Source organism: Oncorhynchus nerka, linkage group LG13 (genome assembly GCF_034236695.1).
Source record: "Oncorhynchus nerka isolate Pitt River linkage group LG13, Oner_Uvic_2.0, whole genome shotgun sequence".
Lineage (NCBI taxonomy): Eukaryota > Metazoa > Chordata > Actinopteri > Salmoniformes > Salmonidae > Oncorhynchus > Oncorhynchus nerka.
In genome coordinates this window covers 92791847-92922031 of record NC_088408.1, presented here as the reverse complement: position 1 = coordinate 92922031, position 130185 = coordinate 92791847, and the positions used below count along the sequence as shown (strand labels likewise).

Sequence of the window (130185 nt, the reverse complement as noted above, 5' to 3'; positions counted from 1 at the left end):
CCGATCACTGCACCTGTACACAGCCCATCTGTAAATAGCCCACCCAACTACCTCATCCCCATATTGTTATTTTCTTTTGCTCTTTTGCACCCCAGTATCTCTACTTGCACATCATCATCTGCACATCTCTCACTCCAGTGTTAATGCTAAATTGTAATTACTTTGCCACTATGGCCTATTTATTGCCCTTCTACATTTGCACACACTGTATAGAGATATTTCTATTGTGTTATTGACTGTACGTTTGTTTATGTGTAATTCTGTATTGTTTTTCTCACACTGCTTTGTTTTATCTTGACCAGGTCGCAGTTGTAAATGAGAACTTGTTCTCAACTGGCCTACCTGATTAAATAAAGGTAAAATAAAATGTAAAAAATAATTATAATTCTGTAAGTCTTCGGCTGACACTCTAGGATTCTTCTTAACCTCATTGAGCATTCTGTGCTGTGCTCTTGCAGTCATCTTTGCACTATTATGGAGAGTAGCAACAGTGCTGAACTTTCTCCATTTACAGACAATTTTTCTTACTGTGGACTGATGAACATCAAGGCTTTTAGAGCTACTTTTGTACCTCTTTCCAGCTTAATGCAAGTCAACAATTCTTAACCTTCGGTTTTCTGAGATCTCTTTTGTTCGAGGCATGGTTCACATCAGGCGATGCTTGATCTGAATAGCAAACTCAAATTTTGTGAGTGTTTTTTTATAGGGCAAGGCAGCTCTAACCAACATCTCCAATCTCGTCTCATTGAGTTGACTCCTGACTTCAATTAGCTTTTGGAGAAGTCATTAGCCTAGGGGGTTCACATACTTTTTCCAACCTACACTGTGAATGTTTAAATGATGTATTCAATATAGACAAGAAAAATACAATAATTTGTGTGTTATTAGTTTAAAGCAAACTATGTTTGTTTATTGTGGATGAAGATCAGATCAAATATTATGACCAATTTATGCAGAAATCCATGTCATTCCAAAGGGTTCACACACTTTTCCTTTTCATTGCCACTGTACGTAATTATCCCTTACAATGCAAAGATTGAATATTGGTTGAAACAGGAGTGGCCTAATATTTACAAGTAAGACCACAAGATGCTTGAGCAAATGTTTGATCACAGGAAGTGGAAACATGGAATTTAGCCAAAAGATATGTGAGACTAGCTAGGGTCATATAATCTCAAAAGAACATAAGGAAATTCTACACATAACCACAGTGGCATATCAAGACATACTTCATCCTTTACAAGACATACTTCATCCTTTACAAGACATACTTCATCCTTTACAAGACATACTTCCTCCTTCACAACACAGACTATTGTCTATCGGTAAGATATCCTGATATTTACAGAGTATTACTTCATTGAGCAAATGTTTGGTCACAGAGAGTGAAAACGCACACAAGGCATTGGTCAAATTTCCACCCCAACCTTGGTGGAGACGACACAGAGAGACGACACAGAGAAGATGGTCATTATTCACATCCAGCTCTCCTGTAACAACTTTACATTTTCACTCTGTCTGTGTTTTTTCACTTGGTAAATGTGTGAGTACCCGAAAGAGTCTGAACTAGTCCATTCAGGATTTAGTCCATTCAGGATTTAGTCCATTCACACTCCTATGGAGAAATTCCATTCATATTGAAGTACAGGAATTGACCCCAACTCTGGCTGACAGACCTGTGGTTTGAAAACAAGAGGGTGTGCTAGCACTGAAACATGAGCCACATCAGCCCACATGGTTTAAATAGGGGAGTTGGGAAATGATCAAATTCAGAACTCAATTAAAACTCAATTCATTATTTATATTTCACTCCACTTATTTTCATCTCACACCACACTATTATGAGACCCACAGGACCAGGACAATGATCTCTTATGAGACCCACAGGACCAGGATCTATTATGAGACCCGCAGGACCAGGACCAGGATCTATTATGAGACCCGCAGGACCAGGATCTATTATGAGACACACAGGACCAGGATATATTATGAGACCCACAGGACCAGGATCTATTATGAGACCCACAGGACCAGGATCTATTATGAGACCCACAGGACCAGGACCAGGATCTATTATGAGACCCACAGGACCAGGATTTATTATGAGACCCACAGGACCAGGATCTATTATGAGACCCACGGGACCAGGATCTATTATGAGACCCAAAGGACCAGGATCTATTATGAGACCTGCAGGACCAAGATCAGGATCTATTATGAGACCCGCAGGCCCAGAACCAGGATCTATTATGAGACCCGCAGGACCAAGATCAGGATCTATTATGAGACCCGCAGGACCAGGACCAGGATCTATTATGAGACCCGCAGGACCAGGACCACGATCTATTATGAGACCCACAGGACCAGGATCTATTATGAGACCCGCAGGACCAGGATCAGGGTCTATTATGAGACCCGCAGGACCAGGATCTATTATGAGAACCACAGGACCAGGATCTATTATGAGACCCACAGGACCGGGATATATTATGAGACCCACAGGACTAGGATCTATTATGAGACCCGCAGGACCAAGAATCAGGATCTATTATGAGACCCGCAGGACCAGGATCTATTATGAGAACCACAGGACCAGGATCTATTATGAGACCCACAGGACCAGGATATATTATGAGACCCACAGGACTAGGATCTATTATGAGACCCACAGGACCAGGATCTATTATGAGACCCACAGGACCAGAATCTATTATGAGACCCACGGGACCAGGATCTATTATGAGACCCGCAGGACCAGGACCAGGATCTATTATGAGATCCACAGGACCAGGACCAGGATCAATTATGAGACCCGCAGGACCAGGATCTATTATGAGACCCACAGGACCAGGATCTATTATGAGACCCACAGGACCAGGATCTATTATGAGACCCAAAGGACCAGGATCTATTATGAGACCTGCAGGACCAAGATCAGGATCTATTATGAGACCCGCAGGACCAGAACCAGGATCTATTATGAGACCCGCAGGACCAAGATCAGGATCTATTATGAGACCCGCAGGACCAGGACCAGGATCTATTATGAGACCCGCAGGACCAGGACCACGATCTATTATGAGACCCACAGGACCAGGATCTATTATGAGACCCGCAGGACCAGGATCAGGGTCTATTATGAGACCCGCAGGACCAGGATCTATTATGAGACCCACAGGACCAGGATCTATTATGAGACCCGCAGGACCAAGATCAGGATCTATTATGAGACCCGCAGGACCAGGACCAGGATCTATTATGAGACCCGCAGGACCAGGACCAGGATCTATTATGAGACCCGCAGGACCAGGACCAGGATCTATTAAGAGACCCACAGGATCAGGACGAGGATCTATTATGAGACCCACAGGATCAGGACGAGGATCTATTATGAGACCCACAGGACCAGGATCTATTATGAGACCCGCAGGACCAGGATCTATTATGAGACCCACAGGACCAGGACCAGGATCTATTATGAGACCCACAGGACCAGGATCTATTATGAGACCCGCAGGACCAGAATCATGATCTATTATGAGACCCGCAGGACCAGGATCTATTATGAGAACCACAGGACCAGGATCTATTATGAGACCCACAGGACCGGGATATATTATGAGACCCACAGGACTAGGATCTATTATGAGACCCGCAGGACCAGGATCTATTATGAGAACCGCAGGACCAGAATCATGATCTATTATGAGACCCGCAGGACCAGGATCTATTATGAGACCCACAGGACCAGGATCTATTATGAGACCCGCAGGACCAGGATCTATTATGAGACCCGCAGGACCAGAATCATGATCTATTATGAGACCCGCAGGACAAGGATCTATTATGAGAACCACAGGACCAGGATCTATTATGAGACCCACAGGACCGGGATATATTATGAGACCCACAGGACTAGGATCTATTATGAGACCCGCAGGACCAAGAATCAGGATCTATTATGAGACCCGCAGGACCAGGATCTATTATGAGAACCACAGGACCAGGATCTATTATGAGACCCACAGGACCAGGATATATTATGAGACCCACAGGACTAGGATCTATTATGAGACCCGCAGGACCAGGATCTATTATGAGACTCACAGGATCAGGACGAGGATCTATTATGAGACCCACAGGACCAGGATCTATTATGAGACCCGCAGGACCAGGACCAGGATCTATTATGAGATCCACAGGACCAGGACCAGGATCAATTATGAGACCCGCAGGACCAGGATCTATTATGAGACCCACAGGACCAGGATCTATTATGAGACCCACAGGACCAGGATCTATTATGAGACCCAAAGGACCAGGATCTATTATGAGACCTGCAGGACCAAGATCAGGATCTATTATGAGACCCGCAGGACCAGAACCAGGATCTATTATGAGACCCGCAGGACCAAGATCAGGATCTATTATGAGACCCGCAGGACCAGGACCAGGATCTATTATGAGACCCGCAGGACCAGGACCACGATCTATTATGAGACCCACAGGACCAGGATCTATTATGAGACCCGCAGGACAAGGATCAGGGTCTATTATGAGACCCGAAGGACCAGGATCTATTATGAGACCCACAGGACCAGGATCTATTATGAGACCCACAGGACCAGGATCTATTATGAGACCCAAAGGACCAGGATCTATTATGAGACCTGCAGGACCAAGATCAGGATCTATTATGAGACCCGCAGGACCAGAACCAGGATCTATTATGAGACCCGCAGGACCAAGATCAGGATCTATTATGAGACCCGCAGGACCAGGACCAGGATCTATTATGAGACCCGCAGGACCAGGACCACGATCTATTATGAGACCCACAGGACCAGGATCTATTATGAGACCCGCAGGACAAGGATCAGGGTCTATTATGAGACCCGAAGGACCAGGATCTATTATGAGACCCACAGGACCAGGATCTATTATGAGACCCGCAGGACCAAGATCAGGATCTATTATGAGACCCGCAGGACCAGGACCAGGATCTATTATGAGACCCGCAGGACCAGGACCAGGATCTATTATGAGACCCGCAGGACCAGGACCAGGATCTATTAAGAGACCCACAGGATCAGGACGAGGATCTATTATGAGACCCACAGGATCAGGACGAGGATCTATTATGAGACCCACAGGACCAGGATCTATTATGAGACCCGCAGGACCAGGATCTATTATGAGACCCACAGGACCAGGACCAGGATCTATTATGAGACCCACAGGACCAGGATCTATTATGAGACCCGCAGGACCAGAATCAGGATCTATTATGAGACCCGCAGGACCAGGATCTATTATGAGAACCACAGGACCAGGATCTATTATGAGACCCACAGGACCAGGATATATTATGAGACCCACAGGACTAGGATCTATTATGAGACCCGCAGGACCAAGAATCAGGATCTATTATGAGATCCGCAGGACCAGGATCTATTACGAGAACCACAGGACCAGGATCTATTATGAGACCCACAGGACCAGGATATATTATGAGACCCACAGGACTAGGATCTATTATGAGACCCGCAGGACCAGGATCTATTATGAGACTCACAGGATCAGGACGAGGATCTATTATGAGACCCACAGGACCAGGATCTATTATGAGACCCGCAGGACCAGGACCACGATCTATTATGAGACCCACAGGACCAGGATCTATTATGAGACCCGCAGGACCAGGATCAGGGTCTATTATGAGACCCGCAGGACCAGGATCTATTATGAGACCCACAGGACCAGGATCTATTATGAGACCCGCAGGACCAAGATCAGGATCTATTATGAGACCCGCAGGACCAGGATCTATGATGAGACCCACAGGACCAGGATCTATTATGAGACCTGCAGGACCAGGATCTATTATGAGACCCACAGGACTAGGATCTATTATGAGACCCACAGGACCAGGATCAGGATATATTATGAGACCCACAGGACCAGGATCTATTATGAGACCCACAGGACGGATCTATTATGAGACCCACAGGACCAGGAGCTATTATGAGACCCGCAGAACCAGGATCAGGATCTATTATGAGACCCACGGGACCAGGACCAGGATCTATTATGAGACCCACAGGACCAGTATCTATTTTGAGACCCGCAGAACCAGGATCAGGATCTATTATGAGACCCACAGGACCAGGATCTTTTATGAGACCCACAGGATCAGGACCAGGATCTATTATGAGACCCATAGGACCAGGATCAGGATCTATTATGAGACCCGCAGGACCAGGACCAGGATCTATTATGATACCCGCAGGACCAGGATCTATTATGAGACCCACAGGACCAGGATCTATTATGAGACCCGCAGGACCAGGATCTATTATGAGACCTGCAGGACCAGGATCTATTATGAGACCCGCAGGACCAGGATATATTATGAGACCCGCAGGACCAGGATCTATTATGAGACCCGCAGGACCAGGATCTATTATGAGACCCGCAGGACCAGGATCTATGATGAGACCCACAGGACCAGGATCTATTATGAGACCTGCAGGACCAGGATCTATTATGAGACCTGCAGGACCAGGATCTATTATGAGACCCACAGGACCAGGATCTATTATGAGACCTGCAGGACCAGGATCTATTATGAGACCCGCAGGACCAGGATATATTATGAGATCCGCAGGACCAGGATCTATTATGAGACCTGCAGGACCAGGATTTATTATGAGACCCACAGGACCAGGATCGGGATCTATTATAAGACCCACAGGACCAGGATCAGGATCTATTATGAGACCCACAGGACCAGGATCTATTATGAGACCCACAGGACCAGGATCTATTATGAGACCCACAGGACCAGGACCAGGATCTATTATGAGACCCACAGGACCAGAATCAGGATCTATTATGAGACCCGCAGGACCAGGATCTATTATGAGAACCACAGGACCAGGATCTATTATGAGACCCACAGGACCAGGATATATTATGAGACCCACAGGACTAGGATCTATTATGAGACCCACAGGACCAGGATCAGGATATATTATGAGACCCACAGGACCAGGATCTATTATGAGACCCACAGGACGGATCTATTATGAGACCCACAGGACCAGGAGCTATTATGAGACCCGCAGAACATGGATCAGGATCTATTATGAGACCCACGGGACCAGGACCAGGATCTATTATGAGACCCACAGGACCAGTATCTATTTTGAGACCCGCAGAACCAGGATCAGGATCTATTATGAGACCCACAGGACCAGGATCTTTTATGAGACCCACAGGATCAGGACCAGGATCTATTATGAGACCCATAGGACCAGGATCAGGATCTATTATGAGACCCGCAGGACCAGGACCAGGATCTATTATGATACCCGCAGGACCAGGATCTATTATGAGACCCACAGGACCAGGATCTATTATGAGACCCGCAGGACCAGGATCTATTATGAGACCTGCAGGACCAGGATCTATTATGAGACCCGCAGGACCAGGATATATTATGAGACCCGCAGGACCAGGATCTATTATGAGACCCGCAGGACCAGGATCTATTATGAGACCCACAGGACCAGGATCTATTATGAGACCTGCAGGACCAGGATCTATTATGAGACCTGCAGGACCAGGATCTATTATGAGACCCACAGGACCAGGATCTATTATGAGACCTGCAGTACCAGGATCTATTATGAGACCAGCAGGACCAGGATATATTATGAGATCCGCAGGACCAGGATCTATTATGAGACCCACAGGACCAGGATCGGGATCTATTATAAGACCCACAGGACCAGGATCAGGATCTATTATGAGACCCACAGGACCAGGATCTATTATGAGACCCACAGGACCAGGATCTATTATGAGACCCACAGGACCAGGACCAGGATCTATTATGAGACCCACAGGACCAGAATCAGGATCTATTATGAGACCCGCAGGACCAGGATCTATTATGAGAACCACAGGACCAGGATCTATTATGAGACCCACAGGACCAGGATATATTATGAGACCCACAGGACTAGGATCTATTATGAGACCCACAGGACCAGGATCAGGATATATTATGAGACCCACAGGACCAGGATCTATTATGAGACCCACAGGACGGATCTATTATGAGACCCACAGGACCAGGAGCTATTATGAGACCCGCAGAACCAGGATCAGGATCTATTATGAGACCCACGGGACCAGGACCAGGATCTATTATGAGACCCACAGGACCAGTATCTATTTTGAGACCCGCAGAACCAGGATCAGGATCTATTATGAGACCCACAGGACCAGGATCTTTTATGAGACCCACAGGATCAGGACCAGGATCTATTATGAGACCCATAGGACCAGGATCAGGATCTATTATGAGACCCGCAGGACCAGGACCAGGATCTATTATGATACCCGCAGGACCAGGATCTATTATGAGACCCACAGGACCAGGATCTATTATGAGACCCGCAGGACCAGGATCTATTATGAGACCTGCAGGACCAGGATCTATTATGAGACCCGCAGGACCAGGATATATTATGAGACCTGCAGGACCAGGATCTATTATGAGACCCGCAGGACCAGGACCAGGATCTATTATGAGATCCCCAGGACCAGGACCAGGATCAATTATGAGACCCGCAGGACCTGGATCTATTATGAGACCCACAGGACCAGGATATATTATGAGACCCACAGGACCAGGATCTATTATGAGACCCACAGGACCAGGATCTATTTTGAGACGCGCAGGACCAGGACCAGGATCTATTATGAGACCCACAGGACCAGGATCAGGATCTATTATGAGACCCGCAGGACCAGGATCTATTATGAGACCCGCAGGACCAGGATCTATTATGAGACCTGCAGGACCAGGATCTATTATGAGACCTGCAGGACTAGGATCTATTATGAGACCCACAGGACCAGGATCTATTATGAGACCCGCAGGACCAGGATCTATTATGAGACCCACAGGACCAGGATCTATTATGAGACCTGCAGGACCAGGATCTATTATGAGACCTGCAGGACCAGGATCTATTATGAGACCCACAGGACCAGGATCAGGATATATTATGAGACCCACAGGACCAGGATCTATTATGAGACCCACAGGACGGATCTATTATGAGACCCACAGGACCAGGATCTATTATGAGACCCGCAGAACCAGGATCAGGATCTATTATGAGACCCACAGGACCAGGACCAGGATCTTTTATGAGACCCACAGGACCAGTATCTATTTTGAGACCCGCAGAACCAGGATCAGGATCTATTATGAGACCCACAGGACCAGGATCTTTTATGAGACCCATAGGACCAGGACCAGGATCTATTATGAGACCCGCAGGACCAGGATCAGGATTTATTATGAGACCCACAGGACCAGGATCTATTATGAGACCCGCAGGACCAGGATCTATTATGAGACCTGCAGGACCAGGATCTATTATGAGACCCGCAGGACCAGTATATATTATGAGACCCGCAGGACCAGGATCTATTATGAGACCCGCAGGACCAGGATCTATGATGAGACCCACAGGACCAGGATCTATTATGAGACCTGCAGGACCAGGATCTATTATGAGACCTGCAGGACCAGGATCTATTATGAGACCCACAGGACCAGGATCTATTATGAGACCCGCAGGACCAGGATCTATTATGAGACCCACAGGACCAGGATCTATTATGAGACCTGCAGGACCAGGATCTATTATGAGACCCGCAGGACCAGGATATATTATGAGACCCGCAGGACCAGGATATATTATGAGATCCGCAGGACCAGGATCTATTATGAGACCTGCAGGACCAGGATCTATTATGAGACCCACAGGACCAGGATCGGGATCTATTATAAGACCCACAGGACCAGGATCAGGATCTATTATGAGACCCACAGGACCAGGATCTATTTTGAGACCCGCAGGACCAGGACCAGGATCTATTATGAGACCCACAGGACCAGGATCTATTATGAGACCCACAGGACCAGGACCAGGATCTATTATGAGACCCACAGGACCAGGATCAGGATCTATTATGAGACCCACAGGACCAGGATCAGGATCTATTATGAGACCCACAGGACCAGGATCTATTATGAGACCCACAGGACCAGTATCTATTATGAGACCCGCAGGACCAGGACCAGGATCTATTATGAGACCCACAGGACCAGGACCAGGATCTATTATGAGACCCAGGATCATGAGACCCACAGGACCAGGATCTATTATGAGACCCACAGGACCAGGATCTATTATGAGACCCACAGGACCAGGATCTATTATGAGACCCGCAGGACCAGGACCAGGATCTATTATGAGACCCACAGGACCAGACCAGGATCTATTATGAGACCCACAGGACCAGGATCTATTATGAGACCCACAGGACCAGGATCTATTATGAGACCCGCAGGACCAGGATCTATTATGAGACCAGGATCTATTATGAGACCAGGACCAGGATCTATTATGAGACCCACAGGACCAGGATCTATTATGAGACCCCAGGACCAGGACCAGGATCTATTATGAGACCCACAGGACCAGGATCTATTATGAGACCCACAGGACCAGGATCTATTATGAGACCCACAGGACCCTATTAGAGACAGGACCAGGATCAGAGACCCGCAGGACCAGGATCTATTATGAGACCCAGGACCAGGACCAGGATCTATTATGAGACCCACAGGACCAGGATCTATTATGAGACCCACAGGACCAGGATCTATTATGAGACCCGCAGGACCAGGATCTCATGAGACCCACAGGACCAGGATCTATTATGAGACCCCAGGACCAGGATCTATTATGAGACCCAGGATCTATTATGAGACAGGACCAGGACCAGGATCTATTATGAGACCCACAGGACCAGGATCTATTATGAGACCCAGGATCAGACCCCAGGACCAGGATCTATTATGAGACCCACAGGACCAGGATCTATTATGAGACCCCAGGACCAGGATCAGGATCTATTATGAGACCCCAGGACCAGGACCAGGATCTATTATGAGACCCACAGGACCAGGATCTATTATGAGACCCACAGGACCAGGATCTATTATGAGACCCACAGGACCAGGATCTATTATGAGACCCACAGGACCAGGGACCAGGATCCAGGACCAGGATCTATTATGAGACCCACAGGACCAGGATCTATTATGAGACCCCAGGACCAGGATCTATTATGAGACCCACAGGACCCTATTATGAGGATCTATTATGAGACCCACAGGACCAGGATCTATTATGAGACCCAGGACTATTATGAGACCAGGATCTATTATGAGACCCACAGGACCAGGATCTATTATGAGACCCGCAGGACCAGGACCAGGATCTATTATGAGACCCACAGGACCAGGATCTATTATGAGACCCACAGGACCAGGATCTATTATGAGACCCGCAGGACCAGGATCAGGATCTATTATGAGACCCACCAGGACCAGGATCTATTATGAGACCCCAGGACCAGGACCAGGATCTATTATGAGACCCACAGGACCAGGATCTATTATGAGACCCGCAGGACCAGGATCTATTATGAGACCCACAGGACCAGGATCGCAGGACCAGGATCTATTATGAGACCCACAGGACCCAGGATCTATTATGAGACCCACAGGACCAGGATCTATTATGAGACCACAGGACCAGGATCTATTATGAGATCAGGACCAGGATCTATTATGAGACCCACAGGACCAGGATGAGACCCCAGGATCTATTATGAGACCCACAGGACCAGGATCTATTATGAGACCCGCAGGATCTACCAGGACCAGGATCTATTATGAGACCCACAGGACCAGGATCTATTATGAGACCCGCAGGACCAGGATCTATTATGAGACCACAGGACCAGGATCTATTATGAGACCCGCAGGACCAGGATCAGGATCTATTATGAGACCCAGGACAGGACCAGGACCAGGATCTATTATGAGACCCCAGGATCTATTATGAGACCCACAGGACCAGGATCTATTATGAGACCCGCAGGACCAGGATCTATTATGAGACCCACAGGACCAGGACCAGGATCTATTATGAGACCCAGAACCAGGACCAGGATCTATTATGAGACCCACAGGACCAGGATCTATTATGAGACCCACAGGACCAGGATCTATTATGAGACCCGCAGGACCAGGATGAGACCACAGGACCAGGACCAGGATCTATTATGAGACCCACAGGACCAGGATCTATTATGAGACCCGCAGGACCAGGATCTATTATGAGATTATGAGACCCAGGACCAGGATCTATTATGAGACCCACAGGACCAGGATCTATTATGAGACCCGCAGGACCAGGATCTATTATGAGACCCGCAGGACCAGGATCTATTATGAGACCCACAGGACCAGGATCTATTATCATGAGATCTATTATGAGACCACAGGACCAGGACCAGGATCTATTATGAGACCCAGGACAGGATCAGGACCAGGATCTATTATGAGACCCAGAGACAGGACCAGGATCTATTATGAGACCCAGGACCAGGATCCAGGACCAGGATCTATTATGAGACCCACAGGACCAGAGACCAGGATCTATTATGAGACCCCAGGACCAGGACCAGGATCTATTATGAGACCACAGGACCCAGGACCAGGATCTATTATGAGACCAGGACCAGGATCTATTAGATGAGACCCACAGGACCAGGATCTATTATGAGACCCACAGGACCAGGGAGACCCCAGGACCAGGATCTATTATGAGACCCAGGACCAGGACCAGGATCAGGATCTATTATGAGACCCACAGGACCAGGATCTATTATGAGACCCACAGGACCAGGATCTATTATGAGACCCACAGGACCAGGATCTATTATGAGACCCACAGGACCAGGATCAGGATTATTATGAGACCCACAGGACCAGGATCTATTATGAGACCCCAGAACCAGGACCAGGATCTATTATGAGACCCACAGGACCAGGACCAGGATCTATTATGAGACCCACAGGACCAGTATCTATTTTGAGGCAGAACCCAGGATCTATTATGAGACCCACAGGACCAGGATCTTTTATGAGACCCACAGGATCAGGACCAGGATCTATTATGAGACCCAGGACCAGGATCAGGATCTATTATGAGACCCGCAGGACCAGGACCAGGATCTATTATGAGACCCACAGGACCAGGATCTATTATGAGACCCAGGACCACAGGACCAGGATCTATTATGAGACCCGCAGGACCAGGATCTATTTGAGATGCAGACCAGGATCTATTATGAGACCCGCAGGACCAGGATCTATTATGAGACCCGCAGGACCAGGATCTATTATGAGACCCGCAGGACCAGGACCAGGATCTATTATGAGACCCACAGGACCAGGACCAGGATCTATTATGAGACCCACACCAGGACCATGAGACCTGCAGGACCAGGATCTATTATGAGACCCACAGGACCAGGATCTATTATGAGACCCACAGGACCAGGATCTATTATGAGACCCACAGGACCAGGATCAGGATCTATTATGAGACCCACAGGACCCAGGATCTATTATGAGACCCCGACCAGGATCCAGAGACCCCAGGACCATCTATTATGAGACCCACAGGACCAGGATCTATTATGAGACCCAGAGACCCAGGACCAGGATCTATTATGAGACCCCAGGACCAGGATCTATTATGAGACAGGACCAGGATCTATTATGAGACCCCAGGACCAGGATCTATTATCAGGATCTATTATGAGACCCACAGGACCAGGATCTATTATGAGACCCTATTATGAGACCCACAGGACCAGGACCAGGACCAGGATCTATTATGAGACCCAGGATCAGGACCAGGACCAGGATCTATTATGAGACCCACAGGACCAGGACCAGGATCTATTATGAGACCCTGCAGGACCCAGGATCTATTATGAGACCCACAGGACCAGGATCTATTTATGAGACCCACAGGACCAGGATCTATTATGAGACCCACAGGACCAGGATCTATTATGAGACCCCAGAGACCAGGACCAGGATCTATTATGAGACCCAGGACAGGACCAGGACCAGGATCTATTATGAGACCCACAGGACCAGGATCTATTATGAGACCGCACCAGGATCAGGACACAGGACCAGGATCTATTATGAGACCCTATTATGAGACCCAGGCAGGAACCAGGACCAGGATCTATTATGAGACCCACAGGACCAGGATCTATTATGAGACCCACAGGACCAGGATCTATTATGAGACCCGCAGGACCAGGATCTATTATGAGACCCAGGACCAGGATCTATTATGAGACCCCAGGACCAGGATCTATTATGAGACCCACAGGACCAGGATCTATTATGAGACCCGCAGGACCAGGACCAGGATCTATGAGACCCACAGGACCATGAGACCCGCAGGACCAGGACCAGGATCTATTATGAGAGACCCTATTATGAGACCCAGGACCAGGATCTATTATGAGACCCGCAGGACCCAGGATCTATTATGAGACCCACAGGACCAGGATCTATTATGAGACCCGCAGGACCAGGATCTATTATGAGACCCACAGGACCAGGACCAGGATCTATTATGAGACCCACAGGACCAGGATCTATTATGAGACCCGCAGGACCAGAATCAGGATCTATTATGAGACCCACAGGACCAGGATCTATTATGAGACCCACAGGACCAGGATCTATTATGAGACCCACAGGACCATATTATGAGACCCACAGGACTAGGATCTATTATGAGACCCACAGGACCAGGATCAGGATCTATTATGAGACCCACAGGACCAGGATCTATTATGAGACCCACAGGACCAGGATCTATTATGAGACCCACAGGACCAGGATCTATTATGAGACCCCAGAACCAGGACCAGGATCTATTATGAGACCCACAGGACCAGGACCAGGATCTATTATGAGACCCACAGACCAGTATCTATTTTGAGAGGACCAGGATCAGGATCTATTATGAGACCCACAGGACCAGGATCTTTTATGAGACCCACAGGATCAGGACCAGGATCTATTATGAGACCCACCAGGACCAGGATCAGGATCAGGATCATTATGATTATGAGACCCGCAGGACCAGGACCAGGATCTATTATGAGATCAGGACCAGGATCAGGATCTATTATGAGACCCACAGGACCAGGATCTATTATGAGACCCGCAGGACCAGGATCTATTATGAGACCTGCAGGACCAGGATCTATTATGAGACCCGCAGGACCAGGATCTATTATGAGACCCGCAGGACCAGGATCTATTATGAGACCCGCAGGACCAGGATCTATTATGAGACCTGCGGGACCAGGATCTATTATGAGACCTGCAGGACCAGGATCTATTATGAGACCCACAGGACCAGGATCTATTATGAGACCTCCAGGACCAGGATCTATTATGAGACCCACAGGACCAGGATCTATTATGAGACCTGCAGGACCAGGATCTATTATGAGACCCGCAGGACCAGGATCAGGATCTATTATGAGACCCACAGGACCAGGACCAGGATCTATTATGAGACCCACAGGACCAGTATCTATTTTGAGACCCGCAGAACCAGGATCAGGATCTATTATGAGACCCACAGGACCAGGATCTTTTATGAGACCCACAGGATCAGGACCAGGATCTATTATGAGACCCACAGGACCAGGACCAGGATCTATTATGAGACCCACAGGACCAGGATCTATTATGAGACCCGCAGGACCAGGATCTATTATGAGACAGGACCAGGATCTATTATGAGACCCCAGGACCAGGATCTATTATGAGACCCACAGGACCAGGATCTATTATGAGACCCACAGGACCAGGATTATGAGACCCACAGGACCAGGATCTATTATGAGACCCAGGCAGGACCAGGATCTATTATGAGACCCACAGGACCAGGATCTATTATGAGACCCAGGACCAGGATCTATTATGAGACCAGGACCAGGATCTATTATGAGACCCACAGGACCAGGACCAGGATCTATTATGAGACCCACCAGGACCAGGATCTATTATGAGACCCGCAGGACCGATCAGGATCTATTATGAGACCCACAGGACCAGGATGAGACCCACAGGACCAGGATCTATTATGAGACCCCAGGACCAGGACCAGGATCTATTATGAGACCCACAGGACCAGGATCTATTATGAGACCCACAGGACCAGGATCTATTATGAGACCCACAGGACCAGGATCAGGATCTATTATGAGACCCACAGGACCAGGACCAGGATCTATTATGAGACCCCAGGACCAGGACCAGGATCTATTATGAGACCCAGGACCAGGACCAGGATCTATTATGAGACCCACAGGACCAGGACCAGGATCTATTATGAGACCCACAGGACCAGGATCTATTATGAGACCCGCAGGACCCAGGATCTATTATGAGACCCGCAGGACCAGGATCTATTATGAGACCCACAGGACCAGGATCTATTATGAGACCCCACAGGACCAGGATATATTATGAGACCCACAGGACCAGGATCCCAGGACCAGGATCTATTATGAGACCCACAGGACCAGGATCTATTAGACTGAGACAGGACTAGGATCTATTATGAGACCCACAGGACCAGGACCAGGATCTATTATGAGACCCACAGGACCAGGATCCAGGATCTATTATGAGACCCACAGGACCAGGATCTATTATGAGACCCGCAGAACCAGGATCAGGATCTATTATGAGACCCCAGGACCAGGACCAGGATCTTTTATGAGACCAGGACAGGACCAGTATCTATTTGAGACCACAGGACCAGGATCAGGATCTATTATGAGACCCACCAGGACCAGGATCTATTATGAGACCCACCAGGACCAGGACCAGGATCTATTATGAGACCCACAGGACCAGGACCAGGATCTATTATGAGACCCACCAGGACCAGGATCTATTATGAGACCCCAGGACCAGGATCTATTATGAGACCCGCAGGACCAGGATCTATTATGAGACCCGCAGGACCAGGTATATATTATGAGACCCGCAGGACCAGGATCTATTATGAGACCCGCAGGACCAGGATCTATTATGAGACCCACAGGACCAGGATCTATTATTGCAGGACCAGGATCTATTATGAGACCTGCAGGACCAGGATCTATTATGAGACCCAGGACCAGGACCAGGATCTATTATGAGACCCTGCAGGACCAGGATCTATTATGAGACAGGACCAGGATATATTATGAGATCCGCAGGACCAGGATCTATTATGAGACCTGCAGGACCAGGATCTATTATGAGACCCACAGGACCAGGACCAGGATCTATTATGAGACCCACAGGACCCAGGATCTATTATGAGACCCACAGGACCAGGATCTATTATGAGACCCACAGGACCAGGATCTATTATGAGACCCACAGGACCCCAGGATCAGGACCCCAGGACCAGGATCTATTATGAGACCCGCAGGACCAGGATCTATTATGAGACCCACAGGACCAGGATCTATTATGAGACCCACAGGACCAGGATCTATTACACAGGACCAGGAGACCCCAGGACCAGGACCAGGATCTATTATGAGACCCACAGGACCAGGATCTATTATGAGACCCACAGGACCAGGATCTATTATGAGACCCACAGGATCTATTATGAGACCCACAGGACCAGGATCTATTATGAGACCCCAGGACCAGGATCAGGATCTATTATGAGACCCACAGGACCAGGACCAGGATCTATTATGAGACCCACAGGACCAGGATCTATTTTGAGACCCGCAGAACCCAGGACCAGGATCTTTTATGAGACCCACAGGATCAGGACCAGGATCTATTATGAGACCCATAGGACCAGGATGAGGATATATTATGAGACCCGCAGGACCAGGACCAGGATCTATTATGATACCCGCAGGACCAGGATCAGGATCTATTATAAGACCCACAGGACCAGGATCAGGATCTATTATGAGACCCACAGGACCAGGATCTATTATGAGACCCACAGGACCAGGATCTATTAAGAGACCCACAGGACCAGGACCAGGATCTATTATGAGACCCACAGGACCAGGATCTATTCTGAGACCCGCAGGACCAGGATCTATTATGAGACCCACAGACCCCCAGGATCTATTATGAGACCCGCAGGACCAGGATCTATTATGAGACCCACAGGACCAGGATCTATTATGAGACCCACAGGACCAGGATCTATTATGAGACCCACAGGACCAGGATCTATTATGAGACCCGCAGGACCAGGATCTATTATGAGACCCACAGGACCAGGATCAGGATATATTATGAGACCACAGGACCAGGATCTATTATGAGACCAGGACAGGACCAGGATCTATTATGAGACCCACAGGACCAGGATCTATTATGAGACCCGCAGAACCAGGATCAGGATCTATTATGAGACCCACAGGACCAGGACCAGGATCTATTATGAGACCCACAGGACCAGTATCTATTTTGACCCCCAGGATCAGAACCAGGATCAGGATCTATTATGAGACCCACAGGACCAGGATCTTTATGAGACCCACAGGACCAGGACCAGGATCTATTATGAGACCCCAGGACCAGGATCAGGATCTATTATGAGACCCAGGACCAGGACCAGGATCTATTATGAGACCTATTATGCAGGACCAGGATCTATTATGAGACCCCAGGACCAGGATCTATTATGAGACCCGCAGGACCAGGATCTATTATGAGACCCGCAGGACCAGGATCTATTATGAGACCCACAGGACCAGGATCTATTATGAGACAGGACCAGGATCTATTATGAGACCTGCAGGACCAGGATCTATTATGAGACCCAGGACCAGGATCTATTATGAGACCCACAGGACCAGGATCTATTATGAGACCCCAGGACCAGGACCAGGATCTATTATGAGACCCGCAGGACCAGGATCTATTATGAGACCCGCAGGACCAGGATCTATTATGAGACCTGCAGGACCAGGATCTATTATGAGACCCACAGGACCAGGATCAGGATCTATTATGAGACCCACAGGACCAGGATCAGGATCTATTATGAGACCCACCAGGACCAGGATATATTATGAGACCCACAGGACCCTATTATGAGACCCACAGGACCAGGATCAGGATCTATTATGAGACCCACAGGACCAGGATCTATTATGAGACCCCACGGATCTATTATGAGACCCACAGGACCAGGCTATTATGAGACCCGCAGAACCAGGATCAGGATCTATTATGAGACCCACAGGACCAGGACCAGGATCTATTATGAGACCCACAGGACCAGGATCTATTTTGCAGACCCAGGATCTATTATGAGACCCCAGGACCAGGATCTTTATGAGACCCCAGGATCAGGACCAGGATCTATTATGAGACCCATAGGACCAGGATCAGGATCTATTATGAGACCCCAGGACCAGGACCAGGATCTATTATGAGACCCGCAGGACCAGGATCTATTATGAGACCCACAGGACCAGGATCTATTATGAGACCCGCAGGACCAGGATCTATTATGAGACCTGCAGGACCAGGATCTATTATGAGACCCCAGGACCAGGATCTATTATGAGACCCGCAGGACCAGGATCTATTATGAGACCCGCAGGACCAGGATCTATTATGAGACCAGGACCAGGATCTATTATGAGACCCACAGGACCAGGATCTATTATGAGGACCAGGATCTATTATGAGACCCGCAGGACCAGGATCTATTATGAGACCCAGGGACCAGGACCAGGATCTATTATGAGACCCACCAGGACCAGGATCTATTATGAGACCCATCTATTTTGAGAGCAGGACCAGGACCCAGGACCAGGATCTATTATGAGACCCAGGACCAGGACCAGGATCTATTATGAGACCCACAGGACCCCACAGGACCAGGATCTATTATGAGACCCAGGACCAGGATCAGGACCAGGATATTATGAGACCCGCAGGACCAGGATCTATTATGAGACCCACAGGACCAGGATCTATTATGAGACCAGGACCAGGATCAGGACCAGGACCAGGATCTATTATGAGACCCACAGGACCAGGACCAGGATCTATTATGAGACCCACAGGACCAGGATCTATTATGAGACCCACCAGGACCAGGATCTATTATGAGACCCACAGGACCAGGATCTATTATGAGACCCACAGGACCAGGATCTATTATGAGACAGGACCAGGATCAGAGACCCAGGACCAGGATCTATTATGAGACCCACAGGACCAGGATCTATTATGAGACCCACAGGACCAGGATCTATTATGAGACCCAGGACCAGGATCAGGATCTATTATGAGACCCACAGGACCAGGATCTATTATGAGACCCCAGAACCAGGACCAGGATCTATTATGAGACCCACAGGACCAGGACCAGGATCTATTATGAGACCCACAGGACCAGTATCTATTTTGAGACCCGCAGAACCAGGATCAGGATCTATTATGAGACCCACAGGACCAGGATCTTTATGAGACCCACAGGATCAGGACCAGGATCTATTATGAGACCCGCAGGACCAGGACCAGGATCTATTATGAGACCCACAGGACCAGGACCAGGATCTATTATGAGACCCCAGGACCAGGATCTATTATGAGACCCACAGGACCAGGATCAGGATTATGAGACCCGCAGGACCAGGATCCCGCAGGACCAGGATCTATTATGAGACCCACAGGACCAGGATCTATTATGAGACCCGCAGGACCAGGACCAGGATCTATTATGAGAGGACCACAGGACCAGGACTATTATGAGACCCGCAGGAGGATCTATTATGAGACCCACAGGACCAGGATCTATTATGAGACAGGACCAGGATCTATTATGAGACCCCAGGACCAGGATCTATTATGAGACCCAGGACCAGGACCAGGATCTATTATGAGACCCACAGGACCAGGATCAGGATCTATTATGAGACCCACAGGACCAGGATCTATTATGAGACCCACAGGACCAGGATCTATTATGAGACCCACAGGACCAGGATCTATTATGAGACCCGACCAGGAGGACCAGGATCTATTATGAGACCCACAGGACCACAGGACCAGGATCTATTATGAGACCCGCAGGACCAGGATCATCTATTATGAGACCCCAGGACCAGGATCTATTATGAGACCCCACAGGACCAGGATCTATTATGAGACCCCAGGACCAAGATCAGGATATATTATGAGACCCGCAGGACCAGGACCAGGATCTATTATGAGACCCCAGGATCAGGATCTATTATGAGACCCCAGGACCAGGACCAGGATCTATTATGAGACCCACAGGATCAGGACGAGGATCTATTATGAGACCCACAGGACCAGGATCTATTATGAGACCCGCAGGACCAGGATCTATTATGAGACCCACAGGACCAGGACCAGGATCTATTATGAGACCCACAGGACCAGGATCTATTATGAGACCCGCAGGACCAGAATCAGGATCTATTATGAGACCCGCAGGACCAGGATCTATTATGAGAACCACAGGACCAGGATCTATTATGAGACCCACAGGACGGATCTATTATGAGACCCACAGGACCAGGATCTATTATGAGACCCACAGGACCAGGACCAGGATCTATTATGAGACCCACAGGACCAGTATCTATTTTGAGACCCGCAGGACCAGGATCTATTATGAGACCCACAGGACGGATCTATTATGAGACCCACAGGACCAGGATCTATTATGAGACCCACAGGACCAGGACCAGGATCTATTATGAGACCCACAGGACCAGTATCTATTTTGAGACCCGCAGAACCAGGATCAGGATCTATTATGAGACCCACAGGACCAGGATATTTTATGAGACCCACAGGATCAGGACCAGGATCTATTATGAGACCCATAGGACCAGGACCAGGATCTATTATGAGACCCGCAGGACCAGGACCAGGATCTATTATGAGACCCGCAGGACCAGGATCAGGATCTATTATGAGACCCACAGGACCAGGATCTATTATGAGACCTGCAGGACCAGGATCTATTATGAGACCCGCAGGACCAGGATATATTATGAGACCCGCAGGACCAGGATCTATTATGAGACCCTATTATGAGACCCGCAGGACCAGGATCTATTATGAGACCCTGCAGGACCAGGATCTATTATGAGACCCGCAGGACCAGGATCTATTATGAGACAGGACCAGGATCTATTATGAGACCTGCAGGACCAGGATCTATTATGAGACCCACAGGACCAGGATCAGGATCTATTATGAGACCCACAGGACCAGGATCTATTATGAGACCCAGGATATATTATGAGACCCCAGGACCAGGATCTATTATGAGACCCAGGATCTATTATGAGACAGGACCAGGACCAGGATCTATTATGAGACCCACAGGACCAGGATCTATTTTGAGACCCACAGAACCAGGATCAGGATCTATTATGAGACCCACAGACCAGGATCTTTTATGAGACCCACAGGACCAGGATCTATTATGAGACCCCCAGGGACCAGGACCAGGATCTATTATGAGACCCTATTAGGACCAGGACCAGGATCTATTATGAGACCCCAGGACCAGGACCAGGATCTATTATGAGACCCACAGGACCAGGATCTATTATGAGACCCACAGGACCAGGATCTATTATGAGACCCGCAGGACCAGGATCTATTATGAGACCCACAGGACCAGGATCTATTATGAGACCCGCAGGACCAGGATCTATTATGAGACCCCAGGACCAGGATCTATTATGAGACCCAGGACCAGGACCAGGATCTATTATGAGACCCGCAGGACCAGGATCTATTATGAGACCCCCACAGGACCAGGATCTATTATGAGACCCAGGACCAGGACCAGGATCTATTATGAGACCCACAGGACCCAGGATCTATTATGAGACCCACAGGACCAGGACCAGGATCTATTATGAGACCCACAGGACCAGGATCTATTTTGAGACCCGCAGACCGAGGATCTATTAGGCCCCAGGATCAGGATCTATTATGAGACCCACAGGATGAGACAGGACCAGGATCTATTATGAGACAGGACCAGGACCAGGATCTATTATGAGACCCGCAGGACCAGGATCCCACAGGACCAGGATCTATTGCAGGACCAGGATCTATTATGAGACCCGCAGGACCAGGATATATTATGAGACCCGCAGGACCAGGATCTATTATGAGACCCACAGGACCAGGATCAGGATCTATTATAAGACCCACAGGACCAGGATCAGGATCTATTATGAGACCCACAGGACCAGGATCAGGATCTATTATGAGACCCACAGGACCAGGATCTATTATGAGACCCACAGGACCAGTATCTATTTTGAGACCCGCAGAACCAGGATCAGGATCTATTATGAGACCCACAGGACCAGGATCTTTTATGAGATCAGGACCAGGATATATTATGAGACCCACAGGACCAGGATCTATTATGAGAACCACAGGACCAGGATCTATTATGAGACCCACAGGACCAGGATATATTATGAGACCCACAGGACTAGGATCTATTATGAGACCCACAGGACCAGGATCAGGATATATTATGAGACCCACAGGACCAGGATCTATTATGAGACCCACAGGACGGATCTATTATGAGACCCACAGGACCAGGATCTATTATGAGACCCGCAGAACCAGGATCAGGATCTATTATGAGACCCACAGGACCAGGACCAGGATCTATTATGAGACCCACAGGACCAGTATCTATTTTGAGACCCGCAGAACCAGGATCAGGATCTATTATGAGACCCACAGGACCAGGATCTTTTATGAGACCCACAGGATCAGGACCAGGATCTATTATGAGACCCATAGGACCAGGATCAGGATCTATTATGAGACCCGCAGGACCAGGACCAGGATCTATTATGAGACCCGCAGGACCAGGATCAGGATCTATTATGAGACCCACAGGACCAGGATCTATTATGAGACCCGCAGGACCAGGATCTATTATGAGACCTATTATGAGACCTGCAGGATTAGGACCAGGATCTATTATGAGACCCGCAGGACCAGGATCTATTATGAGACCCGCAGGACCAGGATCTATTATGAGACCCGCAGGACCAGGATCTATTATGAGACCTGCGGGACCAGGATCTATTATGAGACCTGCAGGACCAGGATCTATTATGAGACCCGCAGGACCAGGATCTATTATGAGACCTGCAGGACCAGGATCTATTATGAGACCCGCAGGACCAGGATCAGGATATATTATGAGACCCACAGGACCAGGATCTATTATGAGACCCGCAGAACCAGGACCAGGATCTATTATGAGACCCACAGGACCAGGACCAGGATCTATTATGAGACAGGACCAGGATCTATTTTGAGACCCACAGGACCAGGATCAGGATCTATTATGAGACCCACAGGACCAGGATCTTTATGAGACCCACCAGGATCAGGACCAGGATCTATTATGAGACCCCAGGACCAGGATCAGGATCTATTATGAGACCCCAGGACCAGGACCAGGATCTATTATGAGACCCAGGACCAGGACCAGGATCTATTATGAGACCCACAGGACCAGGATCTATTATGAGACCCGACCAGGACCAGGATCTATTATGAGACCCCAGGACCAGGACCAGGATCTATTATGAGACCCACAGGACCAGGATCTATTATGAGACCCGCAGGACCAGGATCAGGATCTATTATGAGACCCACAGGACCAGGATCTATTATGAGACCAGGATCTATTATGAGACCCCAGGACCAGGATCTAGGATTATTATGAGAACCCCACCAGGACCAGGATCTATTATGACCCACAGGACCCTATTATGAGACCCCAGGACCAGGATCTATTATGAGACCCACAGGACCAGGACCAGGATCTATTATGAGACCCACAGGACCAGGATCAGGATCTATTATGAGACCCGCAGGACCAGGATCTATTATGAGAACCACAGGACCAGGATCTATTATGAGACCCACAGGACCAGGATATATTATGAGACCCACAGGACTAGGATCTATTATGAGACCCACAGGACCAGGATCAGGATCTATTATGAGACCCACAGGACCAGGATCTATTATGAGACCCACAGGACCAGGATCTATTATGAGACCCACAGGACCAGGAGCTATTATGAGACCCGCAGGACCAGGATCAGGATCTATTTACAGGACCAGGACCAGGATCTTTTATGAGACCCACAGGACCAGTATCTATTTTGAGACCCGCAGAACCAGGATCAGGATCTATTATGAGACCCACAGGACCAGGATCTTTTATGAGACCCACAGGATCAGGACCAGGATCTATTATGAGACCCATAGGACCAGGATGAGGATATATTATGAGACCCGCAGGACCAGGACCAGGACCAGGATCTATTATTATGACCAGGACCCTATTATAAGACCCACAGGACCAGGATCAGGATCTATTATGAGACCCACAGGACCAGGATCTATTATGAGACCCACAGGACCAGGATCTATTAAGAGACCCACAGGACCAGGACCAGGATCTATTATGAGACCCACAGGACCAGGATCTATTCTGAGACCCGCAGGACCAGAATCAGGATCTATTATGAGACCCGCAGGACCAGGATCTATTATGAGAACCACAGGACCAGGATCTATTATGAGACCCACAGGACCAGGATATATTATGAGACCCACAGGACCAGGATCTATTATGAGACCCGCAGGACCAGGATCTATTATGAGACCCACAGGACCAGGATCTATTATGAGACCTGCAGGACTAGGATCTATTATGAGACCCACAGGACCAGGATCAGGATATATTATGAGACCAACAGGACCAGGATCTATTATGAGACCCACAGGACGGATCTATTATGAGACCCACAGGACCAGGATCTATTATGAGACCCGCAGAACCAGGATCAGGATCTATTATGAGACCCACAGGACCGGGACCAGGATCTTTTATGAGACCCACAGGACCAGTATCTATTTTGAGACCCGCAGAACCAGGATCAGGATCTATTATGAGACCCACAGGACCAGGATCTTTTATGAGACCCATAGGACCAGGACCAGGATCTATTATGAGACCCCAGGATCAGGATCAGGATCTATTATGAGACCCACAGGACCAGGATCTATTATGAGACCCGCAGGACCAGGAGAGACCAGGACCAGGATCTATTATGAGACCTGCAGGACCAGGATCTATTATGAGACCCGCAGGACCAGTATATATTATGAGACCCGCAGGACCAGGATCTATTATGAGACCCGCAGGACCAGGATCTATGATGAGACCCACAGGACCAGGATCTATTATGAGACCTGCAGGACCAGGATCTATTATGAGACCTGCAGGACCAGGATCTATTATGAGACCCACAGGACCAGGATCTATTATGAGACCTGCAGGACCAGGATCTATTATGAGACCCGCAGGACCAGGATATATTATGAGATCCGCAGGACCAGGATCTATTATGAGACCTGCAGGACCAGGATCTATTATGAGACCCACAGGACCAGGATCAGGATCTATTATAAGACCCACAGGACCAGGATCAGGATCTATTATGAGACCCACAGGACCAGGATATATTATGAGACCCACAGGACTAGGATCTATTATGAGACCCACAGGACCAGGATCAGGATCTATTATGAGACCCACAGGACCAGGATCTATTATGAGACCCACAGGACGGATCTATTATGAGACCCACAGGACCAGGAGCTATTATGAGACCCGCAGAACCAGGATCAGGATCTATTATGAGACCCACAGGACCAGGACCAGGATCTTTTATGAGACCCACAGGACCAGTATCTATTTTGAGACCCGCAGAACCAGGATCAGGATCTATTATGAGACCCAGAGGACCAGGATCTTTTATGAGACCCACAGGATCAGGACCAGGATCTATTATGAGACCCATAGGACCAGGATCAGGATATATTATGAGACCCGCAGGACCAGGACCAGGATCTATTATGAGACCCGCAGGGACCAGGATTATGAGACCCACAGGACCATTATGAGACCCACAGGACCAGGATCCATGAGACCGCAGGACCAGGATCTATTATGAGACCTGCAGGACCAGGATCTATTATGAGACCCGCAGGACCAGGATATATTATGAGATCAGGACCAGGATCTATTATGAGACCGCAGGACCAGGACCAGGATCTATTATGAGATCCCAGGACCAGGACCAGGATCTATTATGAGACCCACAGGACCAGGATCTATTATGAGACCCACAGGACCAGGATATATTATGAGACCCACAGGACCAGATCTATTATGACAGGACCAGGATCTATTATGAGACCCACAGGACCAGGACCAGGATCTATTATGAGACCCACAGGACCAGGATCTATTATGAGACCCCAGGACCAGGATCTATTATGAGACCCACAGGACCAGGATCAGGATATATTATGAGACCCACAGGACCAGGATCTATTATCAGGATCTATTATGAGACCCACAGGACCAGGATCTATTATGAGACCCGCAGAACCAGGATCAGGATCTATTATGAGACCCACAGGACCAGGACCAGGATCTTTTATGAGACCCACAGGACCAGTATCTATTTTGAGACCCCAGACCAGGATCAGGATCTATTATGAGACCCACAGGACCAGGATCTTTTATGAGACCCACAGGATCAGGACCAGGATCTATTATGAGACCCAGGACCAGGATCAGGATATATTATGAGACCCACAGGACCAGGACCAGGATCTATTATGAGACCCACAGGACCAGGATCAGACCAGGATCTATTATGAGACCCAGGACCAGGATCTATTATGAGACCTGCAGGACCAGGATCTATTATGAGACCCCAGGACCAGGACCAGGATCTATTATGAGACCCGCAGGACCAGGATCTATTATGAGACCCGCAGGACCAGGACCAGGATCTATTATGAGACCCAGGACCAGGACCAGGATCTATTATGAGACCCAGGATCAGGACCTGGATCTATTATGAGACCCACAGGACCAGGATATATTATGAGACCCCAGGACCAGGATCTATTATGAGACCCCAGGACCAGGATCTATTATGAGACCCGCAGGACCAGGACCAGGATCTATTATGAGACCCAGGACAGGACCAGGATCAGGATATATTATGAGACCCACAGGACCAGGATCTATTAGGACAGGACAGGATCTATTATGAGACCCACAGGACCAGGATCTATTATGAGACCCGCAGAACCAGGATCAGGATCTATTATGAGACCCACAGGACCAGGATCTATTATGAGACCCACAGGACCAGTATCTATTTTGAGACCCGCAGAACCAGGATCAGGATCTATTATGAGACCCACAGGACCAGGATCTTTTATGAGACCCACAGGATCAGGACCAGGGTCTATTATGAGACCCATAGGACCAGGATCAGGATCTATTATGAGACCCGCAGGACCAGGACCAGGATCTATTATGATACCCGCAGGACCAGGATCTATTATGAGACCCACAGGACCAGGATCACCAGGACCAGGATCTATTATGAGACCCGCAGGACCAGGATCTATTATGAGACCTGCAGGACCAGGATCTATTATGAGACCCGCAGGACCAGGATATATTATGAGACCCGCAGGACCAGGACCAGGATCTATTATGAGATCCACAGGACCAGGACCAGGATCAATTATGAGACCCGCAGGACCTGGATCTATTATGAGACCCACAGGACCAGGATATATTATGAGACCCACAGGACCAGGATCTATTATGAGACCCACAGGACCAGGATCTATTTTGAGACGCGCAGGACCAGGACCAGGATCTATTATGAGACCCACAGGACCAGGATCAGGATATATTATGAGACCCACAGGACCAGGATCTATTATGAGACCCACAGGACCAGGATCTATTATGAGACCCACAGGACCAGGATCTATTTTGAGACCCGCAGGACCAGGACCAGGATCTATTATGAGACCCACAGGACCAGGATCTATTATGAGACCCGCAGGACCAGGATCAGGGTCTATTATGAGACCCGCAGGACCAGGATCTATTATGAGACCCACAGGACCAGGATCTATTATGAGACCCGCAGGACCAAGATCAGGATATATTATGAGACCCGCAGGACCAGGACCAGGATCTATTATGAGACCCGCAGGACCAAGATCAGGATCTATTATGAGACCCGCAGGACCAGGACCAGGATCTATTATGAGACCCGCAGGACCAGGACCAGGATCTATTATGAGACCCACAGGATCAGGACGAGGATCTATTATGAGACCCACAGGATCAGGATCTATTATGAGACCCGCAGGACCAGGATCTATTATGAGACCCACAGGACCAGGACCAGGATCTATTATGAGACCCACAGGACCAGGATCTATTATGCAGGACCAGAATCAGGATCTATTATGAGACCCGCAGGACCAGGATCTATTATGAGAACCACAGGACCAGGATCTATTATGAGACCCACAGGACCAGGATATATTATGAGACCCACAGGACTAGGATCTATTATGAGACCCACAGGACCAGGATCAGGATATATTATGAGACCCACAGGACCAGGATCTATTATGAGACCCACAGTACGGATCTATTATGAGACCCACAGGACCAGGATCTATTATGAGACCCGCAGAACCAGGATCAGGATCTATTATGAGACCCACAGGACCAGGACCAGGATCTATTATGAGACCCACAGGACCAGTATCTATTTTGAGACCCGCAGAACCAGGATCAGGATCTATTATGAGACCCACAGGACCAGGATCTTTATGAGACCCACAGGATCAGGACCAGGATCTATTATGAGACCCATAGGACCAGGATCAGGATCTATTATGAGACCCGCAGGACCAGGACCAGGATCTATTATGACCAGGACCCAGGATCTATTATGAGACCCACAGGACCAGGATCTATTATGAGACCCGCAGGACCAGGATCTATTATGAGACCTGCAGGACCAGGATCTATTATGAGACCCGCAGGACCAGGATCTATTATGAGACCCGCAGGACCAGGATCTATTATGAGACCCGCAGGACCAGGATCTATTATGAGACCTGCGGGACCAGGATCTATTATGAGACCTGCAGGACCAGGATCTATTATGAGACCCACAGGACCAGGATCTATTATGAGACCTGCAGGACCAGGATCTATTATGAGACCCGCAGGACCAGGATCAGGATATATTATGAGACCCACAGGACCAGGAGCTATTATGAGACCCGCAGAACCAGGAACAGGATCTATTATGAGACCCACAGGACCAGGACCAGGATCTATTATGAGACCCACAGGACCAGTATCTATTTTGAGACCCACAGAACCAGGATCAGGATCTATTATGAGACCCACAGGACCAGGATCTTTTATGAGACCCACAGGATCAGGACCAGGATCTATTATGATACCCGCAGGACCAGGATCTATTATGAGACCCGCAGGGACCAGGATCTATTATGAGACCCGCAGGACCAGGATCTATTATGAGACCCACAGGACCAGGATCTATTATGAGACCCACAGGACCAGGATCTATTATGAGACCCGCAGGACCAGGATCTATTATGAGACCCGCAGGACCAGGATCTATTATGAGACCCACAGGACCAGGATCTATTATGAGACCAGGACCAGGACCAGGATCTATTATGAGACCCCCAGGACCAGGATCTATTATGAGACCCACAGGACCAGGATCTATTATGAGACCCACAGGACCAGGATCAGGATCTATTATGAGACCCACAGGACCAGGATCTATTATGAGACCCACAGGACCAGGAACCAGGATCAGGATCTATTATGAGACCCACAGGACCAGGACCAGGATCTATTATGAGACCCACAGGACCAGTATCTATTTTGAGACCCGCAGAACCAGGATCAGGATCTATTATGAGACCCACAGGACCAGGATCTTTTATGAGACCCACAGGATCAGGACCAGGATCTATTATGATACCCGCAGGACCAGGATCTATTATGAGACCCACAGGACCAGGATCTTTTATGAGACCCGCAGGACCAGGACCAGGATCTATTATGATACCCGCAGGACCAGGATCTATTATGAGACCCACAGGACCAGGATCTATTATGAGACCCGCAGGAGCAGGACCAGGATCTATTATGAGACCCGCAGGACCAGGACCAGGATCTATTATGAGACCCCAGGACCCAGGATCTATTATGAGACAGGACCAGGATCTATTATGAGACCCGCAGGACCAGGATCTATTATGAGACCCAGGACCAGGATCTATTATGAGACCCCAGGACCAGGATCTATTATGAGACCCGCAGGACCAGGATCTATTATGAGACCCAGGACCAGGACCAGGATCTATTATGAGACCCGCAGGACCAGGATCTATTACGAGACCCGCAGGACCAGGATCTATTATGAGACCCACAGGACCAGGATCTATTATGAGACCTGCAGGACCAGGATCTATTATGAGACCCACAGGACCAGGATCAGGATCTATTATGAGACCCACAGGACCAGGAGCTATTATGAGACCCGCAGAACCAGGAACAGGATCTATTATGAGACCCACAGGACCAGGACCAGGATCTATTATGAGACCCACAGGACCAGTATCTATTTTGAGACCCACAGAACCAGGATCAGGATCTATTATGAGACCCACAGGACCAGGATCTTTTATGAGACCCACAGGATCAGGACCAGGATCTATTATGAGACCCATAGGACCAGGATCAGGATCTATTATGAGACCCGCAGGACCAGGACCAGGATCTATTATGATACCCGCAGGACCAGGATCTATTATGAGACCCACAGGACCAGGATCTATTATGAGACCCGCAGGACCAGGATCTATTATGAGACCCGCAGGACCAGGATCTATTATGAGACCCGCAGGACCAGGATCTATTATGAGACCCACAGGACCAGGATCTATTATGAGACCTGCAGGACCAGGATCTATTATGAGACCCGCAGGACCAGGATCTATTATGAGACCCACAGGACCAGGATCTATTATGAGACCCACAGGACCAGGATCAGGATCTATTATGAGACCCACAGGACCAGGATCTATTATGAGACCCACAGGACCAGGATCAGGATCTATTATGAGACCCACAGGACCAGGACCAGGATCTATTATGAGACCCACAGGACCAGGATCTATTTTGAGACCCGCAGACCAGGATCAGGATCTATTATGAGACCCACAGGACCAGGATATTTTATGAGACCCACAGGACCAGGACCAGGATCTATTATGAGACCCGCAGGACCAGGATCTATTATGAGAACCACAGGACCAGGATCTATTATGAGACCCACAGGACCAGGATATATTATGAGACCCACAGGACCAGGATCTATTATGAGACCCACAGGACCAGGATCAGGATATATTATGAGACCCACAGGACCAGGATCTATTATGAGACCCACAGGACGGATCTATTATGAGACCCACAGGACCAGGATCTATTATGAGACCCGCAGAACCAGGATCAGGATCTATTATGAGACCCACAGGACCAGGACCAGGATCTATTATGAGACCCACAGGACCAGTATCTATTTTGAGACCCGCAGAACCAGGATCAGGATCTATTATGAGACCCACAGGACCAGGATCTTTTATGAGACCCACAGGATCAGGACCAGGATCTATTATGAGACCCATAGGACCAGGATCAGGATCTATTATGAGACCCGCAGGACCAGGACCAGGATCTATTATGAGACCCGCAGGACCAGGATCAGGATCTATTATGAGACCCACAGGACCAGGATCTATTATGAGACCCGCAGGACCAGGATCTATTATGAGACCTGCAGGACCAGGATCTATTATGAGACCCGCAGGACCAGGATCTATTATGAGACCCGCAGGACCAGGATCTATTATGAGACCCGCAGGACCAGGATCTATTATGAGACCCACAGGACCAGGATCTATTATGAGACCTGCAGGACCAGGATCTATTATGAGACCCGCAGGACCAGGATCTATTATGAGACCTGCAGGACCAGGATCTATTATGAGACCCGCAGGACCAGGATCAGGATATATTATGAGACCCACAGGACCAGGAGCTATTATGAGACCCGCAGAACCAGGATCAGGATCTATTATGAGACCCACAGGACCAGGACCAGGATCTATTATGAGACCCACAGGACCAGGATCTATTTTGAGACCCACAGAACCAGGACCAGGATCTATTATGAGACCCACAGGACCAGGATCTTTTATGAGACCCACAGGACCAGGACCAGGATCTATTATGAGACCCATAGGACCAGGATCAGGATCTATTATGAGACCCGCAGGACCAGGACCAGGATCTATTATGATACCCGCAGGACCAGGATCTATTATGAGACCCACAGGACCAGGATCTATTATGAGACCCGCAGGACCAGGATCTATTATGAGACCCGCAGGACCAGGATCTATTATGAGACCCGCAGGACCAGGATCTATTATGAGACCCACAGGACCAGGATCTATTATGAGACCCGCAGGACCAGGATCTATTATGAGACCCACAGGACCAGGATCTATTATGAGACCTGCAGGACCAGGATCTATTATGAGACCCACAGGACCAGGATCAGGATCTATTATGAGACCCACAGGACCAGGAGCTATTATGAGACCCGCAGAACCAGGATCAGGATCTATTATGAGACCCACAGGACCAGGACCAGGATCTATTATGAGACCCACAGGACCAGTATCTATTTTGAGACCCGCAGAACCAGGATCAGGATCTATTATGAGACCCACAGGACCAGGATCTTTTATGAGACCCACAGGACCAGGATCTATTATGAGAACCACAGGACCAGGATCTATTATGAGACCCACAGGACCAGGATATATTATGAGACCCACAGGACTAGGATCTATTATGAGACCCACAGGACCAGGATCAGGATATATTATGAGACCCACAGGACCAGGATCTATTATGAGACCCATAGGACCAGGATCAGGATCTATTATGAGACCCGCAGGACCAGGACCAGGATCTATTATGATACCCGCAGGACCAGGATCTATTATGAGACCCACAGGACCAGGATCTATTATGAGACCCGCAGGACCAGGATCTATTATGAGACCTGCAGGACCAGGATCTATTATGAGACCCGCAGGACCAGGATCTATTATGAGACCCGCAGGACCAGGACCAGGATCTATTATGAGACCCGCAGGACCAGGATCTATTATGAGACCTGCGGGACCAGGATCTATTATGAGACCTGCAGGACCAGGATCTATTATGAGACCCACAGGACCAGGATCAGGATCTATTATGAGACCCACAGGACCAGGAGCTATTATGAGACCCGCAGAACCAGGATCAGGATCTATTATGAGACTCACAGGACCAGGACCAGGATCTATTATGAGACCCACAGGACCAGTATCTATTTTGAGACCCGCAGAACCAGGATCAGGATCTATTATGAGACCCACAGGACCAGGATCTTTTATGAGACCCACAGGATCAGGACCAGGATCTATTATGAGACCCGCAGGACCAGGATCTATTATGAGAACCACAGGACCAGGATCTATTATGAGACCCACAGGACCAGGATATATTATGAGACCCACAGGACTAGGATCTATTATGAGACCCACAGGACCAGGATCTATTATGAGACCCACAGGACCAGGATCTATTATGAGACCCACAGGACGGATCTATTATGAGACCCACAGGACCAGGATCTATTATGAGACCCGCAGAACCAGGATCAGGATCTATTATGAGACCCACAGGACCAGGACCAGGATCTATTATGAGACCCACAGGACCAGTATCTATTTTGAGACCCGCAGAACCAGGATCAGGATCTATTATGAGACCCACAGGACCAGGATCTTTATGAGACCCAGGACCAGGATCAGGATCTATTATGAGACCCCAGGACCAGGACCAGGATCTATTAGGACCAGGATCTATTATGAGACCCACAGGACCAGGATCTATTATGAGACCCCAGGACCAGGATCTATTATGAGACCTGCAGGACCAGGATCTATTATGAGACCAGGACCAGGATCTATTATGAGACCCGCAGGACCAGGATCTAGAGGATCTATTATGAGACCTGCGGGACCAGGATCTATTATGAGACCTGCAGGACCAGGATCTATTATGAGACCCACAGGACCAGGATCTATTATGAGACCTGCAGGACCAGGATCTATTATGAGACCCGCAGGACCAGGATCAGGATATATTATGAGACCCACAGGACCAGGAGCTATTATGAGACCCGCAGAACCAGGAACAGGATCTATTATGAGACCCACAGGACCAGGACCAGGATCTATTATGAGACCCACAGGACCAGTATCTATTTTGAGACCCACAGAACCAGGATCAGGATCTATTATGAGACCCACAGGACCAGGATCTTTTATGAGACCCACAGGATCAGGACCAGGATCTATTATGAGACCCATAGGACCAGGATCAGGATCTATTATGAGACCCGCAGGACCAGGACCAGGATCTATTATGATACCCGCAGGACCAGGATCTATTATGAGACCCACAGGACCAGGATCTATTATGAGACCCGCAGGACCAGGATCTATTATGAGACCCACAGGACCAGGATCTATTATGAGACCCGCAGGACCAGAGACCCGCAGGACCAGGATCTATTATGAGACCTGCAGGACCAGGATCTATTATGAGACCAGGACCAGGATCTATTATGAGACCCACAGGACCAGGATCTATTATGAGACCCACAGGACCAGGATCAGGATCTATTATGAGACCCACAGGACCAGGAGCTATTATGAGACCCGCAGAACCAGGATCAGGATCTATTATGAGACCCACAGGACCAGGACCAGGATCTATTATGAGACCCACAGGACCAGTATCTATTTTGAGACCCGCAGAACCAGGATCAGGATCTATTATGAGACCCACAGGATCAGGACCAGGATCTATTATGAGACCCGCAGGACCAGGATCTATTATGAGAACCACAGGACCAGGATCTTTTATGAGACCCACAGGACCAGGATATATTATGAGACCCACAGGACTAGGATCTATTATGAGACCCACAGGACCAGGATCAGGATATATTATGAGACCCACAGGACCAGGATCTATTATGAGACCCACAGGACGGATCTATTATGAGACCCACAGGACCAGGATCTATTATGAGACCCGCAGAACCAGGATCAGGATCTATTATGAGACCCACAGGACCAGGACCAGGATCTATTATGAGACCCACAGGACCAGTATCTATTTTGAGACCCGCAGAACCAGGATCAGGATCTATTATGAGACCCACAGGACCAGGATCTTTTATGAGACCCACAGGATCAGGACCAGGATCTATTATGAGACCCATAGGACCAGGATCAGGATCTATTATGAGACCCGCAGGACCAGGACCAGGATCTATTATGAGACCCGCAGGACCAGGATCAGGATCTATTATGAGACCCGCAGGACCAGGATCTATTATGAGACCTGCGGGACCAGGATCTATTATGAGACCTGCAGGACCAGGATCTATTTTGAGACCCGCAGGACCAGGACCAGGATCTATTATGAGACCCACAGGACCAGGATCTATTATGAGACCCGCAGGACCAGGATCAGGATCTATTATGAGACAGGACCAGGATCAGGACCAGGATCTATTATGAGACCCACAGGACCAGGATCTATTATGAGACCCGCAGGACCAAGATCAGGATATATTATATGACCCGCAGGACCAGGACCAGGATCTATTATGAGACCCGCAGGACCAAGATCAGGATCTATTATGAGACCCGCAGGACCAGGACCAGGATCTATTATGAGACCCGCAGGACCAGGACCAGGATCTATTATGAGACCACAGGATCAGGACCAGGATCTATTATGAGACCCACAGGACCAGGATCTATTATGAGACCCAGGACCAGGACCAGGATCTATTATGAGACCCCAGGACCAGGACCAGGACCAGGATCTATTATGAGACCCACAGGACCAGGATCTATTATGAGACCCGCAGAGACCAGGATCAGGATCTATTATGAGACCCGCAGGACCAGGATCTATTATGAGACCCAGGACCAGGATCTATTATGAGACCCACAGGACCAGGATCTATTATGAGACCCCAGGAGGACCAGGATCAGGATCTATTATGAGACCCACAGGACCAGGATCTATTATGAGACCCACAGGACCAGGACCAGGATCTATTATGAGACCCACAGGACCAGTATCTATTTTGAGACCCGCAGAACCAGGATCAGGATCTATTATGAGACCCACAGGACCAGGATCTTTTATGAGACCCACAGGATCAGGACCAGGATCTATTATGAGACCCACAGGATCAGGATCTATTATGAGACCCGCAGGACCAGGATCTATTATGAGACCCATAGGACCAGGACCAGGATCTATTATGAGACCCACAGGACCAGGATCTATTATGAGACCCGCAGGACCAGGATCTATTATGAGACCTGCGGGACCAGGATCTATTATGAGACCTGCAGGACCAGGATCTATTATGAGACCCGCAGGACCAGGATCTATTATGAGACCTGCAGGACCAGGATCTATTATGAGACCCGCAGGACCAGGATCAGGATATATTATGAGACCCACAGGACCAGGAGCTATTATGAGACCCGCAGAACCAGGATCAGGATCTATTATGAGACCCACAGGACCAGGACCAGGATCTATTATGAGACCCACAGGACCAGTATCTATTTTGAGACCCGCAGAACCAGGATCAGGATCTATTATGAGACCCACAGGACCAGGATCTTTTATGAGACCCACAGGATCAGGACCAGGATCTATTATGAGACCCATAGGACCAGGATCAGGATCTATTATGAGACCCGCAGGACCAGGACCAGGATCTATTATGATACCCGCAGGACCAGGATCTATTATGAGACCCACAGGACCAGGATCTATTATGAGACCCGCAGGACCAGGATCTATTATGAGACCCGCAGGACCAGGATCTATTATGAGACCCAGGACCAGGATCTATTATGAGACCCACAGGACCAGGACAGGACCAGGATCTATTATGAGACCCGCAGGACCAGGATCTATTATGAGACCCACAGGACCAGGATCTATTATGAGACCCACAGGACCAGGATCAGGATCTATTATGAGACCCACAGGACCAGGAGCTATTATGAGACCCGCAGAACCAGGATCAGGATCTATTATGAGACCCACAGGACCAGGACCAGGATCTATTATGAGACCCACAGGACCAGTATCTATTTTGAGACCCGCAGAACCAGGATCAGGATCTATTATGAGACCCACAGGACCAGGATCTTTTATGAGACCCACAGGATCAGGACCAGGATCTATTATGAGACCCGCAGGACCAGGATCTATTATGAGAACCACAGGACCAGGATCTATTATGAGACCCACAGGACCAGGATATATTATGAGACCCACAGGACTAGGATCTATTATGAGACCCACAGGACCAGGATCAGGATATATTATGAGACCCACAGGACCAGGATCTATTATGAGACCCACAGGACGGATCTATTATGAGACCCACAGGACCAGGATCTATTATGAGACCCGCAGAACCAGGATCAGGATCTATTATGAGACCCACAGGACCAGGACCAGGATCTATTATGAGACCCACAGGACCAGTATCTATTTTGAGACCCGCAGAACCAGGATCAGGATCTATTATGAGACCCACAGGACCAGGATCAGGGTCTATTATGAGACCCGCAGGACCAGGATCTATTATGAGACCCACAGGACCAGGATCTATTATGAGACCCGCAGGACCAAGATCAGGATATATTATATGACCCGCAGGACCAGGACCAGGATCTATTATGAGACCCGCAGGACCAAGATCAGGATCTATTATGAGACCCGCAGGACCAGGACCAGGATCTATTATGAGACCCGCAGGACCAGGACCAGGATCTATTATGAGACCCACAGGATCAGGACGAGGATCTATTATGAGACCCACAGGATCAGGATCTATTATGAGACCCGCAGGACCAGGATCTATTATGAGACCCACAGGACCAGGACCAGGATCTATTATGAGACCCACAGGACCAGGATCTATTATGAGACCCGCAGGACCAGAATCAGGATCTATTATGAGACCCGCAGGACCAGGATCTATTATGAGAACCACAGGACCAGGATCTATTATGAGACCCACAGGACGGATCTATTATGAGACCCACAGGACCAGGATCTATTATGAGACCCACAGGACCAGGACCAGGATCTATTATGAGACCCACAGGACCAGTATCTATTTTGAGACCCGCAGAACCAGGATCAGGATCTATTATGAGACCCACAGGACCAGGATCTTTTATGAGACCCACAGGATCAGGACCAGGATCTATTATGAGACCCACAGGACCAGGATCTATTATGAGACCCACAGGACCAGGATCTTTTATGAGACCCACAGGATCAGGACCAGGATCTATTATGAGACCCACAGGACCAGTATCTATTATGAGACCCGACCAGGACCAGGATCTATTATGAGACCCGCAGGACCAGGATCTATTATGAGACCTGCAGGACCAGGATCTATTATGAGACCTGCAGGACCAGGATCTATTATGAGACCCACAGGACCAGGATCTATTATGAGACCTGCAGGACCAGGATCTATTATGAGACCCGCAGGACCAGGATCAGGATCTATTATGAGACCCACAGGACCAGGACCAGGATCTATTATGAGACCCGCAGAACCAGGATCAGGATCTATTATGAGACCCACAGGACCAGGACCAGGATCTATTATGAGACCCACAGGACCAGTATCTATTTTGAGACCCGCAGAACCAGGATCAGGATCTATTATGAGACCCACAGGACCAGGATCTTTTATGAGACCCACAGGATCAGGACCAGGATCTATTATGAGACCCATAGGACCAGGATCAGGATCTATTATGAGACCCGCAGGACCAGGACCAGGATCTATTATGAGACCCGCAGGACCAGGATCTATTATGAGACCCACAGGACCAGGATCTATTATGAGACCCGCAGGACCAGGATCTATTATGAGACCCGCAGGACCAGGATCTATTATGAGACCCACAGGACCAGGATCTATTATGAGAGACCCACAGGACCAGGATCTATTATGAGACCTGCAGGACCAGGATCTATTATGAGACCCGCAGGACCAGGATATATTATGAGACCCACAGGACCAGGATCTATTATGAGACCCACAGGACCAGGATCAGGATCTATTATGAGACCCACAGGACCAGGAGCTATTATGAGACCCGCAGAACCAGGATCAGGATCTATTATGAGACCACAGGACCAGGACCAGGATCTATTATGAGACCCACAGGACCAGTATCTATTTTGAGACCCGCAGAACCAGGATCAGGATCTATTATGAGACCCACAGGACCAGGATCTTTTATGAGACCCACAGGATCAGGACCAGGATCTATTATGAGACCCGCAGGACCAGGATCTATTATGTGAACCACAGGACCAGGATCTATTATAGACCCACAGGACCAGGATATATTATGAGACCCACAGGACCAGGATCTATTATGAGACCCACAGGACCAGGATCAGGATATATTATGAGACCCACAGGACCAGGATCTATTATGAGACCCACAGGACCAGGATCTATTATGAGACCCACAGGACCAGGATCTATTATGAGACCCGCAGAACCAGGATCAGGATCTATTATGAGACCCACAGGACCCCAGGACCAGGATCTATTATGAGACCCACAGGACCAGTATCTATTTTGAGACCCACCAGGAACCAGGATCAGGATCTATTATGAGACCCACAGGACCAGGATCTATTATGAGACCCACAGGACCAGGATCTATTATGAGACCCACAGGACCAGGATCTATTATGAGACCCGCAGGACCAGGATCAGGATCTATTATGAGACCCCCAGGACCAGGATCTATTATGAGACCCGCAGGACCAAGATCAGGATCTATTATGAGACCCGCAGGACCAGGACCAGGATCTATTATGAGACCCGCAGGACCAGGACCAGGATCTATTATGAGACCCACAGGATCAGGACGAGGATCTATTATGAGACCCACAGGATCAGGATCTATTATGAGACCCGCAGGACCAGGATCTATTATGAGACCCACAGGACCAGGATCTATTATGAGACCCACAGGACCAGGATCTATTATGAGACCCGCAGGACCAGAATCAGGATCTATTATGAGACCCGCAGGACCAGGATCTATTATGAGAACCTCAGGACTAGGATCTATTATGAGACCCACAGGACCAGGATCTATTATGAGACCCGCAGAACCAGGATCAGGGTCTATTATGAGACCCACAGGACCAGGACCAGGATCTATTATGAGACCCACAGGACCAGTATCTATTTTGAGACCCGCAGAACCAGGATCAGGATCTATTATGAGACCCACAGGACCAGGATCTTTTATGAGACCCACAGGATCAGGACCAGGATCTATTATGAGACCCACAGGATCAGGATCTATTATGAGACCCGCAGGACCAGGATCTATTATGAGACCCATAGGACCAGGACCAGGATCTATTATGAGACCCACAGGACCAGGATCTATTATGAGACCCGCAGGACCAGGATCTATTATGAGACCTGCGGGACCAGGATCTATTATGAGACCTGCAGGACCAGGATCTATTATGAGACCCGCAGGACCAGGATCTATTATGAGACCTGCAGGACCAGGATCTATTATGAGACCCGCAGGACCAGGATCAGGATATATTATGAGACCCACAGGACCAGGAGCTATTATGAGACCCGCAGAACCAGGATCAGGATCTATTATGAGACCCACAGGACCAGGACCAGGATCTATTATGAGACCCACAGGACCAGTATCTATTTTGAGACCCGCAGAACCAGGATCAGGATCTATTATGAGACCCACAGGACCAGGATCTTTCATGAGACCCACAGGATCAGGACCAGGATCTATTATGAGACCCATAGGACCAGGATCAGGATCTATTATGAGACCCGCAGGACCAGGACCAGGATCTATTATGATACCCGCAGGACCAGGATCTATTATGAGACCCACAGGACCAGGATCTATTATGAGACCCGCAGGACCAGGATCTATTATGAGACCCGCAGGACCAGGATCTATTATGAGACCCGCAGGACCAGGATCTATTATGAGACCCACAGGACCAGGATCTATTATGAGACCTGCAGGACCAGGATCTATTATGAGACCCGCAGGACCAGGATCTATTATGAGACCCACAGGACCAGGATCTATTATGAGACCCACAGGACCAGGATCAGGATCTATTATGAGACCCACAGGACCAGGAGCTATTATGAGACCCGCAGAACCAGGATCAGGATCTATTATGAGACTCACAGGACCAGGACCAGGATCTATTATGAGACCCACAGGACCAGTATCTATTTTGAGACCCGCAGAACCAGGATCAGGATCTATTATGAGACCCACAGGACCAGGATCTTTTATGAGACCCACAGGATCAGGACCAGGATCTATTATGAGACCCGCAGGACCAGGATCTATTATGAGAACCACAGGACCAGGATCTATTATTAGACCCACAGGACCAGGATATATTATGAGACCCACAGGACTAGGATCTATTATGAGACCCACAGGACCAGGATCAGGATATATTATGAGACCCACAGGACCAGGATCTATTATGAGACCCACAGGACGGATCTATTATGAGACCCACAGGACCAGGATCTATTATGAGACCCGCAGAACCAGGATCAGGATCTATTATGAGACCCACAGGACCAGGACCAGGATCTATTATGAGACCCACAGGACCAGTATCTATTTTGAGACCCGCAGAACCAGGATCAGGATCTATTATGAGACCCACAGGACCAGGATCTTTTATGAGACCCACACGATCAGGACCAGGATCTATTATGAGACCCATAGGACCAGGATCAGGATCTATTATGAGACCCGCAGGACCAGGACCAGGATCTATTATGAGACCCGCAGGACCAGGATCAGGATCTATTATGAGACCCACAGGACCAGGATCTATTATGAGACCCGCAGGACCAGGATCTATTATGAGACCTGCAGGACCAGGATCTATTATGAGACCCGCAGGACCAGGATCTATTATGAGACCCGCAGGACCAGGATCTATTATGAGACCCACAGGACCAGGATCTATTATGAGACCCACAGGACCAGGATCTATTTTGAGACGAGCAGGACCAGGACCAGGATCTATTCTAGCATGTTTTTTCTCCTGACTCCTGTAATATGACAGCTGGCCCAAGACTCAGCTACAGTACTTTTCCAGGAAAAAGTGTGTCAGGGCAGGTCATGGGCAGGGTAACAGGGGCAATGGACATACATACCTCAGATGCCACGCGCACGACGCATACTAGTACACAGTGGCCTGCTACCAGTTACTCACATAACTGTCAAGATGGGTATTGGGTACCTGCATTGACGCTGCAGCAGACCTGGGTTCACATACTATTTAAGGTATTTCAATTGTTTTTCAATACATTTCAAAAACAAGTATTCAGATTAGCGTTGCAAAACTACCGGTAATTTATCAAAGTTACAGGAATCTTCAGTAATATTGGTAATTAACAGAAAATCTAGGGCAATCTATTGTAACTTTGGTAATTTATACTTAAATAACCCTTATATTTTTTTCCCCATATATGGTATTCATTTTTCATATCTGTCCATATTATCCACGGGTTTCTGGTAGATATGGAACAATGGAGAAAACATGTAATTACCTCTGCAACTTATCCAACTATTGACTTTTTTCACAACTGCCACCAGTTTGACGCCAAAACATTGACAACAAATACATACTGACATAGTAAAACAAATTAAAGTGTCTAACATTTTCTGAAACCTATTTCATGCTGAAACTCTAATATTAAACACCAGTTAATGGTTTATATTTAGGATATTGTTTTACAGATTTGTCATTCAACTATTTTTCTAAATCATCTAATTAGATTATTTCATATATTTGAAATGTGATAAGGCCAGAGATAATTACAGACGCCTGGACTACAGGAAAAGGAGGGCCGAACACTAACCCCATTCACATCGATGCGACTGTAGTGGAGCGTGTCGAGAGATTCAAGCTTCCTTGGTGTCCACATCACCAACAAACTATCATGGTCCAAACACACCAAGACAGTTGTGAAGAGGGCACGACAAAGCCTATTCCCCCTCAGGAGACTGAAAGGATTTGGCATGGGTCTCCAGATCCTCAAAAAGTTCTACAGCTGCACCATCGAGATCATCCTGACCAGTTGCATCCACGTCTGTTATGGCAACTGTTCGCCATCCTTAAGGCGCTACAGAGGGTAGTGCGTACAGCCCAATACAACGATGGGGCCAAGCTTCCTGCCATTCAGGACCTCTATACTAGGCGGTGTCAGAAGAAGGCCCAAGAAATGGTCAAAGATTCCAGCCACCCAAGTCATAGACTGTTCTCTCTGCTACCGCACAGCAAGCAGTACCAGAGCGCCAAGTCTAGGTCCAAAAGGCTCCTTAGCAGCCATAAGACTGCTGAACAATTCATCAAATCAAACCCCTGCAAATACCCCCTGCATATAGCCTCGTTATTCTTATTTTATTGTGTTACTTTTTTGTGAACATTCTTTAGTTTATTTAGTAAATATTTTTTTAACTGTTATTTTCTTAAAACAGCATTGTTGGTTTAAGGGCCTGTAAAAAGCATTGTATTCATTCAGTGCGTGTGTCAAATACAATTTCATTTGTGATTATCTGAAATACCCAAAATAGCCACTAGATGTCGTAAAAGATACCAAAAATTATGTTAGTTTACAAGTAAACTTTAAAAGATACCAGTAATAAACATTCCCTTTGCAACCTTAATTCAAATAGCCTTTATCTGAAAATATTCAAATACATTGACTCAATTAAACTTCCATACACTTAACCCAGGTATTTCAAATAAGTGTTTGAAAATACTTTCAAATACAATTTGCTAGTCTATTTATTATTCTTATTTTTTTTTTTAGAATAATGATTATAATACTCAAATAAAAGTACTTAACGTATTTAAATTACAAATACTAAAATACATTAATAAATAAATCAAAACGATATGTCCAAATGTTCAGCAATATCTTGCAGGTTAGTGGTAGAGCAGTAGATCATCATGTAGTCAGTTAGAAATAGCAATAAACCAGGTTCAATATCAGAATTTGGGAATCATCTCGTCACTCTACAATCAGAGTGGGACATTTATGTGATGATGATGTTTCCTAACAACAAGGTGCAGTTGACTGCAAATAGGAGCAGGTGCAACACAACTCAGACTTTAAAGGGAAATCTGCAGTTGCTACATACATTTTTGGACTTATAGTTAATTATATATACCCAATGATTCTTGAAGAATATAACTTAGAAATGACTCATGGGCTTAGTTCAACTGTCGTACCAGAACCCAAAATACAACATTGTTTAACTTCAATGTTTGTAAACAAAGTAAATGTAAACAAACACTGTATAGCCGAAAATCTATCATTTTGATACCATGGAAGATCAGTTCTTGTATGCATATAACGTTATGACTATGAATTTGAGAGTGGCTACATTTATTTCTGCGGCCCCAAACGTCAACTTTCTACCGAACCAGTGGCGGGGAAAAACGCATGGTTATTGTCTCAAATGTAGATTGCCGCTTTAAACAACAACACTGTTCCATCTCAATAACTAAAATAACATTTATACATGCCACAAACGCTATTGATACCCTTGTGTACGGACACCTTAAAAACAATACTAGCAGTCCACCTTAAGAAAACAAGAGGGGCTCGCTCAATTTTATTACGTGACGTTTCGGAATGCGGATTGGACGATCCGCAGCATTATGTTAATGACGGGCGGGCTGTGCAAAGTCCGTAGGTGACGTCATCTCCGAGTTCGCTTAGAGTGAAACAAACATGGCGACAGACTGGAGTGGTTGGCAGGGGTACACGCTAACTTTAATCATTTTACTATGGTGTACGGCGGGCACAGAAGCCGAGACGGGGATCCCTGAGACCGGTAGCCCCACCCAGGTCTTCGGCATGCGGCTGGAGAGGAGCGACAAGCCAGCTACTACCACGGACGACGGGGTGATCCAAGTAACAGAGGAGAGCAACATCTTCATGAGGTTCTACGGGCTGCAGATTCTTCCTGACACCTCGTCACAGATCAAGTTCATGGAACATGAACATGTTGATGTTACCAACAATAATGCTAATTTTAACAGGACTTGCGCCGAATATACCAAAGATATCGTTATTCGGGGTGGCATGAACGTGAGCCACCTCGGAACCTCCGGGGTGGTGAGTTTGAAAATCAAGCCGCTACGGAAGCGCGAGCTCAAGAAGGAGTATGGGCTCTGCGTCCGGGACAGTCAAGATGGCAAGTGGTACCTGTTGGGTGAGGATGACGGGAGGCTGCGAGTGGTGGAGGAAAAGAAATCTATGCTTCCTATGTGGTTCCAGTGCATCCTCATCTGCGCTCTGTTGGTACTGTCAGGTATGTTCAGCGGGCTCAACCTGGGACTCATGGCCCTAGATCCTATGGAGCTCCGGATAGTCCAGAACTGCGGTACCGAAAAGGAGAAGAGGTACGCCAGCAAGATCGAACCCATTCGGAGAAAAGGGAACTATCTTTTATGTTCCTTACTTCTTGGTAATGTGCTAGTCAACACAACTCTCACCATCCTCCTGGATGACTTGATAGGGTCAGGTCTGGGAGCAGTGGTCGCCTCCACTATAGGTATTGTCATATTCGGGGAGATCGTTCCCCAGGCGCTGTGCTCTCGCCACGGACTGGCTGTAGGAGCCAACACCATCATGGTGACCAAGTTCTTCATGTTGGTGACCTTCCCCCTGTCATGGCCCATCAGTAAACTCCTGGACTGCATCTTGGGCCAGGAGATCGGTACCGTGTACAACAGGGAGAAGCTGGTGGAGATGCTGAGAGTAACGGAACCGTACAACGACCTGGTCAAAGAGGAACTCAACATGATCCAGGGGGCGCTTGAGCTCAGGACCAAAACCGTTGAAGATGTCATGACGCCGATCAGTAATTCCTTCATGATCCACAGCGACGCTGTCTTGGACTTCAACACCATGTCAGAGATCATGGAGAGCGGTTACACGCGCATACCGGTGTTTGAGGACGAGAGGTCCAACATTGTGGATATCTTGTTTGTCAAGGACCTGGCTTTCGTTGATCCGGATGACTGTACGACGCTGAAGACCATCACCAAGTTCTACAACCACCCGGTTCACTTCGTGTTCCACGACACCAAGCTGGATTCCATGTTGGAGGAGTTCAAGAAAGGTTTGTTTTGGAGGCTGAATCCCAAATGACACCCGATTCCCTTTATAGTGCACTACTTCTGCCTGGGGCTCACGTGGAGGGAAGGTGGTTTTGTTTACATTAATTGGTTTGTTTACCTGATCAGTAAATAAGTTATTTATCTAGTTTACTACCTTTTACCTAGTTTGTTTACCTTGTCAGGGACAGCAGTGGCTGATGGGGGCTCTTCCTATGGAAGAGTGAGGTCAGGTGATTGGGCCTAATAGGATTTAACGTGTGTGTGTGTGAGAAATAGAGACTTGTCACTTTTTATCAGACACACACATCCAAATATTTGGGCCCAGAAATGCATGTTTTCTCTCCATTAGTGTCAGTGAATGTTGAGAGAGATGTTATGGATTCTTTGTGGGCTTGTTTGATGTTTTTACATGGCATCGATGAGTAGGCTGCATTCTATGAGCCGCTCGACTCCACCCTGTTCCTGGTTCACCCCTTTGGATTCCATATCTCACACACTGTAGTGTACAAACTTCTCATTCACCTAGCTTCTTTAGACACACACACACACACACACACACACACACACACACACACACACACACACACACACACACACTCTCTCTCCCAGGGATGTGTTTTAATTAATCACTCTCTCCCAGGGTTTTGTCTCAAGGTCAGACACCTAGACAGACAGACAGACTGTAGATGGCTTCTTCAGCTCTCATTCGCTGCCAGGCAGACAGACAGAAACAAACGGTCACAGTGTATGTGTTTCTCTCTATATATGAATGGAGGAGGGGCATCTCTTCCTCCTCTTCGTTATCAGTCATGTGACTGGGATGACATTGTGTGTCTCGTTCTCTGTTTTCATTGATTCAGAATTAGAACCTCAGTAGCCTTGTAATTCTCATTCAGACCTCTCACTCAACCTTGAACAATGTAGGCCCATACAGACATAAACAAGGCAGTCTGCATCCTACTACGGTCTGGTAATGTAGCCTAGCCAGCCTATCACAATAGGACTGAGTAAAGTTGTAGTTAATGTCATTATAAGTGTCAGTATGGCAGCACATAAGCTCATTCTCTGGAAGGTCTTCAGAGGTGGCTGGCAGGCAGGCACGGCTACTGGACGACGAGTGAGATCTGGCTGTGAAACATTGTTCCACCTAATCTCTAGTGTCTTACCCAGTACACCGTAGAGGGATAGTGGATATACATGACACATTGTTGACACATTTACAACATGATCCCTCCACTGTGTTGTCTGGCTCTGCATCTGTCTGTTTCGTATCCATGGTGAGTTGGCGAAACACATGACTCCCGCAACGGCATGTCAGACTTCCAGAGTTCCACTCCCTTGCCGTTTGGCATCGGTTGCCATGGCACCCAACACTGTCTGCCATTTGCTGTTGTCCTGAGTGCTCTGTCTGTACGATGCCCCACACCTTGTCTCTGGTCCAGTCTAAAGGTGAATAGGGTCTAATGTGTTGTCATGGAGAGCAGAGACCAAGCTATTCCATTGTAAGGTAATATCCTTACAACAGCCGTTCAAAAGTTTGGGGTCACTTGAGACATTTCCTTGTTTTTTTTATTTTTAAGAAAAGCACTTTTCTAAAACAGTCTGTTTTTAATCAGTCATTTGGTTCCCTGAATATACTTTTATGTAGTAATTTTTTTTTAAATGTAACTTTTTAAATGTTTCACTATTTGTAATTAAAAAAAAAAAAAAAAAAAAAAAAACATCTCATTGCAAAATAATGCTTTTTAGCCTATTCATTGAAATACTAGTGGATGTAAATATGTTTGACTGGTCAAGCTTATCAGTTTATAGGTTAATTTGCATAATTTAGTGGAATTAAATTGGCGAGTGTGTACAGTATATTCATTATGTATCTTATTTGTCACATGCATACAGACACAGAGCCTTTGAGTGGAAAATCTGTCACAGAGCTGCTGCTACTGCATCTCAAACAGCAAATGCGTAGGCAACGGGAGGCAGGCTTCCTCAGCGCGTCACACAGCATAGGCAACGGGAGGCAGGCTTCCTCAGCGCGTCACACAGCATAGGCAACGGGAGGCAGGCTTCCTCAGCGCGTCACACAGCATAGGCAACGGGAGGCAGGCTTCCTCAGCGCGTCACACAGCATAGGCAACGGGAGGCAGGCTTCCTCAGCGCGTCACACAGCATAGGCAACGGGAGGCAGGCTTCCTCAGCGTGTCACACAGCATAGGCAACGGGAGGCAGGCTTCCTCAGCGCGTCACACAGCATAGGCAACGGGAGGCAGGCTTCCTCAGCGCGTCACACAGCATAGGCAACGGAAAGCAGGCTTCCTCAGGGCGTCACACAGCATAGGCAACGGAAAGCAGGCTTCCTCAGCGCGTCACACAGCATAGGCAACGGAAAGCAGGCTTCCTCAGCGTGTCACACAGCATAGGCAACGGAAAGCAGGCTTCCTCAGCGTGTCACACAGCATAGGCAACAGAAAGCAGGCTTCCTCAGCGTGTCACACAGCATTGGCAACAGAAAGCAGGCTTCCTCAGCGTGTCACACAGCATAGGCAACGGAAAGCAGGCTTCCTCAGCGTGTCACACAGCATAGGCAACAGAAAGCAGGCTTCCTCAGCACGTCACACAGAATAGCCAACGGGAAGCAGGCTTCCTCAGCGCGTCACACAGCATAGGCAACGGGAAGCAGGCTTCCTCAGCGCGTCACACAGCATAGGCAACGGGAAGCAGGCTTCCTCAGCGCGTCACACAGCATAGGCAACGGAAGGCAGGCTTCCTCAGCGCGTCACACAGCATTGGCAACGGGAGGCAGGCTTCCTCAGCGCGTCACACAGCATAGGCAACGAGAGGCAGGCTTCCTCAGCGCGTCACACAGCATAGGCAACGGAAAGCAGGCTTCCTCAGCGCGTCACACAGCATAGGCAATGGAAAGCAGGCTTCCTCAGCGCGTCACACAGCATAGGCAACGGGAAGCAGGCTTCCTCAGCGCGTCACACAGCATAGGCAACGGAAAGCAGGCTTCCTCAGCGCGTCACACAGCATAGGCAACGGAAAGCAGGCTTCCTCAGCGCGTCACACAGCATAGGCAATGGAAAGCAGGCTTCCTCAGCGCGTCACACAGCATAGGCAACGGGAAGCAGGCTTCCTTAGCGCGTCACACAGCATAGGCAACGGAAAGCAGGCTTCCTCAGCGCGTCACACAGCATTGGCAACGGGAGGCAGGCTTCCTCAGTGCGTCACACAGCACATTGCGATGAACTGGAGGCAGTATGCATTATGAAAACATATACTTCATTGTTTCAAACCTGAATGTTTTATGACATATTATGAGGCATGTCTTAACCTTGCTTCAAAGTAGCCTAAATCAGACCATATAATTTCCTCCACAGATATCAACTTTCTGTCATTGTCCTTTAGCCAAAGGCACAATCCTAGTCATATTAGCAACCCATGCTACTTGTTGCATATTAGATCTCCTGTCTTTCTAACTGTCTCTTTCTAACCGTCTATATTTTCATTTGTCACATAAAACCGCTGGCATGTGTGGTGCGTGTTTACCCACTAATTGCATTATGGAAGGAACATTGTCGCGCAGCCTGAACTACTACTGCCTTGTGTGTGTTGCTGCGTTTATAATCTGAAGAAATAATAGTTTATCAACATTTTAAGATAAACGTTCTGATCTGTTGCGTCAGACTCATTGCTTTTTAACATAAAAAAAAAATGTAGCATAGGCCTATTGGTTGTATGAATTTGGGATCTATCACCCCACAACTGTCCCGGAGTCTGTTTGGAATAGGCTTTTTCTTTCTCGACAAACTGACCAATAGAATAGGTAACCTTTGCTACTATGTGTTATTGTAGATCGACAGGCTAGTGATGTTGCTGTTCGTGACTCGTCTTGTTGGCCGAGGAAAAGTACATGTGGACAGTTGTCCTAACATCTTCAAAGTGCCCTTCAGAATTCGTTTAGAAGGACCGCACATCTTCGCTAATGCGTTGTTAATATGAATGACCATAATGTAAATGTGTTTGGTGTCATTCTGAGCACCGTGGGTGGACGCCCTAATCAGGTGGCGCACCCATTGCATATGGGTCGTGTACATTTCTCATTTGTCCTGCGCCACGTTTTCCTAACGGAAACCCTGCTCCATTGATGTAGATGGTCTATTCTGTCTGTAGACATGAATCAATGAAAACATCTGGTCACTGTCCATAAAATTGTAGGTTGATATTACACAGAGTTGAGGTGAAACCTTGAGGTGATATTACACAGAGTTGAGGTGAAACCTTGAGGTGATATTACACAGAGTTGAGGTGAAACCTTGAGGTGATATTACACAGAGTTGAGGTGAAACCTTGAGGTGATATTACACAGAGTTGAGGTGAAACCTTGAGGTGATATTACACAGAGTTGAGGTGAAACCTTGAGGTGATATTACACAGAGTTGAGGTGAAACCTTGAGGTGATATTACACAGAGTTGAGGTGAAACCTTGAGGTGATATTACACAGAGTTGAGGTGAAACCTTGAGGTGAACATATAGGCTATGTACATTGTCTATGGCCCTTTGGCGAAAGGTAATACTGTACACGAACAGAATCAATGAAAACCTCACTGCCCAGGCTAGTGGCTAGCTTCCAGTCCTGCTTTCTTGTAATGATAAGGAAAAACAGCATTTTGCTCTTGAGCGTGTGTTGGGGTGTAGGTTTGTGTGGGTAGAGATACGTGTGTGTATAGAGTCAGTGCAAGAGAGTTTTAAAAAAAAGAAGGTAAATGCAGGTAGTCCGGGAGCCATTTGATTAACTATCTAGCAGCCTTGTTCAGCAGACTTATGGCTTGGGGATAGAAGCTGTTCAGGGTCCTGTTGGTACTGCTTGCCGTGTTGTATCAGAGAGGACAATCTATGGTGTGTGTGTGTGTGTGTGTGTGTGTGTGTGTTCCTGCTGTGAGTCACCCTGATGATCCTCCATGGCGTCTCATTGTTTCCTCATCAGAGAGAGAGAGAGATAATGCCAGCTGACCTTTTAATACCACTATGTGAAGCCCTTCTGTCATACCTTACTGAATCACTGAGAGATGGATAGAGTGAGTTATAGACAGACAGGCAGACAGACAGATTGCCTATTGTTTATGAACTCTTTAGTAAGTTGACTGATCGAGAACACATTGTCATTTACAACAATGACCTTGGAAATGACCTGAGCTCATCAAATCAAACGTTATTGGTCGCATATATATATATTTAGCAGATGTTATTGCGGGTGTAGCGAAATGCTTGTGTTCCTAGCTCCAACAGTGCATTAATATTTAACAATGCACACAAACCTAATAGAATGGAATTAAGAGATCTAAAAATATTAAGACGAGCAACATTGGTGTCCGGAGTGTAAATATATTTTTAGTGGATTCGGCTATTTCAGCCACAACCGTTGCTGACAGGTGTATCAAATCGAGCACACAGCCATGCAATCTCCATAGACAAACATTGACAGTAGAATGGCCTTACTGAAATGATTTTCAATGTGGCACCGTCATAGGATGCCACCTTTCCAACAAGTCAGTTTGTCAAGTGTCTGCCCTGCTAGAGTTGGCCTGGTCAACGGTAAATGCTGTTACTGTGAAGTGGAAATGCCTAGGAGCAACAACGGCTCAGCCGCTAAGTGGTAGGCCACACAAGCTCACAGAACTGAACTGCCGAGTGCTGAAGCGCGCAGCATGTAAAAATCATCTGTCCTCCATCTGGCAGTCCGACAGACAAATCTGGGTTTGGTGGATACCAGGAGAACACTACCTGCCCCAATGCATAGTGCCAACTGTAAAGTTTGGTGGTGGAGGAATAATGGTCCGGGACTGTTTTTCATGTGCTTTTTATTATGGTTGTCGGTTTTACAATGACGGGCTACCCCGGCCAAACCCTCCCCTAACCCGGACGACACTGGGCCAATTGTGCACCGCCCTATGGGACTCCCGATCACAGACGGTTGTGATACAGCCCGGGATCTAACCCAGGTCTGTAGTGACGCCTCTAGTGCTGCGATGCAGTGCTTTAGACCGCTGTGCCACACAGGGTGGTTGCGGCTAGGCCCCTTACTTCCAGTGAAGGGAAATCTTAATGCTACATTATAAATTACATTCTAGATGATTCTGAGCTTCCAAATTTGTGGCAAAAGTTTGGGGAAGGCCCTTTCCTGTTTCAGAATGACAATGCCCCCATGCACAAGGCAAGGTCCATACAGAAATGGTTATTTGAGATCAGTGTGGAAAAACTTGACTGGCCTGCACAGAGCCCTGACCTTAACCCCATCGAACACCCTTTGGGATGAATTGGAACGCCGACTGCGAGCCAGGCCTAATCGCCCAACATCAATGCCCGACCTCAAGAATGCTCTTGTGGCTCAATGGAAGCAAGTCCCCACAGCAATGTCCAAAACATATAGTGAAAAGCCTTCCTAGAAGAGTGGAGGCTGTTATAGCAGCAGAGGGGGGGACCACATACTTTGTGTGTGTGAGTGATAGGATTTATGGACAGTATGTGGATAGAATATGTAGTATATCTGACAAATATGTAGGATAGAATAGTGTGTGTGTGTGTGTGTATGTGTATATATATATATATTATAAAAAAATAATATTTTTTTATATATACACCAATAGTTGAATAGGATGGCATTGACTAGAATACGGTGTATACATACGAAATGGGTAGAACAGTATGTAAACATGATTAAAGTGAGCAGTGATTCTGTGTCTATTTTTTTATTTCACCTTTATTTAACCAGGTAGGCTAGTTGAGAACAAGTTCTCATTTGCAACTGCGACCTGGCAGTCTATGTACATAGGGCAGCAGCCTTTTAGGTGCAGGGATGAGTAACCAGGTGGTAGCCGGCTAGTGGCAGTGAGTAAGTTCAGGGCAGGGTACTGGGAGTGGTCTGGCTACTAATGGCCAGTGATTTGAGTCTGTATGTTGGCAGCAGCCAGTCTGTTAGTGATGGCTGTTTAACAGTCTGATGGCTTTGAGATTGAAGCTGTTTTTCAGTCTCTCGGTCCCAGCTTTGATGCATCTGTACTGACTTCGCCTTCTAGATGGTACCGGGGTGAACAGGCAGTGGCTCGGGTGGATGAGGTCCTTGAAGATATTCTTCCTGTGACACCGGGTGCTGTAGATGTCCTGGAGGGCAGGCAGTGTGCTTCATTAAACTATCTCAAATATCCCCCAAAAATAAAACCACAGAATGCATAGTTTGGAAGCCATAGAGCCTGAAGGTACTGTACAGCTACTGTAGGTGGTTGTTTGAATGTTAAAAACACGGTTTCAGATTGAATATCTCATGCCAATCCTCTCCCAATGTTCTGGTGGGTTTTTCAATTGTCAGGTGTCTATAGTTTGTCATTGTGCACATGGACCTTGTAGCCTGTATCTGTGCTGGCAGATAGGCCTGTCTCACCATGTACTGTGCTTTTGTCAGTTGTTAGGAACATCGCTGTGTGTGTGTGTGTGTGTGTGTGTGTGTGTGTGTGTGTGTGTGTGTGTGTGTGTGTGTGTGTGTGTGTGTGTGCGCGTGTGTGCTCGTGCGTGTGTGCGTCATAGACCGTTCAACGACATTCCTTCACGTTGACCCAGCCCAATATTTTTCATTGTCCATGATATTTTATGACACTAGTTATGTTCTGCCTCTGCCAGGTTAGCCTAACCCTGAGACATAGTGTCTGTTGTAAGGCTTTGCCTATAACCCTTAAGCTCATATCTAACGAAAAGCAGGTTTTTATTTTAAAAAAGTTTTTTACCCGTGTGTTCAAGCTGGAATTAGAATGCATGGTAGTGAATGAGAGAGAACACATGCAGCGAGCATCAAATCAAATCACATGTTATTTGTCACATGCTCTGAATATAAGAGTTGTAGACCTTACAGTGAAATGATGACTTAAAACCCCAACAATGCAGTCTCAAGAAAAAGTGTTAAAGTATTTACTAAAATATGTTGAAGTAAAAAAATAAAATAAAAAATAGTGGCAATAAAAAGTATTTGAACCTTTTGGAATTTCCTGGATTTCTGCATAAATTGGCTAATGTGTAAACATTCACAGTGCATGGTGGGAAAAGTGTGTGAACCCTTGGATTTAATAACTGGTTGACCCTCACTTTGGCAGCAGCAACCTCAACCAAACGTTTTCTGTAGTTTCGTATCTGACCTGCACAACAGTCAGGAGGAATTTTGGACCATTCGTCTTCACAAAATTGTTTCAGTTCAGCAATATTCTTGGGATGTCTGGTGTGAACTGCTCTCTTGAGGTCATGCCACAGCATCTCAATCGGGTTGAGGTCAGGACTCTGACTGGGCGTATTTTCTTATGTTGAAGCCATTCTGTTGTTGATTTACTTCTGTGGTTGATTTACTTCTATTTTTGGGTCGTTGTCCTGTTGCATCACCCAACCTCTATTGAACTTCAATTGGCAGACAGATAGCCTAACATTCTCCTGTAAAATGTCTTGATAACTTGGGAATTCATTTTTCCGTCGATGACAGCAAGCTGTCCAGGCCCTGAGGTGCTCCCTCCACCATACTTTACAGTTGGGATGAGGTTTTGTTGTTGGTGTGCTGTGACTTCTTTTTTTTAAATTCTCTTCATGGTGACAGGGGTCTAAGTAGGAACACAAAAGTAGAAACATACTCTAATATGCGAAGGAAGGATATTGTATTATTCTACACACTAGCTATTATTTAATGAGCTCTACCCCCCACCCCCCAAACAAGACCACATTTGGTTGGTTCGGACAAGACCAAATCTGAACCAATCATAGACGTCTGTGTTCCACAAGTTTGTACAGTAGTATATGGCTATGGGCTACAGTAGTTCATTTAGCAGACAATATTTGCTGAGAATTCCATTGCCATTATTTTATAGTGAGAAGAACACAATTGACCATTGAATATTTTTACATGATGCACGTGAGTATGATTTGAAAAAGTCACAAAAAAGATGCATCCGCCTGTTTATTCCCTTAGACTGCGCACCCTGGGCATCATTCACAAGATATATTCTCACCTATCAGACTATTCTCAATTTAATATCGTCTTTAAATACACTAAATAATATGTGAAATGAATTTTGTTTTAGAATGGTCCTTTATCATGCACCTGTCAGAACAGGGGTAGGGAGGGGGAAAGACCTGTCATCCGATTTGTATGCACTTGAAAAGCAAATGGAGGACACTTTTCCCGCAGTTCATTTTCACGCATCTCCAGGTTGAAAACAGAATCAACGTGCTTAATATTATGAAAGTTGAGAAATAAATATAATAGGCCTAGCCTATAGAAATCCTCCTCTTTTTAATAGAGGCCATCAAAACAATGTTAGCCTATGAATCACCAGCTATTTGAGGAGCAACAGAGCCCTGAGTACCAGGCCATTAGGACCTGATGGAGGGACAACAGAGCCCTGAGTACCAGGCCATTAGGACCTGATGGAGGGACAACAGAGCCCTGAGTACCAGGCCATTAGGACCTGATGAAGGGAAAACAGAGCCCTGAGTACCAGGCCATTAGGACCTGATGGAGGGACAACAGAGCCCTGAGTAGGCCAAAAGGACCTGGCAGTTGGCAAGTTTGGTACACTACTAGTGACCATCAGAGGCATCACAGCGCAGTTTTGGAGACACATTCACGTGCTAGTCTAAACTCTGAGAGAAAGAGAGAGAGAGTAACAGCCAACGCTCTTAGCTAACAGCCAACGCTCTTAGCTAACAGCCAACGCTCTTAGCTAACAGCCAACGCTCTTAGCTAACAGCCAGCGCTCTTAGCTAACAGCCAACGCAGAAAGGAGGAGTGAATTGCCCAACACTGACCTGTGACCAGTCTTATCAGTATGAGAGTTGGGCAACCTCAGACAGTTATAAAGGTGTGTGTACGTCCAAGTGTCCAACACTCAGCAGCCAGCTGGACATCACCTGTTCATCTGAAGTAGGATGGAAATGGGTCAGAACCTGATCTAAGGTCAGCTTTTTGCTTCCCACTATAAAGAACTACAGATAGGTAACTTCCTCGATCTGTGCTAAAAAGAAACTTCCAGTCTTCCAGTAGGAGTGCCTGAATCTAACCCTTGTGAGTTGAGGGGGAGGGGTTCCCTGCACATGTGGGGCGTGTTGGGGACACGGGTCAGAGGGCCATGAGTAAATATGAGACAATGGGGCAACCAATTCAATTTCCCATCAATGATAGCAAGCTGTCCAGGCCCTGAGGCAGCAAAGCAGCCCCAAACCATGATGCTTCCTCCACCATACTTTACAGTTAGGATGAGGTTTTGTTGTTGGTGTGCTTTGACTTTTTTTTTCTCCACACATAGTGTTGTGTGTTCCTTCCAAACAACTCAACTGTAGTTTCATCTGACCACAGAATATATTGTCAGTAGCGCTGTGGAACATCCAGGTGCTCTTTTGTAAACTTCAGACGTGCAGCAATATTTTTTTTGACAGCAGTGGCTTCTTCCATGGTGTCCTCCCATGAAAACCATTCTTTAAAAAAAAAAAATATATATATTTTTAAATTTGACCCCTTTTTCTCCCCAATTTCGTGGTATCCAATTGTTGTAGTAGCTACTATCTTGTCTCATCGCTACAACTCCCGTACGGGCTCGGGAGAGACGAAGGTTGAAAGTCATGCGTCCTCCGATACACAACCCAACCAAGCCGCACTGCTTCTTAACACAGTGCGCATCCAACCCGGAAGCCAGCCGCACCAATGCGCCGGAGGAAACACTGTGCACCTGGCCACCTTGGCTAGCCCGCCAACCGTCATTAGCCTAGGGGGTTCACACATTTTTTCCAACCTACACTGTGAATGTTTAAATTATGTATTCAATACAGACAAGAACAATACAATACTTTGTGTGTTATTAGTTTAAGCACACTGTTTGTTGTGACTTCGATGAACATCAGATTTGATGACCAATTTATGCAGAAATCCAGGTAATTCCAAATGGTTCACATACTTTTTCATGCCACTAAATATATATATTTACACACACACACACAATACCAGTCAAAAGTTTTAGAACAACTACTCCTTCAAGGGTTTTTCTTTATTTTTTCTATTTTCTACATTGTAGAATAATAGTGAAGACATCAAACCTATGAAATAAGACTTATGGAATCATGTAGTAACTAAAAATATGTTAAACAAATCAAAATATTTTATATTTGAGATTCTTCAAATAGCCACACTTTACCTTGATGACAGCTTTGCACACTCTTGGCATTCTATCAACCAGCTTCACCTGGAATGCTTTTCCAACAGTCTTGAAGGAGTTCCCACATATGCTGAGCACTTGTTGGCTGCTTTTCCTTCACTCTGCGGTCCAACTCATCCCAAACCATCTAAATTTGGTTGAGGTCGGGGGATATGGATGGCCAGGTCATCTGATGTAGCACTACATCATTCTCCTTCTTGTTAAAATAGCCCTTACACAGCCTGGAGGTATGTTGGGTCATTGTCCTGTTGAAAACAAATTATAGTCCCACTAAGCCCAAACCAGATGGGATGGCGTTTAGCTGCAGAATGCTGTGGTAACCATGCTGGTTAAGTGTGCCTTGAATTCTAAATCAATCACTGACAGTGTCACCAGAAAAGCACCATCACACCATAACACTCCATGCTTTATGGGGGGAAATACACATGTGGAGATCATCCGTTCACACACTGCATCTCAAAAAGACACAACTTATATTAAAAATAACTAAGAATTAAGGAGAAACAATAAAATAACAGTAGCGAGGCTAAATACAGGGGGTACCAGTATAGAGTCGATGTGCGGGGGCACCGGTTAGTCAAGGTAATTGAAGTAATATGTACATGTAGGTAGAGTTGTTAAAGTGACTATGTATAGATAATAACAGAGAGTAGCAGCAGTGTAAAAACAGGGGGAGGTCAATGTAAATATTCCGGTTAGCCATTTGTTTAGCTGTTCAGGAGTCTTATGGCTTGGGGCTAGAAGCTGTTGAGAAGCCTTTATGGACCAAGACTTGTGCCCCGGTATCGCTTGCCGTGCGGTAGCAGGGAGAACCGTCTATGACTGGGGTGGCTGTAGTATTTGGCAATTCTTTTGGGCCTTCCTCTGACACCACCTGGTTTGGAGGTCCTGGATGGCAGGAAGCTACTACCCTCGGAAGTGCCTTGCGGTCGGAGGCCGAGGAATTGCCATACCAGGCAGTGATGCAACTGATCAGGATGCTCTCTGTTGCCAAATCTTTTCAGTCTATTCAGGGGGAATTGGCGTTGTCGTGCCCTCTTCACGACTGTCTTGGTGTATTTGGACCATGTTAGTTTGTTGGGGATGTGGACGCCAAGGAACTTGAAGCTCTCAACCTGCTTCACTTCAGCCCTGTTGATGAGAATGGGGGTGTGCTCGATCCTCCTTTGTCTGTAGTCCACAATCATTTCCTTTGTAACAATTCACGTTGAGGGAGAGGTTGTTATCCTGGCACCACACTGCCAGTTCTCTGACCTCCCTATAGGCCGTCTCATCGTTGTCGGTGATCACTGTTGTGTCATGATGGTGTTGGAGTCGTGCTTGGCCACGCAGTCATGGGTGAACAGGGAGTACAGGAGGGGACTGAGCTAGAGGTCGACCGATTAATCGGAATGGCCGATTTAATTAGGGCCAATTTCAAGTTTTCATAACAATCGGAAATCTGTATTTTTGGGCGCCGATTTTGCCGATTTAAAATAAATATATATATTTGTATACCTTTTATTTAACTAGGGAAGTCAGTTAAGAACACATTATTATTTTCAATGACTGCCTAGTGGGTTAACTGCCTTGTTCAGGGGCAGAATGACAGATTTTCACATTGTCAGCTCGGGGGGATCCAGTCTTGCAGCCTTACAGATAACTAGTCCAACGCTATAACCACCTGCCTCTCGTTGCACTCCACGAGGCGACTGCCTGGTACGCGAATGCAGTAGAAGTCAATGTACATATGGTTGCTAGCTAGCATTAAACTTATCTTTATAAAAAACAATCAATCAATCATAATCACTAGTTATAACTACACATGGTTGATGATATTACTAGTTTATCTAGCGTGTCCTGTGTTGCATATAATCACTAGTTATAACTACACATGGTTGATGATATTACTAGTTTATCTAGCGTGTCCTGTGTTGCATATAATCACTAGTTATAACTACACATGGTTGATGATATTACTAGTTTATCTAGCGTGTCCTGTGTTGCATATAATCACTAGTTATAACTACACATGGTTGATGATATTACTAGTTTATCTAGCGTGTCCTGTGTTGCATATAATCGCTGCAACGCTGGGGGATGATTTAACAAAAGCGCATTTGCGAAAAAAGCACAATCGTTGCTCCAACGTGTACCTAACCCTAAACACCAATGCCTTTCTTTAAATCAATACACAGAAGTATATATTTTTAAACCTGCATATTTCGCTAAAAGAAGTCCAGGTTAGCAGTTACCAGGTGAAATTGTGTCACTTCTCTTGTGTTCATTGCACGCAGAGTCAGGGTATATGCAACAGTTTGGGCAGCCTGGCTCATTGCAAACTAATTTGCCAGAATTTTACATAATTATGACATAACATTGAAGGTTGTGCAATGTAACAGGAATATTTAGACTGATGAATGCCACCAGTTAGATAAAATACGGAACGGTTCCGTATTTCACTGAAATAATAAACGTTTTGTTTTCGAAATGATAGTTTCCGGATTCGACCATATTAATGACCAAAGGCTCGTATTCCTGTGTGTTATTATGTTATAATTAAGTCTATGATTTGATAGAGCATTCTGACTGAGTGGTGGTAGGCAGCAGCATTCATTCAAACAGCACTTTCGTGTGTTTTGCCAGCAGCTCTTCGCAAGCACAGTGCTGTTTATGACTTCAAGCCTATCAGCCTAATGGCTGGTGTAACCAATGTGAAATGGCTAGCTAGTTAGCGGGGTGCGCGCTAATCGCGTTTCAAATGTCACTTGCTCTGAGATTTGGAGTAGTTATTCCCCTTGCTCTGCAAGGGCCGCGGCTTTTGTGGAGCGATGGGTAACGCTGCTTCGAGGGTGGCTGTTGTCGATGTGTTCCTGGTTCGAGCCCAGGTAGGGGCGAGGAGAGGGACGGAAGCTGTACTGTTGGCACTGGCAATACTATAGTGCCTAAAAGAACATCCAATAGTCAAAGGTATATGAAATACAAATGGTATAGAGATAAATAGTCCTATAAATACTATATTAACTACAACCTAAAACATCTTACCTTAGAATATTGAAGTCTCATGTTAAAAGGAACCACCAGCTTTCATATGTTCTCATGTTCTGAGCAAGGAACTCAAACGTTAGCTTTCTTACATGGCACATATTGCACTTTTACTTCTCCAACACTTTGTTTTTGCATTATTTAAACCAAATTGAACATGTTTCATTATTTATTTGAGGCTAAATTGATTTTTATTGACGTATTATATTAAGTTAAAATAAGTGTTCATTCAGTATTGTTGTAATTGTCATTATTACAAATAAATAAATTGGCCGATTTAATCGGCATCGGCTTTTTTTTGGTCCTCCAATAATCCGTATCGGCGTTGAAAAATCATAATCGGTCGACCTCTAGACTGAGCACGCCCCCTTGTCCATGTTGAGGATCAGTGTGGCAGACGTGTTGTTACCTACCCTTACCACCTGGGGTCGGCCCGTCAGGAAGTCCAGGATCCAATTACAGAGGGAGGTGTTTAGTCCCAGGGTCATTAGCTTAGTGATGAGCTTTGAGGGCACTATGGTGTTGAACACTGAGCTTTAGTTAATGAATAGCATTCTCACGTAGGTTTTCCTTTTGTCCAGGTGGGAAAGGGTAGTGTTTAAAGGGTAGTGTTGAGTTGAGATCCACAGGTTGCGTCATCTGTGGATCTATTGGGGCGGTATGCAAGTTGGAGTGGGTCTAGGGTTTCTGGGATAATGGTGTTGATGTGAGCCATGACCAGCCTTTCAAAGCACTTCATGGCTACAGACGTGAGGGTTACAGGTTGGTAGTCATGTAGGCAGGTTACCTTGATGTTCTTGGGCACACGTGAACATCGTCAACGGCGTCATGCGCTTCAGATTAGAAAGCAAGTTTATTTTTTTTGCGTCTATGCGAAGCAATGCTGGTAAAGTGAAGATAAATTCACAGAAAATAGACTGTTGTGCGTTGTGTCTGGAATTGTGACGTGTAGTTAAAGTGTCTATTTCGTGTTTATTTTAGCTTCCGGTGCGAATGATACATATTTCAAAACAATAACTTAATGCCTACCCTTTTTTGATTTTGAGTACAGGGATAAAGCCGAGGCAGGCAACAGTTGGGAAACTCTGTCAAATGAACACCTGCAGGTAGATTTTGGTAGTTCAGATGTCTATTTCACCAGCCACGTTGGTGGGTGGTCAGGGCTTCGCAGTGTGAGCATTTCACTAGCATTTGTGATTAAAAAATAGTGAAGTATGATCACATTTATAGTAAAATAAATGCTGCAGTAGGTGATCTGAGTGAATTGTACTTTTTTAGAAGCGCTGCTTACAGGCATAAAAGTTGGTCTAATTTACTTGAAACGAAAGTCTACTGAAGTGAGACTTTGTCCTTGTGTTTCTTGGCTATTAACCTTGTTTTGTTCACAAGCTATGTTGTTTTTCACTGTTTTGAGTTTCAACTGCTAGGGAAGAGAAGGCTGCTACTGGTCAGACTGAATCTCACAGGCACAAACATGACTAGTCACATTACCACAGGAATCTTCTGCCCTTAAAGGGGCAGGTAAACATTTTTGTGCCAGTGATAATTTGTGTAAAAGACTCGTATTACAAAAATGAAATTAAACAATACACATTACTTACCGGTAATACATTTATTATTAAAGAAACATTACAAAGCATGCTTATCCATTTTTTTGGGTATTTTGTTGGTGTAAATCCTCACTGTCTGCCCCTCTCCTCTCCTCTCCTTTCCTCAGTCTGCCCTCTCCTTCACTCAGTCCGCCCCTCTCCCTCTCCTTTCCTCAGTCTGCCCTCTCCTTCACTCAGTCTGCCCCTCTCCCTCACTCAGTCTGCCCCTCTCCCTCTCCTTTCCTCAGTCTGCCCCTCTCCCTCTCCTCTCCTTTCCTCAGTCTGCCCTCTCCTTCACTCAGTCCGCCCCTCTCCCTCTCCTTTCCTCAGTCTGCCCTCTCCTTCACTCAGTCTGCCCCTCTCCCTCACTCAGTCTGCCCCTCTCCCTCTCCTTTCCTCAGTCTGCCCCTCTCCCTCTCCTTTCCTCAGTCTGATCTCTCCTTCACTCAGTCCGCCCCTCTCCCTCTCCTCTCCTTTCCTCAGTCTGCCCTCTCCTTCACTCAGTCCGCCCCTCTCCCTCTCCTCTCCTTTCCTCAGTCTGCCCTCTCCTTCACTCAGTCCGCCCCTCTCCCTCTCCTCTCCTTTCCTCAGTCTGCCCTCTCCTTCACTCAGTCCGCCCCCACTTCCCCTTCCCTCTCCTTCACTGTCTGCCCCTTCCCTCTCCTTCACTGTCTGCCCCTTCCTTCACTGTCTGCCCCTTCCTTCACTGTCTGCCCCTTCCTTCACTGTCTGCCCCTTCCTTCACTGTCTGCCCCTTCCCCTCTTTCACTGTCTGCCCCTTCCCTCTCTTTCACTGTCTGCCCCTTCCCTCTCTTTCACTGTCTGCCCCTTCCCTCTCTTTCACTGTCTGCCCCTTCCCTCTCCTTCACTGTCTGCCCCTTCCCTCTCCTTCACTGTCTGCCCCTTCCCTCTCCTTCACTGTCTGCCCCTTCCCTCTCTTTCACTGTCTGCCCCTTCCCTCTTTTTCACTGTCTGCCCCTCCCCCTTCCCTCTCCTTCACTGTCTGCCCCTCCCCCTTCCCTCTCCTTCACTGTCTGCCCTCCACCCCTTCTTTCTCTCTCAATTCAATTCAAGGGGCTTTATTGGCATGGGAAACAAGTGAAATAGATAATCAAAAGTTATCCCCCTCTTCTCTTATCTTAAATGGTTGCCCCATTGTCTCATATTTACTCATGGCACTCTGACCCTTGTCCCCAACACGCCCCACCTGTGCAGGGAACCCCTCCCCCTCAACTCACAAGGGTTAGATTCAGGCACTCCTACTGGCTGACACTAGTGGAAGACTGGAAGTTGCTTTTTAGCACAGATCGAGGAAGTTACCTATCTGTAGTTCTTTATATTGGGAAGCAAAAAGCTGACCTTAGATCAGGTTCTGAGCCATTTCCATCCTACTTCAGATGAACAGGTGATGTCCAGCTGGCTGCTGAGTGTTGGACACTTGGACGTACACACACCTTTATAACTGTCTGAGGTTGCCCAACTCTCATACTGAGTTGCGTTGGCTGTTGGCTAAGAGCGTTGGCTGTTGGCTAAGAGCGTTGGCTGTTAGCTAAGAGCGCTGGCTGTTAGCTAAGAGCGCTGGCTGTTAGCTAAGAGCGCTGGCTGTTTGCTAAGAGCGCTGGCTGTTTGCTAAGAGCGCTGGCTGTTTGCTAAGAGCGCTGGCTGTTTCTCTCTCGCTCTCTCTTTCTTTCTTTCTCTCTCTCTTTCTCTCTCTCTTTCTCTCTTTCTTTCTCTCTTTCTTTCTCTCTCTTTCTCTCTCTCTCTTTCTCTCTCTCTTTCTCTCTTTCTTCTCTCTTTCTCTCTTTCTTTCTCTCTTTCTCTCTTTCTTTCTCTCTTTCTCTCTTTCTCTCTCTCTTTCTCTCTGAGTTTCGACTAGCATGTGAACGCGTCTCCAAAACTGTGCTGTGATGCCTCTGATGGTCACTAGTAGTGTACCAAACTTGCCAACTGCCCGGTCATTTTGGCCTGGTACTCAGGGCTCTGTTGTCCCTCCATCAGGTCCTAATGGCCTGGTACTCAGGGCTCTGTTGCTCCTCATAGCTGGTTGATTCATAGGCTAACATTGTTTTGATGGCCTCTATTAAAAAGAGGAGGATTTCTGTAGGCTAGGCCTATTATATTTATTTCTCAACTTTCATAATATTAAGCACGTTGATTCTGTTTTCAACCGGAGATGCATGAAAATGAACCGCGGGAAAAGCGTCCTCCATTTGCATACAAATCGGATGACCGGTCTTTCCCCCTCCCTACCCCTGTTCTGACGGGTGCATGAGAAAGGACCATTCTAAATCCAAACTCATTTCACATATTATTTAGTGTATTTAAAGACTAGATTAAATTGAGAATAGTCTGATGGGTGAGAATATATCTTGTGAATGATGCCCAGCGTGCGCAGTCTAAGGGAATAAACAGGCGAATGCATATTTTTTGTGACTTTTTCAAAGCATACTCCCGTGCATCATGTAAAAATATTCAATGGTCAATTGTGTTCTTCTCACTATAAAATAATGGCAATGGAATTCTCAGCAAATATTGTCTGCTAAATGAACTACTGTAGCCCACAGCCATATACTACTGTACTGTAATGTCCAAACTTGTGGAACACAGACGTCTATGATTGGTTCAGATTTGGTCTTGTCCAGACCAACCAAATGTGGTCTTGTTTGGGGGGGGGGGTAGAGCTCATTAAATAATAGCTAGTGTGTAGAATAATAATCTAATATGCGAAGGAAGGATATTGTATGTTTCTACTTTTGTGTTCCTACTTAGACCCCCGTCACCATGAAGAGAATGACATTCATATTAGTGCTGTGTGGGGTGACTCATAGCCCGCAGTCCCCACGGTTATATCCGCGGCGTGGAAGGTTTTAGGGTTATGAAATACCGTGTGGATGAAGTGCGGGCTGGTGGCGGGCGTGTGTGTGTCTGTCTGTGTGGCGGGTGTGTGTGTGTCTGTCTGTGTGGCGGGTGTGTGTGTGTCTGTCTGTGTGGCGGGTGTGTGTGTGTCTGTCTGTGTGGCGGGTGTGTGTGTGTCTGTCTGTGTGGCGGGTGTGTGTGTGTCTGTCTGTGGCGGTGTGTGTGTGTGTGTGTGTGTGTCTGTCTGTGTGGCAGGTGTGTGTGTGTCTGTCTGTGTGGCGGGTGTGTGTGTGTCTGTCTGTGGCGGGTGTGTGTGTGTCTGTCTATGTGGCAGGTGTGTTTGTGTCTGTCTATGTGGCAGGTGTGTTTGTGTCTGTCTATGTGGCAGGTGTGTTTGTGTCTGTCTATGTGGCAGGTGTGTTTGTGTCTGTCTGTGTGGCGGGTGTGTGTGTGTCTGTCAATGTGTGTCTGTCTGTGTGGCGGGCGTGTGTTTGTGTGTGATGTGTTCTATTTTTAACAAGACAGACCCTCAGGTATTCTGCTGCTACTTGGATATCTCGTGTACACACACACACACACACACACACACACACACACACACACACACACACACACACACACACACACACAGACAACACGTGGCTAATCAGCAAACTCACTGACCTTGCATGCAGTACTGTGGTTTTCTCTTTATACAGGTATATACCATTTTATTACTGGGAAGAAAATAAATCGTTGACAGAAGTTAAATCAGTCAATGTAATCCTAATTCTTAATAATAATATATACACTGAGTGGACAAAACATTAAGAACACCTGCTCTTTCCATGATAGACTGACCAGGTGAAAACTATGATCCCTTATTGATGTCACTTGTTAAATCCACTTCAATCAGTGTAGACGAAGGGGAGAAGACGGGTTAAAGAAAGGATTTTTAAGCCTTGAGACAATTGAGACATGGATTGTGTCTGTGTGCCATTCAGAGGGTGAATGGACAAGACAACAGATTGAAGTGCCTTTTGAACTGGGTGTGGTAGACAACTGTGGGAAGCTCTTCTGATGGCAATGGGGGGGGGGTGTTCTTAATATTATATTGTACACTGTATATTAAAACACTTTTATTTAGAGCAAGATCCATGAAGAGAAATACACCAACAGGCTCAAGAGGGTAGACTGGTAGAAAGGTAGTTGACTGTGACCCCGGTCAACAGTCACATGGGGAGAACACACACACACCTCCCCTAAAGCCTTCCTCGTCCTTCGGTTCAGCCGGCACCTAGCGTAACGATTGTGCTCGCATCCTCCCTTAGAACAGGTTTTCACTCAGGTCCCCCCCCCCCATGCGTCGTGCACCACGTCTATCTCTATAGGGACAAGCACTGTTCATGACACAAACTGAGAACATGTCGTCATGGGGTGCAGAGAATATTTAGCACTTTTAATGCTCATTTACAACAAAATCTTTGGGCTAAAAAACCCTAGCGTAAGTCACTTTGTCATTATGGGGTATTGTGTGTAGATTGGTGAGATAAAACATCTATTTAATCCATTTTGAATTTGGTCTGTAACACAACAGTGTGGAATAAGGGGGTATGAATACTTTGAAAGCACTGCGTTTCTGTTTTAGTGTTTCACCTTAGTGAAGGCGAATACTTTGAAAGCACTGCGTTTCACTACGACTTCCTGGTTCTGTAACACAACAGTGTGGAATAAGGGGGTATGAATACTTTGAAAGCACTGCGTTTCTGTTTTAGTGTTTCACCTTAGTGAAGGCGTACACTACGACTTCCTGGTTCTGTAACACAACAGTGTGGAATAAGGGGGTATGAATACTTTGAAAGCACTGCGTTTCTGTTTTAGTGTTTCACCTTAGTGAAGGCTTTGAAAGCACTGCGTTTCTGTTTTAGTGACTTCCTGGTTCTGTAACACAACAGTGTGGAATAAGGGGTATGAATACTTTGAAAGCACTGCGTTTCTGTTTTAGTGTTTCACCTTAGTGAAGGCGTACACTACGACTTCCTGGTTCTGTAACACAACAGTGTGGAATAAGGGGGTATGAATACTTTGAAAGCACTGCGTTTCTGTTTTAGTGTTTCACCTTAGTGAAGGCGTACACTACGACTTCCTGGTTCTGTAACACAACAGTGTGGAATAAGGGGGTATGAATACTTTGAAAGCACTGCGTTTCTGTTTTAGTGTTTCACCTTAGTGAAGGCGTACACTACGACTTCCTGGTTCTCTGTGTTTTTGGTTGAATAGGTTCCTCAATTTCTTTTTTTTCGTTTTTTTGCGTTCTTCATCAAATCATTTCTCATTGTTGTTAGCTTTCTTAGGTTTACTGCCTGAATACAAATGTGAAAGGTTAGTTGGTACAGTAGCACAAATATATTGTTCAGGCTTCCTACTGCTAAGTTTACACCTTCACTATTTCAGGGAATTGGATTTATTGTTTGCCAATAGTTTTTTGGTAGGGTGGGGGTATGCTGTCACCTATGGGCACTTATGGGCTATTCACAATATATCTCGATGTAATGTTTTCTCTAAGCTTTGTTGCGCAATTTAAAGGCCAATACACTGCATTTAAAACAGTCAGCAATAATCTATTGAATTCAGGGCTTGTGAAATTATACCTAGGCTAAATATAATCAAGTCTGTCTATGAAATTGCCATTTTTGTTACAAATTTAACCAGATCGATGCACACATCCACTAATAATGACTAACTTGAATCAGGCATTGTAGAAAATTAACACAGCTCTCATAAACAATCTCTCACAAGCCCCACATTCTAGTGAGTAGCCAGCTAATCATTATTTTTCAAGTGTCGCCAAACGTGGATCTATTTGTGTGCTAACAAAGTAGAACCGTTGAACCGTTCTGAATACCCCATCCTGTCCGTCTCCAACTGTTTGAGCCTGTTCCCTTTAGACAAAGTAGAACCGTTGAACCGTTCTGAATACCCCATCCTGTCCGTCTCCAACTGTTTGAGCCTGTTCCCTTTAGACAAAGTAGAACCGTTGAACCGTTCTGAATACCCCATCCTGTCCGTCTCCAACTGTTTGAGCCTGTTCCCTTTAGACAAAGTAGAACCGTTCTGAATACCCCATCCTGTCCGTCTCCAACTGTTTGAGCCTGTTCACTTTAGGGTAGCCTAGTGGTTAGAGTGTTGGACTAGTAACCGAAAGGTTGCAAGTTCGAATCCCCGAGCTGACAAGGTACAAATCTGTCGTTCTGCCCCTGAACAAGGTAATTAACACACTGTTCCTAGGCCATCATTGAAAATAAGAATTTGCCTTAACTGACTTGCCTAGTAAAAAAAAAAAATATATATATATATATATTGAAATCAAGCGGCCTACCAAGATGAGAAGATTCTTATTTTTCAGAATGAGAACGAGTTGCCATATCCTGAAATAAATGCATATTCTTGTGCTCATTGCACACGAATCAATCACAGACTAGCACATAACTAACTGTCTGTGGCTAAAATGCTGCTAGCGGTAGGTGGTACCGTAATGCCACGCGCACAGAAACTGAGCATTCATTTTCCACATGTTCACTAACCAGGTTTCCATCCAACCTTTTGTATGCGAGTAAAGTGCGTGGCAAATAAAACATGTCACGACAGGCCTGATGGAAACAGAGTAAAGTACGTGGCAAATAAAACATGTCACGACAGGCCTGATGGAAACAGAGTAAAGTACGTGGCAAATAAAACATGTCACGACAGGCCTGATGGAAACAGAGTAAAGTACGTGGCAAATAAAACATGTCACGACAGGCCTGATGGAAACACGACATTTGTTGATAAACTTTCCAAATGTTGATAAAACGAGATCGGCTAGACAAGGTTGGATCTTTTTAGTTGTTTAAATGAATTATGCGGGAAATGTCTGAACTCTCTTATGCGCAAATATTGATATAATAACCATCATGTTGAAGTACTGTGTACTCCAACTACGACTCAGGAAACCATCCAGTTTATTAGACTGCAGATTAAATAATTGATGATGAACTTCTCAGGGAGGTGAGAGTGCACGGCGATGAGCTTGATGCTCCTTTCCAATAAATATCCAGGGTCTCATTCTGGTGACATGATCATCCATGTTTGCTTGGCTGCAGTTTGACAAATCAAAATGATCTCATTATTTTGTCCGTAATAATCTCATCATGTAGACTATAGGCCTACCTGAACTGTAGCTACGAGCTGTTAGCTAGAGGACACGTGCCAATACCACAGTGGGCACACTCTCTATTTAACTATTTACCACAGTGGGCACACTCTCTATTTAACTATTTACCACAGTGAGCACACTCTCTATTTAACTATTTACCACAGTGAGCACACTCTCTATTTAACTATTTACCACAGTGGGCACACTCTCTATTTAACTATTTACCACAGTGAGCACACTCTCTATTTAACTATTTACCACAGTGGGCACACTCTCTATTTAACACAGTGGGCACACTCTCTATTTAACTATTTACCACAGTGGGCACACTCTCTATTGAACTATTTACCACAGTGGGCACACTCTCTATTGAACGATTTACCACAGTGGGCACACTCTCTATTTAACTATTTACCACAGTGGGCACACTCTATTGAACTATTTACCACAGTGGGCACACTCTCTATTGAACTATTTACCACAGTGGGCACACTCTCTATTGAACTATTTACCACAGTGGGCACACTCTCTATTTAACTATTTACCACAGTGGGCACACTCTCTATTGAACTATTTACCACAGTGGGCACACTCTCTATTGAACTATTTACCACAGTGGGCACACTCTCTATTGAACTATTTACCACAGTGGGCACACTCTCTATTGAACTATTTACCACAGTGAGCACACTCTCTATTGAACTATTTACCACAGTGAGCACACTCTCTATTGAACTATTTACCACAGTGAGCACACTCTCTATTGAACTATTTACCACAGTGAGCACACTCTCTATTGAACTATTTACCACAGTGGGCACACTCTCTATTGAACTATTTACCACAGTGGGCACACTCTCTATTGAACTATTTACCACAGTGGGCACACTCTCTATTGAACTATTTACCACAGTGGGCACACTCTGGGCACACTCTCTATTGAACTATTGAACTATTTACCACTATTGAACTATTTACCACAGTGAGCACACTCTCTATTGAACTATTTACCACAGTGGCACACTCTCTATTTAACATTTACTCAGTATTGAACTATTTACCACAGTGGGCACACTCTCTATTGAACTATTTACCACAGTGGGCACACTCTCTATTTAACTATTTACCACAGTGGGCACACTCTCTATTTAACTATTTACCACAGTGGGCACACTCTCTATTTAACAAAACATTTTTTTGTGAGAAAACCATCAGTAGAGATAAATGTGATGGAAACCCATTTAACTTGTATTTTTTTATTGGGTATGTGGGAATTTAACCGCAAAATGTATTTGATGTGCTCTACCTCATCACACACAGCATTTTATCTGCAACAACTCAATTTGATGGAAAATCTCTGATGGGAAAATGCATATGGTTTTAATTTGGACAAACACATAAATGAGTGTATCGGTCTGGACCACTAGGGCCCTCTCTCTCAGCCGGCTGGCTCCTCTAGGGCCCTCTCTCTCAGCCGGCTGGCTCCTCTAGGGCCCTCTCTCTCAGCCGGCTGGCTCCTCTAGGGCCCTCTTTTAAGTATAAATGTGAAGGGAAAATAAATCAACAGATAACAGCCTAGGTTCTATTTACTGTGGTGTTTGTTCTCCACTGGGACCCTTTTCTTATTGCAACAGGTCACACATTTTGCTGCAATTGGTTGCACACTGCGGTATTTCAGATATGGGAGCTTGTCAACATTGCATTTGTTTTCAAATTCTTTTTGTGTCCTTCCTTGTAATCTGAGGGAAATATGTGTTTCTTATATGGTTGTACATTTGGCAGGAGGTTACGAAGTGCAGCTCAGATTCTACCTCATTTTGTGGGCGTGTGCACATAGGCAGACCTGGCTCTCAAGAGAAGATGGGCTAGGGCGGCCTCTCTCAATAGCAAGGCTATGCTCACTGTCTGTACGTTTGTCCATTTTTTTCCCTCTGTTTTCTATCCTTCAAAGTGGTCAGATAGTCTGCCACCGTCTACTGTCTGTTTAGGGCCAAATAGCATTTCAGTTTACTTTGAGATTTTGTCATGTTTCCGCAGTAGGTTATATACTTGTATTTTAATTTGCTTATAATTCGGTAGGGCCACATTTGTAAGAGTGTTGTCCTGAGGCTTTGTTGGGTTGGTAGTGGTTTGTGAACTTAGAATTAGGACGAGGGAACTTTTCTCTATGCTCATCTCTTGGCATTACAGGGTTTTGTACAGGGAGGACTGAGTATGGCTTGTTTTTAGGTGGTTCTAGAATTTGATGGCTAGTTTTTATACATTTGTCATGGTTATTGGCCTATATATTAGTCATATAACCTGTATACACTGCTCAAAAAAATAAAGGGAACACTAAAATAACACATCCTAGAAATGAATGAATGAAATATTCTTTTTTCTTTACATAGTTGAATGTGCTGACAACAAAATCACACAAATTATCAATGGAAATCAAATTTATCAACACATGGAGGTCTGGATTTGGAGTCACACTCAAAATTAAAGTGGAAAACCACACTACAGGCTGATCCAACTTTGATGTAATGTCCTTAAAACAAGTCAAAATGAGGCTCAGTAGTGTGTGTGGCCTCCACGTGCTTGTATGACCTCCCTACAACGCCTGGGCATACTCCTGGTGAGGTGGCGGATGGTCTCCTGAGGGATCTCCTCCCAGACCTGGACTAAAGCATCCGCCAACTCCTGGACAGTCTGTGGTGCAACGTGGCGTTGGTGGATGGAGCGAGACATGATGTCCCGGATGTGCTCAATTGGATTCAGGTCTGGGGAACGGGTGGGCCAGTCCATAGCATCAATGCCTTCCTCTTGCAGGAACTGCTGACACACTCCAGCCACATGAGGTCTAGCATTGTCTTGCATTAGGAGGAACCCAGGGCCAACCGCACCAGCATATGGTCTCACAAGGGGTCTGAGGATCTCCTCTCGGTACCTAATGGCAGTCAGGCTACCGCTGGCGAGCACATGGAGGGCTGTGCGGCCCCCCCAAAGAAATGCCACCCCACACCATGACTGACCCAACGCCAAACCGGTCATGCTGCAGAACGTTCTCCACGGCGTCTCCAGACTGTCACGTCTGTCACATGTGCTCAGTGTGAACCTGCTTTCATCTGTGAAGAGCACAGGGCGCCAGTGGCGAATTTGCCAATCTTGGTGTTCTCTGGCAAATGCCAAACGTCCTGCATGGTGTTGGGCTGTAAGCACAACCCCCACCTGTGGACGTCGGGCCCTCATACCACCCTCATGGAGTCTGTTTTGCTGACCGTTTGAGCAGACACATGCACATTTGTGGCCTGCTGGAGGTAATTTTGCAGGGCTCTGGCAGTGCTCCTCCTGCTCCTCCTTGCACAAAGGCGGAGGTAGCGGTCCTGCTGCTGGGTTGTTGCCCTCCTACGGCCTCCTCCACGTCTCCTGATGTACTGGCCGGCCTCCTGGTAGTGCCTCCATGCTCTGGACACTACACTGACAGACACAGCAAACCTTCTTGCCACAGCTCATATTGATGTGCCATCCTGGATGAGCTGCACTACCTGAGCCACTTGTGTGGGTTGTGGACTCCGTCTCATGCTACCACTAGAGTGAAAGCACCGCCAGCATTCAAAAGTGACCAAAACATCAGCCAGGAAGCATAGGAACTGAGAAGTGGTCTGTGGTCACCACCTGCAGAACCACTCCTTTATTGGGGGTGTCTTGCTAATTGCTATAATTTCCACCTGTTGTCTATTCCATTTGCACAACAGCATGTGAAATTGATTGTCAATCAGTGTTGCTTCATAAGTGGACAGTTTGATTTCACAGAAGTGTGATTGACTTGGAGTTACATTGTGTTGTTTAAGTGTTCCCTTAATTTTTTTGAGCAGTGTATTAGTCATGGTTATTGGCCTATATATTTGTCATATAACCTATATATTTGTCATGGTTATTGGCCTATATAGACTGCTAAAAAATAAATAAAGGGAACACTTGCTTTTGTAGAATTCTGCATGCAGGATTTCAGTTGGATGTTTGTCCCATTTAAAATATATATATATTATTAGTTTGCGGACCCCACACTTCACTTCCATATAGGGCAAATAATTGGTTCAATTATAGATTGGAAGATTTTGAGGCAGGTTCTATTTGGAATGTTAATTTTTATAGAGCAAAAAGCCCGTATTGCTTTCTCTTTTAGTTCATTGACAGCCAAACATAAATTACCGGTGCAACTTATTTTAAGCCCAGATATAAATAGACTTTAGTGTGTTATGTCTTGTTCCTAACTGTGAAATTGTGTTTTAAGTCTTGGGATTTTGATCTGTTTTTGGAAAATAATGTTCTTTATCTTCTTGAAGTTTACTGTCAGGGACCATGTCTGACAGAACTGATGTAGAATATTTAGATTATGTTGTAGACCTACTTTTGTGTGTGACAACAGAACTAGATAGTCTACATACAGCAGGAATTTAACTTCCCTCTTTCTGTCTCCCCCTCTCTCGGTCTCTCCTTCTTTCTGTGTCTCCCTCTCTCTCTGTCTGTCTCCGTCTGACACTCTGTCTGTCTCGCTCTCTCGCTCTCTGAATCGCTCACTCTCTCTGAATCGCTCTCTGGCTCGATCTCACTCTTTCTCTGGCTCGCTCTCTGGCTCGCTCTCTGGCTCTCGCTCTCTAGCTCGCTTGCTCTTTCTCTGACTCGCTCGCTCTCTCTCTCTCTGGCTCTCTCTCTCTCTATCTCTATCTCTCTCTCTCTCCTCCTTGATCCATCAGTGGGGAGAGTGTGTCTGTTCTGTGGGGAGAGGGTGTCTGTTCTGTGGGGAGAGGGTGTCTGTTCTGTGGGGAGGGGTGTCTGTTCTGTGGGGAGGGGGTGTCTGTTCTGTGGGGAGGAGGAGACTGTGCAGCATCTGTATTTTTCTTGTTCCAGGCTGGTAGGGTTGTTTTCTGTCCTGGATGGGTGGTGTACAGGGTTGGGGCGAACTGTGGACCTGTATGTTGGAGTGCCGAGGTATAGTGTAGCGAATAGGCTTAGGGACGGTTTAGTAAATGACCAGTTGAGGCAGGCAGAAATGGCAGTGTAGAAGTCCAGGTAACATGTGATTCAGGGGGCGGGGTCTACAGATCTCAGAGCTGTGTTGTTGGGGCTTGTGCTGGCTCGTCTCACACTGGGGCATATGGGGTCAGGTGAACCTTCTGGAGGACTTTGTAGTGGTGTGGGGCGTATGGGAGGTTCTATGTACAGTGGATGAGAAGGGGGGCTTGGTTCTAACTTTCTAGGTTTGTTTAAATTTAAGTGAAGTTTGTGCTTTTAATGATGTAACTACAGGGCTCGACATTAACACTTGTCCTCATGTCCGGGACAAGTTAAAAAAAACACACACAAAAACATGTTGGACAAGAAAACTATAGATTTAAGTTGTCTGAATGGACTCCGGTCACCTGACCGGAGAGTGAAGGAAGGACAGTGTCCCACCTTGAATCTAAGCGGAGGCGGTCAGCATTTTTTAAAAACTATTTAGGCCTACCCATAAACATAATTGTTTAAAACCTAAAGGTTTTATGACATTTTATGAAGGATGTCTTCCCTTGTTTAAAAATAGCCTAGCCAAAACACAGCCATATAAATGTCGAGGTCATTATTTCATAACTTAATATGACATTGAAACCAGCATTTTTCTCATGTTCTATTGGTTTTCAAATCAATGTTCTTTTATTGTCCAGCAGGCAAAGGCATAATTCTGGTCATTATAGTAACCCTAGTTACTGCAACCCTAGTTACTGTAGCCCTAGTTACTGCATCTTTAGATCTCCCCTTACTTCATTTCTAAGGTATGTTCATCTCTAACATGAAACCACTCCTGCATGTGGTGTGCTTTTCAGAACAGTGTTTTCCTGCTAATTTCATTTTGGAACATTCGCAGTAGTCTACAGGCACATTGTTGAACTTATAATTTGAAGAAATCAAATGTTAACGACATTTTAAGCTCATCTGTTGCATCAGCCTCATTGCTTTACTTATTTAATTTGTTATGTTTGTAGTGGTTGTATGAATTTCAGATCTGCCGTCCCAGAGTCTGTTTTGAAACGCACTCATTTTTTTGCGTCCCAGGGATAATGGGATGCCCTTAATTTTGGGCTCTGGAGGGAATTATTTTACAAAGACATAAAAAGTATTTGTTTGTAATTGTAGTGTTGGGTGGCCAACCATCCTACAGGGGAGCCTTAAAGGGGCAGTGTTGTATTTCGAGACAAACTTGAACAGGTAGAGTGTAGCCGACATTTTAGTCTGAATCTCTTTGGTGAAAAAGATGGTCAAGCATTTTATTTTGTAAATTGGTTCCTTGCATCTTGCAAATAAAAAATAAAAAACAGTCCAAAAGGACAAGTGGCAGAAAATGGTCAATGTCAAGCTTTTAACTATTGGGCCAATAAAGGTATTTTGAAATCACTCACTCACTTACTCACTCACTCACTCACTCACTCACTATGAGTTTATCAAAATTGGATTTGTTATCAAGTTCTTTGTGGGTCTGTGTAGTCTGAGGGAAATATGTGTCTCTAATATGGTCATACATTGGGCAGGAGGTTAGGAAGTGCAGCTCAGTTTCCACCTCATTTTGTGGGCAGTGAGCACATAGCCTGTCTTCTCTTGAGAGCCTGGTTTGCCTACGGAGGCCTCTCTCAATAGGAAGGCTATGCTCACTGAGTCTACATAGTCAAAGCTTTCCTTAAGTTTGGGTCAGTCACAGTGGTCAGGTATTCTGCCGCTGTGTACTCTCTGTGTAGGGCCAAATACCATTCTTAGTTTGCTCAGTTTTTTTGTTAATTCTTTCCAATGTATCAAGTAATTATCTTTTTGTTTTCTCATGATTTGGTTTGGTCTAATTTTGTTGCTGTCCTGGTGCTCTGTGGGGTGTGTTTGTGTTTGTGAACAGAGCCCAGTACCAGCTTGCTTAGGGAACTCTTCTCCAGGTACATCTCTCTGTAGAGAGACTGATGGCTTTGTTATGGAAGGTTTGGGACTCGCTTCCTTTTAGGTGGTTGTAGAATTTACAGGATCTTTCTGCTTTTTGATAATTAGCGGGTGTCGGCCTAATTCTGCTCTGCATGCATTATTTGGTGTTTTACGTTGAACACTGAGAATATTTTAGCAGAATTCTGCATGCAGCGTCTCAATTTGGTGTTTGTCCCATTTTGTGAAGTCTTGGTTGGTGAGCGAATCCCAGAACTCACAACCATAAAGGGCAATGGGCTCTATGACTGATTCAAGTATTTTTTTTGCCAGATCCTAATTGGTATGTTGCATTTTATGTTCCTTTTGATGGTATAGAAGGCCCTTCTTGCCTTGTCTCTCAGATCGTTCACAGCTTTGTGGAAGTTACATGTGGCGCTGATGTTTAGGCCAAGGTATGTATACTTTTTTGTGTGCTCTATGGCAACGGTGTCAGGGCAACGGTCAGGGAAACGGTGTCAGGGCAACGGTGTCTAGGTAGAATTTGTGGTCCTGGCAACTGGACCTTATTATTTTGGTCTTACTGAGATTTACTGTCAGGGCCCAGGTCTGACAGAATCTGTGCAGAAGATCTAGGTGCTGCTGTAGGCCCTCCTTGGTTGGGGACAAAAGCACCAGATCATCAGCAAACAATAGACTCTGTCTCTGTCTCTCTCTCTGACTCTCTGTCTCTCTGTCTTTATATCACTTCCTGTCTTGTCACCAGAGGAGTGCTGACAGAGCAGTCACAATCCACTCACATCCTCAGTGTGTGTGAGTGTCAACACTTTAGATTGGTAATGTAATGATATAATTCGGGGAGTCAAGCCACAGAAACATTATTTGTTGTCTCTTGCACTTCCTCAGTTGTGATTTTAGTCTGCTTCAAGTAGAACAGAAGCAACAGAATTGTAGCTAGGCTTACCCTAGATATTCTTCCAGAACTCTAATGAAGTCTTTGAGAGGATTTCAGAGACAGACAACTAGGTTGTGACCAGGACCTGTCGGTAGGCTGCTGGCGCTGGAAAAGCAGGTTGGAACAGTTGAACTGACCCCCAAACTAGATGGGACGTAGGCAGGCAAGTCTCCTATCAACATAACACTACAGGAGTAGCCTAACCTAACGTTCATACTGACCCAAGCCTCCCAGGCAGATGACTACAGAAATGTGTGTGTGTGTGGGTGAGCGTGCGTTTGTGCATGTGCACTAGTGTGTTTGTGTGTGTGGTTTTGTGAGACATGGAGGAAGTGCGTGCGGCGTAGCCTGTCTTTTTATTCTGTGTTTGTTTGTGTTTTTTTCCATGCTAAGTCATGTACTCCCAGGCCCTTTGTCAGTGATGACACTGGTAAACAGTCATTATCTATTTGAGAGAAGTTTCAAGATGGCTGATGAGGTAATGATGATGATGTGTATTAGATGTTGTGTGGGAAATACTACCCTGGTTTCGAAGGGCCTAAAATGTACATTTTGGTCCTCCAGCCACCGTGGCAGATAGATTTAAAAATCTACCAGCCACTCAGATTTTTTTACCAGCTAAAATTACACCAACAAAACACAAACAAATTGATGAGCATGTTTTGAAATGTTTCTTAAACAATACATGTATTCACAGTAAGAAGTAATGTGGTATATTGTTTAACTTAATTTCATTTTTTGTGATTTGAGTCTTTTAACCAAAATATCACAGATGAGATAAAATGTTCCCCTGTCCCTTTAAGGGCGGCAGGTTACCTTGGTAACGCGACTCAGACGTGTTTGTGCCTGTGAGATAAAGTCTGACAAGTAGCAGCGTTGTCTTCTCTTCCCTAGCAGTTGAAACTCAAAACAGTGAAAAACAACACAAGGTAAATAGCTAAGAAACACAAGGACAAAGTCTCACTTCAGTAGACTTTCTTTTCAAGTGAATTAGACCAACTTTATGCCTGTAAGCAGCGCTTCTGAAAATGAATCTTTAACTCCGCTCTTCACGGACATCCAGCCCCCAGCCAGGCAGTGTTGCAGCACGAGGTGGAATAGGCTATATAGGATTCATAGTTAATTTACCAGCTGTTCATTTACTGTGAAACAAAACGGCAGAAATACTGTAGCGACCCGCACAGACAGCTGTGTGTCATGTGCTAGGCTAGGAGGTGGTTGTGTTGTACTGACCAGTACCCGGTGTTCGCGGGGTCCGACATGTCAATCAACCTGCTATCTGCCAATCACGGGAATGCCTGGAATGTTCTGATGCCGGGCATCCTGGTGGTTGGCGGAGTGGCGTGGAGGGGGGTTGGGCATTGGAAGTTAAGACCAGGTTCAGCCTTTGTTCTCTCTCTCTTACGTCTGGGCTTCACAAGAGAAGGTCACGATTGGCTTGTGGGTTATCTGTCATCTATTTGGCGTGTGCTACGGCCCAAACAGTAGCCTGTGTAAAGTTGGTTCAATAAACCGTCAATTCGCAAACTCAAGCCTCTGTCTGGACAATTGTTCATTTATGATCTAGTCAGGTCATTACAATACTTTGAAACCAGCCACTGCAACATTTATTTTACTGTAAATGTGATCATACTATTTTTATTCACAAATGCTAGTGAAATGCTCACACTGTGAAGCCCTGACCACCGCCAACGTGTCCGGTGAAATAGACATTTAGCCCGCAGGTGACAGGTGTTAATTTTAGGCCCTCCTGGTTTGCCACTTGTATCATAATCCCCCTCAACTTCATGAGACATCTCAACATCCTCCCAACTCCTCACCAGTTACTTACATTTACATTTAAGTCATTTAGCAGACGCTCTTATCCAGAGCGACTTACAAATTGGTGCATTCACCTTATGACATCCAGTGGAGCAGCCACTTTACAATAGTGCATCTAAATCTTTTAAGGGGGGGGGGGGGGGGTGAGAAGGATTACTTTATCCTATCCTAGGTATTCCTTACTTGTGACTTTGGCTGACTGACTGGCTGACTATTGTGCCCCACATTTTTAAATACACGTTTTTGGAATATGGGCATACGTTATGATAATTCCATAACTATAGGCTAGCCTATGTCATAAACAGTCATGTCAGCTGATGTCAGTTCTGACTTGTCAGTCACGGCACAAACTGTTTACTGTAGCTCAACCAATAACTGCTGTCCTACTGTTAGCCAGCTGTCCTACTGTTAGCCAGCTGTCCTACTGTTGGCCAGCTGTCCTACTGTTAGCCAGCCAGCTGTCCTACTGTTAGCCACCCAGCTGTCCTACTGTTAGCCAGCCAGCTGTCCTACTGTTGGCCAGCCAGCTGTCCTACTGTTAGCCACCCAGCTGTCCTACTGTTAGCCACCCAGCTGTCCTACTGTTAGCCAGCCAGCTGTCCTACTGTTAGCCAGCTGTCCTACTGTTGGCCTGTTAGCTCAGCCAGATAACAGTTTGTGTCATGACTGTTTTTAAGAATATTGTCCATAAACTGACATCAGTTGTCATTATTGATTTTTATCTGATGTGTCACTGGTATGACAGTTATGTATGTTGTACCCACAGCAACTATTAAAACCTTCCCCAACCAGAAACTGTGGATTGATGGCAGCATTCGCGTGAAACTGAAAGCGCGAACCACTGCTTTTAATCAGGGCAAGGTGACCGGAAACATGACCGAATACAAACAGTGTAGCTATTCCCTCCTCAAGGCAATCAAACAAGCTAAGCGTCAGTATAGAGACAAAGTAGAGTCGCAATTCAACAGCTCAGACGTGAGAGGTATGTGGCAGGGCCTACAGTCAATCACGGACTACAAAAAGAAAACCAGCCCCGTCGTGGACCCCGATGTCTTGCTCCCAGACAGACTAAACAACTCCTTTTCTCGCTTTGAGGACAATACAGTGCCACTGACACGGCCCGCTACCAAAACCTGCAGGCTCTCCTTCACTGCAGCCAACGTGAGTAAAACATTTAAACGTGTTAACCCTCGCAAGGCTGCAGGCCCAGACGGCATCCTCAGAGCATGCTCAGACCAGCTGGCTGGTTTGTTTACAGACATATTCAATCAATCCTTATCCCAGTCTGCTGTTCCCACATGCTTCAAGAGGGCCACCATTGTTCCTGTTCCCAAGAAAGCGAAGGTAACTGAGCTAAATGACTACCGCCCCGTAGCACTCACTTCCGTCATCATGAAGTGCTTTGAGAGACTAGTCAAAGATCATATCACCTCCACCTTACCTGACACCCAAGACCCACTTCAATTTGCTTAACGCCCCAATAGATCCACAGATGGCGCAATTGCAATCACACTGCACACTGCCCTAACCCATCTGGACAAGAGGAATACCTATGTAAGAATGCTGTTCATCGACTACAGCTCAGCATTTAACACCATAGTACCCTCCAAACTCATCATTAAGCTCGAGACCCTGGGTCTCGACCTCGCCCTGTGCAACTGGGTCCTGGACTTCCTGATGGGCCGCCCCCAGGTGGTGAGGGTAGGAAACAACATCTCCACCTCACTGATCCTCAACACTGGGTGCGTTCTCAGCCCTCACCTGTACTCCCTGTTCACCCACGACTGCATGGCCATGCACGCCTCCAACTCAATCATCAAGTTTGCAGACGACACTACAGTGGTAGGCTTGAATACCAGCAACGACGAGACGGCCTACAGGGAGGAGGTGAGGGCCCTCGGAGTGTGGTGTCAGGAAAATAACCTCACACTCAATGTCAACAAAACAAAGGAGATGATCGTGGACTTCAGGAAACAGCAGAGGGAACACCCCCCTATCCACATCGATGGAACAGTAGTGGAGAGGGTAGTAAGTTTTAAGTTCCTCGGCATGCACATCACAGACCAACTGAATTGCTCCACCCACACAGACAGCGTTGTGAAGAAGGCGCAGCAGCGCCTCTTCAACCTCAGGAGGCTGAAGAAATTAGGCTTGTCACCAAAAACACTCACAAACTTTTACAGATGCACAATCGAGAGCATCCTGTCGGGCTGTATGACCGCCTGGTACGGCAACTGCTCTGCCCACAACCGTAAGGCTCTCCAGAGGGTAGTGAGGTCTGCACAACACATCACCAGGAGCAAACTACCTGCCCTCCAGGACACGGACACCTCAAGGACAACAACCACCTGAGCTACTGCCTGTTCACCCCGCTATCATCCAGAAGGCGAGGTCAGTACAGGTGCATCAAAGCAGGGACCGAGAGACTGAAAAACAGCTTCTATCTCAAGGCCATCAGACTGTTAAACAGCCATCACTAACATTGAGTGGCTGCTGCCAACATACTGACTCAAATCTCTAGCCACTTTAATAATAAAAATTGGATGTAATAAATGTATCACTGGTCACTTTAAACAATGCCACTTTATATCATGTTTACATACCCTACATTACTCATCTCATATGTATATACTGTACTCGATACCATCTACTGCATCTTGCCTATGCCGTTCGGCCATCTCTCATCCATTCATATTTTTACGTACATATTCTTATTAATTCCTTTACACTTCAAATCAAATCAAATTTATTTATATAGCCCTTCGTACATCAGCTGATATCTCAAAGTGCTGTACAGAAACCCAGCCTAAAACCCCAAACAGCAAGCAATGCAGGTGTAGAAGCACGGTGGCTAGGAAAAACTCCCTAGAAAGGCCAAAACCTAGGAAGAAACCTAGAGAGGAACCTGGCTATGTGGGGTGGCCAGTCCTCTTCTGGCTGTGCCGGGTGGAGATTATAACAGAACATGGCCAATATGTTCAAATGTTCATAAATGACCAGCATGGTCGAATAATAATAAGGCAGAACAGTTGAAACTGGAGCAGCAGCACAGTCAGGTGGAAGTTGAAACTGGAGCAGCAGCATGGCCAGGTGGACTGGGGACAGCAAGGAGTCATCATGTCAGGTAGTCCTGGGGCGTTGTGTGTAAAACTTGTGCAAAACTTGTGTGTATAAGATAGTTGTTATATATTACTGCACGGTCGGAACTAGAAGCACAAGCATTTCGCAACACTCACATTAACATCTGCTAACCATGTGTATGTGACCAAAACAATTTGAAATATTTTTGAAGTTATGTCTTATGACACAACTATGTACGGGTTCATTTCCTCTTTAGCAGAATAAGTGACAGAAATGTCTGTGCCTTCACGGTCACTGTCCTCCTCAAGTTCCTGTTTTATGTTCTCTTTCTCATTGCACCAGTTCCTGATTTCACTTGTTGTGTTCTTCTTTTCCACCCTCTCTGAATCAAATAATACCTTTTGACTCCATTTCTTATTTCATCGAGTCGTTTTCAAGGGTTATTTTTCTGCTTGTCTGTTAGTCTATTTCTCTCGAACGAGGTGTTCTCAATCAGGTTAGAATACAAGTAGAAGCCCTTTCCCATAAACCTGTGCCACTTCCTCAACAACACTGGTTGAGAAGTGGATATTGTGTGTCTTCAGACGGCAGCCTAGTGGTTAAGAGCGTTGGGCCACTAATCAAAAGGTTGGTGATTCAAATCCTCGTGCCCACGAGGTGACAAATCTGAGCAAGGCACTTAATTGCTCCTGTGAATTGCTCTGACCGAATGTACATCTACGATCTCCGCATTCACTTTTCCGCTGCCTCAAGCTGTTTGTGTGTCATTACTGTGCTTGTGTGTTTGAGTCCACAGCAGCCATGGGTACAGTGCTCCATCCCTGCAGTCTCATGAGTAATACTGTACAGTATGTTTCCAGTTTTAGCCAACTATGCACTAGTGTAGTCCCTCTGGTTCTGATGGGGCACTAGTAACTATCTGTTCCACTGGTAAATGTGTCACGGTGAAGAGTATCATTGCCCGAACGTCTGTGTCTGTGTGTGTGTGTGCATGTGTCTTTGTTCGCCGTTGTCTGCGTTAGGGTGTGTCTGTGTTTGTTGTACAGTAACGGATTGTCTGTGGCTAAAGTCCAGCTACAGACAGGTTTGGCAGTTGTTTTAATGCAGTCATGCAGGACCTTGAGCTAGAACTTCAACTCAAATTTGCAATATTAGATATGAGTTGTTAAATATTGGTAAATCTTGCAGGTATAAAAGACTTGTTCAAGTGCAAAAGTAACGTGTTAATATTTGAACCCATAAATTAACCTCTCTCTCTGTCTCTCTCTCTGTCTCTCTCTCTCGCTGTCTCTCTCTCTCTCGCTGTCTCTCTCTCTCCCGCTGTCTCTCTCTCTCCCGCTGTCTCTCTCTCTCCCGCTGTCTCTCTCTCTCCCGCTGTCTCTCTCTCTCCCGCTGTCTCTCTCTCTCCCGCTGTCTCTCTCTCTCCCGCTGTCTCTCTCTCTCGCTGTCTCTCTCTCTCTCGCTGTCTCTCTCTCTCTCGCTGTCTCTCTCGCTGTCTCTCTCGCTGTCTCTCTCGCTGTCTCTCTCGCTGTCTCTCTCGCTCTCTCTCTCGCTGTCTCTCTCGCTCTCTCTCTCTCGCTGTCTCTCGCTCTCTCTCTCGCTGTCTCTTGCTCTCTCTCTCTCGCTGTCTCTCGCTCTCTCTCTCGCTGTCTCTCTCTCTCGCTGTCTCTCTCTCTCGCTGTCTCTATCTCTCTCGCTGTCTCTATCTCTCTCGCTGTCTCTCTCTCTCGCTGTCTCTCTCTCTCGCTGTCTCTCTCTCTCTCGCTGTCTCTCTCTCTCGCTCTCTCCCCCTCTCTCCCTCGCTCTCTCGCTCTCATTCTCTCCCGCTGTCTCTCTCTCTCTCTCTCCCGCTCTCTCCTCACCCTCTCTCCCCCGCTCTCTCCCCCTCCTCTCTCCCCCCTCTCTCTCTCTCCCTCGCTCTCTCCCCCTCTCTCTCTCTCTCTCCTCGCTCTCTCCCCTGCCTCTCTCTCTCTCTCTCTCTCCCTCGCTCTCTCCCCTGCCTCTCTCTCTCTCTCTCTCTCTCCTCTCTCCCCTGCCTCTCTCTCTCTCTCTCTCCCTCGCTCTCTCCCCTGCCTCTCTCTCTCTCTCTCTCTCCTCCTCGCTCTCTCTCTCTCTCTCTCTCTCTCTCTCTCTCTCTCTCTCTCCCGCTCTCTCCTCACCCTCTCTCTCTCCCGCTCTCTCCTCACCCTCTCTCTCTCCCGCTCTCTCCTCACCCTCCCTCTCTCTCGCCTCCCCCTCGCTCTCTCCCCTGCTCTCTCCCCCTGCCTCTCTCTCCCCTCCCTCTCTCGCTCTCTCCCCCTCTCTCTCTCCCCCTCTCTCTCTCCCCCTCTCTCTCTCTCCCCCTCTCTCTCTCTCCCCTCTCTCTCTCCCCCTCCCTCTCTCTCCCTCTCTCCCCCTTGCTCTCTCCCCTGTCTCTCTCCCTCTCTCTCACGCTGTCTCTCTCTCTCTCTCTCACCAGGTAAGTCCCACCTGGCCATCGTTCAGAAGGTGAATAATGAGGGCGAGGGGGATCCGTTCTACGAGGTGCTGGGATTGGTTACCTTGGAAGACGTCATTGAGGAGATCATCAAATCAGAGATCCTGGACGAGTCGGATCTTTACAGTGAGTCTATTGGGTTATAACATGTTTATTACATCATGTGTGTTCATAGAACAGAAGCCCATAACTCATTAATTAGCCTTTATAGATATTTAGTACATACCCTTAGAATGCAAAGCTGAGGATGTGCATGCTCATCCCCAGAATCGTCTGTTTTCAAAGGATAAAGCAAAGAACATGAACAAATTCATAGTTAAAAACATGGAAGAAAAAAAAAATGGAAGAAAATTAAACGTATTTTACTAGAACAAGTATCACTACCTAAAAACACAACATTATGGAACAAACCTTGTTTCGCTTTTCAGAATTCACTGATAAATTGGTCCACATGGAAACTAAAGGCATAAAAACCGTAAATGACCTGGTGATAGGAAATACATTTATTTCCATGACAGAATTAAAAAGCATTTTTGGACCCATGTACATATTTTCAAGTACATGCAACTTAAAAGTTTAAATCACAAGAACTTTGATTTGAAATCGTTTGGACATGAGAGCAATCTTGGGGGAAACCTATGTCAGAAAAGGATATTCGTATGATTGATAAGGAAAAGAAAATCTTTCAGAGAGCCAGTTCACAACCTCTTAGAAAAAATATATAAACTATTGGAACTGAGACTTAATAACTGATATTGGCACAAGAGTGTTGAAACATAACGAATGAGATTACAGTTAACGAAAATGTACGTTTAATCCAGTATTTATTACTATACAAAAGACACAATTCACAAATTGTACAGCACAACGTCAAGAGTCCCGTCTGAAGTGTAAACCCTACTAATGACTCAATAATTCATGTTACCAAAAAAAAGTAATGGGCGGGAGTTGGAAAGATGGATGTGAAGCGGTGTTGCGATGTAAAAGTGCTTTCCATTCGTCTGGCTGTGTATTTCAAGACATGAGGGTGCAGTGAGATACCCGATGGGTTGGACAAAACTCTTCTCGTCAATTATCTTAAAACAACAAAAACCTATACTAAAAAAACGTGAAACTCAGCCAATCCTCCCCACGCAATGGAAGGGTCAAGTGCTTTATTATCTAGACATTTTAAAGAGTGTGGGCGACAGAGAGAGACAAAATGGTGCAGTTTGAGGCCATGAGGCAGAAGGTTATTAGGGTGGGGGCCATGAGGCAGAAGGTTATTAGGGTGGGGGCCGTGAGGCAGAAGGTTATTAGGGTGGGGGCCATGAGGCAGAAGGTTATTAGGGTGGGGGCCATGAGGCAGAAGGTTATTAGGGTGGGGGCCGTGAGGCAGAAGGTTATTAGGGTGGGGGCTAGTGGGTCTTTGTATGATGTAGTTGTTTTTTACTATGTGTATGTTTTTGTATTGTTTATAAAAGAGCAAATCAAATCTTAGAAATCACATTTTTCAAAAGAATGCAAGACTGACCCGTGGTTCTACAATCTACCGTGTGACACAAATTAACAATATTAATCCACTCGGGATAAACTGTTTTGAGATATGTGTCCTCGGTCAGATGCTGATCCGATGTCTCTCCCCTCTGACCTTCGCCTCCAATGGGTTTTGAGAAGGAGAGGAGAGGGGATTCGAGGAACCAAGGAAATGCAGTTTAGATTCTGCCCTAATCTGTAACCTGTCCTTTTGTGTTATCTCTCACCTAGCTGACAACAGCAGAAACAGGAAGAAGGTGGCACCCAATAAGAACAAACGAGATTTCTCCGCCTTCAAACAGAGCGAGAGCGAATCCAAAGTCAAGATCTCCCCTCAGCTGCTATTGGCCGCTCACCGTTTCCTGGCAACAGGTTAGAACGTGTGACCTCCAAACCACACAATGCAACTCCCACACACTGTCACACACTACCCAACCACACAATGCAACCCCCACACACTGTCACACACTACCCAACCACACAATGCAACCCCCACACACTGTCACACACTACCCAACCACACAATGCAACCCCCACACACTGTCACACACTACCCAACCACACAATGCAACCCCCACACACTGTCACACACTACCCAACCACACAATGCAACCCCCACACACTGTCACACACTACCCAACCACACAATGCAACCCCCACACACTGTCACACACTACCCAACCACACAATGCAACCCCCACACACTGTCACACACTACCCAACCACAATATGCCACAATACAGTGCATTTGGAAAATATTCAATCCCCTTGACTTTTTCCACATTTTGTTACGTTACAGCCTTATTCTAAAATTATATATTTTTAAATCTTCATCAATCTACACACAACACCCCCTAATGAAAAAGAGAAAACGGGTTTTTAGAAATGTTTGCACATTTATTAAAAATAAAAACAGAGAAACCAGAAAAGTAAAAGTATTCAGACCCTTTGCTATGAGACTCGAAATTCAGCTCAGGTGCATCCTGTTTCCATTGATCATCCTTTATGTTTTTACAACTTGGAGTCCACCTTTGGTAAATTCAATTGATTGGACATGATTTGGAAAGGCACACACATCTGTCTATATAAGGTCCCACAGTTGACAGTGCATGTCAGAGAAAAAAACCAAGCCATGAGGTCGAAGGAATTGTCCATAGAGCTCCGAGACAGGATTGTGTCGAAGGCACAGATCTGGGGAAAGAGTACCAAAAAATGTCTACAGCATTGAAGGTCCCCAACAAAACAGTGACCTCCATCATTGTTAAATAGAAGAAGTTTGGAACCACCAAGACTCTTCCTAGAGCTGGCCGCCTGGCCAAACTGAGCAGTCGATGGAGAAGGGCCTTGGTCAGGGAGGTGACCAAGAACCCGATGGTCACTCTGATAGAGCTCCAGAGTTCCTCTGTGGAGATGGGAGAACCTTCAAGAAGGAAAACCATCTCTTCAGCACTCCACCAATCAACCCTTTATGGTAGAGTCAGACAGAAGCCACTCCTCAGTAAAAGGCACATGACAGCCCACTTGGAGTTTGCCAAAAGGCACCTACTCTCAGATCTTGAGAAACGAGATTCTCTGGTCTGATGAAACCAAGATTGATCTGAATGCCATGTTTCACGTCTGGAGGAAACCTGGCACCATCCCTACGGTGAAGCATGTTGGTGGCAGCATCATGCTGTGGGGATGTTTTTCAGCGGCAGAGACTGGGAGACTAGTCAGGATTGAGGGAAAGATGAACAGAGCAAAGTACAGAGAGATCCTTGATGAAAACCTCCTCCAGAGTGCTCAGGACCTCAGACTTGGGAGAAGGTTCACCTTCCAACAGGACAACGACCCTAAGCACACATCCAAAACAATGCAGGAGTGGCTTTGGGACAAGGCTCTGAATGTCCTTGAGTGGCCCAGCCAGAGCCCGGACTCGAACCCAATCGAACATCTCTGGAGAGACCTGAAAATAGCTGTGCAGCGACGCTCCCCATCTTACCTGACAGAGGATCTGCAGAGAAGAATAGGAGAAACTCCCCAAATAAAGGTGTGCCAAGCTTGTAGCATCAAACCCAAGAAGACTGGAGGCTGTTATCGCTGCTAAAGGTGCTTCAACAAAGTACTGAGTAAAGGGTCTGAATACTTATGTAAATGTCTTTTTTTTTTTTTTTTTTTTTTCTCATACGTTTGTAAAAATTCCTAAAAACATGTTTTTGCTTTGTCATTATGGGGTATTGTGATGTCATTATGGGGTATTGTGATGTCATTATGGGGTATTGTGATGTCATTATGGGGTATTGTGTGTAGATTGATGAGAGAAAAATATATTTTATCAATTTTAGAACAAGGCTGTAACGTAACAAAATGTTGAAAAATTCAAGGGGTCTGAATACTTTCCGAGTGTACGATATGTCTAGCTCAGTTGGTAAAAGCGTGTCGCGACTTGTTAAGAATTCCAATGTTATTCAATTACCTCAGTGATTGCTTATTCATAGTAGAAATGTATGTAAAAAAACAATACAACCATGGTTGAATATTGTGACGTAAATGATTCACTTGTGTTGCCAGCACCACTAGTCTTGTGTCTGTTGTAGCGTGCTCAGACAGAATTACGTTGCTGTTCCCTCTTCTCTCTCTAAAACAACAGAGATTGCATTATTACAGCATGCCTGTCTGTGTCTGCCTCTACCCTCTCTGTCTGTCTGCCTCTACCCCGTCTGTCTGTCTGCCTCTACCCCGTCTGTCTGTCTGCCTCTACCCTCTCTGTCTGTCTGCCTCTACCCTCTCTGTCTGTCTGCCTCTACCCTCTCTGTCTGTCTGCTTCTACCCTCTGTCTGTCTGCCTCTACCCTCTCTGTCTGTCTGCCTCTACCCTCTCTGTCTGTCTGCCTCTACCCTCTCTGTCTGTCTGCCTCTATCCCGTCTGTCTGTCTGCCTCTACCCTCTCTGTCTGTCTGCCTCTACCCCGTCTGTCTGCTTCTACCCTCTGTCTGTCTGCCTCTACCCTCTCTGTCTGTCTGCCTCTAACCTCTCTGTCTGTCTGCCTCTACCCTCTCTGTCTGTCTGCCTCTACCCCGTCTGTCTGCTTCTACCCTCTGTCTGTCTGCCTCTACCCTCTCTGTCTGTCTGCCTCTACCCTCTCTGTCTGTCTGCCTCTACCCTCTCTGTCTGTCTGCCTCTATCCCGTCTGTCTGTCTGCCTCTACCCTCTCTGTCTGTCTGCCTCTACCCTCTCTGTCTGTCTGCCTCTAACCTCTCTGTCTGTCTGCCTCTACCCCGTCTGTCTGCCTCTACCCTCTGTCTGTCTGCCTCTACCTTCTGTGTCTGCCTCTACCCTATGTCTGTCTGCCTCTACCCCCTGTCTTTAACATAATTTCAGTTCAGTCAAATTATAATTCGTCTCTCCAGAGGTGACGTTATTCAGCCCGTCCCAGATATCGGACAAGGTTCTGTTGAGGATTCTGAGACACCCAGACGTCATCCAGGAAATTAAGTTCAACGACAGTGACAAACGCTGTCCTCAACACTTTGTCTACCAGAGAGGGAAGGCTGTCGACTACTTCATACTCATACTGCAGGTAGGCCACACACCACACACACTCTGTCTTTCTGGCTGTCTTTGTGTGAATCAGCCAGTGATTGATTCAATGAGTCACCATTGTGACATGGTTTTAAATTCCCACATGAAAAGTTCCTTCTTAGTTTGTTTTTATATAAGTCCTGACTTCCTCTGTTCATCCTGGCCTGGAATAGACCCCAGAAACACTCTCTAACATCTCCGTGGTTTCTCATTGTTGAAATCAGCCATGTCCTGCTACCCGTAACAGATGGCAGCTCCCTGCCCGGCCTCGACAGGGGGTGTCAAATGTTTTACTTATTTAACCGGCGTTGACGGAAGGAGGCTTTCTGTGTCACAACACTAACCCAGAGGGAGTTAGCTCTACGTTAATCAACCACACAGCCAGACTAACCATCCTGTTGAAGGTCTGTTGTGAAAGCTGCCACTGGCCTCATTCAAGGCCTTCACACCTACACACTGTCCAACACATTGTTCTCCGGAAGCAGAGGAGAAGAGACGAGAAGGACATTTCATACTAGTGTTGCATTGATATGACATTTTTGGCCGATATCGATATTTTCTTTGCCCCTAAAAATACGATACCGATAACCAATATTAAGCATTCTAGTGCAGTTAAATAGTTAACACGTGGCCACAGCAGTCTAAGGCTCTGCATCTGTGCAAGAGGCGTTACTGCAGTCCCTGGTTCGAATCCAGCTGTATCACATCCGGGCCGTGATCGGGAGTCCCGTAAGGTGACGCACAATTGGCCCAGCATCGGCCGGGGTAGGCCGTCATTGTAAATAAGAATTTGTTCTTAACTGACTTGCCTAGGGAAATAAAGGTTACACTCCACACTGACCAAAAAGTTATTTTGTTGGCATTTACGAATGTCCCCATTTACCGGTAAAACATCATCAAAACATATTTCTTTCACTTACTCGCTGTGCTGTTTGGTTGTTCAGACGTTTCATTCTCAACCAGGAGTTCTATGGAACGCCGTTTGGGTCTTTACGTGTCAAAAAAGTTACTTCAAATAAGCTTGTTGACCAATCAGGACCTGAATATGACTTCACGTCACATAATAATTTAACGAGCTCATACGTTTTTACAGTTATTACACATTGATTACACCATCACTCCTATTTCATATATCACAACGATTCATCGATACGTGTGCTATGATGCTGGTAAAGTTGTCTCAGGCACCTACAGTGCTGGGCATAATAAAAGCTAGCTAGCTCATTGATGCAAACAATGTTCTTCCTCAAAAACATAGCAAAACGACATCTGTTTCAGTAGCTATAGTTAGTTAGCTACTATAAAGATGTGTGTCATCTAAAATAACCCTAATTTATAAGACCGTTCTTATTTGATTAATGGTGGTCGGACCCATCTATGTGAAGCTAGCCACTATAAGGATTAGCGTTTAGCCTTCAAAATAAAAGTATGGTATAATTCTACTATTTGTATTCCATTTGCATCACTGTCAATGACACATTTATTTTGAAGGTAAACTGCAAATTCCACTATTGAATATTGAGATGAGACGAGGAGGCCGCTATAGAATATTGAGAAGAGACTAGGAGGCCGCTATAGAATATTGAGAAGAGACTAGGAGGCCGCTATAGAATATTGAGAAGAGACTAGGAGGCCGCTATAGAATATTGAGAAGAGACTAGGAGGCCGCTATAGAATATTGAGAAGAGACTAGGAGGCCACTATAGAATATTGAGATGAGACGAGGAGGCCTCTATAGAATATTGAGATGAGAGAGGCCTCTATAGAATATTGAGGCCTCTATAGAATATTGAGATGAGACGAGGAGGCCACTATAGAATATGAGAGATGCCACTATAGAATATTGAGATGAGGAGGCCACTATAGAATATTGAGATGAGACTAGGAGGCCACTATAGAATATTGAGATGAGAGGCCTCTATAGAATATTGAGGAGGCCTCTATAGAATATTGAGATGAGACTAGGAGGCCACTATAGAATATTGAGATGAGACGAGGAGGCCCCTATAGCTATAGAATATTGAGATGAGACGAGGAGGCCTCTATAGAATATTGAGATGAGACTAGGAGGCCACTTGAGATAGAATATTGAGATGAGACTAGGAGGCCACTATAGAATATTGAGATGAGGACTATAGAATATTGAGATGAGACGAGGAGGCCCCTATAGAATATTGAGAAGAGACTAGGAGGCCTCTATAGAATATTGAGAAGAGACTAGGAGGCCTCTATAGAATATTGAGAAGAGACTAGGAGGCCTCTAGAATATTGAGATGAGACTAGGCCTCTAGAATATTGAGATGAGACTAGGAGGCCCCTATAGAATATTGAGAAGAGACTAGGAGGCCCCTATAGAATATTGAGAAGAGACTAGGAGGCCCCTATAGAATATTGAGAAGAGACTAGGAGGCCCCTATAGAATATTGAGAAGAGACTAGGAGGCCGCTATAGAATATTGAGATGAGACGAGGAGGCCACTATAGAATATTGAGATGAGACGAGGAGGCCACTATAGAATATTGAGATGAGACGAGGAGGCCGCTATAGAATATTGAGAAGAGACTAGGAGGCCACTATAGAATATTGAGATGAGACTAGGAGGCCACTATAGAATATTGAGATGAGACGAGGAGGCCTCTATAGAATATTGAGAAGAGACTAGGAGGCCGCTATAGAATATTGAGATGAGACGAGGAGGCCTCTATAGAATATTGAGATGAGACTAGGAGGCCACTATAGAATATTGAGATGAGACGAGGAGGCCTCTATAGAATATTGAGATGAGACGAGGAGGCCACTATAGAATATTGAGAAGGAACTAGGAGGCCTCTATAGAATATTGAGTTGAGACGAGGAGGCCTCTATAGAATATTGAGAAGAGACTAGGAGGCCACTATAGAATATTGAGATGAGACGAGGAGGCCCCTATAGAATATTGAGATGAGACGAGGAGGCCTCTATAGAATATTGAGATGAGACGAGGAGGCCTCTATAGAATATTGAGAAGCGACGAGGAGGCCGCTATAGAATATTGAGATGAGACTAGGAGGCCACTATAGAATATTGAGATGAGACTAGGAGGCCACTATAGAATATTGAGATGAGACTAGGAGGCCACTATAGAATATTGAGATGAGACTAGGAGGCCACTATAGAATATTGAGATGAGACTAGGAGGCCTCTATAGAATATTGAGAAGGAACTAGGAGGCCGCTATAGAATATTGAGAAGAGACTAGGAGGCCGCTATAGAATATTGAGAAGGAACTAGGAGGCCTCTATAGAATATTGAGTTGAGACGAGGAGGCCTCTATAGAATATTGAGAAGAGACTAGGAGGCCACTATAGAATATTGAGAAGAGACTAGGAGGCCTCTATAGAATATTGAGAAGAGACTAGGAGGCCGCTATAGAATATTGAGAAGAGACTAGGAGGCCACTATAGAATATTGAGAAGAGACTAGGAGGCCCCTATAGAATATTGAGAAGAGACTAGGAGGCCACTATAGAATATTGAGAAGAGACGAGGAGGCCCCTATAGAATATTGAGAAGAGACTAGGAGGCCTCTAGAATATTGAGATGAGACTAGGCCTCTAGAATATTGAGATGAGACTAGGAGGCCGCTATAGAATATTGAGAAGAGACTAGGAGGCCGCTATAGAATATTGAGAAGAGACTAGGAGGCCCCTATAGAATATTGAGATGAGACTAGGAGGCCACTATAGAATATTGAGATGAGACTAGGAGGCCTCTATAGAATATTGAGAAGGAACTAGGAGGCCGCTATAGAATATTGAGAAGAGACTAGGAGGCCGCTATAGAATATTGAGAAGGAACTAGGAGGCCTCTATAGAATATTGAGTTGAGACGAGGAGGCCTCTATAGAATATTGAGAAGAGACTAGGAGGCCACTATAGAATATTGAGAAGAGACTAGGAGGCCTCTATAGAATATTGAGAAGAGACTAGGAGGCCGCTATAGAATATTGAGAAGAGACTAGGAGGCCACTATAGAATATTGAGAAGAGACTAGGAGGCCCCTATAGAATATTGAGAAGAGACTAGGAGGCCACTATAGAATATTGAGAAGAGACGAGGAGGCCCCTATAGAATATTGAGAAGAGACTAGGAGGCCTCTATAGAATATTGAGAAGAGACTAGGAGGCCTCTAGAATATTGAGATGAGACTAGGCCTCTAGAATATTGAGATGAGACTAGGAGGCCGCTATAGAATATTGAGAAGAGACTAGGAGGCCCCTATAGAATATTGAGATGAGACTAGGAGGCCACTATAGAATATTGAGATGAGACTAGGAGGCCTCTATAGAATATTGAGAAGGAACTAGGAGGCCGCTATAGAATATTGAGAAGAGACTAGGAGGCCGCTATAGAATATTGAGAAGGAACTAGGAGGCCTCTATAGAATATTGAGTTGAGACGAGGAGGCCTCTATAGAATATTGAGAAGAGACTAGGAGGCCACTATAGAATATTGAGAAGAGACTAGGAGGCCTCTATAGAATATTGAGAAGAGACTAGGAGGCCGCTATAGAATATTGAGAAGAGACTAGGAGGCCACTATAGAATATTGAGAAGAGACTAGGAGGCCCCTATAGAATATTGAGAAGAGACTAGGAGGCCACTATAGAATATTGAGAAGAGACGAGGAGGCCCCTATAGAATATTGAGAAGAGACTAGGAGGCCTCTATAGAATATTGAGAAGAGACTAGGAGGCCTCTAGAATATTGAGATGAGACTAGGCCTCTAGAATATTGAGATGAGACGAGGAGGCCGCTATAGAATATTGAGATGAGACGAGGAGGCCTCTCTAGAATATTGAGATGAGACGAGGAGGCCACTATAGAATATTGAGATGAGAGAGGAGGCCGCTATAGAATATTGAGATGAGACGAGGAGGCCTCTATAGAATATTGAGATGAGACTAGGAGGCCACTATAGAATATTGAGATGAGACTAGGAGGACACTATAGAATATTGAGATGAGACGAGGAGGCCTCTATAGAATATTGAGAAGAGACTAGGAGGCCGCTATAGAATATTGAGATGAGACGAGGAGGCCTCTATAGAATATTGAGATGAGACTAGGAGGCCACTATAGAATATTGAGATGAGACTAGGAGGCCACTATAGAATATTGAGATGAGACGAGGAGGCCGCTATAGAATATTGAGATGAGACGAGGAGGCCTCTATAGAATATTGAGATGAGACTAGGAGGCCACTATAGAATATTGAGATGAGACTAGGAGGCCACTATAGAATATTGAGATGAGACGAGGAGGCCGCTATAGAATATTGAGAAGAGACGAGGAGGCCCCTATAGAATATTGAGATGAGACTAGGAGGCCACTATAGAATATTGAGATGAGACTAGGAGGCCACTATAGAATATTGAGATGAGACTAGGAGGCCACTATAGAATATTGAGATGAGACTAGGAGGCCACTATAGAATATTGAGATGAGACTAGGAGGCCACTATAGAATATTGAGATGAGACTAGGAGGCCACTATAGAATATTGAGAAGAGACTAGGAGGCCACTATAGAATATTGAGAAGAGACTAGGAGGCCTCTATAGAATATTGAGATGAGACGAGGAGGCCTCTATAGAATATTGAGATGAGACGAGGAGGCCACTATAGAATATTGAGAAGGAACTAGGAGGCCTCTATAGAATATTGAGATGAGACGAGGAGGCCACTATAGAATATTGAGATGAGACGAGGAGGCCACTATAGAATATTGAGATGAGACTAGGAGGCCACTATAGAATATTGAGATGAGACGAGGAGGCCTCTATAGAATATTGAGATGAGACGAGGAGGCCTCTATAGAATATTGAGATGAGACTAGGAGGCCACTATAGAATATTGAGAAGAGACGAGGAGGCCCCTATAGAATATTGAGAAGAGACTAGGAGGCCTCTATAGAATATTGAGAAGAGACTAGGAGGCCTCTATAGAATATTGAGAAGAGACTAGGAGGCCCCTATAGAATATTGAGATGAGACGAGGAGGCCACTATAGAATATTGAGATGAGACTAGGAGGCCACTATAGAATATTGAGATGAGACGAGGAGGCCCTATAGAATATGAGAGAATATTAGAATATTGAGAAGAGACTAGGAGGCCTCTATAGAATATTGAGAAGAGACTAGGAGGCCTCTATAGAATATTGAGAAGAGACTAGGAGGCCTCTAGAATATTGAGATGAGACTAGGCCTCTAGAATATTGAGATGAGACTAGGAGGCCCCTATAGAATATTGAGAAGAGACTAGGAGGCCCCTATAGAATATTGAGAAGAGACTAGGAGGCCCCTATAGAATATTGAGAAGAGACTAGGAGGCCCCTATAGAATATTGAGAAGAGACTAGGAGGCCGCTATAGAATATTGAGATGAGACGAGGAGGCCACTATAGAATATTGAGATGAGACGAGGAGGCCACTATAGAATATTGAGATGAGACGAGGAGGCCGCTATAGAATATTGAGAAGAGACTAGGAGGCCACTATAGAATATTGAGATGAGACTAGGAGGCCACTATAGAATATTGAGATGAGACGAGGAGGCCTCTATAGAATATTGGAGGAGACTAGGAGGCCGCTATAGAATATTGAGATGAGGAGGAGGCCTCTATAGAATATTGAGATGAGACTAGGAGGCCACTATAGAATATTGAGATGAGACGAGGAGGCCTCTATAGAATATTGAGATGAGACTAGAGGAGGCCACTATAGAATATTGAGAAGGAACTAGGAGGCCTCTATAGAATATTGAGTTGAGACGAGGAGGCCTCTATAGAATATTGAGAAGAGACTAGGAGGCCACTATAGAATATTGAGATGAGACGAGGAGGCCCCTATAGAATATTGAGATGAGACGAGGAGGCCTCTATAGAATATTGAGATGAGACGAGGAGGCCTCTATAGAATATTGAGAAGCGGCGAGGAGGCCGCTATAGAATATTGAGATGAGACTAGGAGGCCACTATAGAATATTGAGATGAGACTAGGAGGCCACTATAGAATATTGAGATGAGACTAGGAGGCCACTATAGAATATTGAGATGAGACTAGGAGGCCACTATAGAATATTGAGATGAGACTAGGAGGCCTCTATAGAATATTGAGAAGGAACTAGGAGGCCGCTATAGAATATTGAGAAGAGACTAGGAGGCCGCTATAGAATATTGAGAAGGAACTAGGAGGCCTCTATAGAATATTGAGTTGAGACGAGGAGGCCTCTATAGAATATTGAGAAGAGACTAGGAGGCCACTATAGAATATTGAGAAGAGACTAGGAGGCCTCTATAGAATATTGAGAAGAGACTAGGAGGCCGCTATAGAATATTGAGAAGAGACTAGGAGGCCACTATAGAATATTGAGAAGAGACTAGGAGGCCCCTATAGAATATTGAGAAGAGACTAGGAGGCCACTATAGAATATTGAGAAGAGACGAGGAGGCCCCTATAGAATATTGAGAAGAGACTAGGAGGCCTCTAGAATATTGAGATGAGACTAGGCCTCTAGAATATTGAGATGAGACTAGGAGGCCGCTATAGAATATTGAGAAGAGACTAGGAGGCCGCTATAGAATATTGAGAAGAGACTAGGAGGCCCCTATAGAATATTGAGATGAGACTAGGAGGCCACTATAGAATATTGAGATGAGACTAGGAGGCCTCTATAGAATATTGAGAAGGAACTAGGAGGCCGCTATAGAATATTGAGAAGAGACTAGGAGGCCGCTATAGAATATTGAGAAGGAACTAGGAGGCCTCTATAGAATATTGAGTTGAGACGAGGAGGCCTCTATAGAATATTGAGAAGAGACTAGGAGGCCACTATAGAATATTGAGAAGAGACTAGGAGGCCTCTATAGAATATTGAGAAGAGACTAGGAGGCCGCTATAGAATATTGAGAAGAGACTAGGAGGCCACTATAGAATATTGAGAAGAGACTAGGAGGCCCCTATAGAATATTGAGAAGAGACTAGGAGGCCACTATAGAATATTGAGAAGAGACGAGGAGGCCCCTATAGAATATTGAGAAGAGACTAGGAGGCCTCTATAGAATATTGAGAAGAGACTAGGAGGCCTCTAGAATATTGAGATGAGACTAGGCCTCTAGAATATTGAGATGAGACTAGGAGGCCGCTATAGAATATTGAGAAGAGACTAGGAGGCCCCTATAGAATATTGAGATGAGACTAGGAGGCCACTATAGAATATTGAGATGAGACTAGGAGGCCTCTATAGAATATTGAGAAGGAACTAGGAGGCCGCTATAGAATATTGAGAAGAGACTAGGAGGCCGCTATAGAATATTGAGAAGGAACTAGGAGGCCTCTATAGAATATTGAGTTGAGACGAGGAGGCCTCTATAGAATATTGAGAAGAGACTAGGAGGCCACTATAGAATATTGAGAAGAGACTAGGAGGCCTCTATAGAATATTGAGAAGAGACTAGGAGGCCGCTATAGAATATTGAGAAGAGACTAGGAGGCCACTATAGAATATTGAGAAGAGACTAGGAGGCCCCTATAGAATATTGAGAAGAGACTAGGAGGCCACTATAGAATATTGAGAAGAGACGAGGAGGCCCCTATAGAATATTGAGAAGAGACTAGGAGGCCTCTATAGAATATTGAGAAGAGACTAGGAGGCCTCTAGAATATTGAGATGAGACTAGGCCTCTAGAATATTGAGATGAGACGAGGAGGCCGCTATAGAATATTGAGATGAGACGAGGAGGCCTCTCTAGAATATTGAGATGAGACGAGGAGGCCACTATAGAATATTGAGATGAGACGAGGAGGCCGCTATAGAATATTGAGATGAGACGAGGAGGCCTCTATAGAATATTGAGATGAGACTAGGAGGCCACTATAGAATATTGAGATGAGACTAGGAGGACACTATAGAATATTGAGATGAGACGAGGAGGCCTCTATAGAATATTGAGAAGAGACTAGGAGGCCGCTATAGAATATTGAGATGAGACGAGGAGGCCTCTATAGAATATTGAGATGAGACTAGGAGGCCACTATAGAATATTGAGATGAGACTAGGAGGCCACTATAGAATATTGAGATGAGACGAGGAGGCCGCTATAGAATATTGAGATGAGACGAGGAGGCCTCTATAGAATATTGAGATGAGACTAGGAGGCCACTATAGAATATTGAGAAGAGACTAGAGGCCACTATAGAATATTGAGATGAGACGAGGAGGCCGCTATAGAATATTGAGAAGAGACGAGAGGCCCCTATAGAATATTGAGATGAGACTAGGAGGCCACTATAGAATATTGAGATGAGACTAGGAGGCCACTATAGAATATTGAGATGAGACTAGGAGGCCACTATAGAATATTGAGATGAGACTAGGAGGCCACTATAGAATATTGAGATGAGACTAGGAGGCCACTATAGAATATTGAGATGAGACTAGGAGGCCACTATAGAATATTGAGAAGAGACTAGGAGGCCACTATAGAATATTGAGAAGAGACTAGGAGGCCTCTATAGAATATTGAGATGAGACGAGGAGGCCTCTATAGAATATTGAGATGAGACGAGGAGGCCACTATAGAATATTGAGAAGGAACTAGGAGGCCTCTATAGAATATTGAGTTGAGACGAGGAGGCCTCTATAGAATATTGAGACTAGGAGCCACTATAGAATATTGAGATGAGGCGAGGAGGCCCCTATAGAATATTGAGATGAGGAGGCCTCTATAGAATATTGAGATGAGGCGAGGAGGCCACTATAGAATATTGAGACTAGGAGGAGAATATTGAGAAGAGACTAGGAGGCCCCTATAGAATATTGAGATGAGACGAGGAGGCCACTATAGAATATTGAGAAGAGACTAGGAGGCCTCTATAGAATATTGAGAAGAGACTAGGAGGCCGCTATAGAATATTGAGAAGAGACTAGGAGGCCACTATAGAATATTGAGAAGAGACTAGAGGCCCCTATAGAATATTGAGAAGAGACTAGGAGGCCACTATAGAATATTGAGAAGAGACGAGGAGGCCCCTATAGAATATTGAGAAAGACTAGGAGGCCTCTATAGAATATTGAGAAGAGACTAGGAGGCCTCTAGAATATTGAGATGAGACTAGGCCTCTGAGAGATGAGCTGGAGGAGGCCGCTATAGAATATTGAGATGGCAGGAGGCCTCTCTAGAATATTGAGATGAGACGAGGAGGCCACTATAGAATATTGAGATGAGACGAGGAGGCCGCTATAGAATATTGAGATGAGACGAGGAGGCCTCTATAGAATATTGAGATGAGACTAGGAGGCCACTATAGAATATTGAGATGAGACTAGGAGGACACTATAGAATATTGAGATGAGACAGGAGGCCTCTATAGAATATTGAGAAGAGACTAGCTATAGAATATTGAGATGAGACAGAGGAGGCCTCTATAGAATATTGAGATGAGACTAGGAGGCCACTATAGAATATTGAGATGAGACTAGGAGGCCACTATAGAATATTGAGATGAGACGAGGAGGCCGCTATAGAATATTGAGATGAGGAGGAGGCCTCTATAGAATATTGAGATGAGACTAGGAGGCCACTATAGAATATTGAGAAGAGACTAGGAGGCGAGGAGGCCGCTATAGAATATTGAGAAGAGACTTGGGAGGCCCCTATAGAATATTGAGATGAGACTAGGAGGCCACTATAGAATATTGAGATGAGACTAGGAGGCCACTATAGAATATTGAGATGAGACTAGGAGGCCACTATAGAATATTGAGATGAGACTAGGAGGCCACTATAGAATATTGAGATGAGACTAGGAGGCCACTATAGAATATTGAGATGAGACTAGGAGGCCACTATAGAATATTGAGAAGAGACTAGGAGGCCACTATAGAATATTGAGAAGAGACTAGGAGGCCTCTATAGAATATTGAGATGAGACGAGGAGGCCTCTATAGAATATTGAGATGAGACGAGGAGGCCACTATAGAATATTGAGAAGGAACTAGGAGGCCTCTATAGAATATTGAGTTGAGACGAGGAGGCCTCTATAGAATATTGAGAAGAGACTAGGAGGCCACTATAGAATATTGAGATGAGACGAGGAGGCCCCTATAGAATATTGAGATGAGAGAGACTATAGAATATTGAGATGAGACGAGGAGGCCACTATAGAATATTAGGAGGCCCTATAGAATATTGAGAAGAGACTAGGAGGCCCCTATAGAATATCCAGGAGGCCCCTATAGAATATTGAGAGATGAGACTATATAATATTGAGATGAGGAGGAGGCCACTATAGAATATTGAGAACTAGGAGGCCGCTATAGAATGAGACGAGGAGGCCGCTATAGAATATTGAGAAGGAACTAGAGGCCTCTATAGAATATTGAGTTGAGACGACTATAGAATATTGAGAAGAGACTAGGAGGCCACTATAGAATATTGAGAAGAGACTAGAATATAGAATATTTGAGACTAGGAGCCGCTAGGAGGCCACTATAGAATATTGAGAAAGAGACTAGGAGGCCCCTATAGAATATTGAGAAGAGACTAGGAGGCCACTATAGAATAGAATATAGAATATTGATAAGAGACTAGGAGGCCTCTATAGAATATTGAGAAGAGGACTAGGAGGCCTCTATAGAATATTGAGATAGGAGGATTGAGATGAGACTAGGCCTCTAGAATATTGAGATGAGACTAGGAGGCCGCTATAGAATATGGTTAAGAGACTAGGAGGCCGCTATAGAATATTGAGAAGAGACTAGGAGGCCCCTATAGAATATTGAGAAGAGACTAGGAGGCCCCTATAGAATATTGAGAAGAGACTAGGAGGCCCTATAGAATATTGAGATGAGACTAGGAGGCCTCTATAGAATATTGAGATGAGAGAGGCCACTATAGAATATTGAGATGAGACGAGGAGGCCGCTATAGAATATTGAGATGAGACGAGGAGGCCGCTATAGAATATTGAGAAGAGACTAGGAGGCCACTATAGAATATTGAGATGAGACTAGGAGGCCGCTATAGAATATTGAGATGAGACGAGGAGGCCGCTATAGAATATTGAGATGAGACGAGGAGGCCTCTATAGAATATTGAGATGAGACTAGGAGGCCACTATAGAATATTGAGATGAGACTAGGAGGCCACTATAGAATATTGAGATGAGACTAGGAGGCCACTATAGAATATTGAGAAGAGACTAGGAGGCCTCTATAGAATATTGAGATGAGACGAGGAGGCCACTATAGAATATTGAGAAGGAACTAGGAGGCCTCTATAGAATATTGAGTTGAGACGAGGAGGCCTCTATAGAATATTGAGAAGAGAAGAGACTATAGAATATTGAGATAGGAGGCCTCTATAGAATATTGAGATGAGACTAGGAGGCCACTATAGAATATTGAGATGAGACTAGGAGGCCACTATAGAATATTGAGATGAGAGGCCACTATAGAATATTGAGATGAGACTAGGAGGCCACTATAGAATATTGAGATGAGACTAGGAGGCCACTATAGAATATTGAGAAGAGACTAGGAGGCCTCTATAGAATATTGAGATGAGACGAGGAGGCCACTATAGAATATTGAGAAGGAACTAGGAGGCCTCTATAGAATATTGAGTTGAGACGAGGAGGCCTCTATAGAATATTGAGAAGAGACTAGGAGGCCACTATAGAATATTGAGATGAGACGAGGAGGCCCCTATAGAATATTGAGATGAGACGAGGAGGCCTCAATAGAATATTGAGATGAGACGAGGAGGCCACTATAGAATATTGAGAAGAGACTAGGAGGCCCCTATAGAATATTGAGAAGAGACTAGGAGGCCCCTATAGAATATTGAGATGAGACGAGGAGGCCCCTATAGAATATTGAGATGAGACGAGGAGGCCTCTATAGAATATTGAGATGAGACAAGGAGGCCACTATAGAATATTGAGATGAGACTAAGAGGCCTCTATAGAATATTGAGAAGGAACTAGGAGGCCGCTATAGAATATTGAGAAGAGACGAGGAGGCCGCTATAGAATATTGAGAAGGAACTAGGAGGCCTCTATAGAATATTGAGTTGAGACGAGGAGGCCTCTATAGAATATTGAGAAGAGACTAGGAGGCCACTATAGAATATTGAGAAGAGACTAGGAGGCCTCTATAGAATATTGAGAAGAGACTAGGAGGCCACTATAGAATATTGAGAAGAGACTAGGAGGCCACTATAGAATATTGAGAAGAGACTAGGAGGCCCCTATAGAATATTGAGAAGAGACTAGGAGGCCACTATAGAATATTGAGAAGAGACGAGGAGGCCCCTATAGAATATTGAGAAGAGACTAGGAGGCCTCTATAGAATATTGAGAAGAGACTAGGAGGCCTCTATAGAATATTGAGAAGAGACTAGGAGGCCTCTAGAATATTGAGATGAGACTAGGCCTCTAGAATATTGAGATGAGACTAGGAGGCCGCTATAGAATATTGAGAAGAGACTAGGAGGCCGCTATAGAATATTGAGAAGAGACTAGGAGGCCCCTATAGAATATTGAGAAGAGACTAGGAGGCCCCTATAGAATATTGAGAAGAGACTAGGAGGCCCCTATAGAATATTGAGAAGAGACTAGGAGGCCCCTATAGAATATTGAGAAGAGACTAGGATGCCCCTATAGAATATTGAGAAGAGACTAGGAGGCCTCTATAGAATATTGAGATGCGACGAGGAGTCCACTATAGAATATTGAGATGAGACGAGGAGGCCTCTATAGAATATTGAGAAGAGACTAGGAGGCCTCTATAGAATATTGAGAAGAGACTAGGAGGCCTCTATAGAATATTGAGAAGAGACTAGGAGGCCTCTATAGAATATTGAGAAGAGACTAGGAGGCCTCTATAGAATATTGAGAAGAGACTAGGAGGCCTCTATAGAATATTGAGATGAGACTAGGAGGCCTCTATAGAATATTGAGAAGCGACGAGGAGGCCGCTATAGAATATTGAGATGAGACTAGGAGGCCCCTATAGAATATTGAGAAGAGACAAGGAGGCCTCTATAGAATATTGAGTTGAGACGAGGAGGCCCCTATAGAATATTGAGAAGAGACTAGGAGGCCACTATAGAATATTGAGAAGAGACTGGAGCCCGCTATAGAATATTGAGAAGAGACGAGGAGGCCTCTATAGAATATTGAGAAGAGACGAGGAGGCCTCTATAGAATATTGAGAAGAGACGAGGAGGCCGCTATAGAATATTGAGAAGAGACGAGGAGGCCACTATAGAGTATTGAGGTGCAGGGTAGGGGGTGTAGGTGGGTTTGGGATGGCGATATGGCCTAAAAATCATATCTCGATTTTATTTATATATTGTAAATCATGATTTACAATAACATCAGAAATGTTTTTTTCTAAATAAGCTTTTGTTGTACAAATTTAAAGGTAGAATAAACAGCATTTTCAACAGTCGGCAATAATCTAATGAATTCAGGGCTTGTGATATTATATCTAGGCTAAATATAAGCTTTCCACAATCATAAGACCCACTAATAATGTAATTATTTTATCAAAATTGTTTAACCTGCTGTTCTGTTGTAATTACTGATTTGGCTTTCAAGTCTGTCTATGAAAATGCCATTTTTGTTTCAAATGTAAACCAGAACCATGCATAATACACGTTCACTAATAATGAATAACTTGTTGAACCAAGCGTTATAGACAATTATCACAGGTCTCATAAACAATCCCACAAGCCCACATGCTGGTGAGTATCCAGCTAATCTTTTATATTTCTAGTTTGGTCCATTTTCGATCTATTTGCTAGCTAACAAGGCAGAACAGTTGAATTATGAACACATAATTGGTGTGTGTCCACGTGTGTGTAAACTGAGATTAAGCGTTGAAGCGAGAGGTTTCACTCTCCCCCAAATTTCTCCTGACTTCCCGCTTTTGGGACAACGACTCCCCATTGTTAGGGCGGAGACATGAGCATCTCATCATTATATACAGATCTCTGGTGTAAATGGGAAGGTGCACAGCACAGAAAGCGCGAAGGAGAGGAAACCAAAAAGACAGTATGCTGACATAAACGCTCATAAAAAATAAAAAGATACAGGCATTTGGAATATTGCGCAAAAACATTCATATTAATTAACTCTATATCACCCAGCCCTAGGCGGGAAGCAGTGTTCCTTCAGCTGGCACTGCAGCTGGAGGTCAGAGCCTGCAGCTGGAGGTCAGAGCCTGCAGCTGGAGGTCAGAGCCTGCAGCTGGAGGTCAGAGCCTGCAGCTGGAGGTCAGAGCCTGAATTTAAGAAGTGACATCGATAAGGGGATCATAGGTTTCACCTGGATTCACCTGGTCGGTCTGTCGTGGAAAGAGCAGGTGTTCTTAATGTTTTGTATACTCGGTGTATAGGGAGTAGAAAATAACATGGCTGTATACAGGGGGTACCATGGAGGGAGGGAGAGGGGGGAGAGAGGGAGACGGTCCAGAGCGGCCTGTACTAATTGATCCCTCTTACGGAGAGGAGGAGAAAGGGGGAGGAGAACTTGGGAGAAAGGGGGAGAGAGGAGGAGAAAGGGGGAGGAGAACGGGGGAGAGAGGAGGAGAACTTGGGAGAGAGGAGGAGAACTTGGGAGAGAGGAGGAGAAAGGGGAAGGAGAACTTGGGAGAGAGGAGGAGAAAGGGGGGGAGAGAGGAGAAGAAAGGGGGATGAGAACAGGGGAGGTAGGAGGAGAACGGGAGAGACTGGGAGACACCGTGCCACACTGTCAGTCAGCTGTGTATCAATAGGCTAATACCAAGTTTAATCTAACCCCCAGCTAGCCTCTGCACCACTCTGTGTAGAAACACACACACGCAGAAACACACACACACACAGACACACACACAGACACACACACAGACACACTGTTTTCCCATAAATCAGTTATGGCATTAGTCCCTAAACAGTCATTAGCCAGCGCCAGTAATCCAGGGATTGTTAGGCTCAGCTTGTTAGCCACCCACCCCACCCTCATCATGATGTTATCTACTCAGTGGGAGGGCCCATAGGTGGAATAATCCATTGAGCTACACTGCATGGAGAAAAGTATGTGGACACCTGCTTGTCGAACATCTCATTCCAAAATCATGGGCATTCATATGGAGCTGGTCCCCCTTTTGCTGCTATAACAGCCTCCACTCTTCTGGGAAGGCTTTCCACTAGATGTTGGAACATTGCTGAGGGGACTTGCTTCCATTCAGCCACAAGAGCATTAGTGAGGTCAGGCACTGATGTTGGGCGATTAGGTCTGGCTCGCAGTCGACGTTCCAATTCAGGTGTTCGATAGAGTTGAGGTCAGGGTTCTGTGCAGGCCAATCAAGTTCTTCCACACCGATCTCAACAAACCATTTCTGTATGGACCTCGCTTTGTGCATGGGGGCATTGTCATGCTGAGACAGGAAAGGGCCTTCCCCAAACTGTTGCCGCAAAGTTGGAAACACAGAATCTTCTAGAATGCCATTGTATGCTGTAGCGTTACGATTTCCCGAACCATGAAAAACAGCCCCAGACCATTATTCTTTCTCCACCAAACTTTACACTTTGCACTATGCATTGGGGCAGGTAGTGTTCTCCTGGCATCTGCCAAACCCAGATTCGTCTGTCGGACTGCCAGATGGTGAAACGTGATTCATTCCAAAGTCCAATGGCGGCGAGCTTTACACCACTCCAGCTGACGCTTGGCATTGTGCATGGTGATCTTAGGCTTGTGTGCGTCTGCTCGGCCATGGAAACCCATTTAATGAAGCTCCTGACGAACAGTTATTGTGCTGACGTTGCTTCCAAAGGAAGTTTGGAACTCTGTAGTGAGTGTTGCAACCAAGGACAGACTATTTTTAGACGCTGCGCGCTTTTGCACTCGGCGGTCCCGTTCTGTGAGCTTGTGTGGCCTACCACTTCGCAGCTGAGCCGTTGTTGCTCCTAGACATTTCCACTTCACAATATCAACACTTACAGTTGTACGGGGCAGCTCTAACAGGGCAGAAATGTGATGAATTGACTTGTAGGAACGGTGGCATCCTATGACGGCGCACAATTGTCTGGGTTTGGCCGTCATTGTAAAAAACATATTTGTTCTTAACTGACTTGCCTCGTTAACTGAAGGTTCAATAAATCAATATAAATAAATGACGGTGCCACGTTGAAAGTCACTGAGCTCTTCAGGAAGCCCATTCTACTGCCAATGTTTGTCTATGGCAATTGCTTGGCTGTGTGCTCGATTTTATACACCTGTCAGCCATGGGTGTGGCTGAAAAAGATCAAGGACAACAACCACCTGAGCCACGGCCTGTTCACCCCGCTACCATCCAGATGGAGAGGTCAGTACACGTGCATCAAAGCTGGGACCAAGATAGATATTTTTCAATCTTAAGGACATCAGACTGTTAAATAGCCATCATTTGCCGGCTACCACCCGGTTACGCAACCCTGTTTCTTAGAGGCTGCTGCCTTATATACATAGATGTGGAATCACTGGTCACTTTAATAATGGAACACTAGTCACTTTAATAATGGAACACTAGTCACTTTAATAATGTTTACATACTGCTTTACTCATCTCATATGTATATACTGTGTTCTATTCCACTGTATTTTAGTCAATGCCACTTTGAAATTGCTCAATCTAATATAACAGTTGAAGTCGGAAGTTTACATACACTTAGGTTGAAGTCATTAAAACTAGTTTTTCAACCACTCCACAAATTTCTTGTTAACAAACTATAGTTTTGGCAAGTCGGTTAGGACATCTACTTTGTGCTTGACATAAGTCATTTTCCCAGCAATTGTTTACAGGCAGATTATTTCACTTATAATTCACTGTTTCACAATTCCAGTGTGTCAGACGTTTACATACACTAATTTGACTGTGCCTTTAAACAGCTTGGAAAATTCCAGAAAACGATGTCATGGCTTTAGAAGCTTCTGATAGGCTAATTGACATCATTTGAGTCAATTGGAGGTGTACATGTGGATGTATTTCAAGGCATACCTTCAAACTCAGTACCTCTGTGCTTGACATCATCGGAAAATCAAAAGAAATCAGCCAAGACCTCAGAAAAATATTGTAGACCTCCACAAGTCTGGTTCATCCTTGGGAGCAATTTTCAAGCACCTGATGGTACCACGTTCATCTGTACAAACAATAGTACGCAAGTATAAACACCATGGGACCACGCAGCCGTCATACCACTCAGGAAGGAGACACATTCTGTCTCCTAGAGATGAATGTACTTTGGTGCAAAAAGTGCAAATCAATCCCAGAACAACAGCAAAGGACCTTGTGAAGATGCTGGAGGAAACGGGTACAAAAGTATCTATACCCACAGTAAAACAAGTCCTATATCGACATAACCTGAAAGACTGCTCACCAAAGAAGAAGCCACTGCTCCAAAACTGCCATTAAAAAGCCAGACTACGGTTTGCAACTGCACATGGGGACAAAGATCTTGCTTTTTGGAGAAATGTCCTCTGGTCTGATGAAACAACAATAGAACTGTTTGGCCATAATGACCATCGTTATGTTTGGAGGAAAAAGGGGGAGGCTTGCAAGCCAAAGAACATCATCCCAACCGTGAAGCATGGGGGTGGCAGCATCATGTTGTGGGGGTGCTTTGCTGCAGGAGGGGCTGGTGCACTTCACACAATAGGTGGCATCATGGGGAGGGAAAATGATGGGGAAATATTGAAGCAACATCTCAAGACATCCGTCAGGAAGTTATAGCTTGGTCGCAAATGGGTCTTCCAACTGGACATTGACCCCAAGCATACTTCCAAAGTTGTGGCAAAATGGTTTAAGGACAACAAAGTCAAGGTATTTGAGTGGCCATCACAAAGCCCTGACCTCAATCCTATAGAATATTTGTGGGCAGAACTGAAAAAGCATGTGCGAGCAAGGAGGCCTACAAGCCTGACTCAGTTACACCAGCTCTGTAGGGAGGAATTGGCCAAAATTCACCCAACTTATTGTGGAAGGCTGCCTGAACCATTTGACCCAAGTTAAACAATTTAAAGGCGATGTTACCAAATACTAATTATGTGTATATAAACTTCTGACCCACTTGGAATGTGATGAAAGAAATAAAAGCTGAAATATATCATTCTCTCTACTATTATTCTGACATTTCACATTCTTAAAATAAAATGGGGATCCTAACTGACCTAAAACGGAATTTGGCTAAGGTGTATGTAAACGTCCGACTTCAACTGTGTGTGTGTGTGTGTGTGTGTGTATTATTTCCATTATTTTACTTGTAGATTTGTGTGTATTGTTATGAATAGTTTTTAGATACTACTGCACTGTTGGAGATAGAAACACAAGCATTTCGCTACACCCACAACATCTGCTAAATTGTGTATGTGACCATTAACATTGATTTGAAGTTGCAGAATCCACAAATTTGAAGGCGTGTACTTTTGGCAATGTAGTGTATGTTTAGGGGGGTGGGAGCGCACTGACATGTGGAGCCTGTCAACAATTTAATGTTATTTGAGTAGAGCCTGCAACAATAGAATGTTAGGAGGTGGATGGAGCCTGTCAACAATAGAATGTTAGGAGGTGGATGGAGCCTGTCAACAATAGAATGTTAGGAGGTGGATGGAGCCTGCCAACAATAGAATGTTAGGAGGTGGATGGAGCCTGTCAACAATAGAATGTTAGGAGGTGGATGGAGCCTGTCAACAATAGAATGTTAGGAGGTGGATGGAGCCTGTCAACAATAGAATGTTAGGAGGGTGATGGAGCCTGCCAACAATAGAATGTTAGGAGGTGGATGGAGCCTGTCAACAATAGAATGTTAGGAGGTGGATGGAGCCTGTCAACAATAGAATGTTAGGAGGTGGATGGAGCCTGTCAACAATAGAATGTTAGGAGGTGGATGGAGCCTGTCAACAATAGAATGTTAGGAGGTGGATGGAGCCTGTCAACAATAGAATGTTAGGAGGTGGATGGAGCCTGTCAACAATAGAATGTTAGGAGGGTGATGGAGCCTGCCAACAATAGAATGTTAGGAGGTGGATGGAGCCTGTCAACAATAGAATGTTAGGAGGTGGATGGAGCCTGTCAACAATAGAATGTTAGGAGGTGGATGGAGCCTGTCAACAATAGAATGTTAGGAGGTGGATGGAGCCTGCCAACCTGGCACCACCTCCTCCCAGTCCCTGCTGCTGAAAAACATCCCCACAGCATGATGCTGCCCCCACCATGCTTCACCGTAGGGAAGGTGCCAGGTTTCCTCCAGACGTGACGCTTGACATTCAGGCCAAAGAGTTCAATCTTGGTTTCATCAGACCAGAGAAACTTGTTTCTCATGGTCTGAGAGTCCTTTAGGTGCCTTTTGGCAAACTCCAAGCGGGCTGTCATGTTCCTTTTTACTGAGGAGTGGCTTCTGTCTGGCCACTCTACCATAAAGGCCTGATTGGTGGAGTGCTGCAGAGATGGTTTACCTTCTGGAAGGTTCTCCCATTTCCACAGATGAACTTCGGATTCTTGGTCACCTATCTTACCAAGACCCTTCTCTCCCAAATGCTCAGTTTGGTCGGCTCTCGGAAGAATCTTGGTGTTTCTTCCATTTAAGAATGATGGAGGCCACTGTGTCTTTGAGGACCTCCAATGATGCAGAAATGTTTTGGTACCTTTCCCAAGATTTGTGCCTCGACAAAATCCTGTCTCAAGCTCTACAGGCAATTCCTTCGACATCATGGCTTGGTTTTTGCTCTGACATACACTGTCAACTGTGGGACCTTTCCAAATAATGTCCAGTCAATTGATTTCACCACAGGTGGACTCCAATCAAGTTGTAGAAACATTTCAAGAATGATCAATGGAAACAGAATGCACCTGAGCTCCATTTAGAGTCTCATAGCAAAGTGTCAGAATACTTATGTAAATACAGTATTTCTGTGTTTGTTTTTTAAGAAATTTTCAAAAATGTCCAAAAATATGTTTTGGTTTTGTCATAATGGGGTGTGTCGATTGCTGAGGAAACCCTTTTATTTCATCTGTTTTAGAATAAGGCTGTAACGTAACAAAATGTGAAAAAAGTTGAGGGGTCTGAATAGTTTCCAAAGGCGCTGTGTTCATGAATGAATGACTCGGTTGTTTTTGGAAATGTGTGTCTGTGTGTAAGGGGGGGGGCAGCATTTGTTAATAGCATAGGCGTGGGAGCAGAGTCATGAGAAACGGGACCATTCTCTTCCAGATAATCTCCCTCCGCCCCAATCTTCATTCCACCGTTATTACAGCTACGTGTGTGTGTGTGTGTGTGTGTGTGTGTGTGTGTCTGTGTCCTTCCTGTTACACGCCATTACATAGACCTATTTTTGGTTGGTTGTTTGTTCGTGTCTGCTCCCAGACGTCAGTCGATTCTGTTTCCAGAATATTGTCATCAGCGATCAAATATTTGCCCCTTGGTGTGAGGGAGGGAGGGGAGGGTGGGAGGCGGGGAAGGAGAGAGGGAGGCGGAGAAGGAGGAGGGGATTGAGAAAGGAGGGGAGGGAGGGAGGGAAGGAGAGAGGGAGGCGGAGAAGGAGGAGGGGATTGAGAAAGGTGGGGAGGGAGGGAGGGAGGGAGGGAGGGAAGGGGTGGGAGGCGTTTTGGGAAGGAGCCGTTTGACTGGCAGCCCTATTCAGGCCATTATTTCATAAAGATGCAGGCGGAGACCGGTCCGACAGGGAGGAGGGGATTGAGAAAGGTGGGGAGGGAGGGAGGGAAGGAGAGAGGGAGGCGGAGAAGGAGGATGGGGATTGAGAAAGGTAGGGGAGGAGGAGGGAGGGATTGGTGCATTCACCTTATGGGAGGGAGGGGGGGAGGGAGGGAGGGAGGTGATTGGGAGGGGGAGGGAGAGGAACAGTTTTGGGAGAATGATTTTTGGTGGGAGGATGGGTTGTGTGTGTGTACTGGCGTTTTGCTGCTCCACTGTAGCTGGCCACTCTCATCACATGATGTGCAGCCGTTTGCAAACTACTGGCAGCCCTATTCAGTAATATATCAGCCATTATTTCATAAAGCCTTTTTATCACACAACATGCAGGCAGGCAAGGTGAGACCGGTCCGACAGGGACTAACAGTTTCAGTCGGTTATGAAGGCAGAACATTTTGACACACATCCAGCTGTAGGCAAAATACAGGCAGCCCCGTTCAGGAATATGTCAGCCATTATTTCAAATAGGCTATGATTTTACACACACACACACACACACTCTCTACCTCTCTCTCTCTCTACCTCTCTCTCTCTACCTGTCTCTCTCTCTACCTCTCTCGCTCTCCCTCTCTCTCTCGGGGTCATGCAAGTTCGTCCTGTCAACAGATACACCAGCTGTAATCTAGATAACCTCTGATAGATAATAGACCGTGCAGCCTTTTGTTCCAGCCCAGCACTGACACAAATAATCAAGTAATCATGGTGCGAGATACACCCACACTGCAGGGCCTGTTTGGACTAGAGTAGCCGGTCCCTGCTCTAGAGGCTCTATCAAGTTTTCGTAGACAGTCAGTGGAACACAGAGAACTCTCTTCTCAGGAGGGGTCAGTTAGGGTTCTCTCACTGTTGATGATTCATTCATAAACACCTGAACTTTGACCCCGACCTACCTAGACCCATGTGGTTACATGAACACACACACACGCGAACACACACACACACTACGAGCACTGCCTTCTGTTCAACGGCTAATGTTCAAGTCATATTCTGGTTGAACACACTGTGTAACCCACTCAGCTTGATGTTCCTGTGTGACCTGATCATAATGCTCAAGTCATATTCTGGTTGAACACACTGTGTAACCCACTCAGCTTGATGTTCCTGTGTGACCTGATCATAATGCTCAAGTCATATTCTGGTTGAACACACTGTGTAACCCACTCAGCTTGATGTTCCTGTGTGACCTGATCATAATGCTCAAGTCATATTCTGGTTGAACACACTGTGTAACCCACTCAGCTTGATGTTCCTGTGTGACCTGATCATAATGTTCAACTAACCATATCAATTGAGGCTAAACGTATTATGGTGTTCCCAGCTATCATTAAATGTCTCATAATGTGTAATGTGCTGTGTGTATTGCACTGTAAACCACACCTGGGTTCAAATCCTGTTTGAAATCTTTTAAATACTTTGAGACAGATTGGCAGAGTTTGCAGTTTTGGGACCATTCTGTTGATTCATTATGCCAGACAAGCTCAATCAAGCACAGATAAAGTATTTAAATGATTTTGAACATATTTGAACCCAGGGTGTGTGTGTGTGTGTGTGTGTGTGTGTGTGTGTGTGTATTGTGAAAGCTGATGGATGGACATGTAGAGCAGGTCAGACTAGAATAGCGTCTAGCTTTTCACCCCTCCTGTCTGGTTCTATTCTTTCTCTCTCTGACCTCCCCTACTTTAAACATACCACACATGGTGTGGAGGTGTGTAAACACGTGTCCTTTGTATATGATGGTCTATTCAAGGGCTGGATGTCCTTTACAGAGCTGAGCTGGGTCAGAGTGGCTGAGGAGGTTTCTGTTCTGACAGAGGTCAGAGTGGCTGAGGAGGTTTCTGTTCTGACAGAGAGCTGAGCTGGGTCAGAGTGGCTGAGGAGGTTTCTGTTCTGACAGAGAGCTGAGCTGGGTCAGAGTGGCTGAGGAGGTTTCTGTTCTGACAGAGATCTGAGCTGGGTCAGAGTGGCTGAGGAGGTTTCTGTTCTGACAGAGATCAGAGTGGCTGAGGAGGTTTCTGTTCTGACAGAGATCTGAGCTGGGTCAGAGTGGCTGAGGAGGTTTCTGTTCTGACAGAGAGCTGAGCTGGGTCAGAGTGGCTGAGGAGGTTTCTGTTCTGACAGAGAGCTGAGCTGGGTCAGAGTGGCTGAGGAGGTTTCTGTTCTGACAGAGAGCTGAGCTGGGTCAGAGTGGCTGAGGAGGTTTCTGTTCTGACAGAGAGCTGAGCTGGGTCAGAGTGGCTGAGGAGGTTTCTGTTCTGACAGAGAGCTGAGCTGGGTCAGAGTGGCTGAGGAGGTTTCTGTTCTGACAGAGAGCTGAGCTGGGTCAGAGTGGCTGAGGAGGTTTCTGTTCTGACAGAGAGCTGAGCTGGGTCAGAGTGGCTGAGGAGATTTCTGTTCTGACAGAGATCTGAGCTGGGTCAGAGTGGCTGAGGAGGTTTCTGTTCTGACAGAGATCTGAGCTGGGTCAGAGTGGCTGAGGAGGTTTCTGTTCTGACAGAGAGCTGAGCTGGGTCAGAGTGGCTGAGGAGGTTTCTGTTCTGACAGAGAGCTGAGCTGGGTCAGAGTGGTTGAGAAGGTTTCTGTTCTGACAGAGATCTGAGCTGGGTCAGAGTGGCTGAGGAGGTTTCTGTTCTGACAGAGATCTGAGCTGGGTCAGAGTGGCTGAGGAGGTTTCTGTTCTGACAGAGATCTGAGCTGGGTCAGAGTGGCTGAAGAGGTTTCTGTTCTGACAGAGAGCTGAGCTGGGTCAGAGTGGCTGAGGAGGTTTCTGTTCTGACAGAGATCTGAGCTGGGTCAGAGTGGCTGAGGAGGTTTCTGTTCTGACAGAGATCTGAGCTGGGTCAGAGTGGCTGAGGAGGTTTCTGTTCTGACAGAGATCTGAGCTGGGTCAGAGTGGCTGAGGAGGTTTCTGTTCTGACAGAGAGCTGAGCTGGGTCAGAGTGGCTGAGGAGGTTTCTGTTCTGACAGAGATCTGAGCTGGGTCAGAGTGGCTGAGGAGGTTTCTGTTCTGACAGAGAGCTGAGCTGGGTCAGAGTGGCTGAGGAGGTTTCTGTTCTGACAGAGATCTGAGCTGGGTCAGAGAGGCTGAGGAGGTTTCTGTTCTGACAGAGAGCTGAGCTGGGTCAGAGTGGCTGAGGAGGTTTCTGTTCTGACAGAGATCTGAGCTGGGTCAGAGTGGCTGAGGAGGTTTCTGTTCATATGTATATGCTCTTTTATTTCTGGGAAGGAAATAAATTGCTGACAGAAATTAAATCTGTCATTCTAATCCTAATTCTTAATCCCTCTCTTCTCCTGTCTCTTTCCATCCCCTCCTCTACCTTTCCTCTCTTCTTCTCTCTCCTTCCCTCTCTTCTTCTCTCTCCTTCCCTCTCTTCTTCTCTCTCCTTCCCTCTCTTCTTCTCTCTCGTTCCCTCTCTTCTTCTCTCTCCTTCCCTCTCTTCTTCTCTCTCCTTCCCTCTCTTCTTCTCTCTCCTTCCCTCTCTTCTTCTCTCTCCTTCCCTCTCTTCTTCTCTCTCCTTCCCTCTCTTCTTCTCTCTCCTTCCCTCTCTTCTTCTCTCTCCTTCCCTCTCTTCTTCTCTCTCCTTCCCTCTCTTCTTCTCTCCTCCTTCCCTCTCTTCTTCTCTCTCCTTCCCTCTCTTCTTCTCTCTCCTTCCCTCTCTTCTTCTCTCTCCTTCCCTCTCATTCTCTCTCCTTCCATCTCCTTCCCTCTCCTTCTCTCTCCTCCCCTCTCCTTCTCTCTCCTTTCCTCTCTCCTTCTCTCCCCTTTCCTCTCTCCTTCCCTCTCCTTCTCTCTCCTTTCCTCTCTTCTTCTCTCTCCTTCCCTCTCTTCTCTCTTCTTCACCTCTCTCCTTCTCTCCTTCTCCTCTCTTCTTCTCCTCTCTCCTTTTCTCTCTTCTTCACCTCTCTCCTTCTCTCTTCTTCTCCTCTCTCCTTCCCTCTCTTCTTCTCCTCTCTCCTTCCCTCTCTTCTTCTCCTCTCTCCTTCCCTCTCTTCTTCTCTTCTCTCTCCTTCCCTCTCTTCTTCTCTTCTCTCTCCTTTCCTCTCTTCTCTCTCCTTTCCTCTCTTCTTCTCTCTCCTTTCCTCTCTTCTTCTCACTACTTCCCTCTTCTTCTCTCTCCTTTCCTCTCTTCTTCTCACTACTTCCCTCTTTTCTTCTCACCACTTTCCTCTTTTCTTCTCTCTCCTTTCCTCTTCTTCTCTCTCCTTTCCTCTCTCCTTCCCTCTCATCTTCTCCTCTCTCCTTCCCTCTCTTCTTCTCTTCTCTCTCCTTCCCTCTCTTCTTCTCTTCTCTCTCCTTCCCTCTCTTCTTCTCTTCTCTCTCCTTCCCTCTCTTCTTCTCTTCTTCTCCTCCCCTCTCTTCTTCTCTTCTCTCACCTACCCTCTCCTCCCTCTCTTCTTCTCCTCACTCTTCTTTTCCCACCTACCCTCTCCTCCCTCTCTTCTTCTCCTCACTCCTCTCTCTTTCGGTCTCTTCTTCTCTCTCTTCTTCTTTCTCCTGCCCTCTCTTCTTCTTCTCTTCTTTCTCTTCTTCCCTCTCTTCTCCTCTCCTTCCCTCCCACTGTTTAGAGGGTTCCAGGGTCAATGTTGTATGTGAGTAAGGAATATGAGCGGGGGGAATTAACTGTGCTGTGTTGCTGCAGTTCACACATTCCCCCCACAGCACCCTACCCTGCCAGCTCTGTGACAACACCATAGAGGCCTCCTCACCCTGTCTGTCTTTGTCCATCTACCTCTCTCTCTATTCCGGCCATCTCTCTGTGACGACACATTCAAAGAAGTCTCCTCACGCCCTCAATCTCCTTGTCCCGTCCAGCCAGCTCTGTGACGACACATTCAGAGAGGTCTGGGGTTGTTCTTTGTCCCTAATCCATTGTCTCTGTTTCCCTGTGTGTCGCTTAGGGTCGGGTGGAGGTGGAAGCCGGGAACGAGAACATGAAGTTTGAGACGGGACCCTTCTCCTACTACGGAGTCATGGCCCTCAGTGCTCCCACGTTAGGTGAGTCCTCTCTCTCTCTTCCATTACTCTGTCTGTTTCTCTTCTATCTCTCTCCTCCGTTACTCTGTCTGTTTCTCTTCTATCTCTCTCAAACTCTGTTCTCTCTCTCTTCCATTACTCTGTCTGTTTCTCTTCTATCTATCTCTCCTCCATTACTCTGTCTGTTTCTCTTCTATCTCTCTCAAACTCTGTTCTCTCTCTCCTCCGTTACTCTGTCTGTTTCTCTTCTATCTCTCTCTCCTCCATTACTCTGTCTGTCTCTCTTCTATCTCTCTCAAACTCTGTTCTCTCTCTCCTCCATTACTCTGTCTGTTTCTCTTCTATCTCTCTCAAACTCTGTTCTCTCTCTCCTCCGTTACTCTGTCTGTTTCTCTTCTATCTCTCTCAAATTCTGTTCTCTCTCTCCGTTACTCTGTCTGTTTCTCTTCTATCTCTCTCTCCTCCGTTACTCTGTCTGTTTCTCTTCTATCTCTCTCAAACTCTGTTCTCTCTCTCCTCCGTTACTCTGTCTGTCTCTCTTCTATCTCTCTCAAACTCTGTTCTCTCTCTCCGTTACTCTGTCTGTTTCTCTTCTATCTCTCTCTCCTCCGTTACTCTGTCTGTTTCTCTTCTCTTCTATCTCTCTCAAACTCTGTTCTCTCTCTCCTCCATTACTCTGTCTGTTTCTCTTCTATCTCTCTCAAACTCTGTTCTCTCTCTCCTCCATTACTCTGTCTGTTTCTCTTCTATCTCTCTCAAACTCTGTTCTCTCTCTCCGTTACTCTGTCTGTCTCTCTTCTATCTCTCTCTTCCATTACTCTGTCTGTTTCTCTTCTATCTATCTCTCCTCCATTACTCTGTCTGTTTCTCTTCTATCTCTCTCAAACTCTGTTCTCTCTCTCCGTTACTCTGTCTGTCTCTCTTCTATCTCTCTCTTCCATTACTCTGTCTGTTTCTCTTCTATCTATCTCTCCTCCATTACTCTCTCTGTCTCTCTTCTATCTCTCTCTCCTCCATTACTCTGTCTGTCTCTCTTCTATCTCTCTCCTCCGTTACTCTGTCTGTTTCTCTTCTATCTCTCTCTCCTCCGTTACTCTGTCTGTCTCTCTTCTATCTCTCTCAAACTCTGTTCTCTCTCTCCGTTACTCTGTCTGTTTCTCTTCTATCTCTCTCAAACTCTGTTCTCTCTCTCCGTTACTCTGTCTGTTTCTCTTCTATCTCTCTCTCCTCCGTTACTCTGTCTGTTTCTCTTCTATCTCTCTCAAACTCTGTTCTCTCTCTCCTCCATTACTCTGTCTGTTTCTCTTCTATCTCTCTCAAACTCTGTTCTCTCTCTCCTCCGTTACTCTCTGTCTCTCTTTTATCTCAAACTCTGTTCTCTCTCTCCTTCACTCCAGTAGCATTTTACTCCCTTGGTTTCAGTGGCTTTCTGTTGTCAGTTGTCATGACTGTTGAGGATTGCCAAACTTCAGTGGGTAATGTGGTGACAGTGTTGAGACGTCTCACTGCTAACATCTAGTGGCCAGGAGATAGATTGACTATACATATGTGGCCAGAGATATACACTGATTATTCAAAACATTAGGAACACCTGCTTTTTCCATGACATAGACTGAACAGGTGAATCCAGGTGAAAGCTAATGATCCCTTATTCATGTCACTTTGTTAAACCCACTTTGATCAGTGTAGTTGAAGATGAATCGCATTAGTGGAAATGAAAACTGCCCTCAGAACAGTCTGTTGTGTTGCTGCCATGCTGATGTTGTCTTAGGTCTCTCTTTATGTAGTGTTGTGGTGCCTCTCTTGTCGAGATGTGTGTTTTGTCCTATATTTATATTTGATTTTTAATCCCAGCCCCAGTTCCGGCAGGAGGCCTTTTTGTAGGCCATCATTGTAAATAAGAATTTGTTCTTAACTGACGTGCCTAGTTAAATAAAGGTTAAATAATGACATTTTTTTTTAAACTCAGTCTCGCTGATTGGTCAGTTCACAGCACTGCTAAACCCTTGTTTCTGATTTCAAGGGGAGGAGACAGATTAAAGAAGGATTTTTAAGCATTGAGGCAATTGAGACATGGATTGTGTGTTTGTGCCATTCAGAGGGTGAATGGGCAAGACAACAGATTTGAAGTGATCAGTGTAGTTGGCAGTAGTTGAAAAGTGGTGTAGTTGAAAAGTGGTGTAGTTGAAAAGTGGTGTAGTTGAAAAGTGGTGTAGTTGAAAAGTGGTGTAGTTGGAAAGTGGTGTAGTTGAAAAGTGGTGTAGTTGAAAAGTGGTGTAGTTGGAAAGTGGTGTAGTTGGAAAGTGGTGTAGTTGGAAAGTGGTGTAGTTGGAAAGTGGTGTAGTTGAAAAGTGGTGTAGTTGGAAAGTGGTGTAGTTGGAAAGTGGTGTAGTTGGAAAGTGGTGTAGTTGTCGGAAGTTGATAACTGTGGTAGTTGATCAGTTTAGTTGATCAGTGTAGTAGTCAGTAGTTGGTGAGAGTAGTAGTTGTCCGTAGTTGATCGGGGTAGTGGTCGGTAGTTAATCAGTGTTGTGGTTGATCAGTGTAGGTGTCAGTTGGTCAGTGTGCTTGTCCGTAGTTATTCAGTAGTTGTCTGTGGTTGATCAGTGTAGTTGATCACTGTGGTAGTCAGTAGTTAATCGGCTTAGTTGATCAGTGTGGTAGTTGATCAGTGTAGTAGTTGATCAGTGTGGTAGTTGATCAGTGTGGTAGTTGATCAGTGTAGTAGTTGATCAGTGTAGTAGTTGATCAGTGTGGTAGTTGATCAGTGTGGTAGTTGATCAGTGTGGTAGTTGATCAGTGTAGTAGTTGATCAGTGTGGTAGTTGATCAGTGTGGTAGTTGATCAGTGTAGTAGTTGATCAGTGTAGTAGTTGATCAGTGTGGTAGTTGATCAGTGTGGTAGTTGATCAGTGTAGTAGTTGATCAGTGTAGTAGTTGATCAGTGTACTAGTTGATCTCTCTCTCTCTCTCTCTCTCTCTCTATCTCTATCTCTCTCTCTCTCTCTACCTCTCTCTCTCTCTCTACCTCTCTCTCTCTCTCTCTCTCTCTCTCTCTCTCTCTCTACCTCCCTACCTCTCTCTCTCTCTCTCTCTCTCTACCTCCCTACCTCTCTCTCTCTCTCTCTCTCTCTCTACCTCCCTACCCCTCTCTCTCTCTCTCTCTCTCTCTACCTCCTCCCTCTACTCTCTCTCTCTCTCTCTCTCTCTCTCTACCTCTCTCTCTCTCTCTACCTCTCTCTCTCTCTCTACCTGTCTCTCTCTCTCTACCTCTCTCTCTCTCTCTACCTCTCCCTCCCTCTCAATTCAAGGGCTTTATTGGCATGGGAAACGTGTTAACATTGCCAAAGCAAGTGAGGTAGATTCTCTACCTTTTACTAATTTCTCTCTCTCTACCGCTCTTTCTCTCCCTCCCTCTCTCTGTCCTTACAGATTATTTTGTCTCTCACTCACTTGTCTCTGTTTATACTTCTCTCCTTTTTCCTTTTCTCTGTTACATTATTCTCAGATAAAAAACAAACAGGTATCACTCATCTACAGCTCAAATCGAACAGAGATTCTCTCTTTGACTGTCACATGTGAACATTGCATGTGACCTGTCAGTGTCTGTCAAGCAACGGTTTATCTAAGTACTTTAACGTGTATATGTTCCACCTTGTTTAATCAAAACCACACTAGCCTGTGCTGTCGCTAGTGGGCTTTATGGATCTCTACTATCGTCTGGGCTTGATGTGGCCAGCCGGTAATACACTTGTGTCCCCCGGCGGCCGGTTCGTACATAAACCGTCCTCCATTCAGGCTGCAACGGCTTCGATTTCCTCCTTAACTAGATTTAATGGTGTGAAGGCGAGAAAGAAACAGTGAAAATATGCGTACTTTCCTTATGAAGCACAGTTTTCCACCACAATACTAGAGTGGCTAATGCCTAGGAAGGCCACTTCCTGATTTTGCACCCCGCGTTCAGCTAGAGGTACAGACTGCTGTATATGTGAGACGTTTGGGACTAGCGTTCCTAGTTCGGGAGGAAATTGAATCCTTTGCAGCCTGAATGGAGGACGTTTTACGTACGAACCAGTCGCTGGAGGACATCAGTATAGTAATCCAGACTATAGTGAAGATCCCAAATCCCGTTTGGAGGTTTCCCGGATTCAGGAGGGAATTAGCAGGAAATACCGAATCCTCCAACCAGGATTTCTGGAAAACCAGGGATTTTATTGAAATTTTCTAGAATTTGTAACCTTACTCATGTCCTCTGTCTGTCTCTGTCTGTCTGTCTCTGTCTGTCTGTCTGTCTGGCTGGCTGGCTGGCTGGCTGGCTGGCTGGCTGTCTGTCTCACCTCTCTCTGTCTCTCTCTCACTTTCTCTTTCTGCCTCTCCCTCTTTCTGTAACTCTGTTTCCTCTCCTCTCCTTCCTCTATTCTTCTTCTTTACCTTCCTCTGTCTTCTCTATCCTCTTCTCCCTCCATCTTTCACTCCTTTCTGTCTTTCATTTCCTGCCTCCATCTCTCTTCTTTCTCTTTCATCTCCTTTCTCCATCTCTCTTCTTTCCGTCTTTCATATCCTACCTCCATCTCTCTTCTTTCTGTCTTTCATATCCTACCTCCATCTCTCTTCTTTCTGTCTTTCATATCCTACCTCCATCTCTCTTCTTTCTGTCTTTCATCTCCTACCTCCATCTCTCTTCTTTCTGTCTTTCATCTCCTACCTCCATCTCTCTTCTTTCTGTCTTTCATCTCTCTTCTTTGTCTTTCATCTCCTGTCTCCATCTCTCTCCTTTCTGTCTTTCATCTCCTGTCTCCATCTCTCTTCTTTCTGTCTTTCATCTCCTGTCTCCATCTCTCTTCTTTCTGTCTTTCATCTCCTGTCTCCATCTCTCTTTTTTCTCTTTCATCTCCTGTCTCCATCTCTCTTCTTTCTGTCTTTCATCTCCTGTCTCCATCTCTCTTCTTTCTGTCTTTCATCTCCTGTCTCCATCTCTCTTCTTTCTGTCTTTCATCTCCTGTCTCCATCTCTCTTCTTTCTGTCTTTCATATCCTACCTCCATCTCTCTTCTTTCTGTCTTTCATCTCCTACCTCCATCTCTCTTCTTTCTGTCTTTCATCTCCTACCTCCATCTCTCTTCTTTCTGTCTTTCATCTCTCTTCTTTGTCTTTCATCTCCTGTCTCCATCTCTCTCCTTTCTGTCTTTCATCTCCTGTCTCCATCTCTCTTCTTTCTGTCTTTCATCTCCTGTCTCCATCTCTCTTCTTTCTGTCTTTCATCTCCTGTCTCCATCTCTCTTTTTTCTCTTTCATCTCCTGTCTCCATCTCTCTTCTTTCTGTCTTTCATCTCCTGTCTCCATCTCTCTTCTTTCTGTCTTTCATCTCCTGTCTCCATCTCTCTTCTTTCTGTCTTTCATCTCCTGTCTCCATCTCTCTTCTTTCTGTCTTTCATCTCCTGTCTCCATCTCTCTTCTTTCTGTCTTTCATCTCCTGTCTCCATCTCTCTTCTTTCTGTCTTTCATATCCTGTCTCCATCTCTCTTCTTTCTGTCTTTCATCTCCTACCTCCATCTCTCTTCTTTCTGTCTTTCATCTCTCTTCTTTGTCTTTCATCTCCTGCCTCCATCTCTCTTCTTTCTTTTTCATCTCCTCCCTCCATCTGTTTCTCTCATTCCTGTATTTCCTCTCCTTCATCTGTCTCTCTCAGTGGTGTCATCTCGTCCTCGTCACCTCTCTCTAAAGCGGTTCTCTCTGTTCTCCAGGTTGCCAGGTAACCTCCGGCATGTCTGGGCACTGGGGAAACATTTAACTGTAACACCCAGGCTGGGGGGGGGAATGTAACCGTAACACCCACTACTTTATTCTACTTTATGTAGTTGTTTAATAGAAAATGGTAGTGACTAGTGAGTAGTCTACAGAATCATCAGCATCAGTCACACACAACCCTTCACCAATCAAAAACGCTAACAAACACTAACGATGCGAGGAAATGTCCTAAATGACTTCTGTTTCTAGCCTTCATCTGCAATTTAAACCAACAAATCTCAAGCTACCTGCTGACTCTCACTAGCTTTGGTGGAGTGTGTGTTGTACCAAAGGACAACCGACACCCTCTTGATAATACCAGGTAATGTGTCTTCTTGGCCTGCAGAGGGCAGTGGCGGGCAGTTTGTTGATGTGATTAGTGGTTACCTACCTTTTTAAGGCTTTGGGGTTGGCAACTGGGCTAAGACCGGCACTGCCCCTTCTCTACCTGGCATCACAGGCCAGGGTTTATGTCGCAGAAACTGGAAGCTGGGTGTCTTCTCTACCTGGCATCACAGGCCAGGGTTTATGTCGCAGAAACTGGAAGCTGGGTGTCTTCTCAACCTGGCATCACAGGCCAGGGTTTATGTCGCAGAAACTGGAAGCTGGGTGTCTTCTCTACCTGGCATCACAGGCCAGGGTTTATGTCGCAGAAACTGGAAGCTGGGTGTCTTCTCTACCTGGCATCACAGGCCAGGGTTTATGTCGCAGAAACTGGAAGCTGGGTGTCTTCTCAACCTGGCATCACAGGCCAGGGTTTATGTCGCAGAAACTGGAAGCTGGGTGTCTTCTCAACCTGGCATCACAGGCCAGGGTTTATGTCGCAGAAACTGGAAGCTGGGTGTCTTCTCAACCTGGCATCACAGGCCAGGGTTTATGTCGCAGAAACTGGAAGCTGGGTGTCTTCTCTACCTTCTTATTGGCTGAGTGGTCGACAAGTGGATCTTCGGCTATTGGACGCTGCATTACTATGTGTTCACGCCACGCCTGACAATCATGCACCTCATCTTCGGCACTGGCACACACACACACACACACACACACACACACACACACACACACACACACACACATACAGGATGTCACACACTTCTTCAGACTGGTTGGTGTGTATATGCCAGCTCTGAAGGTCAGGTCCAGCTGCGGAACGTCTGTAAGGTTTTTAAGAAATCCACGTGGATACATTTTAGTGAGGCACTGGCATGGCATCATGTTATTCAATGTGTGCCAAATATTGTGAGCAGAGTGAAATTAACAGATTTCACATTTTTGAGGTGTGTAGAAACTGCTAAATATTCTGTCTCTAACAGGTCTCTCTCTAACAGGTCTCTCTCTAACAGGTCTCTCTCTAACAGGTCTGTCTCTAACAGGTCTGTCTCTCTCTCTCTCTCTAACAGGTCTGTCTCTCTCTCTCTCTAACAGGTCTGTCTCTCTCTCTCTAACAGGTCTCTCTCTCTCTCTCTCTCTAACAGGTCTCTCTCTCTCTCTAACAGGTCTCTCTCTCTCTCTAACAGGTCTCTCTCTCTCTCTAACAGGTCTCTCTCTCTCGCTAACAGGTCTCTCTCTCTCGCTAACAGGTCTCTCTCTCTCGCTAACAGGTCTCTCTCTCTCTAACAGGTCTCTCTCTCTAACAGGTCTCTCTCTCTAACAGGTCTCTCTCTCTCTAACAGGTCTCTCTCTCTCTAACAGGTCTCTCTCTCTCTCTCTAACAGGTCTCTCTCCCTCTCTAACATGTCTCTCTCTCTCTCTAACATCTCTCTCTCTCTCTCTAACAGGTCTCTCTCTCTCTCTCTAACAGGTCTCTCTCTCTCGCTAACAGGTCTCTCTCTCTCGCTAACAGGTCTCTCTCTCTCGCTAACAGGTCTCTCTCTCTCTAACAGGTCTCTCTCTCTAACAGGTCTCTCTCTCTAACAGGTCTCTCTCTCTAACAGGTCTCTCTCTCTCTAACAGGTCTCTCTCTCTCTAACAGGTCTCTCTCTCTAACAGGTCTCTCTCTCTCTCTCTCTAACAGGTCTCTCTCCCTCTCTAACATGTCTCTCTCCCTCTCTAACATGTCTCTCTCTCTCTCTAACAGGTCTCTCTCTCTCTCTCTAACAGGTCTCTCTCTCTAACAGGTCTCTCTCTCTCTAACAGGTCTCTCTCTCTAACAGGTCTCTCTCTCTCTAACAGGTGTCTCTCTCTTTCTCTCTCTAACGTGTCTCTCTCTTTCTCTCTCTAACAGGTCTCTCTCTCTCTAACAGGTCTCTCTCTCTCTCTCTAACAGGTCTCTCCCTCTCTCTCTAACAGGTCTCTCTCTCTCTCTCTCTAACAGGTCTCTCTCTCTCTCTCTCTAACAGGTCTCTCTCTCTCTCTCTCTAACAGGTCTCTCTCTCTCTCTCTCTAACAGGTCTCTCTCTCTCTCTCTCTCTAACAGGTCTCTCTCTCTCTCTCTCTCTAACAGGTCTCTCTCTCTCTCTCTCTCTAACAGGTCTCTCTCTCTCTCTCTCTCTAACAGGTCTCTCTCTCGCTAACAGGTCTCTCTCTCTCTCTCTAACAGGTCTCTCTCCCTCTCTAACATGTCTCTCTCCCTCTCTAACATGTCTCTCTCTCTCTAACAGGTCTCTCTCTCTCTCTCTCTAGCAGGTCTCTCTCTCTCTAACAGGTCTCTCTCTCTCTCTCTCTCTCTAACAGGTCTCTCTCTCTCTCTCTCTCTCTCTCTCTCTCTCTCTCTAACAGGTCTCTCTCTCTCTAACAGGTCTCTAACAGGTCTCTCCCTCTCTCTCTAACAGGTCTCTCTTTCTCTCTCTAACGTGTCTCTCTCTCTCTCTCTCTCTCTAACAGGTCTCTCTCTCTCTCTCTCTCTAACAGGTCTCTCTCTCTCTCTCTCTCTAACAGGTCTCTCTCTAACAGGTCTCTCTCTCTAACAGGTCTCTCTCTCTAACAGGTCTGTCTCTCTAACAGGTCTGTCTCTCTAACAGGTCTGTCTCTCTAACAGGTCTCTCTCTAACATGGATGGATATGTGTGAGTTTGGTTGTGTGTTAGTTCTGACTAGTTCCTTCTCCAGACCATGTCTCTTGTCTCTCTCTGTCCGTCCCGTTGACATGTCCGGTGCTGAATGAACTGTGTATTGGCCTCTAGAAGGCAGCTTTGCCTGGTTCGCCCATTATTCACAGTTAGCCTTCCATTTCATTAACAGTTTTACCTGTGTTAGTGTGTTTACATGTTTTGCCATACCTTTTTGTTTGTGTGCATCTGCATCTGCACGTGTGAGTGTAATTATTTTCTCTTGTTGCTCACTCTAACGCTACGAGCCTGTGTGTGTTTCAGAGTTCCGCTCCCCATCCCACATCAGTGGTTTGAACAGGACAGCGTCTCTGAGCGCTGCAGATCGGACGGAGTCGGTGTCTGTCGGCGGCAGTAACAGCCAGCTCAACACTCAGTTCACTGTCCCTTCACCGTCATACACACCCGACTTCTACGTACGAGCTCTCTCAGACCTGCAGTTCGTCAAGGTGAGGATACCCCATACATTGATACCTCCTGCACTGAGCTTTAATGATTTGTTGAGGAGACAGACCGTGTGTGTAGGCTTTTGTCCTATTTTTTGTCCTACTTTTTGTCCTACATTACAACACCTTGATACTCTCCCTCTTCTCTCTCTCCCCCTCCCTCTCTCCCTCTTTCTCTCCCTCCCTCCATCTCTTTCCATCTCTCCCCCCTCTCTCCCTCGCTCTCCCCTCCTCCCCTTCCCCTCCATCTCGCTCTTCCCTCTCTCCATCTCGCTCTTCCCTCTCTCCCCTCTCTCCATCTCTCCCCCTCGCTCTCCCCTCTCTCCCTCGCTCTCCCCTCTCTCCCTCGCTCTCCCCTCTCTCCCTCGCTCTTCCCTCTCTCCCTCGCTCTTCCCTCTCTCCCTCGCTCTTCCCTCACTCTTCCCTCTCTCCCTCGCTCTTCCCTCTCTCCCTCGCTCTACCCTCTCTCCCTCGCTCTACCCTCTCTCCCTCGCTCTACCCTCTCTCCCTCGCTCTCCCTCGCTCTCCCCTCTCTCCCTCGCTCTCCCTCGCTCTCCCCTCTCTCCCTCGCTCTACCCTCTCTCGCTCTCCCCTCTCTCCCTCGCTCTCCCCTCTCTCCCTCGCTCTCCCCTCTCTCCCTCGCTCTCCCCTATCTTTTTACCTCGCTCTCCTCCTCCCTCCCCCTCTCCCTCTTTCTTTCTCTCCCTCCCTCTTTATCTCCCTCTCTTCCCTCTCCCTCTTCTCCCCCTCCCCTCTCCCTCTCCTCCCTCTCCCTCTTCTCCCCCTCTCTCCCTCTTTCTCGTTCTCCTTCTCTCTTTTTATCTCTTTCTCTCTATCCCTCACCGTGTCCCTCTTCCCTCTCTCTCAGATCACACGTGCCCAGTACCAGAACGGTCTGATGGCGTCTCGTCTGGATTCCTCCCCCCAGTCACCTGATTGCGGCCACCCCCGTCTGGAGGGTACCCCGCCCCCCGTGGGCACCGCCACCCTCTTCTTCCTATCTGACGACAACCCCACTCCGGAGAAAAGCCCCCTCCTGGCTGACGAGACCACCTCTCTCCTCAACGAGCAGAACTCTCTGCCTCACAACCACCACCACAACCCATCAGAGAACAGCATATGACACACACACTAGTACACACACTTATATATGTGCGTTTACACACACTACCAGGGACTGAGGAGACTGTGTGTGAGCGCGCGCGCGCACACACACACACACAGACATTATGCCAAACTGTCTTGAGGAACGACTCTCTCCCCCCATTTTAAAAGTCAACCCTGTGGCTGGTAGTGTGTACAGTGTCAGCTATTCCCCCTGTACCTTCTCTTCCAGCAGAGTCAGCTATTCCCCACTGTACCCCCTCTTTCAGCAGGGTCAGCTATCCCCACTGTACCCCCTCTTCCAGCATGGTCAACTATCCCCACTGTACCCCCTCTTCCAGCAGAGTCAACTATCCCCACTGTACCCCCTCTTCCAGCAGAGTCAGCTATCCCCACTGTACCCCCTCTTCCAGCATGGTCAACTATCCCCACTGTACCCCCTCTTCCAGCAGAGTCAACTATCCCCACTGTACCCCCTCTTCCAGCATGGTCAACTATCCCCACTGTACCCCCTCTTCCAGCATGGTCAACTATCCCCACTGTACCCCCTCTTCCAGCAGAGTCAGCTATCCCCACTGTACCCCCTCTTCCAGCATGGTCAACTATCCCCACTGTACCCCCTCTTCCAGCAGAGTCAGCTATCCCCACTGTACCCCTCTTCCAGCAGAGTCAGCTATCCCCACTGTACCCCCTCTTCCAGCAGAGTCAGCTATCCCCACTGTACCCCCTCTTCCAGCAGAGTCAGCTATCCCCACTGTACCCCCTCTTCCAGCAGAGTCAGCTATCCCCCTGTACCCCCTCTTCCAGCAGAGTCAGCTATCCCCACTGTACCCCCTCTTCCAGCAGAGTCAGCTATCCCCACTGTACCCCCTCTTCCAGCAGAGTCAGCTATCCCCCTGTACCCCCTCTTCCAGCATGGTCAGCTATCCCCACTGTACCCCTCTTCCAGCAGAGTCAGCTATCCCCCTGTACCCCCTCTTCCAGCATGGTCAGCTATCCCCCTGTACCCCTCTTCCAGCATGGTCAGCTATCCCCACTGTACCCCCTCTTCCAGCATGGTCAGCTATCCCCCTGTACCCCCTCTTCCAGCATGGTCAGCTATCCCCACTGTACCCCCTCTTCCAGCAGAGTCAGCTATCCCCACTGTACCCCCTCTTCCAGCATGGTCAACTATCCCCACTGTACCCCCTCTTCCAGCAGAGTCAGCTATCCCCACTGTACCCCCTCTTCCAGCAGAGTCAGCTATCCCCACTGTACCCCCTCTTCCAGCATGGTCAACTATCCCCACTGTACCCCCTCTTCCAGCAGAGTCAGCTATCCCCACTGTACCCCCTCTTCCAGCAGAGTCAGCTATCCCCACTGTACCCCTCTTCCAGCAGAGTCAACTATCCCCACTGTACCCCCTCTTCCAGCAGAGTCAGCTATCCCCACTGTACCCCCTCTTCCAGCAGAGTCAGCTATCCCCACTGTACCCCCTCTTCCAGCATGGTCAGCTATCCCCCTGTACCCCCTCTTCCAGCAGAGTCAGCTATCCCCCTGTACCCCCTCTTCCAGCAGAGTCAGCTATCCCCCTGTACCCCCTCTTCCAGCAGAGTCAGCTATCCCCACTGTACCCCCTCTTCCAGCAGAGTCAACTATCCCCACTGTACCCCCTCTTCCAGCAGAGTCAGCTATCCCCACTGTACCCCCTCTTCCAGCATGGCATGATGTCATTATTGATCTGTCTGACTGCAATGTGTGTGTGTGTGTGTGTGTGTGTGTGTGTGTGTGTGTGTGTGTCTGTGTCTGTGTCTGTGTGGTGTGTGTGTGGTGTGTGTGTACACACTGTAACAGAGTTAGGGACAGAGATCAAAGAAGACGACAGAGATGTCAGAAGCTGTGCTGTTGGAGAGAAGGACTAGGACCATGTGGAGGAAGGGGCAGAGGTATGAGAGAGCAAAGCAGAGCGAGATGATGTGACTTGGTCGTGGCGTTGGGCTCAATAGGACTGAGAGAGGTCCCTGATGACCCTTTTATATGGATTAACTGTTGTTTTTCTTCTCACTTTTATATAAAAAGATCATCAGCGTTTCAGATATAGACAGGTCGTAGCTAGGTACAGATGCCTACAGGGAGAGGTGTGTGTGTGTGTGTGTGTGTGTGTGTGTGTCCTCCGCCTTGCTGTTTCCTGGTCTGCTCTGTCTCCACTGTAAAGCCACACCACTCAGGGAGACTCAAACAAACAGATAGAAGCACCAACAACAACCGCATGTGTCGTAACCCCCCCAACCATTAACTAACGGCAACTATACAGCTAAAGACCAATCAGAACAAAGCATGTCAAAGAGGAAACTAATATATGTTATAAATATGTAATATTA

General features: G+C 46.2%; 1 protein-coding gene across 2 annotated transcripts; it reads left to right on the top strand.

Moving 5' to 3' along the window:
- The first annotated feature begins 46085 nt into the window (after positions 1 to 46085).
- On the top strand, positions 46086 to 128466 carry LOC115115545 (metal transporter CNNM4). Of its 2 annotated transcripts, XM_065026847.1 has the most exons (8): positions 46086 to 47509; positions 85619 to 85762; positions 87383 to 87523; positions 90540 to 90709; positions 117372 to 117468; positions 123135 to 123197; positions 126540 to 126724; positions 127590 to 128466. In XM_065026847.1, the coding sequence occupies exons 1-8, from the start codon at positions 46114 to 46116 to the stop codon at positions 127842 to 127844; spliced, it is 2451 nt and encodes an 816-aa protein (XP_064882919.1). In that variant the 5' UTR covers positions 46086 to 46113; the 3' UTR covers positions 127845 to 128466. The 2 variants fall into 2 exon arrangements, with proteins under 2 accessions (XP_064882919.1, XP_064882920.1); XM_065026848.1 differs by lacking the exon at positions 123135 to 123197 and having other exon boundaries at positions 46087 to 47509.
- The last annotated feature ends 1719 nt before the right edge of the window (positions 128467 to 130185 follow it).

Bases quoted from the DNA above. Each gene is read 5' to 3' on its own strand.
- LOC115115545 (XM_065026847.1), top strand. From the start codon at position 46,114: ATGGCGACAGACTGGAGTGGTTGGCAGGGGTACACGCTAACTTTAATC. The intron at 123,198-126,539 runs GTAACCTCCGGC...TGTGTGTTTCAG, and splicing joins TCTGTTCTCCAGGTTGCCAG to AGTTCCGCTCCCCATCCCAC. The intron at 126,725-127,589 runs GTGAGGATACCC...CCTCTCTCTCAG, and splicing joins CAGACCTGCAGTTCGTCAAG to ATCACACGTGCCCAGTACCA.